Source organism: Phoca vitulina, unplaced genomic scaffold, assembly GCF_004348235.1.
Source record: "Phoca vitulina isolate PV1807 unplaced genomic scaffold, GSC_HSeal_1.0 scaffold23, whole genome shotgun sequence".
NCBI lineage: Eukaryota > Metazoa > Chordata > Mammalia > Carnivora > Phocidae > Phoca > Phoca vitulina.
The window spans coordinates 8,412,970-8,557,148 of NW_022589726.1; the positions used below are offsets into that span (position 1 = coordinate 8,412,970).

The following is a 144,179-nucleotide window of genomic DNA, read 5'->3' on the forward strand; positions in this document are numbered from 1 at the left end:
CTGTTCCATTACCAGAAATTGGGAAATTAAAAGATAGTTTAATTTGGGAGGTAGCATGCGATCTTTGTCGGCTTCCACCATGGCGTACCGTGGCCAGGGCCAAAAAGTGCAGAAGATGATGGTTCAGCCCATCAACCTCATCTTCAGTTACTTGCAAAATAGATCTCAAATTCAGGTGTGGCTTTATGAGCAAGTGAACATGCGAATAGAGGGCTATATCACTGGTTTTGATGAGTACATGAACCTTGTATTAGATGATGTCGAAGAGATTCATTCTAAAACAAAGTCAAGAAAACAACTGGGTTGGATCATGCTAAAAGGAGACAATATTACCCTGCTCCGAAGTGTCTCCAACTAGAAATGATCAATGAAGGGAGAAATTCTTGAGAAGGCCATGTAGTTTGTTTTTTCAGATGTCCTTTGTTGGAAGTGTAGTTCTAAAACATTTGTTCATATTGTTTATGTTATTACCAGAGGATAATAAATGCTGTGGGATTGTTTTTATTAAAAAAAAAAAGATAGTTTAATTTGAATGTATCGAGATGGGTGTCTTGATGGAATATTTAGGTAGTGATCTGCAATAAAAACTGAAAATAAAACAAGCCCAGGAGTGGTGGCCAGGTAGGTGACATAGGTTAGGAAATCATCCAGGTGGTAGTGATAATGAAAGCTGAGGATAAAGATCATCAAAAGAGAGCTTGTAGAGAATGGTAATAATCTTGATAATCCTCATCATTATTGCAAACACTATTGAATAATTAACGTATGCCAAGCATCATGTCAAACACTTTTCATGCATTAGCTCATTTAATTATCACAATAAAGGAATCTGTGAAAGTTACCGTTATGACTAAGTATTAATACACAATGTAAAAAATTAATTTTCTAGAAATAGAATTCCAGCTGACTTCAAGATGTCAAGTAGTGAAGAGGGGGCCATGGAAAGGATAAAAAAAAAGAGCACTAAAGTTCAATGTCTTCTTCAGAGAATGCTGATTAACTCTAGTTGTTGATTAGTAAAATAGAAATTTAATATATACAATGGAATATTACTCAGCCATAAAGAAGAATGAAATATTGCCATTTGCCTCAACATGGATGGACCTAGAGGGTATAGTCCTATGGGGAATAAGTCAGAGAAAGACAAATACCATATGATTTCACTCATATGTGAAATTAAGAAACAAAACAAATGAACGAACAACAACAAATGAGATGAACAAGAAACCAGACCTAAATATAGAGAACGAGCGGGTGGTTGCCAGAGCAGAGGTGGTGGGGGGAATGGGTGAAATAGATAAAGGGGATTAAGAGGTACAAACTTGCAGTTACAAAATAAATAAAAGTACAACATAGGGAATATAGTCAATAAGACTGTAAAAACGTTGGTGACAGATGATGGCTACACTTATCGTGGTGAGCACTGAGTAATATATAAAATTGTTGCATCATTATGTTGTATACCTGAAACTCATATAACACTGTATGTTAATTATATTTCAATATAAAAAAAAGTTTCGCAGGGATATAGTACATTTTTTAGTCACTGGAGGGAAAAATGGAATGTAAAGAACAAGTGACTATGAAAATAAAACAGTTATGAATCTTTATAATCTAACAACATAACTTCAAATTATAGGACTTTAAACTTTAGGAATAGATACTTACAAATCCACAATCATGATGAAAGTTATTGGCAAACCCTCTTATATATTTTTAAAGATTTTATTTATTTATTTGAGAGAGAGAGAGAACAAGCCAGGGGAAGAGCAGAGGAAGAGGGAGAAACAGACTCCTCGCTGAGCAGGGAGCCCCACATGGGGCCCGATCCCAGGACTCTGGGATCATGACCCAAGCCGAAGGCAGATGCTTAACTGACTGATCCACCCAGGCACCCCAGCAAACCCTCTTATAAATAGACATATCACTAAATAAAAATAACCAACGGTTTAAATAACATGATTTGAGAACATCTACATAACACATAATGAATTCATGGTGAGTGTTCTTTTCAAATGACAAGGGAATATTATCAAATAAATGGATTTGGGATCAGAGAACAAAGATTATTTCAATGAAATCCAAACAACAGAACTCACAAAGTCACACTTTCTAATTATGTTGTAAGAAAAATAGAGTAACAAAGTAAAAGATAGGCAAACATCTTTAAAAATAATTCTTGATTAAAGAAGAAATTAAAACTGAAATTACAGGCAAAAATCCACAAATTGGTCTACCAATTCAACTGATTTACTATCAAAATCCCAGAGAGGTTTTTTTTTTTTTTGAAAAACTGATAAATGGACATCAAAATCCCATGGAAAATCAAGGGACTAGAATAGCCAAAACAATATTTAAAAAGCATAACAAAGCTGAGGACTCACATTTCCCAATTTCAAAACTTACCACAAAGCTCCAGTAATCAAGACCATAAGGATACATATAAAAATGATGGAATAGAATTGAGTGTCCACAAATAAACCTTAAACATCAATGGCCAATTGATTTCAACAAGAGTGTCAAAACCATTTAATGGGGAAAGAATAATCCATCTCTTCAACAAATGGTGCTGGTACAACTGAATATCCACATGCAAGAGAATGATGTTGGATCTCAATTTCATAACATACAGAAAAATTTAACTTGAAATGGACCAAAGACTTAAATGTAAGTGCTAAAACTATAAGTTTCTTTATAAAATCAAAAGTGTAAATTGTCATCACCCTGGATTAAGTAAAAAAGCACAGACAGCAGAGAAAAATATATAGATTGGACTTAATCAAACTTAAAACCTTTGTGCTTCAAAGAATGCTATCAAGAAAGTGGAAAGACAACCCACAGAATGGTAGAAAATATTTGCAAATTATGTATCTGATAAGGGGCTAGTACCATATATACACATACACACTGCTGGTGGGAATGTAAAATGGTTAAGTCACTTTGGAAAACATTTTGGTAGTTCTTCAGAAAGTTGAACATAGGATACCAGTGCAATCGACCAAAATCCTAACATTTCTTTATAGAACCAAGCTAATTTTAAATATCCCCTTAATTATTGATAAAGGCTGGGTTGGAGGAGGTGGCTAATGTGTATGGCAGCCTGAGACACAGAACTAGGCATCCTTTCCACCTGTCAGAGACACATCTGAATAACCAGCTGTGTTCTCACAATGGATCTAATGCTGTAAAACACCAGTGGCATAATGGAGCCAGCCAAAATGTGTGCTTCCTATAAAGAGATGGCCCCTGGGCGCCTGGGCGGCTCAGTCGTTAAGCGTCTGCCTTCGACTCAAGTCATGATCCCAGGGTCCTCGGATCGAGCCCTGCATCGGGCTCCCTGCTCCGCGGGAAGCCTGCTTCTCCCTCTCCCACTCCCCCTGCTTGTGTTCACTCTCTCACTGTCTCTCTCTCTCTCTGTCAAATAAGTAAATAAAATCTTTTTAAAAAAATAAAGAGATGGCCCCAAGAGGAAAAAAGGGACAACTGAAATATGGATACCTATTTCTTACCTTAAACTAACTAAGCAGGGAAGTCACTCTATCTTCCCTGGGGAAGCTGGAGACTGGAGCTTTGCAAAGGGGAAATTTAGGAAAAATATTTCTCATGAAGATCAGACGAGTGTGGAAGAGAAATTTCCCAATTAACAACTGGATCAAAGGATGTAAAGACTTTGCAAGCTACGAACTGCCAAATTACTTTCCAATAGGATTTCACCAATTTGTAGTTACTACCAAAGAGTTGTCAGAGCGGCCAGTTTATATTACTTTTGACAGGTGGACCAGCCACTGCAAGTTGCCTATGCAATTTCCATTATCCCCCTTTTCGTGTAATAGAATTACGATTTGGAGTGGCAATGGGCCCTGCTTATAAATGCTCAGCCTCCCTTGCAATAGTGATAGCCATGCAATACTTTACCTACCAATACAACGTAAAACAGAAGTCTGCCAGTGATTCCTAAGGAGTTTTGCTTTCTTAATTTAAATGCCATGCCTTCTCTCCCTCTTCCTGCCTGGAACACAGAACTGATGTCTGAAGCTGAAGCGTCTATTTTGTAACCAAAATGAGAGTCACATGCCAAGAATGATGAAACAGAAATATAAAAGTTCCTTGAAGATATTCTTGAGCTGCTACATCAACCCTACTTTGTCTTTTCTATAGATCATGCTATTAATCAACTCAAAGGAATGACACTGTTCATGATTTCAGCTTTGAATTGTATTTGTCTTAAATATCTGTCTGGGTTGGTATTTGCAAATCATTTTGTTCTACCTTTTTATTTCAGAAGGTATTCTTTTAAATAACCATATTTCATTTTCCATTCCAATCTGAGTATTTTACTGTTTACTAAGAGAATGAGCTCATTTACATTCATAGTCATAATTTTTGCATTTGTGTATTTGGTTGCACGATATAGAAATTCATCTTCAATTAGCTTAGGCAAAATAGAAATTCATTGGCTCCTGCAACCAGAAAGGATAAGAGTGTAGCTAAATAGAGACCCAGTGAGCCAGAGACTTGATATTACCAAGATTCTCTTGCTCTGCCTCACCTCTTGGCTTCTCTCTACTTTTGTCCATACCCACCACTCCACACATCTTCCAGGCTTTATCTCCTAAGAAACAAGAAACCTGTGCATGTAGGTCCTGTTGAATAAACCCTGGAGGAGGAGTATGGTGTTCACAGTATGTGCCACCCTATGTGCTGGATCAGTTCACAGGGCTGGGTGGTGAGTGGGTGAGCTTAGGTCAGATGTTCACTTCTAGGTAACCTAGTCCAGGTAAGTAAGATCATGCAAAACGATGTTTTCTCCATGTGTAGTCTATGGTTAGAGTAGGGATGGGGACATAGGAAGCTTTTCTCAGAAAAAATGCAGGGGTGCTGGGCGGAAAAAGAGGCAAATGGCCATTTTAATTGTTACAGAAATAAAATGTCTTATTTTATACTTCCTGGGTTTTAATCCTTTTCCTCTCTTTAGATATGGACTATTAGTTTGTTCCTATTCTCTGCAATAATTAAGAAGGAAAGCATCCTGTTTCAATTAAACCATTCTTAGATTTTTACCATCTCATTATTAAAATCAAGAGCAACATAAGAATATTACTCCCCTTTCTGAAGGATGTAAAACCCAGGGCTTTGGTTTCCGATGGTGAAGCTTCTCCTTTCTTGTATATGTATTTTTTTCCTTTTTCATTTAGACTGTAGTCATAGACTGCAGCATTGTCTTTGTGTTGAATAGTATAAATCATCTGTTTCAAGGAACTTTATTTCAAATATATACACTATTTGTATAAATTCAATTTAGTTCTGTATATTTAACTTACCTTACTGATTTCCCCAATCCAGTTTCAGCCACCACTCTTCTTTGATTGAATCTAAATGTTGATTAAGGGACACCTGGGTGGCTCAGTTGGTTAAGCGTCTGCCTTCAGCTCAGGTCATGATCTCAGGGTCCTGGGATCAAGCCCCGCATCGGGCTCTCTACTCAGCAGGAAGCCTGCTACTCCCTCTCCCTCCGCCGCTCCCCCTGCTTGTGTTCCCTCTCTCACTGTGTCTCTCTCTGTCAAATAAATAAATAAAATATTTTTTTAATGTTGATTAATATGTTGGGTTCTGAAGCAGGCCTTTAGGACCACTTATCTGGGAAGACAATCTGGTTTCTGAGTCCTAGGATACCTAAGAATCCCATTCTGTGGCTTCCCTACCTGATAATAAATGGCCTATGATGAGTGGAACGCCAATGCCTTTAGTTACTGAATCCTGGTCACTGTGGCAACAAGTAATGAGCGAGAACCAGGCTCTTGTATTTCAATCCTCCTTCACAGATAGGTAGGCAGGATGAGTCTATTTCTTAACAGAATCTGACTCTTTCATTTTATGGTACGTTCATTGAAGATTTTTCTCGTTTAACATATTTTCCTGGTTAATTAGGAAGGAATTTGAAAGTGATTTTTCATTACATCTTTTATCACTGTTTTAGACAGACGCGAAGATTACTTCTGTGACTCTACCGAGTGTGAGCTTCTGAGTGTGAGCAAAGAAAATAGACCTTAGGGATTTTCTGAGCTCCAAGTCTGGCCAGGCAGCCTGCAGCACAAGTTCACACACTGACGAAAGAGTCCAGTCCAGTGTCCAGACAGGGGCACTACTGGCAGGGCTGGCAGAGTCTGACCAGGTAGGAAGGTAAATGAAGTTGCGGCAGGTGGATATTTTGGAAGAAAAGGCAAAAGTCAAAAATGGAACTTATTATTTGGACAAAGAGTAGGTCCTGCAGGAGCAAAGGAGTGGGATCATTAGAGTATCGGGACGCTGTGAGCAGAGAGGGGAATGTCAGAATTGGGAATTTCACTGCATCTTAGCTGCTCATCGCTCAATCCAGGGTCTCGGTTTTATCCTACATTCAAATTTTACTGGAAGGCCTCAGTCACTATCAGTTGAATGCCATCAGTCCATTATTGGGTTGTCTTTCCTTCTATTGCTTATTTTGAAAAATCATTTTATCTCTGGCTCCTACAAATGTACTGCTTACTTTCCATAAGCTGGATTCCTAAGCAGCCCTCCCAGTCCTCTTTATGGAAACCTACCCTATTTAAGAGTTTGGAATAACATGCTCTCTTGCGTCACTAAGAATAATGCCACCTCTGTTTCAACCATCAGCTCTAATTTTTGAAGTTTCATTCTCAATGTAACCAATATGCCCAAACTTCCGTAATTATGTATCTGTAGTGAGAAGGATGTGGATGCGTATGTCCTTTCTGAAGTGGAGAAGAATTAAAAGGACAGGCTAATGTTAACTCCAACTTGGTAAACACACACTTGCGATGCATGCCACAGAGCGTTCAGTCTCTGATAGAAAAGCTTTTCATGATTCCCTGATTCCATAATTGAGCTTTATAATTTACGCTCTACTACATACCCTGCAAAACATTTCACAGACTGCTAAATTGCACTTGTGACAAATCCCATACTCTGGTGTTTTAATTCCAGGTTGTGTTCTTTCTACTATTGCATGTTTCATCTTTATTTGTGTCCTAAGTACTCCCCTAGACTGTAACTTCCTTGAGGGCAGGCACTCAGTAAATATTTGTGGTCTGAGTCCATGTGTTTAAAGGGCTTGTATAAAAAGATATTGTGACATGAAGAATTCCATTACTAGAATATACTTCCTATTCCTCACTATTTAAGCATATTTTTATTTTATTAATTAAATATAATAGAATCTAAATTAATTATATATAATATAAATATTTGTATGTATATAATATTAAATATGATATCAATGTCAAAGCCAACTGGAAATAAAGGAGGAAAACTTTAGATTGGAATTACACCTGTGGTTTACAACTACCACTCATACGAATATACTGACAAATCAGATTCTCCTCCAATAAACTCTGTATGTAGTCATCGTCACATAAACTACTCTCTTTTTCCCAATTTCATCTCAATTTGAGCCTTATACAAGAACATCCACGTATACTTACAAAATTGGGAACATCTCTAAGTACGGTTTTAAATCTTGTTTTCACTTAAACATTCCCAGAGTAGCCAGTATAATTATAATTATAATTCACAACTGCATAACATTCATCTTGCCCCCGTTGTTGAGCACGCACCTTGTTTCTAATGTTTTTGCTCTTGTAAATTATGCTGCAAAGAACATTCTTGCACCTGAGTCTGTGTCTACATCTTTAATAATTTCCCTAGGGATAAATCCTTACATCAGCCAGAATTTTAGCAGGAAACTGATGGTATATTCAAAATGCTCATTCAAGAGACTTTCATGAAGAGACTGATTACAAGAGGTGTGGGCAGGGTCAAGGAAACAACAAGCAATGGTAAAGTGCTCAGGATTGGCAAACAAGCCCTTACCACGCCTAGACCTGAGAGGGAGGGCTGGGCCCCAATGTTACTGGAGAAGAGAAAGCCTCTGCTGGGGAATCAGGGTTGTCCCACTAGGAGTTGTGGCCTTAAAGCAGTGCCTCTCAAAGTGTGGTCCTTGGACCAGCAGGATCAGCAACAACTGGAAACCTATGAGAAATTCAAGTTCTCAGGCCTTACCCCAACCTACTGAATCAGACACAAGGCCCCCAGGTGATTCTGATGCACTTAAATTTGAGAACCACCAGTTTGGAGGCACAAAGCCACTCATAAAACCCTAGCTGAAGGGAGAGAGCACGGGGTGGGGAGTAACTGTTTCCAAATCTCCCTTCTTCTGCCCTCTGTTCTTTCAGTGCCTTCATTGGCTAAACCCAACTTAAAGCTAGAGAGCAAGGGAGCCAGCGATCTAATCCATAGAGGGCGTAGCGTAGGACAGAGAGGGGTCTAGTAAGGATTTGGAGAGGTAGAAGAATAACCACCCCAGTCCCTAAATGTAGAACCACCGGATCAAAAATGTAAACATTTTCATACCTGTCATACATATGAGCAAATTGTTTTTTATGAAGAACCTGTGGATGGACACCGTTACCAGCAGTGGTAACAGACTGCCAATCTGGTGGAATTCTTGTTCACTTTAAATATAAGTTTAAAAAAAAAGTCTGTCCCAGTTTTATAAATTAAAAATGGCATCTCAGCTTTGTTTTAATTTGCATTTCCTCATTTAAAATGAGATGGGTTTTTTTAAACGTGTGCTTATTGTCACTTGCATTCTTCCTGGGTATTATCTATTTATGTCCTTTTTTCACTTTTCCATCAGGATGCTATTTTTTTTTCTAATTTGGAAGAACTCTTTTTCAATGCTAAAATGACTTCTCTCTCTCTGTCATATTTATCACAGGTATTTCCCTCAGTTTGTCCTTTATCTTTTATTTTGGATATGTGGAAATTTTACAGCATTAAATGTATTAATCTTATTCTTTGTGTGTATTCTTTTGCTTCGTCAGTTTTGTCCTCTTTAAAAGCCATTTCTTGGAGCGCCTGGGTGGCTCAGTCATTAAGCGTCTGCCTTTGGCTCAGGTCATGATCCCAGGGTCCTGGGATGGAGCCCCGCATCGGGCTCCCTGCTTGGCAGGAAGCCTGCTTCTCCCTCTCCCATTCCCCCTGCTTGTGTTCCCTCTCTCACTGTGTCTCTCTCTGTCAAATAAATAAATAAAATCTTTAACAAAATAAAAAATAAAAAATAAAAGCCATTTCTTTGGACTGTGAGGATGATTGGTAACTTGACTTCTGTATCAGTTTCCCATCACTGCTGTAACAAATTGCCTCACGATTAGTGGCTTAAAACAATACAAATTTATTATCTTATAGTTCTGGGGGTCAGAAGACCAAAATAGGTCTCCAGGACTTAAAATCCTGGTGTCGGCATGGCTGTGTTCTATCTGGAGGTTCTAGAGGAGAAACCTTGCCTCTTTCAGCTTCTAAAGGCTGCTTACATTCCTTGGCCTATGGTCTTTTCCTCTATCTTCAAAGTACGTTTCTTGAATCTCTGCTTCTGTCATCACATGTCTTCTCTAACTCTGACTCGTCTGCCTCCCTCTTTCACTTTTAAGGATGCTTGTGATCATACTGGGCCAACCTGGATAATCTGGGGTAATCTCACCATCTCAAGGTCCTTAATCATATCCACAAAGCCCCTTATGCCATATAAGGTAATGTATCCATAGGTTCTGGAGAGTAGGACATGGACATCTTTGGGGGCCATTACTCTGCTGGCCACAGTGCCTACCACACTATCCTACCCTCCTGTCCAGCACCATCTAATGTAGAAACCCACCAGGTACTTTGTCCTTAGTCTCCTTCAAGAGTTATTTTCCAGGCTTTCTTTGAGGTTGATAATAACTTTTGTTCAAGGACCATTTTATCATCCTCTTTCTTTTTTATTTTTTGTTTTTACTCACCAGCACTGTGCTTAGTGTAGGGATCAAAACAAAAATAGGATATCATCTTTGCCCCCAAGGTCAAAGGGAAAATATGATTCCAATCATCTTTGTCATATTTTTAAAATTAAAAATAAAACCAGAAGTTCATGTGTTTGTCTCTTTTCTTACCATGTAAGCTTACTGAGAACTTGGATTCCATGTGTTGTATATGTATTTGTATATGTATATTTATATATGTACAATACATTCTGAAAAAAGAATATGGTATAGTGAGTGAGGCATGGGTTCAAGTCTTGGCTCGACCACTTATTTGTTCCATGACCTTATATAAGTAATATAATTTTTATGAGCTTTAGTTTCCATATTTGCAAAATGTGGATGAGAGTACGCATCTCACCAGGACTTCGTAAGGTTTAAATGAGATAACATATGTAAAGCACTTAGAACAGCCTGGCGTATAGTCAATCCTAAAATGTGTGGGCAAAGTCAGAATGTAGAGTAAGGATGGTTTCCTTATATTGCAGAGTAATTAAAAGTAAAGACTTTGGAGCCAGGCTACTTGGTTTGAAATCCCAGCTCCATCACTTACTAGCTGTGTGACCTTGACTGTAAAGGGGAGATAATAATAATAATTATTATTATTAGGGTCATCACAAAGATGATATGAGTTATATGCTCTAACACACACAAAATGCATAGAAGAGCACCTGTCCCTTATAAATGCCGTAGAGTTGTTGGCTATAATTACATATCTCCCTAAACTTGCAGTTCCTCAAAATAGAATATTTGTTAGATTAGTTATATTAAGTAATACAATTATATTAATTATATACACTAAACTTACAGTTTCTCAACATAAGGTATTTTAGCTTCTATTACAGTGTGATATACCAGAAAGACCTGAGTCTTGGGCAGACCGGCACGCATAAGCAAGGCTGAATAAGGCACCACTCCCATGAAATACAGGGTGAACAAATAAAGAGCTTTTAGGAAAAGGAGTATCCAAAATTTAAGTGTACGTTTGCATTTCTGTGATGTAAATCTCCTTTCCTTCCCCAAGACTTCATTGAAGTCTGATATGTCTGTACTTATATGTAAGTGTGTGGGTGGGGAACAAAGAGCCAGCAGTGGGAAATGTGGCCCACCTCACATTCTCTTCTTCCTGACACGTGTGTGGAGGTAAGAGCATCATATGGGGACAATAGATTTGGAATTTCAGGTGGCAGCAAAGAGCAAAATGCATGGTGGTCCAGAGAAGTATCTCTTCTGTATGAGAGGGGTGACCTCAAAAGAGGGAAGCTGGGAAAAAAATTACCAGTATCTATTTCTTCATGTTATGGTAAAGATTAACTGTGAAATATCTCACATGTAGGGTTTTGTTGTTGTTGTTGTTTGTTTGCTATTAATTGATTCATCAAATATGCATAAAGCGCTGGCTAAGTGCCAGGCACTGCCCTAGGTCCTGGGGATATAGCAGTGAGCAGAACAGACAAAATTCCTGCTCCTAGAACTTAGTTTTGGGGACTGTGGAGATGGGGGGATGAGAGAGCATTAAGGGCACAAGTAAAAATCTATTAAATGGAGATAAATGCTACCGATCAAAACAAAGCAGTCGAGGGAAATAAGGAGATGAGGAGTATCAGGGTAAGGCTGGAGGAAGGTATGGTTCTCAATAAGGCAGACAGGGAACCCTCAGTACACAGAAGAATTGGAGCAAAGACCTGAAGGAGGTGAGAGAGCATGACTTGTGGCTGTTAGGAAGAAAAACAGTTCAGGATGTGGGAGTAGTATACCCACAGGCCTTGAGCTGGGAGTGTGACTGATGGATGGGAAGATCAGAGAGAAGCCAGTGTGGCTGTCGTGGAATGAGCTGTGGAACATGGGAGAAGAGGCCAGAGAAGTAGGGATGCATGTGTTGGGGAAAGCCTGAGTACAGGTGGAGATTCTGAACCTTGACTGCGCATTGCAATCACCTGGAAAACCCCAGCTCAAAGCAACCAACCCTGATGTAACTGAGATAGGCCCTTAGCATGAGGAGGTTTTTAAAAAGCTCCCTGTGATTCTAATATGAGGCCGGGCTTGAGAACCACAAATAGGAACCTTAAAAGCTACTGAAAGCTTTTTCCTGAGAGGGAAGGGAGGTTCTTGCAGGGTTTTGAACAGAGGAGTAAATGACATATTCTGATCGACACTCTGAGAGGATCCCTGCTTAAAAACATATGCCGTCCAGTCATATTCAATTTATCTTTTAAACCACTTTAAAATCTCTCTCGAGGCGTCTGGCTGGCTCAGTTGGTAGAGCATGCAACTCTTGATCTCAGGGTTGTAAGTTTGAGCCCCATGTTGGGTGTAGAGATTACTTTAAAATAAAATCTTTAAAAAATAAATTAATTAATAAAATAAAATCTCTCTTGGCATAGTCACAAATTTATAGTCATAAATTTTACTTATAAAGTAAAACAAATAAAACTGTCTTAGTGTTCATGAAAGTACCTGGCTTTTATAATAGTTGCCAAATAACATTAGTGTATTACCATGGGTAAGGTTTTGTGTAGTTTCAAAAAAATATAGGATATCAACATTATAACAAAAAATGCTGTGTGTTTAAAGTGGTATAGTTGGTAAAATTCTGTTTAATATTATCCTTCAGTTTCTATGGGAAATTTATTGAATGTTATCTAATGAATTAGAGAAGAATATGCATAGACATATTTTTCTGACTTCTGAAGATGAGAATAATGGCTAAAATTAATATGACGTATCTATAAAACCTTGTCTGAGATTGGAAATAATACCTATCTGTGATAAACTGTATGAAAGTCTTGTATGGGTGGTAAATAACAGAGAGGATGGAAGTTAAATGACAGTATCTTTTCTATACTGGGATCATGCCATTTATAGTAATTCTTTGTGAAATGTTTTATTATCATGTAAAATATATGACATTTTCAATCTGACAGTTTTCTGATTGCTTCCCTCTTTGCAAAAAAAGAAAAGAAAAGAAAAATATTCTGTTAATAATGAAAAACATTCTTTTCTATTCTGGAGTATTTGGAAAAACTAGCTATAAACTTGAAGTGCAATATACTGTTTCAAATATGCAGTAACTCTGGGAACTCTATAAAACTGAAATCCACCCACAGCTTTCCAGAACCTAATATCTGCATTCATCAGGGGAATCATTAACCTTTTGTAATACCTGTAGGTATCATTATTCCAAAAATGTAGTATTATAATCATTAGAAGAGAAATTAGGATAATAGAAAAAGAAAAGAGTAGATCTGTATAGAATGAGGCTGATAATGCAAATCCACAGCAAAAGCTATTTTGTTTCAAAAGGGGTGACTGAAATAAATGATGAGTATATTTAATCTACACAGAAAAAAATTGTTTTAACATAATTCTCCTTTTTCAACTTTTAATGTTTTGTTATGAAAAATGTCAAGTATATACATAAGTAGAGAGAATAGTATAATGAACTGCCATATATCTATCACCCAGCTTCAACAATTATCTCTGCTAATACTCCTTGTCCTGAAGTCAATTTTCTCTGACATTAATAGAGCCTCTCCAGCTTTCTTATGAATAGTGTTTCCTTGGTATATATTTTTATCCATCTTTTTACTTTTAAACTACCCGAGTCTTCATATTTAAACCTTTTTATTTTTGGAGGTGGATTTGCTGAGTCTTTCTTCTTTAAATTCAATCTGATAATCTCTGCTATTTAAATAGAGTATTTAGACATTTATAATTAATGTAATTAAAGATATGGTTAGCTTTAAGTCTACCATTTTGCTATTTATTTTCTATTTGTTACATCTGTTCCAGATTCTTTTCCCCCTCTTTTAGGTTATTTTTTAGTATTCTACTTTATCTCCATTATTAGCTTATTAAGTATACCTCTTTATTTTATGTGTTAGTGTTTTTTTCTAGGATTTACAACATTTATCTTCAATTTAGCACAGTCTACTTTCAAATAGCATTTTACCAATTTACATATAATGAAGAACCTTACATACATACTACTTCTGTTTCCTCCCTCTCATTTTTTGTGTTATTGTTGTTATATCTTTTACTTTTGCATATTATAAACTTCACCATGCATTGTTATTTTGGCTTTAAAGGGTCAGTTATTTTTAAGGAGATTTTTAAAAAAGAAAAGATTATTTTATATTTATCCATATATTTAGCACTTCTGATTTTCATCTGGTATAATCTTCCTCTCATATTTCTTGTAATGCAGGTCTTCTGGTGACAAATTTTTCAAATTTTGTTTAAAAAGTTTTCATTTCATTTTAAGTTATTGAAGGATGTTTTCAATGAATATAGAATTCTATATTATGGTTTTTTTTCTTTCAGCACTGTAAAATCCATTTTTTTCTAGCTTGAATTGTGTCTAAAGAGAAGTCTTAAATATATTCCTCTGTAAGTAATGTATCCTTTACTCTCTGCCTGCTTTAAACATTTTTCTCTTTGGGATGCCTGGGTAGCTCAGTCATTAAGCATCTGCCTTCGGCTCAGGTCATGATCCCAGGGTCCTGGGATCCAGCCCCAGGAAGACTGTTTCTCCCTCTCCCATTCCCCTGCTTGTGTTCCCTCTCTCGCTGTGTCTCTCTCTGTCAAATAAAAAAAAAAATCTTAATTAAAAAATAAATAAAGATTTTTCTCTTTATCATTTGTTTTCAGCAATTTGATTGAGATGGGCTTTGGTGTAGTTTTCTTTATGTCTATCTTGCCTGGGGCTTGTTGAGTTCTTGGGCTCTTGGATCTATGAGTTTATAGTTTTCAGCTAATTTGGAAATATTTCAAACTTTTTTTTTCAAATATTTTTTTCTTCCTCCTCTTTCTCCCTCTGTTTGGAACTCCAATTACATATATGTAAGTATGCTTAATACTGTTCCACAGATTGCTGAGGCTGTGTTTTTTTCAGATCTTTTTTTCTTCTCAGTGTTTCAGTTAATTTCTAATTCTGTCTTCAAGTTTATTGATCTTTTCTTCTATAATAAACTATTTTCTCTTAAGCCCGTTCGCTAATTTTTTATTTCAGATATTGTACTCTTTAGTGTGCAAGTTCCAATTGTAGCCTTTTTATAACTCCCATCTATCTCTTCATTATATTCATGTTTTCCTTTAAATGCTTGAGCATATTTAAAATAGGTGCTTGAAAGTTTTTGAAAGTTTTTTTCTGTGAATTCCATCATTTCTGTCATTTCTTGATCTTTTTCTATTGACTCATTTGCCTTATAGTTTGTGTATTACCTTTTCCTGCTTCTTCACATGCCTAATAATTTTTTATTAGATGCTGAACATTATGGATTCTAGGTTTTGAATGCCAGATATTTAAATTTTTCTTTAAAGAGTGTTGGATATTGTTTTGAAGGGAGTTAACTTACTTGTAGATTAGCTTGAGTCTTTTGAATCCTGTTTTTAGCTTTGTTAGGGTGAATCTAAGGTGCTCTTTAGAGCTAGTTTAACCCAATCATTAAAGGAATATCCTTCTGTGGTCTCTACCAAGTGCCTCAGGTGTTCAGTGAGGTCTCTTCATTTTTTTGGTTGGAACTCAAATGTCTTCTTACTCTGGGAGAGCTCTGGAAATTTTTCAGTTTATAGCTTCCCAGGAGTTCTTTAATCAGCCTTAGAAAATAATTTCCCCCTATTCATTTTCAGCTGAGTATTCACAACAGACTCAAGGGGACTTCTATGAAGATAGATGTGTATACACACACGTATATATATATGTATATATTTGTGTATATATATACATATATATACGTGTGTGTATATATACATATATATGTATTTATCTGAACATTAGAACTGAGTGTGAATTCAAATGATTTAAAAATGAAAAAACTAAAATGTATTTTATTGACTATAAGCTGAACCATGGATATGAAGGCAAGATGAATATATTGATGCTCACACTGCACATTCTAGCATCTGTGGCCCACAGTTAACCTTCAGGTGGTACTTCTATTATATATATAATCTCTCTTCTAAGTCCTTTGCTTCACAAATTCCATCTGCTTCAGTGCCCCCAATCTCTGCCTTTTCAGAGACTACCTTGCTTTACTTGGATTCCCTCTCCCTGCTCCATAATCATGAAAGTGCCTTCAGAAAAAAAGCCAGAGTGATCACTGAGCTTCAGTTAAATTTAACTGAATTTTTTTTAGGGTTTACATACTTGCGCTTCCTGCTGTTCAGTATCTTAAAACAGATGTTTCTTAATTTTGTCCAATTTTCTAGTTGTATGCACTGGGAGGATCAGTCCAGTATGAGTTACACCATTGTAGCTTGCAGAGGAAGTTTCTGTTTCAATAACTATCCACTCATAGCCACTCTTATTTTCTCATACTTCTACCTCTACTTCCACTCCTCCTAGATATGTTCTAGAAACTACCGACTTTAAACTGATGGTGAAGGGGATGATTGCAAACCTAATTATGAGTGACTGAAATAGTAGTATCGCTTGAAGGTTGACTGTGTACCACAGATGCTAGCACGTACAGTGTGGGCATCGATACCTTCATCTTGCCTTTAAATCCATGGTTCAGCTTACAGTCAATAAAGTACATCTTTAAAATTTTTGAATCATCTGAATTCACAGTCAATTCTAATGTTATCATGAAGCAAATTTACTAAGTGACAATTATTTGGTTCTTCTTTTATAAAGCAATCATACTGAATTTGAATGACAGATTCTTAGCAAAGGTATTAATGATTAAATGTTATTATATTCTTGTTACCGATTCATGTAGTTTAATTGGCTGAATGGATGTTAGGCAAGAAAATTTTTGAAGAGCTAATAATGTATCACTTTGACACCTATTATTTGGATATGATCCAAATTAAGGCATTTATTAGGTAATGTTCTTCCTTTAACCATTTTAATCCCCTACAAAAAGTGAGCTAAACATTTCTACATGTTAAAATTTCCCCAAGCAGTTTCAGAAGGCTGCAGAATAAATACTATAAATGGCAAAAAACATTTAACACCCTAGCCAAAACACTGACCTATTGTAAACACCTTATAAAAAACACAAGAGACTTGTATTTTCTATCAACAGAAGTGACATTACAGTACACTTTTCTTCTAGGAATGTGAGTGGTGATGTTATTAAGAATGATTAATTTTATTTTATTTTTGCTTTCTTAGTAAAGTCAGGTGGTAATATAATGTGAATACTGGTATTTTATTTTATTTTACTTTAGAGGTGTAATGCTGGCTATGAATGGAAAAACTTAAGAATTCATAGTATTCTTCCATGTTAGCATAAACTAGTGAGGCAGTGTGGTGTAGTAAATGATCACTAGAATGAAGTGGCTAGGTTTTAATCCTAACTGATAATAACTTGCAGGCTTTTGTTGAGATATAATTTGTGCACTGTCATGAATTCTATAAAAGGGATTTGGTTTTTTTTTTTTTCTCTCCACATATCTGAGAATAAGAATGAACAGTTCACTCATGAGAGGTAGGAATTGTTCTATGGAGGCATGAATGTCATCAGAGATTTCCACGGCTTACTTCAGTGATTCTCAACACTGGAAACCAATGCTACCATTTTGATTGTTTTATTTTCTGTGTTTTATTTGTGTTTTCTCCCCACCCCGCCCCATTTTTAAACATTTCACAATTTATATACAGTAAAAGTCACTTTGGGGGGCGTACATTTCCATAAATTCTGACAAATGCAAACAGTTATGTAATCATTACCACAGTCAACATTCAGAACAGTTGGGATGCCGGGGTGGCTCAGTCAGTTAAGCATCTGACTCTTGATTTCAGCTCAGGTCATTATCTCAGCATCCTGAGGTTGAGACCTGCCTTGGGCTCCATGTTGGGCATGAGTCCTGCTGGAGATTCTCTCTCCCTCTCGCTCTGCACCTCCCCAGTATCAAGGGCTCTAGGAATGTGAGTGGCGCTCTCTCTCCCTCTCTCTCAAAAAAAAAAAAAAAAAAGATTCTGAACAGTTACCATTGCCCCTCAAAAAAATTCCCTCATGCAGCCCCTTTGTCATTAAACCTCCCTGGGAACTCCTAGAGCCTGGCAACCTTTGATGTGGTCCCTGTTTATAGTGATTTTCTAGAATGTCACATAAATGGAATCACACAGTAGATAGCCTTTATAGACTGACACAGAGCTACCGTCTTATAATAGATATTCTGTTATTTCTTCTTTACTATCCTCAAATAGAATACAAGGTAAGATTAGCTACTCTGACACATATAATTCCAAATAATAAATATAATGTTCTAACATATATGGACAAAGCAAAAAGTCAATTCTAACATAATATGTATTTAAAATGGAAATAATTGAGCACAACTATTCTAGACCTAGTGAAGTAATCGGATGCTTGCATCTACTTTATGGAAGAGTTTGGTTTTATGGGAAGTAAGAAAATCAGAAGCTATTATGTATAAAAAGTACAGGAGAATGAAAAAAAGCAGAGGTGTGATGTGATTTTTCCAAAATGTGAATAATTCTTGATAAAGATCCAAACAAAACCAAGCACAATCTTACTTTTCACAGAATCTTACTATTCCCAGTAGCTGCATTTCTGGAAAATTCATTGTGTATTTAAAACTGTGCATTTATATGTAGGGGTGCCTGGGTGGCTCAGTTGGTTAAGCATCTGACTCTTGATCTCAACTCAGGTCTCAGTGTCAGGGTTGTGAGGTCAAGTCCCGTGTGGAGCCTTCTTAAAAACAAAAAATAAAAAAACTGTGTTTATATGTAAAGTGGAACTAGATTCCTAGCTTCAGATAATTATAAAAGTTTTCATTATATTATATTCATACTTTAAGGTTTTCATCTACATGAATCTCCATTGGGGTAATCAAAAAATGTGTAGACTATGGCACAATTCACATGTGGCCCTGTCTCATGCATAACAGGAAATGTACTATCCCTGGCTTATACCTAGTAGGAGCCCAAAGTACCTACGAGCCATTGTAACAACCAGAAATATCCCCACAAATTTCTAAAATGCCTCCTACTGGGTGGCAGTTAAGATTCACTGGCCAAGATGAAGTATCTCTCATACCATTCAATACTCTCATCTGGGATCAACCTTCACCAACCTTTTGATTACCAATAGAATTTTGCGGGTAGCTTCATGTTAGGAAAGGAATGTCTTAGACTGCAAACTTTTGTATTCTAGTCTCCAGAAATACACTCCACATACTAGAGGTTAATAAATTATCATTTTGATTGATCCCAGTTCTGAGTGTGTTTAGCCTGAAACAGTCTCTGAGATCCTGATTAACTTGGAAGTAAAAAAATTGAGATTTGTCTACATAAAATTAACTTTCAATTTTGTGATAACTATGCCAAGTTTTTATCCCCTCAATAGGTCTTACATTCACAATTAGCTAATCTCCTTTGAAATTTTAAATGTGTCTTTTTAAAAATTCACAAGTGTGGTGCCTGGGTGGCTCAGTTGGTTAAGCGTCTGCCTTTGGTTCATGTCATGATCCCAGGGTCCTGGGATGGAGCTCTGCATTGGGCTCCCTGCTCAGCAGGGGAGTCTGCTTCTCCCTCTCCCTCTGCCCCTCCTTTTGCCCCTCCCCCTACTAGTGTTCTTTCTCTTGCTCACTCTCTCCCAAATAAATAAATAAAATCTTTAAAAAAAATAAAAATAAAAATTCACAAGTGAACATTTTTCAAGATTACTACAAATGCTATTTGGTATTTTACCTAAAGGAAGCCAGTCACACAATCTGACATTGTTTGATTTTGATTATTCCCATGAGTAGAAAGAAAATGTATCACATTCAGGTGGTCCAGGGAAAGATACTTCAGGAACCTTGAGAATTCTCAGGAATGAGTACAAGATAGAAGAATTCAAGTCTTATTGTGGTTATTGGTTATCAATGAGGCAACTTCCACAATATATCTTATGAAATTCTTGGTTTTTAAATAAGTTTTTAAATTATGGATATAATTTTTTTATATGGGAAGGGCTTTTAGAGTCACAATGCTCTCTAAGATCATATGCAATGCTGCTAAGCTTGCATGGATGATGAAATAAGACTTATGTCCTCATTGTCCATTAATGGTAGTTTTTATTGCAATATCCAAAGAGCAGAGTAAAATTTGCTCCTTGGGAATAAGTTATATGACTCCATATAAATTAGTAATAGATATCCAAGGTATTCATGCTATTAGAACAGCCTGAGTTAAGAGTAAATTTGTGTGGGCTGTCTGAAGTAACTTAGAAGCTAGTAGCTTATAAGAAGGAACCAACCATAACCATTTGGATCCAAATATTGCATTAAATCTTTCAATGTATACTTAACAGACACTCACAAAGTACCTATTATATTTCAGACACTTTAAAACCAGAAGTATTCCTTTTTTACAAAATTTAAATTCAATTAATTAACATATACTGTATTATTAGTTTCATAGGTAGAGTTCAGTGATTCATCAGTTTTATATAATACCTAGTGCCCATTACATCACATGCCCTACTTAATGTCCATCACCCAGTTACCCCATCCTCCTTTCCCCCTCCCCTCCAGCAACCCTCAGTTTGTTTCCTATGATTAAGTCTCTTACGGTTTGTCTCCCTCTCTTGATTTTGCCTTGTTTTATTTTTCCCTCCCTTCCCCTATGATCCTCTGTTTTGTGTCTTAAATTCTACATATGAGTGAGATCATATGATGCTTTTCTTTCTCTGATTGACTTATCTCACTTAGCATAATATCCTCTAGTTCTATCCACATTATTGCAAATGGCAAGATTTCGTTTTTTTTAAGGCTGAGTAATATTCCATTATATATATATACCACATCTTCTTTATCCATTCATCTGTCGGTGGACCTCTGGGCTCTTTCTATAGTTTGGCTATAGTGGATATTGCTACTATAAACAGCGGGGTGCAGGTGCCCCTTCGCATCACTACATTTGTATCTTTGGGGTAAATATCTAGTAGTGCAATCGCTGGGTCATAGGGAGCTCTATTTTCAACTTTTTGAGGAATCTCCATATTGTTTTCCAGAGTGACTGCCCCAGCTTGCATTCCCACAAACAGTGTAAGAAGGTTCCCCTTTATCCACCTCCTCGCCAACATTTGTTGTTTCCTGACTTGATAATTTTAGCCATTCTGAACAGTGTGAGGTGGTATCTCATTGTGGTTTTCATTTGTATTTCCCTGATGCCAAGTGATGTGGAGCATTTTTTCATGTGTCTGTTGGCCATTTGGATGTCTTCTTTGGAGAAATGTCTGTTCATGTCTTCTGCCCATTTCTTGATTGGATTATTTGTATATTGGGTGTTGAGTTTGGTAAGTTCTTTATAGATTTTGGATACTTATCTAATAAGACTCTTGCAAATATTTTCTCCCATTCTGTAGGTTGCCCTTTTTGTTTTGTCGACCGTTTCCTTTGCTGTGCAAAACTTTATATCTTGATGAAGTCCCAATAGTTCATTTTTGCTTTTGTTTCTTTTGCCTTTGGGGACGTGTCTAGCAAGAAGTTGCTGCAACCGAGGTCAAAGAGGTTGTTGCTTGCAAAGCACATTCTTGTTCATATACATTTTATGCATTTCTAATTATCTCATAAATTCTCAAAAGTAAAAATTCTTAAAGAATTTGCCTATCTAAAATGTTGATACAAGATAATATATTACTCTTTGGAAAGATTGTACCAATTCCTACTCTCAACAACAGTGAATGCTATGAATTATTTACATCTTTGTTCTAGTGAAAGGTAAAAGAGAGTATCTCATTGTTATTATTTGCATCTCTGTAATAACTAGTGAAGTTGGATATCCTTTAAAATATTAAATGACCATAGTTTTTCATTTATTTGTATGTGTATTTCAATTACCTGGAGATCTGCCCATTTTTCCACTGGGATATTCATCTCCCTCACCTAAATTTTGGTAAGAACTGACTTATATTAAAGATTTTAACCTAACATTTTCCCTTCAGGATATCATTTATGTTTTAATGTTGTTTCTTGTATCACTAAGCATATAGATATATAGATACACATACAGACATGTATCTGCATGTATACAGAAGCCATATAAATGTATTCCGCTGAAGAGATAGAAATATATATATCTTTGGTACATATATACAATGTATGGATAGCCTATATATCTTTGATGTTTTTGTTTAGAAAGATTGTCAGATGATCACCTAAATTTTTTTCTAGAATGTTTACAAACTGTCACACTTTTCCCCCAAGGTATACAAATAGATGTCTTAACCCCACCCCTTGAGGCTCACCAGACAAAAAAAGGATTCGGGAAGGAAGGTGTGAAGATTACTTGGTGGTGGTAGCAGTCACATCCCTACTGATCCCAAACAACCCTGTCAAAAGGGTGGGTGAGAAGGGTGTGATTGCTCCTACTCTGGACAAAATGGCCTCACCAAAGCTGCGTGTCAAAATCATCTTGCTTGCTACCTTTTAAGGCTCATTCTGAAATAAAATCCTTTATATAGTATTTCTGTTACTCATGGAACTTTCCATTGCTTCAGCTATCTATATTCTAGGATGTCTATGTGATAACTTGCTGGGTGTGGGAATGAGTGAAGGACTAGAATTCAGATGAGCATAAAAATCACACCATCAAGAGTAATGTGGGAGGAAGATTCATCCTTCCTCAAGAGAGGAAGGTTCATAATGCTCTAGAGACTTCAGAGATCGGTGATCACAAGAAGAAAACCCTCCCTCTCCTCTGTCCTGAAGGTGGCCTCAGCTCTACAGGTGAGCAAGCAGCTCTATACCCAGGCCTTGAGTCTTAGCTATTCACTTAGATCACTATGACTAGAACTCATGAAATACCAGCTACTAGTGGGGCTTTGCAGTTTACGGTATGCTTTTACATGACTTATGTGGTTATTACTGAAACAACATTTCTCATTAACATATCAGGGCATTTTTTATTATGTTTTTTGTGTTTACATTACACATATTACACAGAAACACTGTTCTCTTGGGCTTTTTTCACTGGAAACAATATTTTCAGCCACTAAAAAGTATTTGAAAATGTCATTTATAAACATTTCTTAGAGTCTTATTTTTGAAAATGGAAAAGCAAAGAGAAAAAATTTTAAAAGGCTTATAATCACATTACCTTAGTCATTTCTATTAACATTTCAAAAGGTAGAACTCAACTATTATATGTCTAAAAAATATCAAATGATAGAGAAAAAAATACAATAGAAAAAGCCTCTTTCCCCCAAATCTAACTAACCAGTAGTTCCCTTCTCTAAAGGAAACCAGCATCAAGTTTGCTATACATGATAAACTTATGGTGTGTGTGTGTGCCTATGTGTGCATGCTACTGTGTCTTTTTTGTATATACATGTACATCTGTGTTTAAATGTTTGTGTGTATATTTTCATGTACGTTAAGGAACACATACTATATACACTGCTTTGTATCTTGCTTTCATAATGAATCTTGAGAACTTTCATAATCAGCATATACAGAGCTTCCTTTCTCTGGATAAAAGCTGCCTGATATTCCACTCCATTCCACTCCACTGTAATTTGTTTGACCAATTTCCTATTAATGCATATTTAGTTTGTCTCAAGTTTTTTGTTTCTTTGTCTTTGCTATTACAAGCAACAATACAAAGGATATCTTTGTAAACGTATTTTGGTGTTTTTTTCATGTATATTCATAGAATAAATTCTCAACAGTGGAATTAGTGAGTCAAAGGATATACGCATTTTGAATTTTTGATGCATATTGGGAAATTAGAAATTGTTCTCCAAAAAGGATGAATCAACTTACACCTTCATCAATAATATGAGAGTATCTCTTTTCCTACACCCTTGACAATACTTTATATTTAGTTATTTTTAAATGTGTCTAATTTTTAATTTATTTAATTTTAATATCTATCAATATTTTATACTTATTGTTTGGGTTTACACTTCTTTCATTATAAGCACCTCTTAGCCTTTTGTACTTCTGTTTCTGTAAAACAGAATTCTGTAGTCTTGTCCGTTCTTCTACTAGATGACATGCTTACTGGTAAGCATAAGCATTTTGGAAATTAAAGAAGTTGTTCCTTTGTCTCGTATGTTTGCAGACATTTTTCCCCGTGTATTGTTTATGGTGTAGCTATTTTTATTTTAATTCCTACATAGCTACTTAATATACTTTTTAAAAAACACTTTCTTAAGTCAAATTTATTTATTTTATTTTTTAATTTATTTTTATTTATTTGACAGAGAGAGACACAGGGAGAGAGGGAACATAGGCAGGGGGAGTGGGATAGGGAGAAGCAGGCTCCCCACGGAGCAGTGAGCCAGATGCGGGATTCGATCCAGGACCCTGGGATCATGACCTGAGCCGAAGGCAGACGCTTAACGACTGAGCCACCCAGGCGCCCCTTAAGTCAAATTTATATATCTTTTCTTTTATAGCTTTCAAGTATCTGCTTATAAAGGTCTTCCTGCTTATAAAGGTCTTCTCCATTCTAAGCTTATAAACACATTCATCTATGTGCTCTACTTGATCTTTTATGATTTTGTTTTTTTATATGGTATAACAATTTTTAATCAATATTTTATTAAAACATAATGTACATTAAAAAGCTCACAATCGTAAGTGTGCAACTTAATGAGTTTTCACCAAATAAACATTCCCATGTAGCTAACATCCAGATCAAGAAACAAAAACATTATCAGCATGTCAAAGCCCCCTTTATATCCCCTTCCAATCATTACCTCCCTCCAAAGGTAATCCCTTCACCCTCTTGACTTCTAATATCATGCATTAGTTTTTCCTATTTTTGAATTTTTAGTAAATCATCCCGTATGTACCCTTTTGGATCATTTAGCTCAACATGATGTCTGAGATTTATCCATGCTCTGTGTAATTTTAGTTTGTATATTTTCATTCCATGTACAAATAATAATTTATTAACTCATTCCACTGCCAATAGATATTTGAGTTGTTTCCATTTGGGGGCCAAGATAAATAGTGCTGTTACAGTCTTTGGATATATTTATACACTTTTTTTTTTTTTTGGCTAGGCTTATCTTTAGGAGTGGAATTGCTAAGTTGAACTTTTGTAGTTATTTCCAAATGGTTTTCCAAAATGATTGTACCAATTTATACTTTTGCCAGCAGTGTATGCTTTACATCCTAACCAACTTTATATAATCTTTTTTTCATTTTAAGCATTCTGAGGGGTGTGAATTGCTTTCCCACTGTGGTTTTAATTCACATTTCTCTGATGGCTAGTGATGTTGAGTAGCTTTTCATGTGTTAATTGGCCATGTAAGCATGCTTGTTTGTGAAGTGCCTGTTCAGGTCTTTTGCCCATTTTCTACTGGATTGTTTATCCTTTTTCTTATGGATTTATAGAAATTCTTTATATATTCTGGATAAGAATCCTGTACATCCAAGTATCTTCTCCCACTCTGTGGCTTGTCTTTTCACTCTCCATGCTATCTTTTGATAAAAGAAATTCTTAATTTTAATATTGTTCGATTTACCAATTTTTTTCTCTTATTGCTAGTGCCTTTTGTATCCCAGTGAAACATTCATATTTTTTTTATTTCTTTAGAAATTTTTAAGCAGATTAATGAAATTTAGTTGACGTAATAAACTGCACATATTTAAAGTGTATGATTTGTTAAACTTTGGCAGTGATGAGTAATGTACATTATCTAGATTATGATGATAGTTTCATGATTGAACATATATGTCACAACATCGATTTTAATGCTTCAATAATATTTCATCCTATGAAAGTGTTCTAATTTGTTTCTCATTCCTCTAATACTGGGGAGTAAAATTGTTTTCCTCTTTTCCCCATCATAAAAAATAATAGCCGTTAAATGTCACAGAGATGAAACAGCATGTATGAACAGGAAATAATGGATATGGTTTGTGGAAGACAAGATGTGCTAGGTTGCTTAGCAATGCCATTATGTGAGGGAAGAAGAGCAAGAGCGTTGCATGGGATGACGAGGAATGCTCAAGCTGTGCTGTGCTTCAGTAACGAGCTGTCATGTGTAGTGATGTACAGTCCTGAAGTGATAAAGTATGCAGGCAGCAGAGCAAGAAGCGCTGGCCTGGCGCGCTGACAGCTGCCTACTTTCGGAGAAACTGACTGAAGCAGGAAAGAAAAGACCTTTCTCCCTTCTTAAAAATGGTTTTAGTTACAAGAGCATTTGCTCATTTTTTAAAAATCAGGGAATATTTGTGCATCAAGTGACAATCATGCCCCAGACCCAGTTCCACTCCCTATCGACAACCCCTGGAAGTATTTTGGTATGTAACCTTTCAGACATTTTCTGTGAATAGTTTTAAACACATACAAACATGTACATATATACACATAAACATTGTTTTTTTAAAAACAGGACTGCTAATAAAAATAATGCTAGGCAACTTGCTCTATTCACTTACTGTCTTGTGGTTCCCTTTCCATCCCAGGGTGCTTCAGGTGTGCCTGCTCCCCTCCTTCTCCAAACACAGCTCAGGATGCAGCTGGTAGGCCCCGGTCTCAGTGTCAACACCTGGAGCTCTGGTTGAGCCCACGAGGCGGAGTGAGCAGCAGAAAGACAGCTTGCCTGGCAAGTGGGTGGCTGGGTACCGACAAGAACCTTCTCTTTGGCAGGTTTTGCCCCTTTCCCACACAACCGCACTTCTAGGATGAGTGCTGGTTTCAGCCCCCTCAGGCACCTTCCCCCTCTTTGTCCCATTGCCTCTCCTCTAGTCCAAGAGTAGCAAACTCAGAAGCCTACAGAAGCCCAGCAAGTCAAGTAAATGAGTGAAGCAGGCTCAGTAGAAGAGTGTTAGAACTGTCAGAGGTGGAGCCCTGTTTTAATGGCAGCCACTACTCACACCACCACTCACACACATCCCGTTGTAAGGGGGGGATATTGCCAGATCTCTAAATTTTCCTTGAAGAAGTCATGAGAAGCCAGGAAAAGTCTTGAGAAGCTACAAATCCAAATTTTATGAGAAATCTTCTGATTTTCAAATGTCAGCCAGCCAAATGTTTTGGGATGTACTTAGGTCTTTACCTTTTCTTTTTCTTTTTTTATTTTTTAAGATTTTTATTTATTTATTTGAGAGAGAGAGAGAGAGAGCACATGAGAGGAGGGAGGGTCAGAGGGAGAAGCAGACTCCCTGTTGAGCAGGGAGCCCAATGCGGGACTCGATCCTGGGACTCGAGGATCATGACCTGAGCCGAAGGCAGTCGCTTAACCAACTGAGCCACCCAGGTGCCCTACCTTTTCTTTTTAACATAAACTTTATTTTTTAGAACAGTTTTAGATTTACAGAAAAATGGCAGATAGTTTAGAGAGTTCTTGTCTACCCTCATACCCACATTTTCCTAATACTGGTACAGTAGGTTGTCACAATTAAGGAACCAATATTGATACATTAATATTAATAATTTATTCAGATTTCCTTAATTTTATCTAATGTCCTTTTTCTGTTCCAGGATCCCATCTGGGATACCACATTACATTTAGTAGTCATGTATCCTTAGTCTCCTTTTGACTGGAACAGTATCTCAGATTTTCCTTGGTTTTGATGACCTTGACAGTTTTGAGGATTATTGTTCAGGTATTTTGCAAAATGTCCCTCAGCTTGGTTTTTCTGATGTTTTTCTCATGATTAAACAGAGGTTATGGGTTTTCAGGAGAAGGCCACAGAGATAAAGTACCATTCTCAAAACATACCAAAGGTACATATTATCAACATGACATATCCTAGTTGATGCTGACCTTGGTCACCCAGATGAGGTAACGTTAGATCTCTCAACTGTAAATTCACTCTCCACCCCCCCTTTTTGTACTGAACTCTATGAAAGGAAGTCACTACTCACAGCCCATACTTAAGGAGTGGGGAGTTGTGCTCCACCTCCTTGAGGACGGTGTTTCTCCATAAGTTACTTGGGACTCTTTCAGCACAGTCTTGCATAACCAACTCCTACCTACCTTTCTGGCTTCATCCAACTGCTCCTTCTCTCCCCCAGTCCAAGCTCTCATGCTACAAACCTGTACTTGCCGGTGCCGGATAGTACCATTCTTTCTCTCATCTTTGTTCTTGCTATGGCCACTCTCTGGGCAGAGATGTCCCATGGCTTCCTCCCCTGCATGTTCAATTCCCTTTTAACCTTCAAGATTGCTCAAATACCCAGCACTCTAAGAAGTCTTTCCGGAACTCTGTCTATATTAGGGGACTTTCCTCTGTGTCCCCAAATACCCAGTGCATGTCTCCATCCTGGCATTCATCCATCTCTATGGTTCATTCTTTACATCCTCTCCTATTAGACCAATATTTTGAGAGCAGGAGGTGTCTTTTTTTTACTTGTCTTTCTATCCCCTGTGTGTATGCAGTCCATACATCAGACACCAACGTTTTTTGAAGGAATGAACTAAAAAATTTACTGAATCCCAGATATAAGATTTCTTCTTTGAATTCCCAGTCCTTCTGTCAACACCCACCATATTTTGCATTGCATTATGATTACTTGGGTGCTTGTCTTATTCATTTTAATATCTCCAATACTCTTCAAGGGCTGAGATCATGTTTTGTTTTTCACACAGTTTCGTGATTTTTTTTTTTTTTTTTTTTGCTGCTGTTGTCTTTTCTGTAATTTTTTAGGACAGTGTCTTGCACAAAATAGGTATTTAATAAATTTTTGTGGAATGGCTGAATGAGTTAATGAACAAATAAATGAATCTGCCTAGGGATGTAGCTGATGAGAATGGATTACACAAGGAAAGGAAAAATAACAGTCTCGAAAATAAGTGATAGAATTGTTCAAAAAAAGATTTTATTTTAAAGTAATCTCTACACCCAACATGGGGTTCAAACTTATAACACCGAGATTGCCTACCCACCTTGCCAGCCAATAAATGGTAGAATTTTCACACTGAATGAGGTTGATTTGTAATACCACCTAGCACATTATTTCCAAATTTTTACCACATGAAAATAAATATTACCTTTAATACAGAAATTTGAAACATGACTGTATTCTAAATGAAAAAGCCATTTTGCTCCTTAACAACAGAGAGTCAAGCCTGATTTAGGTCTTAGGTGGCCCTTCCCCCCAAAAAAAGATACACCATGTTACTCTTGGAAATAGCTGACTGGTGTATACCATTATGTTCTTTCCTTCCCTTTAAAATCCAAGGAACTCAAATCCAAGATTTTTTTAAATAACATGTTTTTCTAACTGTAATTAAATCTAATTCTTTGTAAGTGTCCACTGCTAAGGAGAAGTGAATAGAGGGGGCCTCACTCAGAAGAAGTTGAATGAGGAGGGAATTTAGCCCCTCTTTTTCTCTACCCAAAAGTACACTTTATGAATATTTCCCACTCAGTATTTGATTATAACAGCCTGTAGAGGGCGTCCTTGCACCAAGAGCCATAGGGGTTTGAGCACTGCTAAGGAAAAAAAAGTTTCAATTATGACCACACTTTCAGGAATCAAAGAAAATGTCTGTTGTGTTTTGAAATTATCTTAATTGAGAGACAATTGCTATTAAAATGTTAAAGGGCTCTAAAGATTGCCTAACGTATGTGAATACACTATATAAAGGAATAATTACTGAAATGAAATCAAAACTAATAAAATGTTTGAAAAGAGGTAAATATTTTTATTTTAAAGGAAGAATGGCTGTGAGACTTGGGACCTAATTATGATTTACTTATCAGTACGAGGTATAGTGGCTAAAAGAATGGGCTCTTAGATCAGAGTGCCTGGGGTTTGAACCCCGATTCTGCCCCTTACTAGCTGAGTCACCACAGGCAACTTACTGGGCTTTTTGGAACCCTGCTTCCCAACAGTAAAATGGAAATAATAACAGTACCTACTTAAAAGAGTTGAGGATTAAGTAAGCCTTTAAAGTACTTATAAAGTTTGACATTTCAAGTTCAAATCAGTCATAATTAGACATCTTGTCTAATTACTTTTAAAGATCAACAGTTGTAAAGTCGAAAATATTTCATAATTGGAAATACATATTTTGTTCTTTTTAGTAACTTCTCATGACCTAACATTTATTTAAATGCATGCACCAGTTCGGCTTCTCTTCTGTTGTTTCTGTTTGTTTTCCCCTCTTGAGGTGTCCACTACTCTACAAAGGGCTGAGTGAAACACCACACCCTAGACACTTGATCCTTGGGCATTTGTCGCAGCATCTGGGTGCTAAAGAACAAAGAGAAGTAAACAACCCTTTTCTGAGTCTGAAATCTAAGGGTTTTTTTGAGGTTTTGTTTTTTTTTTAACCTTTTGCTTCCGTTTTCTTTGCGCAGCGAAGGGATTAGGCAGGGGGCAAGTTAAATCCCTTCTGCTGGGGTCGGGTGGCTATGTTCGGCTGTAGCCCACTGCCAGCCCACTACTCTTCGCATAGACAAGGCCAGAGCCTTGGTCCTGCCCCCAGGCGCCTGTGATTTCAGTACCAGTACTCCAAGTTTCTGGAAACCTCGGCAAATATTAAGAGCCCTATCCCCGACAGGGTCAGGTACGCCTGCCATCCAGCGTCCAGGGAACTCTTCCCGGCGCTGCCGGGTGGGCAGGGAGAAGAGCCTCCCCAACTGTGAAAGCACCCTCTTTGCTGCCTGACAAGTGCGGAGTGGAAGCCCTGCGCCCCGAGCCAAGCCCAGCGCCTGCCATCAAGGGCACCCCTGGACGGCGGGTCGGGTTTTACACGGATGGCAACGCGCCAAGTTATCAGCGTCGAGCGGCTCAGAGAGGAATGGTAGCGGCGGGAAGGGAGAAGTGGAGGAATATGCGCCTTCCTTCGGCACCCGCATGGGGATGGAACTCGTCGTTGCCGTCGTCGTCGTCATCCTCATTATCATGACTGTCCCCGGCGCTTAATCAAGCCGTGCGTGTCAGCCCTCCCCGTTTCCCTCAGGCCCTGCCTCGCCAAGCAGGAGGCAGAGGCGAGTGACGCCCCAGGGGCCCCACCCGACGCCCCTCTCCGCAACCGCCCACACCACGCGCCCCCTTCGCGCGCGCTCGCATCCGCGCCCCGCGGCGTGGACGCGGCCTCCGAGGGTCCCGCGCCGCCCGCGCGCGCCCCCTAGCGCCCCCCAGTGGCGGCCACCTGCGCCTCGCCACTCCTCGCTCGCACCTCATTCGCGCGCCCTCCCTTCCCGCTCTTCCTCTCGGGCGGTATTTAACCCTGGGGCTGTTGGCCTCGCCTGCGTGCTGGCATCTCCTGCTTTGCCAGTCTTGCGTCTCCGCCGCCCCTCTCCCTCCCGCGCCCCCTCCGCCTCCCCGCCGGCGCCCGCTCTCCCCTCCCACCTCCTCTGGCTCTCGCGGGCTCTCTCGCACCGGAGCCTGGAGGCGGCACGCCGGGCCGTCTAAGCGCGCACAGCTTTGGCTGAGGGAGGACTTACCGGCCGCAGGTTGGGTAGGTGAGGCAGAAGGAGGTTCAGCGGCGAGAGCCACCGGGAGGGCGGTCCGGAGGAGCATGGCCCCGAGAAGCGCCTTCCCTGGCGCCGCGCTCCGGCTGTGGAGCATCCTCCCGTGCCTGCTGGTGCTGCGGGCGGAGGTCGGGCAGCCGCGGGAGGAAAGCCTGTACCTCTGGATCGATGCTCACCAGGCGAGAGTGCTCATAGGTAAGGCTCCCGCGCCCACTACCTTCCCCTACCTGTGTCTTCGCTCTCTCCAGCGCTTCTGTTAAAGGAGAGATGCATGCATTTAAGTATGTTTTTACAACTTAATTTCCAAGGAAGGTTGCTCCCCTCCACCTTTTAATCGGCTATTTTCCACCTGAAAGTGTATGAACTTCTGTCTCCAGAAACCTAAGCTGATCTAGTGTTCTGATCATGCTGTTGCTAGTTTCTACAACCCTACGTTTTAGGGTGAACCCAGCGCTTGTTAGCACCCGGTGACTCCCTGTGCACTCCCTTTCCTGAAAGTATGTGTCTGTTGGCGCTGTTCTTATCACATACAGAGGAAAATTAGTTGGTACCCAGACAGGTGCTTTGTGTATAGAAATGGCCCATACCAATTCTTTAGTGTTCTTTTTAAGTGCGTTTTCTGGTTTGGATTCTTTTAAGTCTGCCTAGTTTGATGGTTTTGTTTATTTATTTATTTTTTTAAACAGGATTTGAAGAAGATATCTTGATTGTTTCTGAGGGGAAAATGGCCCCTTTTACACATGACTTCAGAAAAGCACAACAGAGAATGCCAGCTATTCCTGTCAGTATCCATTCCATGAATTTCACCTGGCAAGCTGCAGGGCAGGTAAGTACTGATAACCAGAAAGGGTGGAGAAAATTACCTTTTAATATTTCCACCGCCTGATGGCAGGTAGAAGTAATACTGCGTAGTGTGTAGGCTGGTACATTTTTACAACTTTGAAGAGTGATTTCTCAGGTGAGTTCCAAAGCAAATAAAGAATTAACTCCTGTTTATTTAAACGTGTCACATAAACTAAAGATTCCCAAAAGAAAAAGGTAAGCAGTGTTCCTAAGCTTGCTATTTTGATATGACTCCGTGTCTTCAGGCTGCTAGAGACAAATACCAACATCACTTCTTTCTATGATCATTGACATTAAAATTTAACATAATATCTATGCCAGAATAAAATATGTAAAACATATGGGGGAAAAAAAACACAAAAAACCCCATAATATCTAAAAGACTCTTTGCCATAGTATATACCAATCCCTTTTGGCATTATTTATACTCTACAACAAAATTTAAAATCTGTAAATATTTTTGACATTGTGCATTTGAAAAAATTTTTGAATGTTATTCACTGGAACAGTGTAAATGCTACATAGTTCTGGTTGAAGTTCACAACTTCAAAAAGTGTAAGAACATTTGTAAAATATTGCAGGCTATTGATATTTTAAGTACCATTTAAAATACTTTCATATGGAAAAAGAAAACTACAATATATTTTTATGGAGGACTATTCCTTTTATTTTTTAGTACATTACCATCCTTTGTATGTTACCTTTTGTACAGTTCCAGTAATACATAAATGACCTCCAATTTTGGAAAGAAAGGGAGGATAAATATTATATGAGTTTAATTTCTTTTGTGCAGTTGGAGAATTTACTCTAGAGGACAAAGGGTAAGTAATAAATTCTTTTGCTCTTTAGTTGGTAAAATGTGTCCACTATGAAAATCATTGTAATTATAATTAAAATCACATTTTCAGGTCTTTTTTTATTCTAAATTTACTTAAATGGTTATTTTCATGAAGAATGTGATCCAGAAAACACTTTATAAAAAGTAATTATTTTGAATTGAAAAGCCACTTTGGGTCCCTCTAATTATCTGTTATATTTTGGGTGTGACCATGACCATTTTAAATGTCTTTTTTCCCTCAGGCCTGTTCTCTCATTTTTTTTTTTCTAAAATAAACCAAATCTAGGCCCATCAACACTTCCATTGTTGTAAAAAAAAGAAATAGATGTTTTGGATCCACCGGAGTTCCTAACAGGAAGGTCATCTATTCTAATACCCCCATTTGGTAGATAAGTTCACTGAGGCTCCTATTGCTCTAAAGAGATTATTCTTTAGATATATCTCTAAAGAGATTATAATTCCCTCTTCATACTTTATGGACAATTAATTTTGGAATAGTGCAAAATCAGTAATAAAGCAATGAATGGCCTTTTACCATCTCCTTTCTTTTCACCTGAATCTATCTGTGTTTGACTACTTGGCAGAGGAGATCAGTATTAATTCTGTAGTTTTAAAAAGGATATTTTCTTTACCTATACTTTTATGAATTTATAAGAACCGTTAGACGATAGCTTAACTTACACCCCCTTCCTGGCTGAAAGGGTTTGGTAACTGTAGGAGAAGCAGAAAATGTCAACGGTTCTCATTTATTTATTTTTCATATGCATTTGTCTTCTGGAGAATGGAATTTGAAGCAAAGGCTTAAATGCTATGTCATCTCCCCTGTCGCTTTATAGCATAGTGCATGTTTGCAAGCACTGACATACTGTGGAGTACAAAATGAATTGCGAATCAATCTCAGGAATGTCCCTTGTAAAGGATTAGAGAAGATATTGGAGCTAGCGTGGAGATGAAGCTTCTAGCATCTTTCTTTTGTTTAGGTGTTGATCGCCCTTGTGGATTATCTCATTACACAAGACAATGTTAGCACCTCAGTTCAGTTATCTTGCTCTTTATGCTTGGTCTGCTCTGGATAGGTTACCACAGGTAACTTCATGAACTCTGGTGTCTGTTTTAATTAGTTGGGAGGGTAAGTGAGGCAGGCAGGATCTACACAATGCTAAATAGCGGGACATTGAAAAATATTATTTACATTTTACTTATTTTACTCAATAAAGTTATGTGACTCCAGCAGGATAATTTTTGAAATGCATGGAAATTTTGAAGATGAGAAAAATAATCACTTCAATACCAATTAAGTATTTTGAAAGGCATCTCTGGCTAAAGCCAAACCACATCAAAACATCTACATGGAAAATGAAAAGTTCATTCCATTATCTAGTTATTTCATCCAAATAATATCAAACATTTAGGATTTCAACACAAGCAAAAACACACAGCTGATTAACAAAATTTTAAACTTAATATTAAAGTGTTTTGGCAACACGTGGAGAAAGTTAAACTAACTTTAGGATTGAAGACCTAGAGGCAGTAGGTGTTATCTCCTTCCAATAAATTATTAGTCCATTAACCCAAAGTATTCTTGGGGCCATTTGAAATAACTTTTATGTTCTACTTCAAACAAGTGCAGATAAAAATTACAGTGAGATTCATTTCCCCACATCAAGTAAGAGTGTTTTGAGTATGTGAAGAATGGTGCCTGCTTGTATGTAGCTGATGCCCTATTAGGCTTTTTGCAAGACTATTTGATTCTGATAGCAAAAAGCTTGATAGACATCCTTTAACTGGGAAATTTTACTTCCAGAAATTCATCCCAAGGAAATAATTATGGATATTAATAAAAATTTAGGTGCAAGACTGTTCCTCATTGTGCTATTTATAAAAGTAAACATGGGTAGAACTTAGAGGTCCAGTGATAGTGGCAGGAGAATGCAATGAAGCATTAATAAGAGTATTCTAGACATCAAAAAAAGAATATTCTAGACATCTACTCACTGCCATAGAAAGATATTCATGACAGATTAGGTCAACAGCCTATCACAGTATATTTTGTTTGATTCCATTACAAAATATGTAGGCAGACATAGGAATAAACATCTGATGTATCAGAGGTTTTTAATTGATAGGGAGCTAGGAAGCATTTTGAGCACATTTATGTTCCTTACATATTGGTAAATATTGCACTCAATACACTGTATCTTCAGCCTGTAACCTCTGATTCTCCAAGGTGTCAACATTAGTTACATCTGTGTATATTACATTTTTATTTTTCCACAATGAGTGTGTATTGATTTGTAATTTCAAAAACTATTTTACATTAAATGTGTGCAAAGCACTATACTTTAGAGTTTAAACTTGCATGATGTTCTACATTATAAATAATTTACTTATACTTATTACCCAGTATCATTTTTACAGCATAAATCACTCAACAAAATGGTAAAACAAATGGTTTTCATGACTGATCGTAACTACGGAGCCCAAATAATTCACTAATGCTTATCTGATTCTCACCAGATTCTTTCAAGATCCCTAAAAATCTGCCTAGGAAGGCCTTCCTATCTGAAACCAGATGACCTGACCTCTTTCACTGAAATCCTCATTTTCCATAGAAAACCCTGTCTCTACTCTGTAATCTCCCATTTAAAATACTCATTTTCTGACATGCCCCTTCTCAAGACCTTTAGATCAGAGAAGAATTTCTATTAAAGAGGTTTAGGCTTAAGGGATTTTTAGTAATTAAGGGAAAATACCCTTTATTGCTGTATATAACTTTTAATAGTTGATATTTTTCAATGAGGCATTCCTTATTCTAATTTTTCTCTAAATTTGGGACAGGTAGGGGCCATGAGTTGCCATTTTGGTTTTCTAAATGATGCACTAATTAAACATTTTATTTGGAAAATAACCCTTTCTAAAACTAATGGCTTTCAAATAAAACTTTAATGAGAAGTTTTGTTAGACAAATCTGAATTCTAATATTAGGACACTGCTGCTGATTTCCATATGAATCAATTTGGTTCAAGGCCAAAATTTTTTGTTTATATAGATCATTTAAATAGATTTTTATTTATAAAGATCATATAGACTTGATTTTAGTAACTGTAATATAATCTATCACCTGCATATAGATGCTAAGGTACTATGAATCTAGTACCCAGTTAATTGGGCATCTCTTTTTATGTTGGCTTTTTTTTTTTTTTTTAAAGCAGTGGTGATGGATTTATGCTGAGCCATTTGTACTAGTTTTCCAAACTTCTTATGACCAAATGCCTGGATTTCTGAGCTGGTTGGCAAGGGTTGGGGTGAAATTGGTGTGTATGGAATAGAAATTCTCTGGGTAAAGATAATCAGCCAGTATTAACTTCCACCCCACCACGTGGATTACCAAGCAAGCTCTAACCATTTGTAACAACAGGTCCAGATCTTAAAGTAAGCTTGTTTTCATGTATGGTGGTCACAATTCTTATAACCACTGGAAGTCAGTGATAGAGCCTCATTTTTCTCAATTGCAGGATGTTTAAAAACAAAACTGAAAAGTGTCATTGTGGATACAGGAAAGGAAGAGGAGAATTTTGTCTGGTGCCCTGGGAAGTGGGTGGTCACATGTATATTTGAGAAGAATTGATTATTGAGTTAAACTGCAGAAACATGCTCCTTTGTGTTATGTATCACCATAGAAAACAAAATACTACATATACTGAAGATGCAGTGTCTCGAGTGCAATATTTATCAATATGTAAGGAACATAAATGTGTTCTTAACCCTTCCTAGCTCCCTATCAACTAAAACACTTCTTGAATGATTTCAAACTGCCAGAAATAAGAACAATAATAACACAAGATCAAGTATAAGAAAAGCTCAAGAACTTTGCCGGGATAGTGGTGTCCTCGTGAATGACTCCAGTCTGTAGCACCCAAATTCAGCTTTAAAGTGAGGAAGGTCCAGTTGGCAAAAAGAAAAGTCAAAAACAGATCATTTTCCTGAAAACGGACTCATATTTTTGTGATTTTTTTTAAAAAGTGGAATCATTCTACTGACATGTTTCCATAATATGAACTAGTTAATCCAATTCTGTCATAATCCAGCTCTGTCATTTAAGTGCCCCTAAAGCTCCAGGTAGCTTGTTTTTGCAGTATAGTGTTTGATATGATGTCCCACTGGTCCCATTAAACTGGCTGTAGTGTGCAGTCTCCAATTTCCCACTGGACTAGTTGAGGAAAGGAGACCTGTATGAAAACGTTTCTTTCCTTCTTTTCTCCCCTGACAAAAATGAAAGAAAGGCAATAGAGAAGTGAATTTTAATTCAAGTACTTCCTGTCCCTCTTCAAAGGAACTGCCAAATACCCTTAACCATCTTCTTCTAATTCCATAAGTTATGGTAACACTGATTATTATTATTTAAGTCCCTTAATGTGTACTGTCTGCATTTTTTCCTAATGGAGTTATGATGGTTTGGGTAGTTACAACCCAAGTGGTTGCATACTTTCATACTCCTGGGGTTGGCCATCATACCTTTGCAGTGGTTTTATGTCACCAAATGGAGGAAATGCCTCAGTTTTTGACCCCTGGTCCATGGTTTCAAAGTGGGAATGTGAATATGTTTACATACTGTGGGCATGATTTTTTTAAAGAAGGTACTCATATCAAAAACACAGCTTTAAACTTTTAATGTTTAGATTCTGCTATGCTGTGGTATTTTGCATGGTGGTGTTATGGACATGCCACTAGGGATCAAAGAGTAATTCTGCAGAGAGCCCATTTCATTTAGCAAAGCAGGCATGTGCCAGCCATCTGTTCTATCTGCTGATAGAAAACAGCAGTAAGTTTCTCAAACTTTTGCCAGAAAAAAAAAAAAAAAAAGCCTTTATTGCTTAGAGGAGATGAGTTACAAGGTACCTTGTAAGCCACATGTGGTTCTATGGCAATTTACATGGCCCAAATGTAAACTCTGCTATGTCTTCCGTACACGGTGGTATAGAGGCGTGTAAACAAGCCCTTCACCGCTACCCTCTGTGTTTATTCCTGACTTTAAAATGCTTGCAGAAATAAAAGTCTTTTAAATTGTTGTGGTGAAGTGGAAAGGAATGATATTCAATAAAGCATTTTGTCTTGGATTAAACTCATTTCATGTCAATGTCCCTGATGTGTTGTGAGAGGAAAAGTTTGGGGATTAAGAGTTTAGTGAAAATGTTCTTCATCCTGTAGCTGGATCTCTGGAGGAGACATTGGCAAGTCAGAACTTCTTTGGCTGCAATAATTTAGCCAATATGCCCCATTTGCCAGCCTGGGAGTAACTTGATTACATTGCTGTGAACCCTTCTTGGATAGGGGGTCATTCTCCCCTGCAGTGTTTCTCTGCCTCAAGCACTCAGTCAATCAACAAACATGGACACGGAGTCATAGAGCACACAAAGAGGAATAAGCATGGTCCCTGCCCTCAGGAAGCTAATAGTCTAGGAAGCAAATATTCATCATACTCATCCAAATGAGTTAGAAAGTATAGGATTGGTTGAGAGCACAAAAAAGACCACTCTTTTCCCTGCCTGGAGGAACGAGAGGCGGGAGCTCTTCACTGAGCTCACTGAGCAGGTGATGTCTGAATTAATTCCTGAAGGATGTGGAAGCATTCATCAGATCAGCAAGGGAGGAAAAGTACCTTCCAAGTGGAGAGCTCAGGATGTTCAAGTGCGTGGAGGTCTTAAAGGGAAAGGCATGTTCTAGGTGATCATGAGGGGCCTCGTATCCCATCTGAGAGGTCATGGAAATTCAGTGAAGGGGACGTCAAGGTCAAATAATGGAGAAGCGTTCTGAGGGAGGAGAAGAAGGTAGAAACAATTCAGGGAGATTTCTCTCTTCTCTGCTGTGAAAACAATAGACTCAACATTTTGCAGGTTTGTCCCAGGGATATATTAAGTAAATCTTTGGTTTATGTGTTGGGTGGACAGTGGCTTTTCTACAATCATCAATTAGCTCTTCTTTCTTTTGGAACTTAAACTTTTGGAAAACTTTGTAATGGTTAGTCTCAGCTCCAGGTTAAATTATCTTTGGCAGTTAAGGTATGGAACTATTAAAAAATCGCATTTTGTGAGTGCATAGAACTTCTAAAAAAATCAATTTAATTTTCTAATAGAACTAGAACTTTGAATTTAATGTAAAAAGAAGCTTAAAAAGGAAAATAATATGTCGATTTGTGAAAGAATTGATTTAGCATCTATTTTCCACTCCCATACCTTTTTAAGTATCATAAAAGTACAATAAAGGTATAGAAATTACACTTGGCAGGGGATGCTTCCTTCTGTTTACATGATGAAAAGTGGACACTGGACATAGATGTATTTAAAATAAGCCTGCTTCTTCAAGTATTAGACTTCTGAAACTTACTAGTTAAAACTCGAAAGTCAGGGGCTCCCAGGTGGCTCAGTCAGTTAGGCATCCGACTCTTGATTTCATCTCAGGTCATGATCTCAAGGTCGTGGAATCGAGCCCTGTATAGGGCTACGTAATCAGTGGGGAGACTGCTTGAGATCCTCTCTCTCTGCGCCTACTCTCCCCTCCAAGAAACACACACACACACACACACACACTCACACACACACTCACACACTTTCTCTCTCTCAAATAAACAAATAAAATAAATCTTAAAAAAAAAAAAACCTTCTAAAGTCATAGGACAATTTCTGTTCTCTTTTTTTCTCAGACATGTGGATTTTGTCTTCTTTTTGAATTTTATAGATGAATGTGATTAAAGAATCTTGAAAATTGTCAGGCATCCTTTGAAATGCATTTACCTGAATCAAACTCATAGAGCAACTATGTCTTGTGTGAGCCTGAGACAGGACAGATTCAGAATTGACTTCTTAGCTGACAATATGAGGAAGGGCATGAACATAGTTCTTGCTTGAAGGCTCTTGGCCAGAACACAGATCATGTCCTGGGGAGGCAAAACATGATTAAGGACCAATTGTCTGCCCTTGAGAAAATTAGAAGCTAACTGGAGAGGCAGATATATACAAACAGATCATCCTAATAATTGCTGGGAAGTGGTACTGTGGCAGCACTAGGACATTCTCAGCTTATAACGAGAGCACAGAGTGCAAGTAACTCCAGAGCTGAGTCTGACTATTGAGTTAGCCAAGCAAAAATGTGGAAGAGGGGATGTTTTTTAGGAAAAGGAAACAGCTTAAGGCAAGGTATAGAGACCAGAAAGACATTATCTGGGAACCAATACTTTGGTGTGGCTGGCGTGTATGTGCAAGTAGGAAGTAAAGAGGTGGACAGGGGCTAAGTCCTAGAGGACCTTGTCCAGTATGGTAGTGCATCTGGGATTTACTCTACAGACAGTGTGGGGTCAGTCTATGAAAAAGTATAAAGCAGAGGACAGTAGTGTCAGAGTTATGTATTTAGATCCTTGTGTCAGGTGATGGAAGATAGTTTTGAAGGGGCTTGACTGCAAGGAGAGAAATCAAGGATAATAGGATACAAGATCAGGGATGAAGAGAAGAGAAAAATGGATTGGGGAAACATTTAGGAGATAAAAATCCAAAAATCTTGGTGTGCTAGGAATAAAGAGCATCTCACTTCCTCCACTTTCTGCTTCATTAACTTGGCAGTAGCCCTGTTAGCCTTTCTGTCCCCTACCCCCAAGCTCATCCTTCCTGCCCCAGGGCCTTTGCACATGAAGTTGTCTCTGCCTAGAATTCACTCCTGCTAGATTTCTGTGTGGCTTGCTCACTCATTTCCCCCATGGACGATCAAATGTCACCTCCTCTAACAGCTTTTCCCTGCCTCTCCTCTATAAAACAACCACCACCACCCTCATTATTCTTGAGTCTCCTTCTCTGCTGTTCATTTTTATGGCCCTTAGAATAATGATTATACCTGATTATATTTGATTTTAATTGTTCAACCCTCCCATTCAATGTAAGCTCCTGAGAACAAGGACTTTGTCTTGTTCACCATGTAACTACTCCAGGTCCTAGAACAGTTTCTGACACACAATAAGCAGTCGATAACTATTTGTTGAATGAATTAATACATAAGGTAGATCCCATTATTATTCCCATTCAATAGATAAGGTGACCGAGGCACAGAGGAGCAAGAGAAACATAGGTAGTAAGTGGCAGAGCTGGAATTCAAACCTAGACAGCGGGGATTCAGAGCCCTTGCTCTGATAAGTGCTAAATAGAGGTATGATCACAGAGTGGGAACACAGAGGAGGCAACAGCTAACTTTGGCTGAGGAAGGAGGGAAAGGCTTTGCCAGAGAAGATACAACAATTGAATTGGGACTTGAAGCTGTTTAATCAGCTGAGACAGGAGTCGGGTGTGTAGGAAGGAGGGCTGTCACAGGCAGAGGCAAAGGATCTGTGCAAGTGCATTCTGGGAGAGGCTAATGGTGCCCTAGACAGGGGCTGGATGTATGTATGCAAGGGAAATATTGGAGGTCAGGGCCAGGGGAGGGGGGCAGTATGTGTGTGTGTGAGGAGATGAGGCTGGATGTTTGGGAAGGGCCAGAAGGAGAAACAGTAAAACCCGTGGAAAGGTCACTTAACCCAATTCTTTTATCTATAAGAAAAGCAGTTTCGATTACCTCTAAATGTCTTCCAAATTCTAAAATATTATGATTCTATCTCTTAAGTGAAATATCTTCAGTCATTTAACATTAATGGTAATACTTTCATTCAAATTGCAATACCTGTCTCTGTTTTTTTAAATCAAGGCAGAAAGATTCTTCCTCCAAAATTGTCTTACTGTCAAATTTAAAAAGGTTCATCTCAGAATACTCATGTATTTATTGTATGTCGATGATAATAGTCAATACTTGCATAACACATATTCTTGGCCGGTCACTTTGCCATATACTCTCTCATCAGATCTTCACAGAAGGCCTGAGGTAGGCGCTAGTATTGTCCTCAGTTTATAAATGAGGAAACTAGGGCACAAGGAAGTCAAAATATTTGCCTAAGACCATGCAGTATATATGTTTATATACGTCAGAGATCTTCCTGTGATAACTTCTGCAATGTCTTCTCATTCAAAAAAACAACAATTCAAAGAATATTCATCAAAGCTTACTATGTGTTAGGTTCTGAGAATACAAATTTTCATTGATCTAACTGCCTTCTAGGAATTCACCAGCTGGTGGTGAAGACTGGCATATAAGGCAATAATTGTGTTGAGTTCTCAGGGCCCACATGTGCAGTTGGATGGGATTTCTTTTGTTGCACAAGGTAACCTGACCAAAGTGGCAAATTCAACCTGCCTGAGTTGAAATCTAGCTCATTTCACTTGTCAAGTCTGATAGCATGCCACAGAGCCACCTCTGTCCAGAGGGGACACCTCTACCTAATTTGCACAGAGCCTTCATATGGGCTAGGTGGCCCTCATTAAATGCCCTAAGAGAAGTGCTATGGGAGCATAAAGCCAGAGGGTTTTGCCATTGATCAGGTAAATTTACAATTACTTATATTCTGAAGAAGATATCCCAGAAGAGGTAACATCTAACCTGGGTCATGAAAAATGTTCAGTAGGCAGAGAGTGGCCAAGACAGGTGGGGCTGGACTAGGTGTTTTGTGTATACTGAGTGACCCATAGGAAAGTACACAGGATTATGAATCATTGGTGTAGTTGGAGAAGGACTATCAGTCCCAGAAAGCTCTGGAAGATTATGATTTCTGTATGCCATAGTTGACTTATCTTATGGAAAATAGGGAGCATGATAATGTAGATGGTAATGTCATGTCTGCATGAAAGATAACTTTGGTGGCAGGGGAAGGGTAGATGCTGGGGTGCCTGGCTGAGGACTAGGAACCAATTAGGAAGTTATTTAAGACATTACCAGGTGACAAGAGTGTGAAAGAAGGTGGGCAGTGGGGAGAGGGAGGAAGGAGCAGATTCCGGAGATGTCAGTATAATTGACACGTGGGTGTTATGGAAATGAGGGACTAGAGGATGACTCCCAAGATGGATGGACAGATGGTTGGATAGTTACGTCTTAACTGAGAAATTAATTACAGGAGCAAGAGCAGAACAGTTTGAGGTACAAAAGCAGTGGGGTCCATTTGGAAATGCTTGAACACGAATTTTCTGCTGAACATTCAGATGGCAGAGTCTGGTATGAATTTGAAAACTTGAGTCTAGAGCGAAGATATGAGATGTAAAATAGAAAGACTGATTTTGGACCTTTGGGGTTTTTCTTCTGTACCTCCTTCTCTTCCTTCCTTGTTTTGACCTCAACTTGATAAATATTTGAGGACCTACCTAATGCCAAAGCTTGTGCTGAATGCTAAATATATATATATATATATATATATATATAAATTGTATATGAAGATTGCCCTCAAGGAGATCAAGCTTTCCCTCAGTCTAATGTGACAACAGAGATGAACAAAACAGCAAGAATGCAATATTAAATATGTTATAATTGCAAAATGAACAAGGTGCATAACTCTGTTGGGAGAGGTATGAATTAATCTACATAGGGTTCCCATGAGAGACGATGGACTCTGAAAAACAAACTGAGGGTTCTAGAGGGGAGGGGGGTGGGAGGATGGGTTAGCCTGGTGATGGGTATTGAGGAGAGCACTGGGTGTTATGCACAAACAATGAATCATGGAACACTATATCTAAAACTAATGATGTAATGTATGGGGATTAACATAACAATAAAAAAATTAAAAAAAAATCTACATAGGGTTCCTGGTGTTCTTCAGGGTGTAGCCTGAAACCTGTAAAACTAATATATGCATACTTGGAACAATTTCTCTGCTCACCTTCATGGCCTTTATGTACTTGACATAGTTGGGCCTCATGTATTCTGCCTCCTACTTGCCATTGTTATTACTATTTTTTGGAAATGAATATGCCAAATGTCGCTATAACACTAGGTGACAGAGAAAGTCATCTCTCCAGAATTAAGCGTCTAGAACTACCTTGAGGAAACAGTCTGTGTGGGCTGAAGATAGGCCTGAATAAACCTATGCCATAGGGTTTGTTAGGATGCCTCGTTCACAAGGGCTATTCAGTATTAGTCATGCATGCACCACCAGGGGGGTGATTCACATCTGAAGTCAAATCCACGCAAATTATCTCCTACTTAAGGCAATACCCAGATGGATCCCCAATACACTTGTAAAATTACTCTGATATCTGCCTTTTGAGGACTTAGTGAAGCTATTTAATTCCTGTCATTTGTAACTACAATCAATATTCCTGTTTCCAGTTGGAACTTGATTAAGACTTGGAAATTGTACTTATATTGCTGTCACTTACAGCAGTAGCCAGCAGGTGGCAATATAAAAGTTATTTCTTTGTGGAATTTTCCACCTCAACATTTCTTAAGGCTGTGGGGGTGCTCTCTGTCTAACAGAGACCAATTTGTGGGGTACTGTGATCTGACGTAACTCATTTCAATAGACCATTTATATATGAAGTAAGTTAGAAAATAAACTCTCTCAAATTCCACTAAAAGCATTATGACTCATCATAGATTTGAGAACTCATCCTAAATAACTATAAATGTGAAAGATTTCGTTTTACACATATTTTCTATTTCTTCCTTTTAAACAATTGCTCGATTTCAGGCTGGAGTCAAGCTTTGAGCATCTCTCCATATTCATCCAGTGTTTTCTTTGCCTTCCCTGGCTGTATCTTCAGGTGTCAACAGAATAGCAGGGTTAGAAGAGATCCCAGAGCTCCTCCACCCCATCAAGCCCAACGGTTTCTGAAGCATCCATGAATCGTGGTCTCTCAACCTCTAGTAGAACATGCTCCGTGGCATGAAACTTACTAGGGCAAATGTTACTGAATACTTTTAATTGTGTTACTCAGAGAAAGTTTTCTTCATAATGGGTTACCACCCACCTTCCCGCTGTAACTTGGATATCCCAAAACACTAACAGTCTGTGGGCTCCCATTTGGAGAGTTCTGCCTTGCATTTATACCCTGAAGTCCACTGATTTGTCCTCTCCATTGCAGATGTAGGGTCTCTGGTTCATTTACTCCTGCTTCTTCCCTAGTGAAGACCAGCTATTTCTGTGAGTTCTTAGAAGGACTCTGCACATGCCATCCTGGAGGGAGATGTCTTGACCTCTGCTGCTACAGTGCGGCCCTGGTGAGACCCGCCTGTCAGGTGTAGATGCAGCCTCTCCATGCTCCCCAACATATAAAGACTCAAGGGGCCACAGAGGGCTGTATTCTCCATGGGCCTCACAGTCTCATAGCAACTTGGTGTCCTGTGCTGAAATGGGGAGTCTACCCCTTTCCTCAATTTGACATTGAACGTTGCCACCTGGCACCGAAAACAGCATGACTTAAGACCCTTGACCCCCACTGGACACCAACATTAATTTCCTGCAGCCCATGTCCCCACACACCCCCAATTTCCTCAGCTCCTTCCCATGAGCAATTTTGCATTTCTTCAACCTTGATCCCTAAATATGTAGCAAAAGTATAAAATGATCACAGATGGCATTTACTGGTACTCTACTCTTTATATTCTGATGAGAAGAGAGTTCATTGCTAGAATTGGAGATTACTTCTAGAATTGTGAAATCATCTTTTAGTTTATAAAACTTGTGTGATAAACTAGAGAAGGAGAGGAAAAGGGAGGAGGGGAAGAAAAAAGGAAAATAACTAACACTTATTATGGTATTCTATGTGCTAGTCATTGTGCTAATAATCACTTTTCATCACTGTCTAGTTTAATTCAACAACCTAGGAAATAAGTGCTACTACTATTTCCATTTTACAAAAATGGCAACTGGGTCACAAAAAGGTAATGCAACTTGCCTAAGGTCACACAACTAGTGAGGAGTGGAGCCAGGATTTAAGCTCAGGTAATCTGACTCCAGAATCCATGACAAAACAGCAACTTGAACTCTTTAAAATAGAGATTTCCTGAATCGGCACCTTTATTCTTTAGACATTCTATTGCATGCACACCATGTGCTGTGGAGCATGAGTTAGATAAGGACCCTGACCAATAAGAGCTTTCACTGTTAAAGGAGGCTAAAATAGCATGGCTTTTGTAAGTATTAAGTTGACTCACTTGAAACTGTCGTTTTTAGTAGGTTAAAATAGCTAAATTTCATGTGATTTAATCTAATAATAAGAACTGACATTGATTAGATATTTACTGTGAGCCAGCAGCTATTCTAAGTAATTTATATGGATTATCCCATTTAATTCTTGGACCAACTCTGTGACATGAAGATACTATTTTTATCTCCATTGAAACAAATGAGAAGACTGAGGTGTGGAGAAATTAAGTAACTTGCCCAAGATCATACCTTAGTCATCTGCAGAGCCTGGGTGTGAACCCTGGCAGTCGGATGCCAAAGTAGGGATATGGATGTATATATTGTTTCAACTCTGTGTTATACAAGAGTGAGCCAATCTGTCCAGCCAAATCAATTTTTAATGAAGCAGCTTCATTGAGAGAGTCCTACCTTACAAGGCAAATATCAAATTAACTAAGTCAAGATCTAGTTCAGAAGCTAAATGAAACGAAAACAAAGTCCATTTGACTCCAGACGGGTGGAATGTCTCTGGTTCCCAAAGTTTGATCATTAAATGTATCTGATTTCTTGGGTATTTGCAGGCTTGAATTTGGAGATTTTTCATTGCCTATCCTATGTTGTCTGGGGTTTGAGGGAACATTTACTCATAAAGTGAGGGAGACAGTGCAAATTGGTACAGCTCTCTTGAATTAAGGTAAGAGATTTCTATCACTCTGCTAATAGCAGTGACACCTTTCTATATCGCACTTAATAGTTTAAAACATGCTTTCATTTGTTGCATTGAGTTCACTCAATCCTCCTAATAACTGTGAAAAGTCAGGCATTGCTGACATTGTAGATAATTAAATATGAGGAATAACTGTGATAATTTGCGATGAATGGCCTTTAGCCCAATGTGAAATAATTGAAATCTGATCTTTAATAGCTGTGCATTCTTCTATGATGCATGAAAAGATTTGTGTTTGTGATTTTATAGAAATACATTTGCTTTTTGATAAAAATAAAGGCCATTCAATAAATACTATTTAAATTATAAGGAACCATTTTCAGTGGAAAATGTAAGTGGATTACCATTCCATGCCATGGTAAGTATAGAAATAATTACCCTTCATCTGTTTTCATACTTGGTATTTCAGATATTTGTTGCCATCAATTCCTTGAGAAACTCTGCATAGCCAAGACTTTTCTAGAATGGTATTTACATGATTGTAGAAAGCTGCCCCCTTAATATAAAACCCTTCAAGTTAAGGGAGGTGATTGAATCTGCCCCTTTGAGAGGGACATGGGGCCAGGACTAGGGTGAGTGAGATAAGTGAGGCACTCAGGATGCTTGTGTGAACCTAGGAGTAAGTCCTCCATAAATTTACATTCTGCATACCTTGATCACCTCCCCCTGGTCCAGGCCCTGACCAAACTGGAGAACATGATGTGTGATGGTTCATGCTCTGTGTCCCCTTGACTGGGCCACTGGGTGCCCAGACATTTGGTCAAATATTATTCTGGATACATCTGTGAGGATGTTTTTTGGATGAGATTAACATTTGAATTGGTAGACTGAAGGCATATGGCACCCCCCAGTGTGGATGGGCCTCATCTGATCAGGCGAAGGCCTGAATGGAACAAAAAGGCTGACCCTCCCACGAGCAAGAGGGAACTCCTCCTGCCTGACTGCCAGCAAACTGAAAACACTGGCTCTTCTTGGGTCTTGAGCCCGCCTGCTTTCACACTGTCTCTCCTCAGTCTTCAGCTTGTCAGCTGCAGATCTCGGGCTCACCAGCCTCCATAATCACATGAACAAGTTCCTTTATCTATCTATCTATCTATCTATCTATCTATCTATCTATCTATCATCTATCCTATTGATTCTTTCTGGAGAGCTCTAACACACTGTTTTCTGTCTTAGCTGCCTAACAGGAGGAGAAGTTACTATCAAAGAGAAGCAAACAGCAGCCCGGGCCAAATCTTGATCAACTTAAATGCTTGGGGCCTTGGTTTCTTCAAGTGCTAAAAGGAAATCATTAATTTACTTCTTACGTTGGCAGCAAAATGCAGTGGCATAATACGTACAAAGTACTTGACATACAGTCGACACTAAAAAAGTGGGGTCTTCTCTTCCCTTGGTATTAATGAGCTGTTAGTGCTAAATGGGAGCCATGAGGCCAAAGAAAGCTAGTTGGCCAGATCCCACGCTAGGGAGCGTGCTGGCAAGGTGCCCAAATTCCACGATAAGTGATGGCATCCCAGGCTCTGAACTCAGAGCCTCACACTGGCTTCTGGCTCGGCTCCCACACCATCTATGTGGGACCTCAGAAAAGTATTTCATTTGCTTTCTCATCTGTAAAATAAGGGGTTCCTTTCAGTTCTAAAATGTCTGTGATTTATTAGTCGTTATCATTTCAGCTTTGTTCTTGGTTCTGTGTTTGAATTCAAATCACAGGAAGAAAACAACTTGGACCATACCATTAATTGTAACAAAAAATAAAACAAACTTCGAGCAGAATTAACTTTTCAAAATACTTTTTGCCTGAATAATGCCAATAAAATCTACCAAAATCTATTTTAGGCAACTTTTATCGGGTTTTCCTATTAGCTTGATTTCAGTTCATTCAATTTGACTAATAAACTGATTTTAGGAGTTCAGCTCTGAGGCAGGTAGACCAGACAGCTATATTATTCATATTTATCCTTTAAGACTTTTTTGCTGATGATTATTACTAGTAGTATTTACCCTCTAAGACCTTCTTCAAATAGTAGTTCCTTTCTAGATACTCATAATGTTTATTCTTTGCTTGGCTCTTTACAAAGAACTGAGGAGCCTAGTCTGAGATTTTGTCTCACTGTTACACATTGAGGGTTTTACATTGCAAACTGTCTTTGTAGTAATTATAACTTGCAAAACCCATTACTCACTCAGTTACATAAACTGGACTTCATTAGAGTTGGCAGTACTTAATTTCCTGGGTATAACTATTTCTTTTTATGAATCCTTACAGAGTTTTAAGTTCATTACTTTTTTCCATCATAAACTAGTACACCCTCTAAAAGTCTTTGGAAAATACAGAAAAAGAGAAGGAAGAGTGGGAGAGAGAAAGTCATGGATAGTTAACTCACATAAGAAAATGTTAACATTTTGGTGTTTTTCCACCTAGTGCTTTTCCATTCGAGCACCAACTTGTGCCCTTTTTTGTTTGTTGTTTGCTTAAGGACAGTGGGGCATTTTCCCATGTTATTACATATTCTGTAAACATGATTTTTTTTACCAGCTACACAATAGTCTGTATTATTTAAATGTTCTCCTATTTAGATTGTCTCTAGATAATTTTTCATCATTATAAATAACACAGTGAAGAGCAACCCAATGCATAAAACTTTTTCCATGTTAGGATTACTTCCTTAGGACTGAGTTCTACAAGTGGAATTTCTGAGTCAAAGCACCTGATCATTGTTCTGCTCTTCGTACATCCATTAATGCTGAATGGCTTGCCATGGTTACTCCATACTTTCAACAGAATTATGCAAGGATATCCTTTTTGGTATTCTTCCGTGGCTTATCTCTAAACCTCTAAATGAAGCTTTCCAAATGGTACTGGTGGCTGTTGACTTGTGCCTGCATTTTTAAGTTCTGATGAGTTTATCTCAGCAGGAATTTCATACTGTAGGGGGCAGTGAGGGATCAGTAAGTGGCTCTCCTACTTTTCCAGAGAAAGAGATGCTAGGTCGGTCAAGGTAAAAAACTACATAGGGATGATTATTAATTGTGAACACAGAACTCTTCAGATATATATTAATTTCAAATTACAATTATAAATACAAAACTAGAGGGTGATTTCCAAAGATTAAAATAGGTCATTCCTTTTTAACATAGCAAGGAAACACATTTTCTATTAATTTTAAGTGAATATCAATACATATATAAGTTTTTCTGCATGTTTCATGTACATAAATAGATATATATATTTATTCGGAAATGTTTTAAAATAATGGTGAGTGGAACATTTATTTCTGCACATGTACTCTTTAAATAAATTTTTTACATATTAAGTAATTTATCCTCCCAACACTCAGTGATAGAATTTTCTCTATTTTCAAAGGGACAGGATAGAGAAGGATTAGCAAGTAGATCAACTTCAAAGCCTAAAGAGCTATTGTCATCAGTGGCTAGAACATAGCACTTTCTAAGAGGAAGAATGGCATGTTTACTACATTATATTACTACAAAATAAGGGAACTCTGAGCAAATAAATATGCCTTTATAGGTGTACCATAAAAGGGAAAACAAATTAATTTGCTGATCAGAGCTCCCAGAGCTGTGTATCCAAGTGGAAGAAGGAGAAAGAGTTGATATAGAGGATTCTTTAGAGAAAAGTACTCAGGCATCTAAAGAGCTGGTTTCATCTGACCCAGCGGTCTTGATGTGAGTAAATATTCTGCATTTTAGACTTTGAAGTGTCTGTGAGCTTGTCCTGAATTTGCTCTCTATGGGATAAAGTGGTTCAGGGAAGAAAAAAAAACCTGGTAGGTAGACACAGATTGTTGTTTATAAACTGCTGGCTTCTCTGCTGCAGAGCATCTTCTGCAGCCACTTCAAAGACAGGAGCCCTCCTGGACTTCTTTGAGCAAAATCTCCTGCAGCAAACACGTGGCAAACAAAAGGGAAATGGGCAGGTCTGATGGAGAGAAAGCATTCTCACTCTAAACAATCTCATCAATTGGTTATCAAAATGTGTCTCTGCATTTTGAAAACATCAGAAATCGATAAAGGCAAAAGTGTGCATCCAAGGATATCTGTGCAGCAAATTTCCAGGTTTGCGTGTTTCTGGGAAGATTACTCATTAGGTCCTAGGTCGTAAGAGCACAGAACTAATATACTGAGACTTTAACATTAAGAGCTGACTCTTTTTTTTTTTAAGATTTATTTATTTATTTGAGAGAGAGAGAGAGATGGGAGGAGGGGCAGAGGGACAGGGAGAGAGAATCTCAAGCAGATACACACTGCCCCTCTTAGCCAAGAGCCCGACATGGGGCTTGATCTCACGACCCTGAGATCACGATCTCACCACCCTGAGATCATGACCCTGAGATCACCACCTAAGCCGAAACCAAAAGTCAGATGCTTAACCCACTGCGCCATCCAGGCGCCCCAAGAGCTAACTCTTTATCGAGCCCAGTTCTCTATCCAGTTATCTATGCAGAATGAACTCTGCTATTCTCCAATGCTCAAGAGGGACTCTGTGCTAAACCCTGGAAGGATTTGTCAAGTGCTGCCTCCGCTCAGAATCACAAACTCTCAGAAGGGAAGGGAATTTTAAAGTTTCCTTCAACCTCCTTAGTTTTCAGATTAGAAAACCAAGGACCAGAGGTGATGATGGAGTTTCTGAGGATCACAGAGTTAGCAACAGAGCTGGCAAAAAGAGCACGTATCTTCTGATGTTACGGAACCTGACTGGATCGCCCAAGGGAAGAACCAAGCGGCACCCGGAGATCTTGGAGGATAGGAGGTTTATTTAACTCCGGCGGGCTCAGAGGAGAGTGGTCTCCAAAGGTCTGAGCCCTGAGCACAAACAGAGGGGGCAATTTATACACTTCTACTTCTGCATACTTGGCACTTTTGGCACATGCGCAAAGCAGGGCAGGGAGAAGAACCCGGATTGGTGCGCGCAGGAAGCTGAGCAGGGAGAAGAACCCAGAAGAGCCCCGGGACAAGGACTGGGGCTCTCTCGCAGGCTCGGTCGGCCATCTTAGGACACAGATCTTCCTTATCACTGACAGCCAGAGCAGAGCTTTCCACTTTGTTTCAGTCTGAAACTTAAGTCCGTGAGAAGGTAACATCACCACATCACAATTCAACAGTCCCATAAAATGTGTAAGGAAAGAATTGCCTGTAACTTTTCTCCCAGAATAAAGAATCAGAAAGTCTGTTGATCTGTTTTTAGGTTACACAGTCCAGTAAACACACATGCATACACACGCACGCACATGCACACACACGCACACACACACTAATGTGAAATTTTGAGGCAAAGCTGGATGGGTTGGTCATTGCTCTGAAAAGCAGAATGAGGCAATAGCTGGATAGGGCACTGCACAGTTCTGGCCATTATACATTTCACCCAGCACCAGTGCCCAGGATGCGGTGGGGATTTAACAATGGTAGTGCCCCAAATCTCAGGCTAATATCAGTGTTGGGTTCTTTTTCTCTTTGATTTTAACATTAGTGTAATGGAGACAGTGGTAGGGAAGTATCATGGAAAGCATGCCGAGCCAGTCCTGATGGACGGGCCTTAGAAATATAATTTAACCTCCTTGGCCCTCAGTTTCCCCAAATGATCTCCTAGACTTTTTCCAGCTTTAAAGTGTCAATTTCCCCCTTAGAGGGACTTTGTGAAAAGACTGACCTGTTCACAAACCTCTCTGAGGTCCCTTATTGTGGAAATCCCAACAGTATCAAAAGAAATACACAAATTTTTCAATGAGATTTGGAAAGTGTTTATGGCCAGATAATATATATCTTTAAAAATAGCATTGTTTTTACATGACTCTGAAATTTGACCTGACCCTGTGCTAAACTGTTTCTAAAAGCCTGGGCTCGTAGGTTGGCTTTTGTCTTCCATCCACTGCCTATGGAGGAAGAACAACATGATGTTAGCACAGAGTGTGCTGACCCTTTTGTTCTGTTGTCCTTCTCTTAATTCACTGGATCTTTGGAGATGAGCTCTTTCCCCTAGAATCCACCAATCCTATCATTACAACCCCTCTCCTTCTTCTTTTTTCTTCCATTTAATAAACATGATTTTTCTCCATGGTACTAGAACTTCTATTACTTCAATTTCCTCTAATATCACCCAAAGAAATATGGCACAACTGAAGAAAATTGGGGAAAAGCACTAAAGAGGGAAATACATAAGAAAAAATGCCAAGATGATTCTTTTAAAAGGGCTGATGGAAAGAGTACTATGGAAATATTTACTCTCTGGGAGGAAGATAATTTAGAAATAAGTGTTAAGGAAGGATTTGAGTTTTTGGAACAAAGAAACTTTGGAAGGATCAGGAAGAGTAGTACAGAGTAGCAGGAACAAATGATAAAGCTCAGGAGTGGAAAAAGTAGACAATGTCCCAGCCCAGAGCAGGAAGAGTGAGGAGTGAATGCTGCCTGGGAAGCTGCTTGTGAATACAAGAGTCTTTTAAGGTCAACAGTAGATTAGCTGAGCAGGACGGGATCTCAGCCCCTCACAGGAAGCATACAGATCAACCTCTAACTACCTTCTTTAAGAACTCTACCATCATCTTTGGCTATCCAGAGTTTCATCATTTTGATGACCCACATTTTATCTCCACCTGGAATCTTCCTTGCTACAGTGAAATCTGGTTTCTTTTTGTTATACTTTTTAGGACTTAAGAATAAGAACCAAAAATTCGTTTACATCAAAGTAGGACTTGTTTTCCAGAATGATATGTAAATAACAACAACAACAACAAAAAAAGGAAGAACTATAGACAACAATGAACTTGGAAAAGTAATCAATCTGAATACTTAATTTCAACAACACTCCTTCATAAGATTTTTTAAATGATTTCAATAAACTTTTTAAAAATTTTATTTAAATTTAATTAATTAGCACATAGTGTATTATTAGTTTCAGAGGTAGAGGTCAGTGATTCATCAGTCTTATATAATACCCAGTGATCATTATATCACGTGCCCTCCTTAATGTCCATCACCCAGGGACCCCATCCCCCCACCCACCTCCCCTCCAGCAACCCTCAGTTTGTTTCCTATGATTAAGAGTTTCTTACGGTTCAATAAACTTTTGAAATGTTTTTCTAAATCTTTCTGATTCATTCATATCATTTAAAATAGATAGTAGTACTTTTTTTAAATTTCCAATTCTTTTTTTTAAATTGAAGTATAATTAATATACAATGTTATTTTCATTTCAAGTGTACAACATAGTGGTTTGACAATTCTCTACATTACTCAGTGCTCACCACAATAAGTGGAGTCACCATCTGTCACCACACAACGTTATTACAATCTTATTGGCCATATTCCCTCTACTATGCTTTTCGTCTTTGTGACTTACTTATTTTATAACTGGAGGTTTGTGCCTCTTAACCCCCTTCACCTGTTTCACCTATGGAACCACCCCCCTCCCGTCTGGCAGTCACCAGTTTGTTCTCTAAATAGATACTAGCATTATGGCTAATGCTTGACACGAAGGAAGAATTTTACACACAGTAAGTTTCGTAATCAAGTTGACATTTTCCATATGGCAGAAAATTGCTAACTCATCTTCAGTTTGTGGTAAACTATGATTTTCCAGATCTGGTTTCCCTAGTTTTAGTTGCTCCATTATGCCTCAGTGGTTGGCCTTTTGTCCCTGCAAATTTAATTCTGGCTTTAGTGTTGTCATATTTTAATTGATTAAGAATACTTAGAGTCTTCTGTCTTCCAGAGTATTAAGGCCCACTTAATTTAAGAAAGTCTACAACTTTTGTGAGCACCTTCACATTTTGTTTATAAAAGTCATGAAGAGGAATATCTGATAGATTGGTTTCCAAGACAAATTTGAATGAAACACCACCCAGTATGCACACCCAATACGTACCAGGCTGATGTAGGTTATGTTTTGGGTGTTACATAAATGCTTAAACCAATTGTTTAGCTATCCCACAGAAGAGTAAAGGCTGGATTTCCCAATTGTGGGAAAAAATAGATGTAGACTCTCTATTGCTTCTTGTTCTCTCTTTTGAGGAAGAACATTAATTTAGTCAGGCATTGTTTATTTCTTGTGACTCTATGCTGGTATCTAGGTTATTCTTCTGGGTGTGAGAGCTATGAAAACAGATACTGATGCTGAAAGGTCTACAATTTCCAGAGCCATCCTTTTTTCTTTTTTGCAAAAAACCAAAAAACAAAACAAAACAAAGCAAAATGAACTCAGGAGACTCATTTCTCAATGCCTTTTAGTTTCCACACATTCACACAAATCTTGATTTAGATCATATTGGCCTTGCTGATTTGTGTATATCTGGTTTTCCTATTGATCTATTTCTTTTCCTCTTTATGTAGCTTGTTGTTTTCTGTCATAACTGGGCAGAAACTGGACCGAAACCAGCTCACTCATACTTTCTTACAAAACAGTCAATCCAGGGACGCCTAAATGGCTCAGTCAGTTAAGCGTCTGCCTTCAACTCAGGTCATGTCCCAGGGTCCTGGGATCAAGTCTGGCATCCAGCCCCTTGGTCAGCAGGGAGCCTGCTTCTCCCTCTGCCTGCCGCTCCCCCTGCTTGTGCTCTCTCTCTCTTTCTCACTCTCTGACAAATAAGTAAATAAAATCTTCAAAAAAAAACCAGTCAATCCAAAGATGTTAAAAGCTTGATCCTTCTCCCCTTTGGTGTACTGGTCTTCTTTGATCATTCTTGCGTGTGTGTGTGGGGGTGTGTGTGCGTGTGTGTGTCTAAGACTTTGAAAATACTTTTATAAAATAGATTTGAGCAGTTGAAAATAGATTGGTAAATAGCTACAGTCTCTGCATTTAGGAATTACATATAGTCAAATAAAGGAGATGTGGAGCCAAACATCACATTTTAAATGTAGATGGTACAATGAATGCATTGTGAGTCAGTAATTCAAATTTTAATTAGAAAGCTAGTAACATATTTACAGGTGAAGAAGTTTATATAGTGACAGTAGAGTCACAAAGATTACTTTAATGGTGCTATTTTGGACTGAGGAATCTAAAGGTGTATGAATTTGCTGGAAATTAGCTTTGGCAACACGCAGGGTAACATTAGTTTCAGGTATACAACATAGTGCTTCAACAAGTAGGTATGCTATGCTGTGCTCACCGGAAGTGTAGCTGCATCTGTCACCACAGAACACCATTATAATACCAACGATTATATTCCTTATGCTGTACCTTTTATTCCTGTGACTTATCCATTCCATAACTAGAAGCCCATATCTCCCACTTCCTTTGACCCATTTTGCCCACCCCCACCCTGCTCTCCTTTGGCAATTTTCAAATATGTTCCAAAAGAAAAACAAGTTCATGGTAACAGGTAACAAAACTGAATAAGGTAATACTGAGAGGGCTTATAATAGTTGGGAAAGAGAGGGCTAAGATGCAAAAATAACTCTTTTGATGTGTCTTCCCCCACCTTTAATTATTGGTTTGGGCTTTATATACTCATCTCTCTTTAAAGATCTGATGTTTAGTCTAAAAGGATGGGACTCATCTTTCCTTGGATATCTTTCACTCTGTCAATAAATATTCCTTCAACTCAGATTTCTTGTTTGTCCCATTCAATCTATCAGAGAACTCTGCTGGTTTGTTTTTAACTACTGTGACCATGGGTTAGGTACTTTTCTTCCCAAATCTTTTCTTGTATGTTTACTGCCCTTCCTCCCAAAGTGAAGCCAATTAAACTACACTAAACACATTTTAAATTTAGTAGTAGTGTAATATAGCTTAACGAGAGAGGGAAGTAAATTTCAATCTTAGATAATGTAGATAACAGCATAATGGCTTCCTAGCCAGGTCCCAGTTATTTGAGAACATTACGTGAGAACATGCCTTTGCTAAGTGAATATATTTTCTACTTATGTTTTTAACCATCATTTGCTGGAGGTCTTTTTCCCCCTGAAATATTTTTTAAAGCACACAAGCTGCACAATTAAGTAAAAAGTTACTGGCTTTGATTAAATTGCTTTGCACAAATGAGTGTCTATTGGATTTGGGAGAAATATTTATTTATCCTTTTAAGCTTTCCAAAAATCTTGCCTGTTATGTACCCACAACCAAGCTCAGGGCCCTGAAGAGTTCAAGGCTGACAGTAGCTGTGAAAAGTTTCATAGCCTTTTAAGAAAGTTCAACAGCTATGTTTGGGGAAGAAATATATGTATTATGCAAGACGACTAGCTAATGCAGAGATTGTAACATATGGAATTCATAAAGGTCCAATTACAGGACCGTCACTGTTTGCCATGGTTTTAACTTATGTAAGTTATTGATTATACTTTCATGAGATCATAATCAAAAGGTTATTCTTTGGTAATGGTGTGTTAGAAGAGCCTTATCCTGAACTTCAAAGCCATCCTCAGAGCCCCAAGAACAAAGGCTGAGAAGTTTGAACCAGGGCCAGAATCAGTCTGTATGAGTTAACGATGTTCCAGACCATCCAGGAGCCGAATCAACCCTTCCACGTGCATGAACTTTCTCTCATCACATCAGATCAACAGTCATCACTAAAAGATGACAGTTGAGTCAGCTTTAATGTGCCTTTTCTTTTTTTTTCTTTAATGAATCAGCCTGACTAACTACGGTATTTGCTCACATCTGCCTCGTACCCGTTTATTTTAACTGCAAAGTACTGTCATTCACTGTGCTCTTGGGAGAGAGTCATGGTCATTAACTAGGTTTACATCCAGGAAGGGGAATTGAAAGTACTAAAGAATTTACAGGAAATAATTCTTAGATACGAGAAAGCTAATATGTAACTTAATAATTAAAAAGAAGTAAAGGAGGGTTCCTATTTGTGCTAATATTCTGGCATATTTGAAGTGGGCAAAATAGAAAAACCGTGAGGTTACAAATGGAAATACGCTGCCCGCTCTTTGGATCCTAAGATCCTTATGTAAGGACCCAAGGGCTTATTACACCAAATAAGCAAGATGCCACCGTGCGTGATGACATCAAGCAGCCTTTACTGTTTCTCACAGCAGCCCCTGCAAACCTGTGGTGTAGGCTACTTTCTCCCTGGGCCTTTGGATGACTCCTCAGGCAGATCCTGGACTTTCTCTAGTTAGCCAAAGATAATAAAATGTCCTCCGATTACTTTCATGCTAAGGTTATTCTCATTTCAGTAATTAAAATATCCGCTCCTGCGTAGTAGTTAAAATTCCAATCTTCCTTTACAGTTAAAACTCCCCCCCTCCCTTAGCTGCCACCTGGAAGGCCCGCTGGCTGACTCTTCTCATAGGCGCCTCCAGTTCCTCTAGGGCAGGAAGGCTGGGCTGCAGGTGTGGGGCGTGCAAACCAGAGACAAGAGGTAAGAGACAGGGCGTTGGTGTCACCTACATCCTCTAGCGCCAGACGATGTTTAGAGCTGATCTTGTTATTAGGAGCACTTTCCTGGGTTCCTCCACCGGGCGCATCTGACCCCTGTGCCTATGACAGGGTGCTGCTTCCCGCCCGCTGAATGCTGGTCACCACGGTGCCCGGCCCGCTCTGGTCCTGCCACCACTGGCCTCCTTTGTTCTTTACCGAATGTGCCAGGTCCCTTCACATGTCAGGGACTTGGCGCCACTATTCTTTCTGCTGGCATGCTCTCCTTCCGATATTTGTTCAATTATTTACAAGTTTTTAACACTCATACTTACCCACTTGTATCGACATAAACTTTTCTGATAAAGACAACAATGGAGAGTATGTTTTTTGGGAAAAAAGTACTGGTTTAAATCAATAGTCTTTATTACCTGTATTGTCCAGTACAGTGTTAGGCAAGGTGAGGGTTGCAGAAGAAGTCTTAGTCTCTGGCTTCGAGAAACTCTGATAATAATACTACTTGTCTGAACTTATGAAAGGAATAAGATTAAATAATAATAACATAATAATAAAATAAAAATAATTTTAAAATAAAGTCAATGTTTTAATCTCCTACAACCAATTTCTTGTATTAAAATCTGAATAGAAAGGAATCATGTGATCAGTAAAATTGTGGTTAAATTATACAGGGCTAAAAAAAGGGTAGGAGGCGCCTGGATGGCTCAGTCAGTTAAGTGTCCGACTGTTGGTTTCGGCTCAGGTCATGATATCAGGATCCTAAGACTGAGCCCCACTTCGGGCTCTGCACTGAGCATGGAGCCTACTTGAGATTCTCTCTCTCAGGGCACCTGGGTGGCTCAGTTGTTAAAAGTCTGCTTTCGGCTCAGGTCATGATCCCAGGGTCCTGGGATAGAGCCCCACGTCAGACTCCCTGCTCAGCATGGAGTCTCCTTCTCCCTCTCCCTCTGCCGCTGCTCCCTCTGCTTGTGCTCTCTCTCTACTCTCTGTCAGATAAATAAATAAAATCTTTTTTAAAAAAAGAGAGAGATTCTCTCTCTCTCCCTCTCTGCTCTTCTCCCAGCCCCTACCCCCCCCACACACACCCACTCTCTAAACAACAATAACAAAAATTATACTGTGCTTATGTTTCCAAAAACATGTTTGATTTTCCTTCTTGCCTTTTGTGCTATGGATCAGTTTCAGCCAACAGCTCTGATCCTGACAAAGGTTTTTTGTTTTTTGTTTTATGTTATGTTAATCACCATACATTACATCATTAGTTTTTGATGTAGTGTTTCATGACTCATTGTTTGCGTATAACACCCAGTGCTCCATGCAGTACGTGCCCTCCTTAATACCCATCACCAGGCTAACCCAACCACCCACTCCCTTCCCCTCTAGAATCCTCAGTTTGTTTCTCAGAGTCCATAGTCTCTCATGGTTCATCTCCCCCTTCGATTTCCCCCCTTCATTCTTCCCTTCCTGTTATCTTCTTCTTCTTCTTTTTTTTTTAACATATAATGTATTATTTGTTTCAGGGGTACAGGTCTGTGATTCATCAGTCTTACACAATTCACAGCACTCACCATAGCACATACCTTCCCCATTGTCTATCACCCAGCCACCTAAAGTCAATTAACTCTAATTAATTCATAACAAAAACTTTTCCAAACTGAAACATAAACAGAAGGATGTCATTAGGTTAGCTGACCTTTCTTTCTTCGTTCCTTCTTTGATCCATCCAATAAATAGTTATTGAGCACTTTCAATGTGCAGGCACTGCTCTAGGTACTGGAACCCAGCAGTGAACACAGAGTGACGGCCCTTGTGGAGCTTACATCCCCTGTGGTGCAGAGAAGGAGACACAGAAATTCTTAAATGTTTAAATGCACATATATCAAGTGATGATAAGTGCTAGTGAGAAAATAAAGCAGCAAATAAAAATATGCATGATGGGGGGTGCTGTCTCAGAGGGGACGGCCAGGTGAGGCTGCTTGGATGAGCTGCCACTGTACTAGAGAGGAATAAAATTAATAAGGGGCCAAGCTATGTGGCTATCTGGGGGAAGAGCACACCAGCAGAAGGCATAGTTCATGCCAGGTCCCTCCAATGGGAGTGTACCTGGCGCATTAAGGAAGGAGCAAGGTGGGGCGCCTGGGTGCCTCAGTTGTTAAGCGTCAGCCTTCGGCTCAGGTCATGATCCCAGGGTCCTGGGATCGAGCCCCGCACTGGGCTCCCTGCTTGGTGGGAAGCCTGCTTCTCCCTCCCCCACTCCCCCTGCTTGTGTTCTCTCTCTTGCTGTGTCTCTCTCTGTCAAATAAATAAATTTAAAAAAAGGAAGCAGCAAGGAAGCTGGGGTGGCAGGACCGGAGAGAGTGGGGACCTTCAGTTAATGAGCATCCAGCCCGAGGGGAAGTATTACTCTATCACTTACGATGTGTTATTCTCCATGAATTAAAGCTCATTCATTCAACACAGATACCAATATGAGGCTTTTTTTTTTCTTTTTTAAAAAGCCTTTTATTACGGAAAATTTCAAACATAAACAAATATTGACAGAACAGAAAAATAAACACCCATTTATCCATCACCTAGATTCAAGACTCATTAATTCATGGCCAACCATGTCTTATCTACACTCCCTACCCGTGACCCCCTCCCATAGTATTTTGAAATAATCTTAGGTATCATGTCATTTTATCTACAGATATTTTAGTATGTATCTATAAAAGATTAAAAAAACTTTTTTTAAAAAACCCTCAAAACCATTAAAAATAGTTCCCTAACATAATCAAATGTCTAGTTAGTGTTTAAATTTCAAACTTTGCTCATTAATGTCATCCATTTTTAAAGGTTTGTTTATTTGAGTGAGAATCCAAGTCACTGTGGCGGGTTGCTAAGTCTTAGTTCTCTTTTAATCTGTAAGTTTCCCCTGTCTCTCTCTTTCTCTTTTTTTCACCTTCAGATTTTTATTGAGGAGACTGGGTGTTTGGTCCATAGTTTCCCATACCCTGGATTTCACTGATTATATGTTTCTGGTATCGTTTTACTTGTCCTTCTATCCTCTAAATTCCCTGTAAAATAATAGTTAATAAGACATTTCTAATTTGTTTTAAAGGTAAAGAAATATTCTCCCTCTTCCATTCCCCCTGCTTGTGTTCTCTCTCTCACTGTCTCTCTCTCTCTCTCTGTCAAAATAAATAAATAAAATCTTTAAAAAAGGGGGGTGCACCTGGGTGGCTCAGTCGTGTTAAGCGTCTGCTTTCGGCTCAGGTCATGATCCCAGGGTCCTGAGATCGAGCCCCGCATCGGGCTCTCTGCTCAGCGGGAAGCCTGCTTCTCCCTCTTCCATTCTTCCTGCTTGTGTTCCCTCTCTCGCTGTCTCTCTCTCTCTCTCTCTCTGTCAAAATAAATAAATAAAATCTTTAAAGCTAAAGAAATAAGATAATTCCAGTAAGAGGTGATTTATCTACTTTTTTAGGGTACGACTAGTTTGACTCAAAGCTTGTATTTATTTTTTTTAAACAGCTTTTGTGCCACAAAAACTGTTAGTCACTGGGGATTCAAATAAGAATAGGCAAAGACCCTTCCATAGAAGAGAGTTTAATGGGGAAGACAAGTAAATAGACTGTTCTTGGAAGCACAATAGTAAAGATAAGGGGAAAAGTATAGGAAAGAAGGCATTTTTTGAGTCATGGACTCCTTTAAGAATGCGATGAAAGCTAGGGTCTGCTCTCCGCAGAAAAGTAGTCACATATATATGAACACAAAAGCTATGGATTCTCTAAGGGTGCATGGGCCCACACTCAGAACTCTTTTTAAGGTGCCATTATAGAAAGAGAAGCATGTGAAGGTCATTAGGGAAAGACTGATGAGAGAAGAAGAACTCACAAAGACTGTTGCTATAGACAGGGCAAAAAAAAAAAAAGTTGATTACAATAAAAAATTTCGGAGAATATGGATGGATGGAAAGTGCTCATTGGATTTAACAATTTGGAGGCCATCTGCAATCTTTTATGAAGACATTTTAATAGTGATAAGGACAGGGGTGCCTGGGTGGCACAGTTGGTTAAGTGTCTGCCTTCGGCTCAGGTCATGATCTCAGGGTCCTGGGTTCCAGTCCCCTGTCAGGTTCCCTGCTTAGCGGGGAGTCTACTTCTCCCTCTCCCTCTGCCCTTCCCCCCATCGTGCTCTCTCTCTCTCTCTCTCTCTCTCAGATAAATAAATAAAATCTTTTTTTTAAAGATTTATTTATTTATTTGAGAGAGAGAGTATATGAGAGGGGGGAGGGTTAGAGGGAGAAGCAGGCTCCTCGCTGAGCAGGGAGCCCGATGCGGGACTCGATCCAGGGACTCCAGGATCATGACCTGAGCCGAAGGCAGTCGCTTAACCAACTGAGCCACCCAGGCGCCCAAATAAATAAAATCTTAAAAAAAAATAATGATGAGGGCAAAAGCCTTACCGTAGTGAGAAGACTGATGAGCAAGAACATTGAAGCCATGAGTATAGATCTCTCTGGAAGCATTGTAAGGACAGGAAGGAAGAAAGATAGCCTGGTAGAGACAGGGTTGGGTTTTTAACCTTTTAATCATATTAATATACATGAGGAAAGATGACATTACTGTTAGAGCCAATCTCAGAGGATATAGGAAGGAAGCAGATTGAATGTGAATGTCGGCTGTTTGTAACTAGATGGAGGGAAAGTTGAGAGAATTCATATCTAGCAATCTCTGTTTTCTTTGTGAATCGGATATTGTCACCAGTTGAGTGATAATAGCAGGGATGGGGCAGAGGACTTTGGGGAAACTATGGAATTGTTGTGTGTAGGAGAAAGGAGAGAATAGGGATGTTTAAAAGAATTGCTCGGGGTGGGGGGGCGCCTGGGTGGCTCAGTCAGTTAAGCATCCGACTCTTGATTTCAGCTCAGGTCATGATCTCAGGGTTGTGAGACTGTGCTTGAGATTCTCTCTCTCCCTCTGTCCCTCTCCCCACCCTTCTCCCTCTCTAAAGATAATAATAATAATAATTAATAAACAAATAAAAGAATTGCTCAGGGGTTTTAGAGGGCAATTCAAGTGGCCACATAGATTAGCCAGTCCTCAGATTATGGATTTTCATCATCAGTGTTCTCCAGGAAATTGCTTCAGTTCTGCCTCAGTTTCTCGTTTCCTTAAAAAGGTTGAATAATGCATGTATGAATAACAGTTTTAAAATAGCAAATATCTAGAGGAATTTAGAAGATTAAAAGGGCTGATGACGCTGTATGTTCTAGGCAATCACTTTTTCTGAAGTATAAAAATAAATTTATAGTGATGACTGCTACTTGAATCTTCTGCTGGTAACACTAGTTCCCTAAATTTTTAGACTTTGAAAGTCTGTAACTATGAAATTACAGACTTTTCTTTTCTGTTTGGTTCTTAGGTAGGAATAGAACAACTGGTCATTGGATGATATCTTATAACATAGTGTTTTGATATATGAAATTGTGATTATAGGAAGAGAAGTCAAAACGGCATATTTCATATTTACCAAATAGTTCAAAACACAAAGTCAAGAAGGAAAGTCTTTCTTTTTCTGTTTTTTTTATCAAGAAGTAAGTTAATACTGTCCATGTGGATTCAATAAAAATATATTAAAGAATATGAGAAAACTACCTGAAGCTAAGACTTAAGAAAAACATGACCTAATGTTAAATATTTTGAAAGCCATCACTGAGAATCTACTGATATTTCTAAGTCAGTTAAAAATTTCCAAACACTTGGGCGCCTGGGTGGCTCAGTCGTTAAACATCCGCCTTCAGCTCAGGTCATGATCCCAGGGTCCTGGGATCGAGTCCCACGTCGGGCTCCCTGCTCCACGGGAAGCCTGCTTCTCCCTCTCCCACTCCCCCTGCTTGTGTTCCCTCTCTCACTATCTCTCTCTCTGTCAAATAAATAAATAAAATCTTTAAAAAAAAAATTTCCAAATACTTTTTATCAATGGAATGAAATAAATCTGTATCTCAGGAGATAACTATACATTATAAAGAGCTCTGAAAGAAATAGGACATTAGTCTTGCTTCTTTGGAGCTACTTATATGTGTTACACAGATTTATTTGGACATTTTATAAAAGTCATTCTATCCTAAAAAATGTGATGTGCTGAAATATACCACCATGTGAATTGCACGAAGGGGAGACCAAGGGAATGAGATACTGATGAGGAATAAATGCACTGCATGAGGTTAAGGGTAATTGCTCAGTTGTGAAATTATTATCCAAGACAGAGCTCTTAGCCCATTCTCTTCTCCCCCACCCTGTATGCCTGAATTCCCAATGACTGCTTCTGAAGCTTTAAGAAAAGAAATATTCAAATATAAATCTTGAGATAAGAAGAAAAAACAGAAAAAGTATTCCTTTTCCATTTTCAAGAGCTGAAATCTCCTCTCATCTCCTCTAGAGCACCTGCATTCGTACCGCGGCCTTCTTAGCCATCCCACATTCTCCAGTAATTAGCGTCTTACTCTAGGAGAAGCGCACGGCTGTGCTCCCGAGGTCTCTTTTCCCACGCCTCCTGTTTGGACTTCTCCTGGTGCACGGAGTGCCAGCTGCACCCCTTAGAACAAAGTTTTCTTTCCTCAACCCCTTTCCTTACACTCCCCCATATTGTCCAATACTGTCCTTCTTGGTGCCCAGTTTTGGGGTTGCCATTGACCCATAACTTTGCAAATGCTTGAATTAGGGCAGGCTTACTGTGAGAAGGAGGTCCTTGTCCCAGAAGCCTCCAGGAATAAAGAGGAACGAAGCTTTCAGAAGCCTCACTGCTGCCTACGTTGCCCTTCCCGTGGAAAATTTTGGCAATCTGGTGAAAGCAGTATGCTGAAGGGGGGGGCTGTATTTTTAAGAGCCTACTTTGTCTGCATACTGATACCCTTTTTCTCCATCTTTAGAAGAACTAAAAAAAACAAAACAAAACTCTTTCCTTTCCCCAATGTTTGGCTTTTCTACTTCTTTGTTACCCGCCCTCCAAAAAATAAAAAACCCTAGGGGTGCCTGGGTGGCTCAGTCGTTAAGCGTCTGCCTTCAGCTCGGGTCATGATCCCAGGGTCCTGGGATCGAGCCCCACATCGGGCTCCCTGCTCTACGGGAGGCCTGCTTCTCCCTCTCCCACTCCCCCTGCTTGTGTTCCCTCTCTTGCTGTGTCTCTCTCTGTCAAATAAATAAAATCTTTAAAAAAAAATAAAAATAAAAAAATAAAAAACCCTAGCTTTTGGTTTTATCTAACACAAAACAGCAATACAGTGCTCTATTACATTGCTTTTCTATCTTTAGGAATCTTAAAAGAGAGTGACTAGCCAGTGATTTGTCAGATAGCCAGGTCTGTTTCTGGTTTGCATGAGCAATGGTGATTCCAAACCGTAGGAGGAAAAAGATGGAAAATGTCTTGGATATTTCAGATTCATGTGAAGCCAAACTGTGTGATCTCCTGCCAGTTTTAGTTTACAAAACTTTCATGATCCCGGATGTGTTTACTTGGACTTTAAGTTTTAATATTACCATTATATTCCAATAGCTTTACTCCCTTAACCCAGCCCGCTAACTGTGGTCAATGGCAGTGTGGATAAAACCAATTACTAGAACAGAAGGACGAGGCTGATCAAGATTCTCTAAGTAGTGTTCATTTCATTATCAATTAAGCCAAGACCAGTGAGACAATTAAATAACTACTCTGCATGAGAAGGAACTTTTTCTTTTTGTTTTTGAAACAAGTTGTTCTTAGAGCCAGTTTCAAAAGAAGTCATGAAAGAAGTCTTTGTTGATATTTCACACTTTCCCAGTGACACTGTAATTGCATATTATAATTTGCAGAAGGCAAAATTTATATAAATTTATATACAGTTTTAAAAAATTTATTAACTTAAAATTATATAAATAACATATAATTAAAATTATATATATGTAACTTATAGAAGAGATCAAGTCTCTTCTGGAAATATGAACCAGAAGAGCATTGGACAGCGTCATGTTTCAGAACTGGACCTTATCCACATTATCTGCTTATATTTATGCTGGGAGCCTCATTGCCAAGGTTTTGTCCCTAAATAAGCATAAAACAGTTACAAACTACACAGAGGTTGGCTGGATATCAAATGTCAATATTTGTTTCATTGCTCTTTTTTCAAAAATATTCTCTATTCTCTATATATGCTGTGGTGACTGGCCACACAGCAAAGTAAAAGAGAATCTTTTGACCCATAAAGGTAATTTAGCAGTTGCCAAAACAGAAAAGCTGATGTCCAGTCAGTAAAATCAGAGGCTAATGCCATTTCACCATAACAATGTGAATGGAATGTTCTGGAATGCACTGGGCTTACGCATCTGAATGCTTCTCAGTAGGTCATTCATTCATTCAGCAAATATTTATTAAATACCTAGTTGTACCCAATGCTGAGTCAATCTCCAGGAGAGTGGTGGGGGACAAAACATAACCCCATCCTTAACCACAAAGGATCCAAACTGTACATGACAATACATGATATACACATGTGAAAAGTTTAATAATAATACAGGACAGTATATGTTTAAGGGCCACACTGGTGGTGAAAACACTGGTATATAGGTATGGCTATGGTGTGTTCAGAGCAGGCCAGTTGAGCTCCAGAAGAGGATCCCTGTTGGGGAGTAGTCTGAAATAAAGGAAATTTGGAGCCAGACTGTGGAGGACACTTACCAGGCTGAGGGCCTTATCCTAGAGATAAGGGGTAACAGGACAGCATTGTGATATGGCAAAACTATTGTTTCCATTAGATATATTGGCTCATCTCATGGCAGAGATTTTAAAGAGGAAGGCTAGAAAGATATTTCAGAAAATGTTATAATAATGCCAACATGAGGAAATAAGGGCTGGGTTAGGGTAGAAGCAGTGGGAATATAAGGCAGGGACAGAATCAAAAGATTACACAAGGAGAAAGGAGAAAACTTTGGTGTCTGTCTGGCTGTCAGGAGGTGAGTTAGAGGCAGGAAACAACAATGACTCAGAGGTTCAGTACTTTTGTTATTGGAAAAATGATAATACTGTTGACAGATACAAAGACATCAAGTGAGGCAGCTGGTTTGGGAAGGTAATGAATGAAGCTCCGTGCACACAAGCTTGGCCATGAGGCAGTGGGAATGGTTTTCGTTGAGTGAGCATCACTGGCCCAGAAGGGAACAGTTCCATCTGTGCAAGTGCCTGAGTTTTATGATAGAAAATAAAGAGAGAAGAGCTGAGGCCTGAGTCTTAGCGATTTTTAACGATCAAGCTGAGAGGAGGAGGGTTAACAAGGAAATGCAGGAAAATCACGACATTGGGGAACAATCAGCAGAGTGTCCCAGCATCCAAGGATAATGAGTTGTGAGTCTGAAGGATGAAATTTTGCAGGGAGGTGACAAAAAGAATGCCCAAGAAGAATGTGAGATCTGGCAATTTTTGGTCTAGACATTCAGGCGTCAGATTATTTTAAGCATCGGTTGTGCTGATTCGTTTTGTTTGGGACTTTAACATCCAACTCTTTTCCTTTCCTGCTTACTTCAGTAGATTTCTTCTTGCCCTTCGTGTACAGTGTAGGAGCTATTTCAGATCACACTAGTCATGCTCCTACTGAATGCCCGGCTAATCTGAACACAACACAACACAACACAACATAATGTATGCTATAATACCAGGTTCTTGTGAGAATTAGATGAACAGCGACCAGAGTTTAGTAAACACTCAATAAAAATTACTTGTGAATTTTCAAGCTTTATGGCATCTGTATGCTTTGTATCTGTGAATCGCCTGAAACTTTCTTCAGGACACTGATACCTTTATTGTTCCAGTGCTCCTCATGAACACTTAGGTCAGCATCATGATACATGAAGTTAAAAGAGGTTTGAGAGCCGTGGTTTTATGAAGAACCTTTGATTCTTAACTCAGAGGCTCCTGTAATTATAGTGCTAATATATTAGATTAAGTAGGCACCACAAACCCAGAACTTCAAAGATGGAAAAGAAATACTGGATTCTCTCTGTTCCTCCCCATGGTTAATGCAGTTCCCTGCTTCCTTTCTCCGTGTCTACCCAAGAAAGAATGCCAGAGTGAAGGCCTTCTGAGTTGTCCCATTTTGCCGTTTAAATGATGTCTTCCTCTCTTTTGGAAAGAACGACCTTAATATTCAGCCAAGTTGCTTGGAAGCAAGTTAAATGGCCTCCAGCACTCACTCCTCTCTTGATAATATTTGGGTGTCTTTTATACTTCTCCATGAAAAGAAAATTTACTGCGTGGCAAGCCAGGCCAGCAAGGTTTTTCAGCAACTTAATTTAGAAGTGAATTATTCTCCTGAATAGACCCATTCTTTGTTTGAATACAGGCAATCTTTTCATGTGCTTCTCAAATAAGCACCCTACTTACCTCTACCTGAGTTTCCATTAGTGTCATTTAATAAAACAAAATGTACTTTTCCCTAATAGGGTTTTCATGCTCTCCAATATGCCACCTCCCTGTTACAGTTCATGCTCTGAGTTCCTTTTATCTAAGTAATAAATCTACAATCTGTGAAACTTGTTCCCAAACTTGAAAGCAAGCTCGCTGTTCTCTTTGGCATAGAATTTAGGTTTTATTTGCCCCCAGATAAGTGTTTCCAGTGGAGAGGTTTGAGACTAAGACTGTTTATGATATTATAAATGAAGTAAAAATGGAAAGTCTTGTCTAGAACTTAAACTATGACATTATAAATCTATCATTTATTTCATCCGCCATTTTTCTTTGGCTTTGAGGGAAATATTTTAGCCATTGAAGTTAATACTTAAGTTAAATGAGGAATATAGGTCATCTCTACTACATGGTAATGATAACTGTTTTATAGAAATATTTATATGGCATGGGTGGTTTTGGTAGTTCTGTTGATAATGACAAAATGAAACAATGAAAGAAGTCAGTGTCAAGATCAGAGACAAAGGGTTGGTCAATTTCTAAGTAGTTTTCAAATTGGAATTTTTAAGAAGGCAATGAAAACAGTAGATGGACAAACCCCCTTAAAATATATATACCAAGTATGAAGGAAAGTGTAAAATTATATAGCTCAGAAATTACAGTATCATTAGCATCTTCAAAAAGAAAGAACAACAAAAAAGAACTTTTCTCTGGAAACTGCCTATTGCTGATAAAATCCAAGCAAGAAACTGTTTTGACCAGTTCCTGTCCTGTGATATAGTCTTAGAATTGCAGTAGAAAAACTGATATTTACTGATTCTCAAAGAAATCAAAGGCACACCCTAAAACCTTTAGTGTGAAATTTGTTATTGATAAGATGAGAATATTGGCTGTCCAGACAAATCCATTAAACCTAGCTGCATAATGCTAAGCAGTCATGCCAACGCTAATTACAAACTCTCTGACACTGAATGTAATGGATTCTGAGGTTGGCAGCCTACTTAATGTGGCCATAGTCAAAAGCATCAACAGGAGACCCAGAGGCTCTATGGAGTTGTTTCTGGACCCTGAGTGAAATTCTTTCAGTTCCACATTCTTTGAACATCAGCAAAAGTTTTTGAGAGACACATTCAGAAGCTACTTTATTACTACATGTTGTTTTCTTAAAGCACACTTTCAAGGAGGGACACCTGGTTGGCTCAGTCAGTTGAGCGACCGACTGCTGATTTTGGCTCAGGTCATGACCTCAGGGTCTTGGGATCGAGCCCCATGTCAGGCTCCGCGCTCAGCACAGAGTTTTCTTGAATTCTCTCTCTCCTTCTGCTCCTCCCCACCCCTCACACTGTCTCTTTCTCTAAATAAATGAAATCTTAAAAAAAAAAAAAGCACACTTTCAAGGAGACAAACAAGAGATAAATCAAATTGTTACATGAGCAGAGTCTCATGAAGTAGAGGTCCAAGAAGAATATTTCATCTATGATCAGATCAGAGAATTATACAGATAGAGCCAATGTTACCATCAGCCACACAGAACTGAAGCAAGATATATAATTAATGTTTGTTTTTAAATAAATGTATTTATTTCACTATAAAAGGCATGGAACCACTTGTAGAAAATTTGGGAAAAAATCAATTAGCATCAATCCTACACAATCATGTTTTAATATGGGTAGCTAGTCTTTCATCCTTTTTCTTATTAACACACACAAAAATTTTTAACTTATATTTAATTGTATTTTTTATTAGTGCCCTTTTGAAGTATATCACCCATATAAATGTAAATTTCACTTATACTGTGATGAAGTTCGAAAATATAATTATGGAACCGCAAATGACAACTTACGGTATTTGAAGCAATCTAGCCACTGAAATGTTTTATTTTCAGCATGCTTTATTTAGTATAGCATGCTCTGTCCACTCAGCTCTTTTCCATCATTATATGTACTGTTAATTCAAGTGTTCAAAATAAGTCTTGGGACGTGGTATGCATTACACAGGTGTTTGTTATGTTATTGTTTGCTAGTTGTTATTACTGTATTAGTAATACAAATAACCCAAAGTTATTAATTATAAGGGCATACAACACTAAATCCTTTCATAATGAAAACTAAAATATGTTTTAGAACAAAATGTTAAGTGATAAACATGATCTAGTACGGCACAGAGATGGTGAAGGTCATTTAAAACACCTGGATTCACAAAACACTAAGAAGGAGCCCACTTTTAATAGTTGTTGGTTTGACGGCAGGGTCAGAAATAATGTTCTCTTTTTCAAGGGCATTCATTCCAAACTGAATTACCTTTCTTGATGACACTCCTTTTTTTCATCAGACTTCTTGTAATCCTCTGCCTTCCTTCAAACAGGGTAGGAGTCGACGGTCTTAAAACTCTTTATCTCAGGGCCCTTCTGGTGAATGAATTTAATAAAATTAATTCACGAAACTTTGTTGCCCATCTAAGGACCCTGCATGGTGGTCATCTGGAACACTGCCACACCCAAAGAAGGGGCCGCAGTGGGAGTTTAGTCAGGTTTCCTGGGGAAACCAGGAAGTGTTTCCTAACACGCTGCAAGTGTCGCCAGTGTCCGCACAAGAGCTAAGATCACCCCTTTGCGTTGTCATCCTCATATGGAATCCTTAGTACCTAATACATTGATACTATGACATAAGGCAAAAAATTGTGTGCATGTCTACCAGGTAGCTCTTAATATCTTCCATACTGGGAAATAAATTTGGTACTGACTATAAGAAAGACCATATTCTATTTTAAACGTCATTCTGGCCCATGTTTATGTAATTCATAATTTAGTTAATTAACCCATCCAAACTCTGCATATCTCTACAGGTAACTGCAGAACCACTCAGCTCGCCTCTCATTTTGGCATCTGCACTATTTATTGATTGTTCTTTATTCCCAAGCAAGAACACATTGTTTCCATCACAAATCCTTTGAATGACCCAGTTGAGAATCAGTTAAGCATCAAAGCTCTCCAGGGAGATTATACTTCACTATTTTCAGTATTTCATGACTATTCAAGTAGCAGGAACCATTTTCTCTACTAGACTTAGTGGGGAAATGAAAATGTTTACAATGTAAAATTTTATAGCGTGTTGTCATATTGCAATGGTGTTTTTACACTTTTAGGCTTTTCTCTCCAGAATTAAATTGAGACCTTAAATGTAAACCTGCCAAAGGGAATGATACTGAAAAATAAATATTCACAGCAAGTTCATTACATTTTGGACTTTCTTATCTTCTTTTGCCAATAGCTTACTGCTTTCATTATCCCGTATGTATTACAGCTTTCCAAATTCTGATCAAAAGACTCACCTCAGCTTTGAAAAGAATTAAACAATGACCCAAGAAGCTGAGATGGGTTTTCTAAGGACCAGTTGCTGATTGTTTTGACACCACTTGTTTCCTTAAGAGCATTTTTTCTCAATCCTTTTAAGAGACAGCAACTAAATAATATTGTTTAAGCTAAAAAGCTACCTTATGGATATTTTGGATAGATGTTATTAATGTTTTTAAAGCATCACTTCTCTCCAAACAGAGTCTAATTCTAGAGTTCTAAAATCCAGAAGGGGGAGTTATGCCTACACAGTTTTTTAGATGTCATGTTTTCCAGATTTCCTGTTGTGAAAAATGTCACTCTCCCATCAGAGGAGTGACCAGTTAAGAAATGCCTTCTCACACTCCATGGTTCCCATGGTACTGATTGTCAATGCCTTTTGTTGTAGGCAGAATACTTCTATGAATTCCTGTCCTTACGCTCCCTGGATAAAGGCATCATGGCAGACCCAACCGTCAATGTCCCTCTGCTGGGAACAGTGCCTCACAAGGCATCAGGTGGGTGGTCTTTGCCTCGGGGCGGCAGGGGGCGGGGGGAGATGTTTACACTTAAAATGTAATGGTGATGGGAATAATATTCAAGATCTGGAAGTCACCCATCAGAAGAATCATGGAATGTTTTCCTGAAGAGATCCGATGAGTTTAGGGCAGCTCAATTATTATGTCCCTACCTCCTTTGGGCAAAAAATTAGGATGGGAGTGACAAAATGGCTGTTTCCTAATTTGCTAAAAACTCAACATAGCCCCAGTTCATAAGCGATTCCAGATTAAAAAAAGAAAGTCACCACATGAGATATATCCGGCCAATAAGTATGAATTAATGTAGTGTCCATAAATGTGGCAAAGATGCAAAGCAAATGATTGGGGGGAAATGGGATACATCGAGAAAAACTTCCCACAAATGAGCATTGTATTAAACAGGAATTTGAAGGAGCGAAGAGACATGGAAAAGTGGGAGAAAAGGGTTAATATTTCAGAACTGATCATCCTTCTCTGCTGAGAAAATATAGTATGGGGTATTTGTTTAGAGCTGTTTGGCCTGCAAAGTAGGAGCTCATGCCTTATCCAATTTGAATTCTAGGAAGGAGTCAAGGCCAGAATTACCACTCCATTCTACAAATTAGAAAATTAAGCTTTCTGAGGCTTCACTGACTTTCCCAAAGTCATATATGAGTAATAAGCAGTGGAGCTGAGATCAGGTTTCATGACTTTCAGAGAAGTACAGAGATCATTTATGTTAACATGGTCAAATACATGTTCATTTCTTTCTGGTCTATGAATATATATTTTTCCATAGTTGTGATAATATTATATATTTAGTTTTGCACTATGGTTTTGTTTTTTTTTTTTGCTTTTAACATTTTAACATAAGCATTTTCCTATGTCATTTTAGATTTTTCCAAAAGTTGTTTTTGATGCCCCTATTATCGATTTTATGAACATACCCATAATTGGTTTACTCGTTCCCTTATTGTGTGTTACTTACATTGTTTTCAGGGTTTTCATACTAGAAATGTCACAATAAACATGTTTTTAAATAGATGGTCACTGAGTAGGAGGCCCTGTTTGTCTTATTCATCACGACTGCCAACACAGGGCCCAGCACAGAACAAGACTTCACAAAATATTTACTGAATTAATGTTTGTACCAAAATCTTGGAGCTCATCTCATTATTTTGTTAAATAGATTCTTAGAAGTACAATTATTGTGTCAAAGGACATGAACTATGAACATTTCAAAAGGCTTTTAGAACAAATTGCCAAAATGCCAAATTACTTTCCACAAAGGTTGTGCCCATTTGTACCCTGGTTAGCAGTGGGAGAGGGCCTAGCTCACCATAACCTCATCAACGTGGGTTATTAATCATGTGAACTATTTTGCTGACTTAAAAAGTGAAAAGAGGTTTCTTAGTGTTCTTTTAATTTGATTTTTTTACTCCAACTGAGGTAGAAGACATTTTCCTGTATCTATTAAATGATGTAAAATGTCTACTGAGCATGCTCATTTTTATATTGAAAATATAAAATAATTTATTGACTGCAAAGCTCACTATATATTAACTATTTACACTTTCTGGCATATTTTTCAGTTTATTATTTATTTTTTTAAGGTGGGGATATGCAGAATCTAAGTCTATGTGATCAAAACTGTCTTTCCCGTTGTCATTTTTTGTTTTTCTTTTTACTTCTGTGCTTGGAAGTTAATTCTTATTCCAAAGAGCAGTTATGTGATAATTTACACATGCTTCTAGTATTTTATCAAAATTTCTTTTGGCAATAGTATGACATAGGGCTCTCATTGAATTATTTTCCTGAGTATTCAGCTTTTCCAGTGTGAGAGGTTGAATTGATTCAAGATATGCCTTTTATTTCACATTAAGTTCTTCCATACAAAGAATTTTAGAGTTTACTATTTGTTCTAATAGTGCAATATTTTTAGTTTTATAACATTTTTAAATAACTGATATCATAACCCTGTCCTTTTTAAAAAAAAAATTAGTCTTATTCTCTTAGCGGAATGTTAGAATAACTTTGATATCAAATGAAAATCTCAATAAGCACTCATATAAATCTATACAATAATTAGGAAATCAGATAGCCTTGAAAAGTCCATTTTCAGGTTGCAATCATCTACTCCTTCTGGTGGATCTCTATTATCACATCCCAGCACTGGAAGAGCTGCAGACGAAATAAGCAGAGTTTTTTCTTTTTTCTTTTCTTTTTTTTTTTTTTTTTATGCTTCAGATATCTAATTAAACCTTCTTCTCATTTATTTTTTTAATTTTATTTTATTATGTTATGTTAGTCACCATACATTACATCATTAGTTTTTGACGTAGTGTTCCATGATTCATTGTTTGTGTATAACACCCAGTGCTCCATGCAGTACATGCCCTGCTTAATACCCATCAACAGGCTAACCCATCCCCCCGCTCCCTTCCCCTCTAAAACCCTCAGTTTGTTTCTCAGAGTCCATAGCCTCTCATGGTTCGTCTTCCCCTCCGATTTCCCCCTCCTTCATTTGTCCCTTCCTACTATCTTCTTTTTTTTTTTAACATATAATGTATTATTTGTTTCAGAGGTACAGGTCTGTGATTCAACAGTCTTACACAATTCACAGCGCTCACCATAGCACATACCCTCTCCAATGTCTATCCCCCAGCCACCCCATCCCTCCCACCCCCCACCACTCCAGCGACCCTCAATTTGTTTCCTGAGATTAAGAATTCCTCATATCAGTGAGATCATATGATACTTGTCTTTCTCTAAGCAGAGTTTTTTCAGTTTCCTGGCATAAGTACCCATGTAGGTGTAGACAGCAAGAGTGTGAATTTGGGTTTCTCTTGGGTCATCCCAGTGTTGAAGTTACAACTAGCAGCCCTTCCAGAGTATTTGCTTCCAATCCAGATGGGTTTGGGGTTCTAGGAAGTTCCTATGAAGGAATGAGGCCTTGAATTCTGGAGATAAACTCACCTGAGATTTGTAGCCCCAAGGCTATGGATATCCCATTCCAGATCCATGGGCATCCCTATTCCACACAGATGGCATTGCTACTGTAATCACATACCGCTACATCACGGAGACAAGAACATTCTTGGAGTATGGCCATTACTCATTCTCATGCCATGTCACACTGTGTTTCTTTTTAGTCAAAGATAATTTTTTTATTAAATTTTCTTGATCATATTTTTTGTTCTTTCTTTTTAGAAGCAGCCAGGAATAAAACAAATACATAATATATCTCAATTTCCATTTTATATTCTTAAATTTTTCCTTTGTCATTTTCTGATTATTAAAGGAATACAAGCCCATTGTAGCCCATTAAATAACTAAATTAATTATACAGTTACACCTGCTCAACTTCCAATAAATCTTGCATCTTTGGGTTTCCAATTTAATGCTTGTATCCTAAATCTTCCCAGCCTTATTCATTTTAGTGTCTAGTAAAAAAGAAATTCTATTTCTTCAGATATTTAAACAATCCAATTTTGAATATATGATGTGACAATATTTTAATACACCATGCTGAGATAAAACTTCAATTTCTAATAATCTAGAATCTTTATAAATAATAAAATTTAGGGGGAAAGTAATTGATGCTTTGGACAAGGTAGGAGTAAAAAGACTAAGCCTTCTTCTGGGCTGAGGTGACTTGCGCATGTGTGTGTGTGCACGCACACACACACACTGCATGTACAACCCCACCCCCCCTGCATATAGGGTTTTGAAGGCAGATGTAGGATTTGTTCGCAGAAATGCAGGTGCAAGAAGTTTATGGGAATTTTAGCTCATTGCAGGGCAGTTATTCATTAGCCTTATTAGCTCAGTCCCCACAGTAGGAGCAGTAAGGGTACCTTGAATTATTAAAAAGTAACCAAATCAGTGTGTCTTTGCCCCTAAACATCCAGGTAGTATTCATTATTCTACTGGTCTATTTTATACCCTCACACTGCTAAGTTGTTCTTTCATCCACCCAGACTCCTCAATGCCAAAACATTGCATGAAAAAGAAAACTCTTGATCTTTAACAGTTATGAAGTGCCTGCCTTCTGGCATCTGAAGAAAACAAAAACAGGAAATACAAACTGCAGGTTGCTTCAGTAAAACTGGATAACAAAAAACAGTTCCCATCAAGCCAAGGCTTTACCTCTTTGAACACTATTTCTGTCAGACCATGAAACCAACAGAGCAGGCTTGTTTCTCAACCAAAGACTTCCAGGAATTCCATGTCTAGAAATTTTTCAATAGGTGCTAATGCTGGAGGGACCCCAGACCTTAGGAAAGAGTGAAGCCCAGGGAAGGGGCTCAGTATTTGCTGAGAGAATGAATGGCGGCCAGCACAGCTTGGGACACTGATGACTATATTGTGATCTTGTGATCGCACAGCGAATGGTGGTCACGTGGTGCCGCGGATGAGCTCTCTCTCCTCTCTCATCTCTTCCCTCATCAGGGCAGTGGCTCACGTGACTGGAGGCCCCCATCCCAGTGCGGAAGAGGAATACATTGGCTGTTTACTTCTATATGAGTTTAGTTTGTGTGCAGTCAGCTGCACATCAGTGTGTACTTGAACACCCTGTGAGTTACGTGCAATCTGCTTTAGTTTTTCTGAGTTGTTTTAATTTACCTCAGCTTCAGTTATACAATCTACACTGCCCTGGAATTCACAACATCTGGACTAATTTCATCTAGCTTTTGGTAAAAGTGGCCCTCTACTCATATGCTTATTGTTGCAAAAACACAACGTAACTGTCACGTTTCTGTTATTTCTTGGAAGTAGGGCATCTGTGCTTTTTCTTCGAGATCTCTTTTTCTTTGTGTGTGTGTGTTTTTCTGCATGCACACTGTTCATGTCTTATTCTCTGTATCTCCCCCTGTCTATGGTGAATTTCTGTCTATTTATGTGTATGTGTGCTGGTATGTGTACAAGTGTGTGCCTGTGTGTATAAAGGTGTGTGGGTGTGTCTCCCACAAGGTTTATCTCTGTCAGTGCTTAGTTTGTGATGAACATGCTAGGTGCTGAAATTACAAAAACAAATAAGATATGGTCCTTGCCTTTGAAAATCTCATCCTTAGCGAAGGATGCAGAATCATAATTAAATCATTATATTATAAGCAATCATATATAGAGGTGTTGGTGAAATACGTAAGTGAAATGATTTAGGCAGGGGGTGTTAGGGAAGGTTACAGAGAGCAAGTGCTGTTTCATTTTGGTCTTGAAAGATGAGTAATAGGACATTGGACAGAAAAGAAGAGAAAGAATATTCCAAGCAGCAGGATGGGGGTGTGGAGTCAGGACAATGCGGCCAAATACCACATGTTGAGGAACAGAAAGAAATCTAGTTTGGGTAGAGCACAAGTTGCACAAAAGTCAATTACTAAAGCTGAGGCTAACTAAAGTCAGGTATTGTTTTTTGGTTTTGTTGTTGTTGTTTTTATTTGGGGGGGAGAGGCAAAGGGAGAGGAAGAGACAGAATCTTAAGCAAACTCCCTGCTAAGCACAGAACCCACTGTGGGGCCTGATCTCACAACCCCAAGACCATGACCCAAGCCGAAACTAAGAATCAGACACTCAACTGACTGAGCCACCCAGGCACCCAGGTGGTTTTTTTTTAAGCAAATTTTTTGGGAACACTTTAAAAGGTATAATTACAATTCTTATTACTTGAATGGTCTTATAGATAAAATTTATAAGCAGAAAGGAGGACAGGTAGAATTTGCACAAAAAAATAAAATTTCTATTTCATGTTTTAACACTGAAAAATAGGCAAGTGTAATTAGTGTAATTTACGTATCTTTTATTAATTTTTACTTTTATTTTAAAAGTTAATTCACGGAAACTCATAAACTAGGTATCTCCTAACTTTTAAACTTTATTTCCTGGTTCCTTTCAAATCATTCTGTATTGAGCTTCAGACCATAATTATGTTGACATACCTCCTGTTTCAAAAGAGATAGGTATGTGTTGGTAAAACTTTTCCACCTGGGCTGAGGGAATTTGTGATGTGTTCATTTTTAATTGAAGTTGCATTTGTTAAGTTGTGATTATAAATATGTAAAGAAAATAAGCACAGTTTTAAACCTCGAGTGTTAGATCTTTAAAAGATGAAGAAGGAAAATATTTCATATGAATATTAACATGAATTGGACATAATTTTAGATTAGTACAATAATTCTTAGAGATAGCTTTCCTATTGGTTTACTAAGAGAATAAAGATGCTACATCTTTAGTTCTCTGCCAAGATTGCCTAAAGTTTTTCATTCAAAAATATAAAAGACTTTTTTTTCTTTTGCATTTGACAGAATTAAGCATAACTATGCTACATGAGTGAGTGCTTTGATGAGTTTTTTGTTGTTGTTGTTGTTGTTTTTGAGAGAGGGAAAGAGAGAGGGTTGGGGCAGAGGGAGAGGGAGGGAGAGAATCTTAAGCAGGCTCTATACTGTGTGCAGAGCCGGAAGCAGGGCTTGATCCCATGACCCCGAGACCATGACCTGAGCTGAAACCAGGAGTCAGATGCTCAACCCACTGAGCCACCCAGGTGCCCCAGGAAGTGCCTTTTTTAAGTAGGCTGCGAAGTGGAGGCTGAATAAGGTCCAGGAAAAAGATGCACCTGGAAAATAATAGTTCGGCTGATGACAGTGGTGAGAAAATTCGGAAAGTTTTATCTCTGAGAATCCTTTCAGGTTCTTCCATCCTTTTATGCCTCAGGGCAGTTTATTGACCTCCCCATCCATGCAAAAGATTCATGAGAACAATTAACAAAATTTTAGAACTGAACCAAGTGAAAATGCACTGGAAGAGTTAACAATTGAAAGAAATTTGTCAACCCTTTTGCTTCTTTTTGAAATGTAAGTCCCTACAGTGGATTTTTGTGTTTTGTAAATTGGCATTTTCATGTATAAGATTTCATTAAACCAAGGCTTTCAGCGGGGAAAATTTTACTTTGAAACTTCAGACACAATTTTGGTTTTCTCTCTCTTTTTACTTCTGTTAAAATGTCTAAATACCATTTAATTGATTATTTGCAATGCTCAGATCTCAAGATTCAGGAGAACTGGAAATCCATATTATTTTGAGAATGGCACTTTAATAAACACGACAATGCCAAAGCCTTGAGAAGGGTTTTTGGTTGTTAAGCCCATTAAGAAGATTATATGACCAGGTCATGTGCAACACCTTATGGAAGAGCATACCAATTTCCAAATCATTCCTTCTTATAAACCTAGGGGAAAGGTTTATGAAAACTCTAAAGGAAAAGGATTTTTCTTGCCTTGGGATGATTTCCCCAATCTTGGCAGTAACAATAACCTGCCATATAGAAACAAAATGAAGCAAAATTTCTAGTATCTACCTATTAGCAAAATTTATTCCTGTTTATAAGGAAGAACTAGAGCCTATTGTATCAGCTAGATCAGTATCCCCCAGTGGATATGTTATGATAATCCAGTTGATTTTAGGGGGCTCAGTCAGTTAGGCATCTTCACTCTTGATCTCAGCTCAGGTCTTGAGCTCAGGGTCGTGAGTTCCAGCCCCACAGCAGGCTCCATGCTGAACATGGAGCCTACTTTAAAAAAAAAAAAAAGAAGAAGAAGAAATTTACATAATCAATCTCTTAGCCAATGACCTGGTCCATTTTCCACCCACTGACTTGTGGGTATTCCACAACTGGTGGCCTCCTTGCTCTCCCAGTACACCATCATCGTTAGTTGCCACTCTTTGCTAAGTCAACATCTACATACTCCCAAGTGATCATTACACTCACACACACACATGCACACAAATGGCTCATTCTTAGGAACCTAAACCATTAGATATAAGCTTATTTTATCACACCAAACTCCCTTCTAGATCCCCAAGATATGAACACTTCTTAATATTAACAAGTAGCCTGAGAAAATATTAGCTTTACTAACTCAATCCAATAATTGGAGTCTAGTCTGAGTTGTAGAATATTTCCAAAGAAAATATTGTGTCACTTTTTACAGAGTAAAAATAAACTAGTGCCTATGGGTCCTTATTTAATAGATTCTGGAATACTGTTTTTTAGCTCTTTTTGGATTATATGGAGTCTGGTGAAGGTGCCCACAAGGTTTCCTTCCCTAATTAATCAGTCTGTGCTACCTATTTGCACCTTTAATTTTTAGAGAAAAAAATTTTTTTTTCAAGATAGTACAAGCCCAGACTACGAACAAAATATCCCAGATTCCATATTAGAAGGGCACAAATTAATGAGTCATTCATTCTTTCTCCACCCAGCATGATATGTAAGTTCTGTGGAGAATGCCCATATGATCAAAATACAGTCTCTACTCTGGTGGAGATACAAGAATATCAAATAATGAAAGTGAACATTTTTGCTTTGCTTTTTGTCTCTCTTACCAAGATTTCTATACAACTGGAATCAACTAGATAAACTGTTTCTCTATACTTGCTTTTTCCTTAGTTGTTCAAGTTGGTTTCCCGTGTCTTGGAAAACAAGATGGAGTGGCAGCATTTGAAGTGAATGTGATTGTAATGAATTCTGAAGGCAACACCATCCTACAGACGCCTCAAAACGCTATCTTCTTTAAAACATGTCAACAAGGTAATCAGTGATCACCATCAAGAGAAGGCTCATAAGGCTTCCAGGTGTGATGTGGGTAAAAAGATAGATAGATAGATAGATGATAGATAGATAGATAGATAGATAGATAGATAGATAGATAGATAAATTTTTTGGTATTATTATTGTAACCACACCAATGGGTGGAGGGGCTGGTTACTACAGGGTCCAGTATAGTACTAAGAGATTTTCTCTTCTATGACACCACTCACAATTTTAGGAACTCCCAATACCCCTTTAAAAGCCCTCTCTTCTACCTCTCTCCTTCCCCTCCTCCAACACCATCTTTGGGAGTCCCCAACCTCATAGCAAGGTTGCCAGTCATTACCAGCATCTACCATCTATTAGGGCAATACCACTCATACCCCCACCACAAGCTTGGTGCTGCTGACCTCCCCGGAGGACAGGGTACCACCATCACACCAGCAATCTCTGCCAGACAAAGGCATCTCGCCCTGATGCCCATGTAAGCATGAAGGCCTAGATTTTTTTCCCATCTTGATACAAGGTTTTCCAGCACAGAATTTAAACTCTGGAGGCTTTCAGTGCTCTAAAGATGAACCAAAAGGCCATTCCACCCTCTGAAAGTGAACATTGTGGGTCTTATCATTTATTTCAGTGTGAATTTAAGAAGGTACAATAGATTGATAGGTGGGGATGAAGGCAGAATAAAGCTTGCTTTGCCTTCTTCCATGAGCCCCCTACTGTTGGAAGTAGAATTGAGAGAAGCAAAATCTGACTTTGATGAGGATTTAGTGAAGCACAAGAGGTATAGAGAGAATATAGGTAGAAGTTATCAGTATTCAGTAAATGATGGTCATCGGTGCGCTGGGGGGACAAGTCACCACGAACCTCTTCGTGCTCGCTGTAATTCACCCAACACAATTTCAGAGGTGTCCATATAACCTTGTTTCTTGTTGGTGAAGCCGAATGCCCAGGAGGGTGCCGAAACGGAGGCTTTTGCAATGAGAGACGCGTCTGCCAGTGTCCTGATGGATTCTATGGCCCTCACTGTGAGAAAGGTAAAGAACGGAGAGAGCCAGCTACCCTCGCTTGCTTCCTAATGAAATTGATGCCACACAAGAGCCCCACATATGCTTTTTTAACACAGTCCTTGGAATTATTTTTGTGGTCATATCATAAGGATTGGTAAAATCTTAAAGAGCCACAGAAGAGCAGTTGGAAAGTACTTCTAAGAGTGGTTTTCTGTTAAATCCAATATATGGTGACAGGGGCAGAGAACGTTAGCACAATGTTTACATTCTTTGTGGCCACTACCCCCCCCCCCAATTTACTATTATATACACTATGCTTTGGCATAATCTTATGAAAGGTTTGAAGTTTTTCTCCTCCACTTACATTGGATTTAAAAAGCTAATATTACAATTGATTTGACAATATATACTCCAATTAAAAGTAGCTTGATTTACAACTAAGTCTACACCTGAGTTAGGAAGTTGCTATAAGGCAAAAAAAAAAAAAAAAAAAAAAGGTGAAAATCATTTGTATTGTAAGTACATCTATCTCAGTGAAATTACTATTATATGAAAGAGTTAAAGAGGAAAATGTGGACTAACCTCAGGATGCTCAAATACCAAGAGCTTATTTGATGAGAGTGAGCAAGATATTTTTCATCTTCAAGACATAAGAATTTTTCTTGTCTGCATATATTTTGGAATTAGAAGATCTAGGAAATAGGGCAGGGAAAAATATTTACAGTCTTAAGAAAGCCATGTCTTAGTCAAATTAATGATTCTAGACAAATTTTCATCAGCCACTGAAATGGAACAATTCCAAAATTCTCATCTATGAAATTGGTAAAAAAGAAAAAAGGCCTCATTTACAATTCACAAATAATGTTTAATATAGCAAACCTGTATCTCTAAAGACTTTAAAGCCAACCACAAAGATCAAAAATGTAGAGCTATTGTATTATTGATATTTCCAAAATGTTCCTTCCCTAAAACCCTACTTGGCCTTAATCAGAGCTCTCTCTCTCTCTCTCTCTCTTAGCCCTTTGCACACCACGGTGTATGAACGGTGGGCTTTGTGTCACTCCTGGGTTCTGCATCTGCCCACCTGGATTCTATGGAGTCAATTGTGATAAAGGTAACAGTTTCTTTCTAAGAACAAGGTTCTTTTTACTTTTTAAATGTTTAGTTAAAAGAAGTATATTTGATATATCATCACTCTCTGTAATAGCTCTGTAAATAGGGTATAACACTTCATTGGCTGCTATAATAACTTTAACCCCAAATTTTAGTGTAGTTCAACACACTTGAAGTTTGTTTGCACTCATAGAATGCTCCAGTGTAGGAATCCCTACAGTGGGCAGGGCAGCCCTTCACGCTGTGATTTGGGGGCCCAGGCACCTTCCACCTGTGGTCCCGCCTAGAGCTCTGGAGCTCTCTGGAACCAGTCAATGGGCAGAGAAGGAGATTGGGGTAGACACTACTTTAAAAAAAAAAAAAAAAAAAAAACAACAACCCTGTTCCAGAAGTGATCCCCAAAACTTCCACACCTATTCTATTCCATGGAGAGGAATTCGCCTCGTGGTCCTACTAGGTGCCCGTCCCAGATGCAGGCTGGAGAGATGTCATCCCTGGCTGGACAGCTGTCTCCCATGGACAACTTGATGGGAGGGGAGCATGGATTTTTGTGTGCCACGTGGGGTTTGGGTATATCTTAAATCCGTTTTATGGGTGAGCTTCGAAGACTGAAATGAAAGCACCTGCTCCACATTTCCCAACTGACCGGCAATTCAATGGTCTGCTCACAGAGGACAGCCCTGAGAGATAGTTTCCCTCCTTCCTGTGACGTAACATCGTAGCCAAGCTTACTCTCAGAAAGTGGGTTCAAACTTGGCTCTAAAATACTCAATGGACCACAGGCTTTATGAGATACCTATTTGTTTTGCCCAGTTCACATCTTTTATGGGGAAGAAAAATAATATTATGCAAAGTGCATGTATTTAATGACATTATCCTTGTGTCAAAAATGCTAATTGCATGAGTAGAGCCCTGTTTTTTTAAAATAAATACATGCCGTAAAAAAGAAAGATGTGTTAGTTTTGAGAAGTGTCTCTTTAGTGATCATGCAGTCAGCACCAATTAAGATGGAAATGAACCGCTTTTTAAAAAAGAAGGAAAAACTCCAAGAAGAATCCCTCAGCATGAGTCAGAAGAATAACTTACAGGTGTCTGCTCTTTGATACATAAAGTACTTCGCACCTTTATCTGATTTTACATTCAACAGCCTTTTGAGATATGTAAAGCTGTATCTGCTTCATTCTCAGAGAAGCGAGATGAGGTTTACGGAGCTTCAATAGCTTGACCCGAACTCGCATCTTCTGCTGTACTGTGTTGTTACCCAGCCTACCTGTTCGGGTCCCCATTCCTCCACAAGTGACTCTGCCTCTGGGCTGACGACTTGATCTCTCTGTGGGTCACACTTTCCCCGTCTCTAAATTGGGAATTAAGCCACTGCCCCTGGCTCCCCAGCCCCAAGCTAATCGAGAGAATACATGAGACCATCTCTCTACCTTTTATTTTTAAGTGATGTAAAACTAGAGTATTTGGATTTAACACAATCTTAAAGTTTGGATTCATAAAGGTTAAGCATTAAGGACAAGATAAGAACAGCCAGTGAGTAAAAAAGTTTCTTTTTATTTGTCGAAATTTAGCACTCAGCATCTCTGCTCTTCCAAAATTGGGTAATTCTTGACACAGAATTAAGCTCAGATTATCACAAAACTGTTAGGAAATAGAGCAAATCTCCTTCAGAGATTTGGATGAAGAACTCAGGAACGAACAAGTTTAAAGAGATCATTTGTGAGGGCTGCTTGCTGAGATGTGATCGTCATCAGCATTGAACAATGGAGTACCAACTGTAATGTTTTTCTAACTCTACGGAGTCACAAACACTGCGTGGTCACTGTTGAAGGAAAGCATGTGTATTCCAGTATGTTTTACATTTTGTAATATTTTACCTTTCAGATGAAAGATTTTTCCCTACTTGTTAGACTCCAGTAATTGTATTATTATTATTATTCTTTTGGAAAGTCTGTTGAAATTCCACTTGGTCTCATTGGAGATCTGGGAATATTAAAAAATAATGGTTTTTACTACCTCAACAAAGAGATGCATTTATCATCCAGGAGGGAGTATAGAGCTTCTGAAAAATGGTTTAATTACTGGCACAGAGCTAGAGCTGAGCACAACATATTTGAAGCAACATTAAAGATTAACTTTCAGTGGCTCTTGGGACTTCTGTTGCAAACTTTAGGAAATGAGTAGTTAAGCCCTGGCCCGGCATGCCCTCAGCCCCAGTGAAAGTTAGCTGGTGTCTCACGTTCATTTTCCTAGTCCAGAATTATTGCACAAGAGAAAGGTAGAGAAGCTTGTAAAGTATTATACAAATACTAAGAGCAGGGCCACATTCTTTAACTAGCTTTGTCATCATTCCGTGATTTCCAATTCAGCTCCCAGGTTCACTGCCTTCTATTCGTTAGAAGGGATAGTGCCCAGAGGGCTCTGGCCAAGCAGACCCTGATCCTGATGTTTTCTCATCTCTTCTTAATTCCCCAGGAGAAACAGGGACAAGTAGGGAGACAGAATCACACTTGCAAAAACAACTAACTATAAAGCCGTAACAATCCTAACAGCAAGTAGCAAGGAGGAAGCCCAAAGAGCTGGTTCTCCTAAATCCTAAATTCTATACCCAAATGCTGCCGCTCCCCTCTGTATCGGGAGGCTGGGTTTGCCAAAACAATAGGGCATTGCCTTAAGATGGGAGATACTTGTGATTTTAAACAAAAAGCTCTATCATTTAAGAAGCATGATATTTGCAGAACATGCCGGTTGGACTTCTTTTCCACAAAGAAAGCATACACATAACTTTTGGATCTCCTCTCTCATTTTCCTACTGGAAGCTTACTTCAGCATTTGTTCATCTGTAGCCAGCTTTGGCCTGTTTTATATAGGACAAGAACAAATAGGCCCTATAACTGGAATTGCTGAGACTCCAAGCTCTCATTTTCCTCTCCTTTATAGAAGGAGCCAACTTGTCTATTTTTAGCTACTTGCTCTACCCTCGTCCCCATTTTTGTCCTCCCTTTATTTTAGGTGTGAGCAGTGAAATTCCAGAAGTTGACACGAAGACAGGGTTTAGGATGAATCACAAACAGTAGGATTATTACCTGGAAAATCTAGTTAATTGGACTCCCACAATAATCTGTCCAAGTAGCTGCTGCTGTTCCCCTGCGAATGGGATCTGAGGAGGATTGACAGTCTGTCCTTTTCCGAACACCAGCACTCCTTCCTCCAAATGTCCTAAAAGTCTGTTTTTTTAAATCCCTATTACATAAGATGAATCTCTGTTCTCATTCTGAAACAAAAAAAAAGTTGCTTTCTCCTTTGCCGGCTCCTAGTATTTATGGCCTCTCTCCCTTTCATCCATCCTAAAGTAAGTTTTCCCTTTTTTACTCTTCTTTTAGCTTCAAAAAATACTTTAGGGGGTTTATAGGGTTCTTTTTTTAAGGCCATAGATATTTACAAGAAAATAAAAAAGATAACTTTTTTTACACACCCTGCCTTTTTTCTCTAAGATAGAAGCCCCCGGGGGAGAATAGTGTATAATGTGTGTGCTATCCTATTATGTTGTTGGAACCTGCCAATGGTCAAGCAACTGGTTACAATTTTTGCATTTGCAAAGTGGCTGACTTGCCTAAGTAAATGGGCAGGAGGCAGATGTCTCAGAAGTATCACCCCACTTTAAGTGAAGTTGGATTTTATTTTTTTTAAGATTTACCCTACTGTCTAATGCAATTACCCGTTATCCATTCTAATAGCAAACTGCTCAACTACCTGCTTCAATGGAGGGACCTGTTTCTACCCTGGCAAGTGTATTTGCCCTCCAGGACTAGAGGGAGAACAGTGTGAAATAAGTGAGTATTGACTTTGTGCATTCTCTTCGTTTCAGGGGGAGGGGGGCGGAGGGAGCCTCAATACTCCACCTAACCCTATCATTTTATCAGTGAGGAAGCTGAAGCCCAGAGACAATGAATAGCTTATCGAAGGTCTCAGGCCAGTGGTTTCTTTACACTAGATTTAGCCACCATTCATTTTGGCTAAAGGTGGGGCAGTGGGTGCAATAGCTCCGCTCAGAGGACTCTGAGCACACACTCTGACTCAGTTACATCTGGGTTTGGGTTGTTCGGCATGTTGCGTTGTTTCCTGTTAGTGAGTTTGTCCCCTTCTCATTGTGCAGAGCCTCTCGCTTCAGCCTAGAAATGTAGACCAGAGTTTCGGGACAGGTGGATTTGTTTATCTCCCTGCAGGCATAGAATTTCTTCCCTGACTTAGACGGAGCCAGTGACCCATCTAAGAGGAAAGGATAGATTCAAGAAAAAGGGAGAAAGGGTGGCACAGCAATAAAAAAAAAAAAAAAGAAAAGAAAAGAACTAACAGCACACACAACACGAATGAATCACACAGATGTTAAGTAAAGGAAAAAGTGCATACTGCACGATTCCATTTTTATGAAGTTGAAGAACAGGCAAAATTAATGGATGCTAGTAGAAACCAGGATGGTGGTTGGGGGCGCAAAGGAACTTTATGGGGTGCCAAAAATGCTCTATATCTTGAATGATGAAGTATCACATGAGTGTTTATTTAGGTAAAAAAAATAGCTGAGCTGTGAACTTAGGATCAACGCAGTTGTGTCTTCATTGCGCATTCGTGGTATGTTTGTCATGCTCCCACACAAAGAAAGAAAAATGTAAGGGTGGAGTGTGGTAGATAATCACTGTTCTCAGAATCAGGGTATCAAACTGCTTATCCTGGCTCTGCCACCTACCGGCCGTGTAACCCTCAGCAAATCACTGAAGCTCTCTCCTGAATTCAGCAACAAACCAACTGCCTCCTAGATTGCTTTATGATCCAGAAGACAGAGAACGCCAGCGCTCTGTTCAGGAAGGAGCAAAAAGAACATGAGCATGTTTGCTCAGGGTGCCGTGTCCCTGCCTTTCTGGAAGTTCTGGAATGTAGCGTTTTCATTTCCAGCTGTATTTTTTTTTAAGACTTATTTATTTATTTATTTATTTGAGAGAGAGAGACAGAGATAGCAAGAGAGAGCCTGAGCGGGGAGGAGAGGGAGAAGCAGGCTTCCTGCTTCTGGGATCATGAACTGAGCCAAAGACAGACGCTTAACCAACTGAGCCACCCAGGTGCCCCAATTTCCAGCTGTATTGTATCTGTAAAATACTGCTGTGTTTAGTACAACCATAGTTTCTGAAGTGGGTTGCAGTGGGCTCAAAATTAAGTAATATTGACTTCCTAGTTTAACTTTCAATCTCTAATTTATTTGTGAGTTTTTGTACTTTAATGAGTAGTAGATGAGGTAACCATTTTTGATAGAGTTCAAATGAAATACCTCTGAAGTTTCCATAGAACATGTAATTAATTTTCAGGATGTGGTGTCTGTTCTTATTAATTACCCTGCCCTGATAAAGATATCTCTGAACAAACTCCCCTTAATTTTCTCCCCGTAATTACTCTCAGACTTCACGTACTTAGCTAGATCATATTCATGAATCTTTGTTCTTGGGCTCATTTCTCTTCATGTAAGTATGTCCTTGGGTTTATGAAATTTCCATTGACAGAGACAATGATTTCTATTCCTTTTTTCCCTAACTGCACCAAAAATGTAGGCCTTTGAAGCCTCCTGATTATCCCTATCACAAATTAGGCTCAAATCCCTCTAGGAAATGTCCTGTTTCTGTTACAAGAACCACATTACTAAGAAAATACGGAGTTGAAAGTGCCTCTAGTACAGTAGAGACAAAAAGTTGAATTATGAGTTCTTATTTTAAAATTGAGATGTAATTCACATACCATAAAATTTACCATTTTAACACATGCTATTCAGTATATTCATGAAGTTGTGCAGCATCATTTGTCTCATTCCAGAACATGTCATCACCCACAAAAGACACCCTGTACCCATGAGCAGTCACTCCTCATTCCCCTTTCCCCAAGATACTGGAAACCACTAGTCTACTTTCTATCTCTTGAGATTTGTCTATTATGAGCATTTCATATAAATAGAATCATATAACATTTGCCCTTTTGTGTCTGACTTCTTTCACTTAGCATGATATTTTTGAGGTTCATCCATGTTGTGGCATGTATCATTACTTCCTTTTAATTGCTGAATAATATTCCATTGTGTGGATATACAAACCACCTTTTGTTTATCCATTCATCAGTTCATGGACATTTGGGTTGCTTCCACTTTGGGGCGATTGTGCATAAACCTGCTGTGAACACTCATGTACAAGTTTTTGTGTGGACATATGTTTTCAGTTCTCTTGGATATATTCCTAGGAGTGGAATTGCTAGGCCACATGTTAACTCCATGTTTGATTTTTTGAGGAACTGCCAAACTGTTTTCCAAAGCCACTGTACTATTTTACATTCCTGCCAGCAATGTATGAAGGTTCCAGTTTCTCCACATCCTTGACAACACTTGTATTGTCTGGTTTTTTATGAGATATATATTCTGATGTTACTTATATTTTCATTTCCCGTGGCCTCTATCAGGACTGATATCTTCTCGAACTTCACTTTGACTTAATTTGAGATACTCTTGCCAGTTAACAAATAACCTCATGGTTAGAAATATCTGGATGTATAGGGTATACATTTACCCCATTACTTAAGGTTCAGAGACATCCCAAGGATCTTCAGTGAACTTTCAGCTAAAAAGTTTACATGGATTATTTATACTGTATTATAAATGAAGTTTTAAAATAACTTAATGGGTTCTTATTTTTATAAAAGTCCTCTGTAATGTAGTGAAAAGAAGGGGCACGTGCATCCCAATGTTCATAGCAGCAATGTCCACAATAGCCAAACTGTGGAAGGAGCCGAGATGCCCTTCAACAGATGAATAGATAAAGAAGATGTGGTCCATATATACAATGGAATATTACTCAGCCATCAGAAAGGATGAATACCCACCATTTGCACTGACATGGATGGAACTGGAGGGGATTATGCTAAGTGAAATAAGTCAAGCAGAGAAAGGCAATTATCATGTGGTTTCACTCATATGTGGAACATAAGGAACAGAGCAGAGGACCACAGGGGAAGGGAAGGAAAACTGAAGGGGAAGAAATCAGAGAGGGAGACAAACCATGAGAGACTCTGGACTCCGGGAAACAAACTGACGGTTACAGAAGGGAGGGGGGTGGGGCGATGGGGTAGCCAGGTGAAGAGTATTAAGGAGGGCACCTGTTGTGATGAGCACTGGGTGTTATACACAACTAATGAATCTTTGAACACTACACCAAAAACTAATGATGTACTATATGTTGGCTAACTGAATATAATAAAAAAATAAAATAAAATCTATGGGACTAAAAAAAAAAAGTCCTCTGTATAAAATGTCCTTTATTAAAAAAATTTAGAATACTAAAAAAAAAATTTAGAATACTGAATAAAACAATTAAAAATCACCCATAATCCTAAGACCCAGAGATGATAGTTGTTGACACTATTATAAACCATTTTTGTCTGTTTTCTATGTGAAGCAGAGTCACGCATTTACGTTATCCTACAATCCGATGGGCAGAGGAAGTTTAATGTCCTTATTTTGTCGATCCCTAACTCATTGTCTCCCTGGACTCATCCACTGGTTATAGTAAAAATGCTAACATATAAACTTAGTCAAATCTGTTTGCCTTCAGGCAATGCTTAGTCTGTTTTAGGTAAAAATGTGTAATCTTTCAAGTTGGCTCACTTTCCCACTGTCCAATGGATAGAATTTGTTGCAAAGGAACAAAGGAAAAGGAAGTCAATGTTAAAGACACTTAGAGGATTCTGATTTTTAAAGCAATCGGACCTTCATGAGGCTTTGGCTTCATAAGATTTGATTTGGAATGGCCTTGGGACAGTCACCTGTAATCACATTTCTGCTGTGTGATAACCAAGACAGAACATCCTTATTCCTGGCTGTGGTGAACCTAAGGACTCTCACTTCCCTCTGACCAAGAAAACAAAAAGACCCATGGAGCCAATGAAAAGGTTCTCTCCACCAGTCATTCTCTGTGATACCCTGGCTACCAAGTTCACCTCTCATTGAATGTGGGGAAATTTGGGCTCACCAAGCATTTCACAATAAGTACTGTCTTTTCTGCCATATAATTATTGCCCCATGTCTTGTTTACTTGAAAAACCCAAGTGCATGGCAGAGTACTGTGATATGAACCAATTTTGTACGTACGGTGGGGTCAGATGGTTCATTGATACAAATGGAAATTCAGAGTTAGGCATTCCTTTCCTTTAGGTAAGAGTTGGGATCTTGACCAAATAGTAAATGCTATTCTTTGTATCCAAACCTAGCAAAAAGGACCCTTTTGGATTTTTAATGGTCAATGAAAAGGTATTTTATTATTAAGGTTGTTTGATGCCTGTTTCTAGAACCTCCCTGCATCAGAAAAACTTAAAGGTGTAATGGTATTCCAGGTCTTTGAGAGACTCTAACATCCCACTATTATGTCTGTATTGTCTGCACGACAATGGTCGATTTATACATGAAGAAAGTACTTTTGGATAAGTGAAAAGAGAAGCAAAGTGTTTCAGCAAAATAATTTGCATCTGGAATTCATGTTTATCAAACATAGTGCTTGCTGGTAAAACATAGAGTAGCTCACTTCTTTCGAAGGCTCATTTGACCATAAAAAGAAGAGCTTAGAGAATAAAAGGGTGTTGTTTTATGATAAAGATTTCATTTCTTCTCCTTATATATTGAGACCTTTGTAGTGAGTGTTCTGCTAAAATGTAAAAAAAGAAAAAGAACAACAATAAAAAAATCCAGACCCCTCCACTACCAAAACCTAATGGCTATTTGCTCTCTTTGGAACGTCATCATGCCCGTCACAGGATGCGGTCTCAGCTCTGGGTGAACAATCCTTTTTCTTCTACTTCTTCAAAACATTCAGCCTCAGGATGGCAAATTCTAGATTACAGAAGGAGAATAAATAGCTTCTGGAATAAGAAGACAATCATTATATCATTTTTTACATTTAAGGCCCCACTCCAGCTCTAAAACCCTGTAACCCAAAGAGCTATGAAAACATTAGCAATTCTCATTTGGCACTGACATAACGGAAAGAATGATGTATTGTGAGGATCTAAGACATTCTAGAAAAAAGCACAGGTGTGGGATGGGGCCCCTTTGGTGCCCTACCTCATATCTCCTCAGCCCGCCTTTCACTCCAGTCACTGCTGGGGGAACCTGTTTTGCACAGGCATAACCTGATTGTACCCCATCTTAACTGCTCCACGCTTCTCCTGCTTTCTACCCAGAGGCTCCTCTGAGTCCTACAAAATCAGTCTGCACTCACATAGTGGCAGACTGGAAATGCCAGGAAGTCATCCCATAGGGTGACCCTCGATTAGCGGGAGACAGGTGCCAAAGAACAAATGCTCCCCCTCTCCCTTCTTAAGAGTGACTTGAAGGTGCAGGCTCCATGGCTCCTCAGAAGGACCCTGCAGGAGAGAGCCTGGGTGCCCATAGTGATGACCAACCCACACGCACACTTCTGTGTTGGCTTTTCCTCCTTCCATCCTTTGCTCTCCTTGTCCCCCATTCCGGTTTCCTAGGATCACTTTAGCAAAGAAACTCTCTGCATACAAGCCCTGCTCTCTGGAGCATCCTAAGCTAGGAAAGATACTGCTGGGTACAGGTGTAGGCCTGCTTTCAGAAAGAGTAACATGCAAAGTCAGAACTCAGAGAAAAGATCACTTGGCGGCTTATTCACATCTTAACTTGTACTGTATCTTAAATTACAAGCGTTTATGAATCAGAATTTTGTTCTGTTTATTAAAAAGTAACATAAGTGTAGCATGTGGGCAACACATTTATTGTAGCAGATATACATTAGAAATCACAAGTAAAAATACGAGCCCATTTGTTCGAAGAATGAAATTCGAACAGTATCAAAGCCAGAGCAGGTCTGATTAAGTGGGAATAGCTGCCATTTAAAAGCGTTTATCCTCCGGGCGCCTGGGTGGCTCAGTCGGTTAAGCGTCTGCCTTGGGCTCAGGTCATGATCCCAGGGTCCTGGGATCGAGCCCCACATTGGGCTCCCTGCTCAGTGGGGAGCCAGCTTCTCCCTCTCCTTCTCCTGCTCCCCCTGCTTGTGCTCTCTCACTCTCTCTGTCAAATAAATAAATAAAGTCTTTTTTAAAAAAAAAGCATTTACCCTCCAAAGCCCTGCAATTCCTTTGAAAAATGTGATGACCTCTGAATGAAGCACTGAGTTCCTTGCTTATTTGCATTCTCCTCTGTTTCAGGCAAATGCCCACAGCCCTGTCGAAATGGAGGTAAATGCATTGGTAAAAGCAAATGTAAGTGCTCCAAAGGCTACCAAGGAGACCTCTGTTCAAAGCGTAAGTACCCATCCACGGAATCAGCCCGGGCTTGGGGATCTCCTCCTACACAACTTCTGGACCTACTGCATGTTGCCTAAGCATCACAATGAACCTTTCTTCACGGACATCTGTGTTCCTTTTATCTAGAACAAAGACATTGTCTGAAACCCATGCATGTGAAAACACAGACACATTCACACGCGAGCAACTCAGCTTTTTAACTATCCGGGGTTTTCTTAAGGAAAATGAGCTTCCATTCCAGCAGTTTCCGAGTCCTACTGAGCCATCTTTTGTGATTGAGAAGCATCAACTTTAGTTTGCCATCTCTCTTGGGCCTTTTTCCAAAAAGTCCCAAACTGACTTATAGCTGGAGATTGGCTTAGAAAAAACAACAACAACAACAACAACAAGGGATGGAGCCCAAAATAAAACACGTTCCTTTTTTTTAAAGCTCTTTTTTTTTTTTTTAATTTGAGACAGAGAGAGAGCACAAGTGGGGAGGAGGGTCAGAGAGAGAGGGAGAAGCAGACTCTCCCGCTGAGCAGGGAGCCCAATGTGGGGTTCAATCCCAGGACCCTGGGACCATGACCTGAGCCGAAGGCAGACGCTTAACCGACTGAGCCACCCAGGCTCCCCAATAAAACACATTCTAAAGAACTGCAGGAGAAGCAGCTGATTCTGAACAATGAAAGCTCAGAAAACACTTTCTGTCTCCTCCGATTCTAGCTGTCTGCGAGCCTGGCTGTGGTACCCACGGAACCTGCCACGAGCCCAACCAATGCCAATGTCAGGAAGGCTGGCACGGGAGAAACTGCAATAAAAGTGAGTGAGTGGAAGACATCGGGAGAGCCCGCCTCTAACTTGTCTTGGCTCCTGGGGCTAATGGATAACCCATAGCTCAGCCCTGCTTTCCGTGTTAGTAAAAGCAGCTTCCCCCTCTCTGCCTCCTCTCCTCGGTGCTCCCCCCTGGCCCCCTCAACTCTTTAAACCTTCGAGTCTAAGTTTTAGTGTCTAAGGGCAATGCAGCTGTGTAAATTATCACCACATCTATAAAACAGCTCTGTGGCTCTTTTCTAAGTGAAATCAGTAATTCAGGTTGATTTGGTCATACAGTGTGGTAACTATGAAAGAAATAACAAGTATAAGAGTTTAAACCAAATATATAGATCTATTTGGCTCTGATTTTATCCTTCAAGATCTATCCGTGAGCATATAAAACATGAAGAATTTTGCTCTTTTAAGATCATTAAATGTTATTGGTTATGGTATATTTTAAATAAGATCTTTTGAGGCCAAAAAAAAAAGAAAGAAAGAAAGGAAAGGTCTATGGCGTATGGGAGAGAGATTATAATGGAGCTGAGCTTTTTAAAATTTACTGACTACCCAAAATGAGCTAGCTGTAGAGATGATAAACCACTGGCCTGTTTTCGACACAAAATGAAGCTGGTTAAATTCAACCATTTCATTTTGATTGATATCTTCTCTGTTCCAAGCAGGAATCCAGGCGTTGAAGACCTGCCAGTGAGCAGACAGAAAATGCCCTGCCTGGTGGAGCCCAGGTTCTAGCGGGAAGGACAGTCAGTGAGCAAGGGAACGAGCTAAACATTGTGGTTTCGGTACATCTGGCAGCTAGCATTCCGTCTCCTAGCTGTGGGCCCAGCTCCACTTTTCCTTTGAGGGAAGGAAGGCTTCAGTCATACATTAGCCTTCAAATGCGGAAGTTCAGATTGTGCCTGTCACAGTGAGTCTCCAAAATAATGGACACAAATGGAACAGATCACCTTCACATCCAATGTTTTTCTAGATCTGCAGTCTCCAAAGCGTGGTCCATGTAGCCCAGGGAGTATGGAAATGATCAGTTAGGTGGATGGAAAAGACGGATTTGACAATAGTTTTTTATTTTATGTTATTTTATTATATTTATATATAAACATATATATAAATATATTTATATATCTCGATCCCAAATCTCTAATTTTTGTGCGTATTTTATAATGTTTGCATTATATTATTATGATGTATATCTAATATACTTATATGTAGGTATACATGCTTTTTTGTTTGTTGGTTTTAAGGCTGGTTGGTGTCTGGTCTAGGCTACACTAAGCCATTGACTTGAGTCTTGTCAGGCGCTAAATTGACTAGATGGTAGATTGAATTGGCTTCAGGTGGGTGTAGCTTAACAAGCTCCTCTGGAAAATAATTCTTTCCCCAGATAGTGATGGATGAATTGTATCCCTGCAGGGACACACTTGGGGGAAGTTTTTGGGGGGCTAAAAGACCTATAGAAAACGAACCATTTCTAGAGACACTTTGGGAGAGAGTAAACCAAATCCTTTATGCCACCCTTAACTCAGGATGCAAGTAACTTTTGAGACATCCTCGGGCCTAGGGATGGCCTGAGGTCACACTATACATCCCAGGAGTCAGTTACAGAGATCTTCAGGGACCAATATTTGGGACCTGGTGACCAAGATGATGGCTGAGAGTACAGCAGTCACGCCTCCAAAAAAAAAGGCAAGTCAGGGGCCCTTGGGTGGCATCGATGAGCAATTCGGACAGGTCCACCAGCCCCCACCCACCACCACTTCTCGACCTGCTGCTGAGAGTTTTGTCATCAATGTACCTCCTCAGATCAAGGCGTTGCCTCAAGAAGATACCCCGGTGCCTGATTAAAATGCAAATGTGTTGTCCAAGAGAGGCCACCCAACCATTTTGTACGTTTGCTTAGAGAATCAGAAAGAGGTTTATTTTGACCAGGGGGAGATGACGAGGAAGCGCCGAGGCACAGAGTTCTGCTGAGAACAGACTCCCAGCGAGGTGACAGTCTGGGAGGTCTCGGGCACCCAGACATGTTACTGGGGAGGAGGACATTGGAGACAGACTTCCCGGCTGAGGCTCACCCTCCCCAGCAGGGAGGTTCGAGCTTCATGGGTGGCGGGGAGAACAGCAGGGTAGGGATTTACTCCAGCGCATTGTTGGCTCATGTTCTGGCTGTTCCTTGAGCTACTAGCCTACATACTGACAATTCAAAGAAACACATTCAGGAACAAAGTATTCTGCTCTCAGTAGTTACTTAATGGCATGCTTGCATTTAAAAACCACAGGGAACAAATGGAATGCCAAACTTGACTCTAATGCACAGGAAGATGGAGGCAGATTTTTTAAATGTGATTGCCGTCTTGGATCCGTTTTAGGAAATCAGTAGAAATGAGTCAGTGCCCCAAGCACCTCCAGAAGTTCACAAGTAGGAGAAAGGGAGGTCTGAAGCTATGGAAATTAGTGCTACCGTCCACTTAAACTAAGCTGGAAATGGATAGATGCCGGCCATGACTGAAACTGACAAATCCCCATTGATAAGGAATCCATTCAAATCATAACCCTTCTCTAAAATGTATCATGGAAGTCCTTACTTCTTACAAAATTCCCATTTTGTATAAATGCAATAGCCACACTTGATTGTGTGATCGATATGAAGAGTGGGCGTGTTCTGGATCAATATAATCGAGGCCGGTTTTGCAACTCAGTGAAAATGATCAAATCCTCTGCAGGTGCATCCCTGCTTTGGGGACCTCACTGCCACATCCTTACCAGATCTTGGGTGGAGAAAATCCTTCATTCGAGCACATCCATCCAAACTTTGCATCAAGAGTTTCTGCATGACCAAAATCTATAGTGAGTCAGAGCTTCGATGGAAGCCAGATTTGATGGAGTTCCTAAAATGGGTTTCTTTTTTAGGAGAGATCTTGAACCTGTAACATCTCTTCATTCAGGTGGCTTTTTGTGGTGGCTGTGGTCTTCCACTCTGGGTTGAAAAGGGAAAATGGATTTCATTTGAATGGTTAATAATGAATCTGAAGAGCCTGTTTTTGTAGTTTCTTTTCTTTTAAGCTGTGAATAATTTTACAGGGTACGGAGCCAGCCTCATGCACGCCCTGAGGCCAGCAAGCACCCGGCTCAGGCAGCGCACGCCTTCACTTAAAAAGGCTGAGGAGCGGCAGGACCCACCTGAATCCAATTACATCTGGTGAACTCCGACATCTGAAACGTTTTAAGTTACACCAAGTTCATAGCCTTTGTTAACCTTTCATGTGTTGAATGTTCAAATAATGTTCATTACAGTTAAGAATACTGGCCTGAATTTTATTAGCTTCATTATAAATCACTGAGCTGATATTTACTCTTCCTTTTAAGTTTTCTAAGTACATCTGTAGCGGGATGGTATAGATTTCTTGTTTCAGTGCTTTGGAACAGATTTGATGTTATGTCAGTTGATCAGGTTAAAATTGTGTCTTTTCAGTTGTGTAGCTGGCGAATAATTTCCAAAATCACAATGCACTCATGGTGTCGAGGGGCTAGGGAACACTGGAGAAGGTAAATAGGACAAAATGCATAAATCAAGGGTTTGGATGGAGCACTTAACCGTATTGAAGTTACAACATTTCTAATTTTACTGTCATGTGTTTAGACATTTGTCACATTTTTTAAATTCCCCTTGTTCTTAAACTCTCAATACAATATATTTTGACCTTACCATGATTCCAGAGAATTCAGTATTGAAAGAAAGAAAGAAGAAAGAAAAAAAAGAAAGAACATCGTGGCAGTGGCATTTAACAGTATAATATATTGTAAACACAATAAAATAGGGACTATAATGTATGGACTTTTGGCATTGGCTTGAAGCAATATAATATATTGTAAACAAAACACAGCTCTTACATAATGAACATTTTATACTGTTTGTATAAAATAAAGGTGCTGCTTTAGTTTTCTGAGGGTTGTGTGGAGTGGTCTGTGCATGTGCTATCTTATGGAAATAAAGCCGGTCGCAATGAAAACTCTGCAGTATCATAAAAAAGAGAAGATAGTCTATTCTGTGACCCAGTCCGGCTCCCCAGGCCCACCCAGCCCTCCCAGCCCTCTGCCCCTGCTCCAGCCACGCCGTGCTACACTCTGGGCACTGCCTAAGACCTTCCTAGGTTGGTCAGCTCCCATTTAGTTGGCGCTGCTTTCAAGAAGTCCTCTCTAACCAGAATGTGTTGAATATCCCTTTAGTGGGAGGCTTCCTAAGGCTTTCTAAAAGTGTCAGAATGTGGCAAATGACAAGAGCTACCATTTATTAAAAACCCATTGGTTCCCAAGAACATGATAGCATGTTGTCCTACAATCCAGTGAGGAAGGTATCATTGTGCCCTTTTACAGATAAGAAAACTGAGGTAGGGAGATACGTAGCAATTTACTCAAGATCACACTTGAGAGGGACAGGTTTGAATTCATGTCACCTGACTCCGAAGACTTAACACTAGGGGGTTTCCCCACCTTCCTTTTGCTCAGCAAATGCAGAACACAAAACTCCACAAATCCCAGGCAGATACTTTCCAATATATTTTAGTCTCCTCATTCTCCCAAGGAAATGTGGACTTTATGTTATAGATAATCTATATGTTTGTCTTTCGCTGGGCGATGGCATAATGACTTGTGTGGTTCAGGGATGTGACGTGTTATGGGAAGTGACCGAGGGAGGGGCTGGAAGCAAAGTGAACACGTCTTATTGTGGCGCTGGGCCACGGCAGTCTTCCTCCTCTAAGTAGCCAGAGCCCAGAGTGCAGCTTCTGCTCACGTAGACTTGGCGAAGCAGGCCAGGAGCCAAGGAGCTCACCCTGGGGATCCCAATATGAGAACCAACTGATTTAAGACTTGGAAGTAAAAATCCAGATGTTTGATAATGAGGATTTAAGACGGTGACAGAAAGTTAAGTTTGGGGATAGGATAATAATACGAATAACTAACAAATAGTACTTAGCTTGTTCTGAGCACTTTACCTCATGGATGAGTAATAAAATGGCGGGGAAGTTAGACTGAAGGCAGCATGACGAACCACAATAGTCTACCTTGATCATCTCCCAACCATTTTGACTCTACACTCCATTAGAGATTTCTGAGCCCATACTCCTACATGTGACTATTATTTATTTACATATTTAACTGGTATGCTTTATAAAAGCCAGAAATGTTGAAGAGATAAAAACATAAATAGAAGCTCTAATATTTTCTCCACTTATCCAGAAGATAGTTTTATGTATGCCCTGTAGTACACGCCCTCACGGGAGAACTCAGGCTGAGAGGAGAGAGAGTAGGATCCAAAAGGGCTTTAGAAGCAGAGAGTCTGCACTCAAGAAGGATTTCAAACGTAAGCAAGGGACTGGGTCACTGACTGAATGTAGGGTTCTAGAGACGAATCTGAACAGTGATGTAAGTGACTAAGAAGGAAGAAGTATGGGCAGTGGTGAGGGTTTCCAGAGATGCTGAGTTTCGTACTGAAGATGTTGAGTTTATGTGCCCTTGGGACATCTTGGTGGAAATGTCTGATAGGCAACCGGAAATACTGTTATTAGGAGGTTAGTCTGATAATTTATTGATTATTAGTTTTACTATAAGTGAATAGTACTAACTCTATATTAAATTACTTTTAATATCAATATACATAACAGCTTTATTTGGTGAGGTGCAGTACAATTCACTTGTGTTTTATTGTGTCTTTATTTTGTTTTAAAGATTTTATTGATTTCTTTGAGAGAGAACTCACGAGCGGGGGTTGGGAGGGCAGTGGGAGAGGGAGAAACAGTCTCCCTGCTGAGCAGGGAGTCTGATGTGGGGGCTCGATCCCAGGACCCTGAGATCATGACCTGAGCCGAAGGCAGACACTTAACGACTGAGCCACCCAGGCGCCCCTTTATTGTCTTTAGATCCTGTATAGTTAATACCATTTGCTGCTTTCCTGTGTCTATGTTTATTTGTATAACAATATAGCCTTTACTATTTGGCAAATTGATTGAGCACTTCCTCCCTCCCTCCCCCATATGTATTATGAATCTTCATCCAAAACATGCCCTTTGGTTACTTTGTCGGTTTATGTAGAATCACAACAATGGAGGCCAGCTCTTGAAACAAAGGCCAATAATAAGGGATATGAAATAATTGCTGTTACTCTTATGAAGCAACCACAAGAGAGGAGAAGGGAGAGGAAGAAGAAAAAGAAGGAAGAGAAAGAGGAGGAGGGGCGCCTGGGTGGCTCAGTCGGTTGAGCCTCCGACTCTTCATTTCAGCTCAGGTCATGATCTCAGGGTTGTGAGACTGAGCCCTGCGTTGGACTCCGGGCTGAGCCTGGAGCCCACTTGGGATTCTCTCTCCCTCTCCCTCTCCCTCTGCTCCTCTCCCCGCCCCTGAAAGAGGAGGAGAATATTTATATAAAATACTTCTAAACAATAATTTAAAAGCTAAAAGAGTAGGGAGTTAAGGTGGTCTGAGAAGATGTATACTGTTTGACAAGATAAAATAAGTAGGAAAAATTAGGCAAGAGGAAATAAAGGCTAAACAATAAAATGGGCCTGGGAATGAGGTTAAGACAGAAGGCATACGGGGATTCCTACACACTTGTGAGAGGTACGTGGACATTTAGCTCTAAGCCCTGCTCCAGCCACCTCAAAGAGGAAACCAGGGCTGGTTATGAGTCCCAAAGACCATAAACACAAAAACTAATCAGTTTCTCAGGAGAAGTTCAACTACACAAGGCACTTACATTAGGGCTCGATCAAGGTAGGAAGGTCTGTGGGAAAGCTGCTTTGGCCTCCCTTCATGTCAATAGTCTTTAAAATATCTCTTCCACATTTATTTACAGAGGAGCTGCTTAAAGAGGTTTTAAAAAAAAGGGTTGCTGACAGGGTTCAGCTTCTCATCCAGTATCCCAGGCAATTTGTCTCTGGTCCTAAAATTCCATGCCCCACCCAGCAAACAAAAGATCTCCAGTTAAATCCAGCCAAGATGCTCAGAGGGAAGTTTATGGAGCATACGGCTGCTTGATCATGCTCCTTGAAATTCTTAGCACCTCCCCAAGTGGCTTCTCCAAATAGCCCCTTTAACTATATATAGTACTCCTCCTAAAGCAAGTTTTGGTAACGGGATTTTTTTCTCATCTCATTCCCTGTCCGGTGACCCTTACGACGCAATTATAGCTTGCTGGGCTAGGCAGCGCCCCGGCTGAGCTAGCCCTTCTGTCAGCTCTAATTGACAGTGGAGAGCAGTGTCTCCTGGGGGTTCTCGCACGGAGGCCCGAGGGTTATACGTGACACATGCTCTCAGGCGTATCAACAGAGTAACCACAGATAGCACTATTTCTTTCCATGCTCATCAAGAAGGCGCAAATCATCACAGTAAAGTGCAGTTTCATAAAAGCATTTCTACCAAAGTAAGGGAGGAAGAGGGCATAGGGTGAGGTGAGCAATTTTTAAATTAGTTAAATGAGAAACATTGCCATTTCAGAAGAATTTCCTGAGGCAATAAAAAAGAAAGACAAGGAAAGAAAACAAAGGACTATCCAAAGACAGGAGTTTCATCATCATAATTTTTAGGCAGTTTATGCAAGTGGTGCAAATATAAAAGTTTAATAAACCTATTGAATAAATGTCCTCCATATGGCTCAACATAAAAAATAGAAACAATCTACAGGAAACTGACATCATAAAACAAAGTACTCAGGTGTTCAGTAAGACTTTTTTTTTTAAATCTAATATCGACTCCAGTGGAAATTGATTTTCACCTATTTACTGGTTTATTGTTAATAAGAATCTAGGAATTACAAATGAAAAATAATTTTTATTGAGCTTTGGCATTGCAAAGCTTTTCCTAGGTAACACATTTCCCTTCCTGATCATGTTTGGCTGGGACAACTGTTGAAATTACCTGACATTTCTCAAAAGTCCAGACCAAGAGAAAGCCACTCTGAGACGACAAATAATCCATACAATCCACAGGAGGACCACTGAAGGTTGATTCACCACAGAGTGAATATCAACTTCCCATTCCAGTGACCATAACACTGACCATGGGCTTGAGGCTGCGTCTGGAGCCATAGGTGGGAGAGAAGAGCAAGAGGGAAGTGGAGAGCCTTGGTCAACAATAATCCAAGAGGAGACTAGCTGTCTCATTGGAGGGGCCCAGAGCAAGATGAAAATATGGGTCCCCTTGTTCAAAAAGCATTAAGAATATCACCATGGTGACCACAGGGCATTAAGCCTGGGGTCCTTCTCCATGCAAGGGCTGTGTGCAACTGCACAGTTCACACATCCATGAAGCTGGCCCTGTCCGGGAGCAAGTTCTTAGGTCCGTGGACAAGAAAGTCTAGGTAAAATGCAAAACATCTGCCTCTCCTTAGGCACTGGCCAGATAAGCTCTTCTGTGCCTGTCCCTCCTTCAACTTCAAAACCCAAACCTTGAGAATGGAAGACTCATTCACCATCAAACCAGGTAAGTCAGTGACCATTTACTGAATGGCTTCTGTATTAATACCGCAAATGCAAAAATAGGGAAGAAAATATGGGGTAAATTAAGGGGAAAAAATGTATTGCTTTATACTTCATTCCAATCAACTTCTTTGAACCTCAGTTCCTGTTTAGGAAAGAATTTGTAGCTTTCAGTTAGAGCTCACAAGGGAAAGATATTTTTCAGAATTTTGTGAACAATCTATTTTAACCAAAGCGATAATCTTGGGTTTTTCCAACTTACAACTGCTGTTCTTTATTAGAAGACAGAAAGGCAGAGACCTGGCTGGAATTGGGATCGAAAGCTTTGTTTTAGAAATTAAATTCATCTCCACCCAGGGAAGCTTGATTCAGTGAAGAGCGTTATGACACTCTCCAGAAACTCCAAAGACAAATATCCCCAAAAGCCCTCACTTCAAGGAAACACCCACAACTAATTTGTGATTATTTTCTACTTTGTAAAGATGAATATTTGCTTCTCTTTAAGCCTAAAACACTCTGGGAAGGAGCAGAAGCAAAGCCAATTATGGGCTCCTAGTCCATTGGGCACCATGTTGATTAATCAATCCTTGGCTTGTGTCACAAGAGCTAAACTCCAAGTATCCTACTGGAATTTTAAAGCTGCTCTGCTTTTCAGTCATGTGGATATTCTGCCCCGGCTTGTTTATTTGGATTAAGTACTACTTGGTTTCTAGACTGAACCCAGACTGGGAAGGCAGCAGATGATGAAGCCGAGATGGGCCTTAAGGTAGCAGTCATCCTGCCTTCACATTTAAGCCACCCTTGAAATGATGATGTGAATACAGGTTATTCCATGACAACTTGTCTCAGTGTAAGTGGCTACAAATGTGCTAAAGGAAATTACTAGCGGTTGTGACTTCAGAAAAAAATAAAAATAAAAAGGACCTTTGAAACAAAGCGTCTGGTTGAAATTGAAGCAAGTTCTAGCTTCCCTGGCCTCACCCGGTGTCCACTTCTATGTGTGCACCAGTCCAGGGTGACATTCCTTGGAGAGACATTTTTGAGAGTTGTAACAGAATGGAGTAATAGGAGAACCAAGAAGGTGGTGTTCTGGTGATGAACTGGCCAAACACGGAAGTAGCATTCCAAAATTTCCAGAGAAGTTTTCTCTGGAAATTTTGGTTCATGGCATCTGTGTCAGGGGGTTTTTAATTCAAAGGCAAAACTGAGGCTAGGGTTTGCTGAAGATCACAAAACAATTTATTATTGCTAATAATAACCCCTGTGTGGGAATTCTAAACTCGTTCCTGAAGAACACCAATTGTCCAAGAGGACATGATGTATGTGAAAACAGGATTCTGAGGCCAAGTAAGTCTCAGAGATGGGTAGTTCCACGAAATCAGGAAGTTGTCTTTCTAGTAGCGCTGCCCAGAGCCGTTACCACCCTATCATGCATCGTGCATCCCCGAGAGGGGACTAATATGCCGCCTTCCCCAAACTTACTGGATCAAAGAGAACTTTCTTCCCTAAAGCATTTCCCGGGGAATAAAATTTTACACAGCACAGTCTGTGGTGCACAGTCCCAGAATACTTCGGAGTCTCTGAAGTTGAGTCTTTACTGCACTCTTTTTTTTCTTCAGAATTTTTAATGTTATTCTATCTATTTGGAGCTAATTCAAGGAAAACTGGAACTTACAACTTATAACACAAAGAACTTCCAGGTTAACTGGTGAATCAACTGGTTTTATGTAATTTGTTTATTTTTCCCCTACATATTCCAGAATAAATTGATCTGTTAGATTCTAGCTTTACTCATTTAAAGGAGTATTAGAAAAACACTTTAATTATTGTAAGTATTTTAAAATTTAAGATAAGAGTTTACAACTTATGGAATTAGTTTCATCAACAAAGGATAAAGGGATCATTATAATGAATTCGTTTTCTAGGGGTTTAAGCAGTATCCAACATTGAGGGAGCCCATGTGAACTACCCAGCTAAAGCACTTCTTTAAGTCAGTTGCCTTTGGACTGTGTTTATGGTGATTCATAAATTCTTGATCTCCACATTGCTTCTTAACTATTACTCAACTTTAAATCAGAAGTGGAGATGTCAGGCAGAGAACAAAAGGGCACCATCTAAAGACTAACAGGGAGCAGGGTGTAGCAGGAAGAACAGCAGACTGGAATGAAGAGACCCAAGCTTCAACTCTGCCACTGGCAGGCTGGTGGTTCTTACCCAAGATCCCCAAAATGGGGCTTAAGCTAGATGCTGCCCTCCTCGTGCCACTCTGGGCCTTTTCTTTATTCCTAACACGTGGCTCCCAAGCCCAAAGTGCTTTGAATGCATCAAGCATTCTGATAAAGAGATGGAGAAGCTACCATCTCCTCCATTTTGCTACCAATTCAGTGCTGTTCTTGGGTGCCCAAGCTCTTAAATTTGGGTCTCTTCTAACAGTAATTAGTCATCCCTGGGGACAAGAGAGGATCCTAGGTTAGTGCCAGGGCTTTCCCAGGGTAATGAAGAAAAGTGCCCTAATTTCAGCATTTATAAGAGCTCAATAGTCAAAATAATAGCAGTAGCAGTAGAAATCAGCTAACACTTATATACTATTTGCAGTGTGCCGGGCTTTGTCCCAAGTTCCTTATATACATTAATTTAAATAAGCTGGAGTCAGTTTATACCAGCTCGTGAGAAAGTGTCAGTTGTTAAGTTTTTGGAAATTTCTGAGCCAGTTGTTAAACACAGCCATGATTAAATAATTAAATAAATTATTTTTAAAAACAAGGTTAGGGGCGCCTGGGTGGCTCAGTCGGTTAAGCGCCTGCCTTCGGCTTGGGTCATGATCCCAGGGTCCTGGGATCGAGCCCCGCATCGGGCTCCCTGCTCGGCGGGGAGCCTGCTTCTCCCTCTCCCTCTGTCTGCCGCTCTGCCTGCTTGTGCTCTCTCTCTATCTCTGTTAAATGGATAAATAAAAATCTTTAAAAATAAATAAATTAATTAAATAAAATAAAAACAAGGTTAACAAATGCTCAAAATGAATCTCTCCCTAATTATTTTACTATATTTTACTATTATCTACATTCTTGAGGTTATTTCAGTGCACTGTAACTGTGTTAGAGGAAATATTATGTCATGGTGCACTACTGTGCATCTCTTTTCAACTCCATATTCAGTGATGCTACCTTGATGGCTTCAAATCGTCCATGGAGGGAGCATTTACACCACAGAGATTGGCAAATGCTACACATCAAGACAGGTGGGTGTTAAACCTTTACTATTTAATCCTTACCAAAATTTTATGAGGTTTGTACAGTTATTATTTCCATTTTTTAGATAAGGGATCCCATGCACAAAAAGGTTAAATGATATGCCCAGAACCACACAGCTAGTTAGTGGCAAAGCCAGCCCTTGAACACAGGCAATCTGGTTCCAAAATCTACTCTATGATTATAGGCAGTTACATTGGTTTGGGTACAACAGAAAATAAACTCAAACAACTCAAAAATGGCTGATATGTAATTCCTTCCCAGATGGAAAGAAAAAACGTCCACTATATAGTAAGGGCAGTCAAAGAGAGTTCCTAGAACTTCAGTGGTTGAAAATGAACGACTGAATGAATCTGTGAATGCACTTCATTCATAAGAAAGGTTTTCTCCAAAGGAATTGGAAACCTCTCTGTCTTCTGGATCCGGACCTATGTTTATGACCTCTCAATATGCTGTGTTTCAGCTTCTACTCTTGCTCCATTCAGCCACCATTTTAAGCAATTAATTGTATTAGTTTCCTGTGGCTGCTGTAACAAATTATCAGAAATTTAGTGGCTTAAAAGAAATTTATTCTCACTGTTCTGGAGGCCAGAAGTCCAAAGTCAGTTTCACTGAGCTGAAATGAGGTGTTGTCAGGGCCATACTCCTTCTGGAAGATGGAAGGAAGAGTTTGGTGTTTGCTTCTTCCAGCTTTTGGTAGCTGTCAGCATTCCTCAGCTTGTGGCCACTTCTCTCTCTGCTCTGTGTTCACATAGTCTTCTCCTCTGGGTATCTGCATGCAATCTCCCTCTCCCCCTCTCCACTTCTAATGGTACTTGTGACAGCATTTAGGACCTGCCTGCCTATTCCAGGAGGAGCTCTTCCTCTCAAGAAGAGCTCCTCCTAACATCTTTTGCCATGTAAGATCATAGTCACAGGTTCCAGGGACTGTGATGTGGGTAATATCTTTGGAGCCACCATTCAGCCCATTACAGCCGTCATCATTAATGACCACAATCCTATTCTATGCTGACGGTTGGAGTTACAAGGGGCTACAAGCAGGATTGCTGTCTGCAAAAAGTCTACAGCTTATAGAGAAAGAACTCATACAAAGAAGTCAATCACATGGAATGTTAAATTGGACACTGATGCGGAAACACTTTGGCAGTTTCTTAAATAGTTAGATATTCTCACCATATGATGCAGCAATTCCTTTCCTCTGTACATACCCAAGAGAAATTAAAGCATATGTCCACACAAAGACTTACACGGTAATGTGCAGAGCAGTACTATTCATAATAGCCAAAAGGTGGAAACAGCCCAAATGTCCACCAACTGGTGAATGACAAATACAATACGGTATATACAAAAAATGGAACACTATTCAACAATAAAAAGGAAAGAAATACTGACACATACTACAACACAGATGAAGTTCATGCTAAGTGAAAGAAGCCAGATACAAAAGATCACATTTTATATGACTCCATTTTTACGACATGTCCAGGAAAGGAAAATCTATAGAGATAGAAAGCAGACACCTGGTTGTCTGAACCTGGCAGGTGGGAAGCAAGGATTGGCTGCTGACAAACACGAGGGGTCTCACTGGATAATGTAACTGTTTCAAAACCAGAATTTGGTGACGGTTGCACAATTCAGTAAACTCACTAAAAATCATTGAATTGTACACTTAAAATGGGTGACTTTCATGGTATGCAAATTATACTTCGATAAAATTATTTTCTTAAATAAATAATAGCACAAGACTACATATGCTAAGGATAAAGTGAATGATGGAAAGGTTGAGAATTCTACTGACAGAGCAAATCATCAGACAAAGCATGATCTTGGGCTGGCAGATGAGCAAAATTAGGGAGAGGGCCTGCCCAGGGGTGCCATGGAAAAGGTTAGGTTTGGGTCTAGCCTCTGAGGTCCACAGTGTCATCCTTTCTCTGCCTCTTTCATGGACCTCCTGCTCACCCTCCCTTGGCCTGCTGCCTAAAGGCCCAAGGGTCCTGTGGTCCAGTGGACTTCTTCCACTTTCGCTTGGCCCAAGATGGGTAGCCTCAAAACATGTCACACACACACCCCTCACTTCCACATATGTAGCTCTGAGCCAAGCTTGCTGGGACCTCCTCCCTCAGAAGATGTTCTGGGAGACAATCTAGTCGGAACCTTCCAAAACAGAATGATGATCCATGTCCCTTTGGATCCATCCTACAATATTTCCTATGGGCTTTCTCTCAAAAAGGTTGACAGGAAGCTCCAGGCTTCTGTTGTTTAGCTCTGATGAACCATTCACATTGTTGCAAACATTCCATAAAAGTGATGATTTTCCATATATTTGGAAATAAACCAGGCACTCTACCCTAACCTCAGCTTAACCAAGACAGAAATTTTTCTTACACAAAACTATTAGTGATTTAAAAAAAAAAAATCTCTGAAAGACCTTAGGACAGACTTCAGAAATTAGATATCTACTGTCAAATTGCAATCTAACAGGATTACAGGTTAGTCTTGGGTCTCAAGTCACATGTTATAAATGTGTGAAGGCTATCATTTGGGGAAATACAGTTTATAATATATACTCTGATGATAATCTCTCTGGGGCCCAAGAAATGATAGTTAACTACTTCATCAGGTTGATGAGGGGATAACACGGAATGTGCAGGGACCAGCACTCACAAGGTAGAACCCAATAAATGATGATGATAACGGGTATTATCACTCTTTAAGTAAAAAGAAAAAGAAGAGGAAAAGTAAATACCCAACAATCATTTGAAAGGTAAATGAAATTTAAACCAAAATGGGATACCATTTTTCAGTCATTCCAACACACTACAAGTGTTGGAAAGAATGTGAAGCCACAAAGCCACAGGAATGACCATCCTCTAGTGGGGATATACACTGATACAACCAAGTTAGAAAGGGGTTTCACATTATCTTGAAAAGTTGAATATACACAGCCTCTAAGAAACAGCAATTCCATACCCTAGAGAGACTTTACATATAATGCCTCAGGAATCATGAGCGAGAATGTTTGTAGCAATGTTGCTTATAATGCCAAAGAGTTAGAAACAGCCCCACTGCCCATTGACGGTACACTGGATAAATAAATGGCATATATGCAAATAATGAATCATGGAACACTACATCAAAAACTAATGAGGTAATGTATGGTGATTAACATAACATAATAAAATAAAAAAAAATAAATGGTATATACACAAAAGGGAATACTATTCAGCAGTAAAAACAAATGAACTATAGCTGCAGAAATCAAACATTGGTGAATATGAAACACAATGTTGAAGTGCAGAAAACTACACACAGTATGACTCCATTTCCAAAAGAGACAAAATTAAATAATATGCCATTTGGGGACACATAAAAAACAATGGTTTCTTTGTGAAGGTGCTGAGCAATGGGATTGGGAGGCGCTCATTAGGGTTCCAAAGGAATCTATGATGTACTATTTCTTAAGCTGGGTGGTAGGTTCGACTGTTTATTTTATTTCTCTAAGCATATTATCTTGCTATGCACAGATTATTCCTAATAAAAATAAACCTTAATATTCACAACAGAAAAATCAATAAGAAATGTGATCAGGTGATCCCCAAAAGAAGATACGTCCATGACTAGTAAACCAATTTTTTTTTATTTTTATTTTTTTTAAAGATTTTATTTATTTGTCAGAGAGAGAGAGAGACAGAGCACAAGCAGGGGGAGAGGCAGAGGCAGAGGGAGAAGCAGGCTCCCCGCTGAGCAAGGAGCCCGATGTGGGACTCGATCCCAGGACCCCAGGACCATGACCTGAGCCGAAGGCAGCCGCTTAACTGACTGAGCCACCCAGGCATCCCTAGTAAACCAATTTTTAAATCTTCAAATTTAGTAGCAAATAGTTGTAAAATTTTTTACGGTAAATTTTTTAAATGAGTAGTATTTTTCATCAATCAGATTGGCAAAGATATTTTTAAATAATATTTAATGCATATGTTAATGCAAAGAGATGGACAGTTATACTGTGCTGCTCAAAGTGTAAATCAGAACAGCTTTCGTGCGCCTGGGTGGCTCAGTCAGTTAAGCGTCCGATTCTTGGTCTCGGCTCAGGTCATGATCTCAGGGTCACGAGATAGAGCCATGTGTCGGGCTCACGCGGGGCGTGGAGCCTACTTAAGATTCTCTCTCTCCCTCTGCCTCTGCCCCTCCCCTGCACTCACTCTTTCTCAAAAAAAAAAAAGAAAAAGAACAACTTTTCTAAAAGGTTACTAAACAATACCTATCAAGAAGGTTTAGCATTTGCTTCTTTGACTCGGTATCAGAAGATCACAAGAGATTCAGTCAAAGATTTAGATTCAATACAGCATTGTTCACAATAGCCAAAAATGCAAAACCTTTATCCATTCATTTGACAAACATTTACTGGACACCTACCATGTACCAAGTATTGTTTTGGTCACCTGCAATACTTTAGTGAACAAAATTGACAAAAATCTTTACCCTCATGGAATTTACATTATACTGGGAAGAATCAATACTAAACAGTAAACTTAGTAAATAGCTAAAGTAAAATAGTACATGAGAGAATAGATGCTTGAAGAAAAAGAAAAAGCAGAGCAAAATAAGAGGGATCAGGAGTGGTTTTCCAGCCAGATGAGGAGGAACAGGTTGCTTCACCAAGAAGAGGACATTTGAGCCAAGTTTCAAAGGAGGCGAGATATCTAGATAGTGGGTCCTTGGGCACTGGAGGCAGAGGAAACAGCTGGTGCAAAGATGTCACTCAAATGACAGCCTGTCTGGCAATCAGAGAACAAGAGGGAGTCTAGTGTATCTGGGGAAGCCTGAACAGGTAGAGGAGTAGGAGAGGAAGCCAGAGACCCAAGAGAAAAGTGCGGGGCAGTTATGAAAGGCTTCAAAGGACTTAACTCTCGGCAAAATAGGGAGACTTTGCTGGGTTTAGAGCAGAGAGCCATGCTGTGACATATTTTACAAGGATCCAAGTGTTCAAACAATAAGGAAATAACTAAATAAATTACAGTAAATTTGGTGCTTGTTTATAGTAGGAGCTCAGAAAATATTTAGAGGACAGATGAATATAATGGACTATTATACAACCATTAAAACTATAACTTCAAAGAATATTCAGTGACCTAGGGGCGCCTGGGTGGCTCCGTCGGTTAAGTGTCTGACTTCAGCTCAGGTCATGATCCCAGGGTCCTGGGATCGAGTCCTGCATCGGGCTCCCTGCTCAGCGGGAGAGTCTGCTTCTCCCTCTCTACTCTGCTCCTTACCCCTGCTCGTGCTTTCTCTCTGTCTCTCTCTCTCGCTCACTCTTTCTCTCAAATAAATAAATAAAATATTTAAGAAAAATATTCAGTGACCTGGAAAAATGCTTATCATGAACATTAAATGAAAAAAAAATCTGTTTAAGAAGTTGCATGTATGCTACAACTCCAATTTTGGAGATAGATAACAGAAACAAAAGTAGATAAAAATTATAAGGAAATACCATCAAATATGAAATGGTTTTAAGTAATTGGTGAAACTATAGATGTTTTTATAGCATTTGTATTTTCATGTATTTCTGAATTTTCTATACTAAAACATATTACTCTTATAATCAGAACAAAAAATAAATGCAATTTTTTAAAAACCTACCACAACTACAAGGTATTCCTTATGACTTCTAGGGTGAATGTCTGGAAATACGTCCATTGATCGGAATCGTTAGATTTGTTCTGGGTTCGCGGGAAAATGGAAGGTGTTTGATTCATTGGCCGAATTTAGCAGCAAGCAGCCTGTAGTTCATCAGCGTGGCTGTCACCAGTAGTTCAATAAACCCATTGGAATCACTACAGAAGAATTTCTAATGGGATCATGGAAACAATTTGGCTGGTAAAAAAAACACATGATTAAAAAGTCATTACATTATCTACCAGGCAGGAGAAGAATTGCCTAATTTAACCATGAAAGTCACTACAAAAGACCAAAATAATTACAGTGTAAGTGGATACCCAAAATATGGGTTCATTTGATTTTAATGATACCTTGAAAGAAAATTATGGGTGCGGGGTGAGTTTGCCAGAATCACGTAAAACAGCTCATTAGCACCCTTACTGGACTCAATCGACTGTTCGTTCGGGTCTGAGGCAGCACCCTGTCCCCCCCAACCCCAACCAGAGCCCCTTGTTGTTAATTTCATTCTGGTGTCTGGGTCTGCTGTCTTCAGATGCCTGCGACTCACTGAAGGCATGCCGGAGGACAGGTTTCCCCCGAGATGCAGCTCCTTTTAAGTTCCTACAAGGCTCAATTTGTAGCAGCATTTCATCCTTCTGTAGCCAGGAACATGTTGAGCCATCAGAAAAATGTGGTAATTTGGTCTATGAGGCATATGGAGTGATGAATAAGAAGAGTCCTGAAGAGAGCTCGAAGTGGGATTTCCACAAAACATTTGCAGTGCTCCCAGAAACTTGCTTTCCCTTCCTAAAAAGAAGGGTCCGTGGCTGCCCTTTCCTGAGGAGCTGGAGCATGTCCTTGTACACGGGCATCTTCAAATCCAAAGCGTCTTACCCAGCAATGGCGGCTGCAGAGCTAAGTAGTTGCTCATTTATTTAATCAGGTGCTAAAGTTCAAAGGGGAGTCAGTCCCTGCACTAAGAAGTGAATCGGGGGCACCTCGGTGGCTCAGTCAGTTAAGCGCTTGCCTTCAGCTCAGGTCATGGTCCCGGAGTCCCAGGATCAAGCCCCGCATCAGGCTCCTTGCTTAGTGGGGAGCCTGCTTCTCCCTCTGCCCGCTGCTCCTTCTCTCTCTCCCCCCGCCCCGTCTCTCAAATAAATAAATAAATAATATTTTAAAAAAGGAAGAAGAAGTGAATCATTGCAGAGGAAAAGTGGATCATTTGTTACCCTTCTACAGGACAGAGGGTGTTGTGGGAATACAATGAAGAGGCCTGAGCTAGAGAGGGGAGAGGTGGTTATGTTTCCTTGGACAAGAAATGCCTCAAGTTAATTCCAAACAAGTTAGGTGGACAAGAAGACAATGAGATCGTTCATATGATGTCTGCCACAAAATACTCTGAAAATCAGCCCAATATTGCTGGGCTTTATTGTTATTGCTGTTGTTTTGTTTTTATGAAACCAGCTTCTCCCTCTAGTTACAATCCATGCTCAGCATGAAGTTCTTGTATTTCACTGGTTTGAGATGACAAGTCTTACAACTCCCAAGGTCGTGTTTAAAAAAAACTCAACTGAGTAAATTTTAAGATCGAATTGGCTTTACTCAATGATTCATGAATCGGCAGCATCCCATTTAGCAAGCAGAAAAGAGCTCCCAGGAGCCGTACAAAATGAAAGACTTTTCTAGGCAGAAGGAGGCAAGGCAATGACGTTGTTCTAGCAAAGAATGGATTGTTTCAGGCAGGGTCACTTGTGGAAGAAATGTTGATAACAGCATTGCAACTGATGTTCTGTGTTAGGACCCCTGATTAAGCATCTCAAATAGGAAAAGAGGCCCAAAACCTGGCCCCAAACTCCTGAAGAGTGCCTTCGGGTTGGTAGGATCTTTCTGAGGTTGAAAAAAATGAAGGACTCTGGAAAAAACAGGAGTGCTGTGCGGGTGTGATAAGAATGGGAAGGCAGTGCCACTGGAAGACCCACCAGGCCAGCTCCCCGGGGTGGGGGTGGGAGTGGGGGGGAGGGGGTAATGGAAATAGAATGCCGCCCCTTCCTCACCCCAACCCTCTCCACAGCAACAGTGTAGCCCGGCTCTTGGGTGTGACCAGGGTCCCTCTGAAAGAAGGAGGTGTGGCAGCCTGGGTTTTCCAGCGATTCTCCTGAGAGCTACAAACTAAAGGCAGGGTCATCTTCTCCTCACTGAAGCCATTACCCGCCTCTTCAATCCTCCTCAACCAAGATGGATTGGACAGGGTTACCTGAATTAGTAACAAGACTTATGGTAAATACTTCCCTGAAAACTATGATAAAAAGAATCAGATATTTCTCCTTACTGGTCTGAAGGGATATCTCTTTCTCAGTTAGAAGTCAAAGGATATGAGTGAACCATCTAAATAGTAGAATATGGGGCGCCTGGGTGGCTCAGTCGTTAAGTGTCTGCCTTCGGCTCAGGTCATGATCCCAGGGTCCTGGAATCGAGTCCCACATCGGGCTCCCTGCTCGGCAGGAAGCCTGCTTCTCCCTCTCCCACTCCCCCTGCTTGTGTTCCTGCTCTCGCTATCTCTCTCTCTGTCAAATAAATAAATAAAATCTTTTAATAAATAAATAAATAAATAAATAAATAGTAGAATATGATAAGCGTTTTAAACAACTATGTTGACTGCATTCTTCTGGGCCAAAAGGTGGGGGAAACCTCTCCTGCCCCCTCCTTTCCCACTCCTTTCTTTCCTTCCTTTCCTGGAGAATTCACTCCTAAAGCCATGAGGTGGGGCAGACCAAATATATTAAGGATAATGGGAGTCAAGTCTCTCCTTGTCAAAGGAGGAAGCTACAAATATGAACCTTGAGATGTTGGTGTTGAATTAGACTCAGGGGTATGGATGTGAACTCGTGGTTTTCCATATAAAAGCTAACTATAGAAATAAAGATTGTGGGGGGGGGGGCATGTGTGTGCGTAAGTGTGTTACTCCTTGGAAAAATGGCTCATTCCCCGGCCAGAGCAGGAAAAAAACAAGACGAGCCTGGAGCATCTTATGCCGGGAAACACAGCACTCAAAGAATGATGAAGACATGGCAAAGGACACAGAATCCAACTTGAAGGGGGTCCACTGACCAAACTGAGGGACAATTAAATTAGAGCATCTAATGCAGTATAGCCCACTGAATACATAGGAAGGAAACCATGAGTCCTTACAGACTTAATAAATGAATAAATTGAAAGTTTGATGATGAATGGGCTATTTACATAGTTTCAGATTAACGCCCCCAGAATACATGTGAGTAACTATACAGTAGGGAAGCCAGGTGCACACCACCTTAATCACATCATCAAAGTGAACATGACCAGTCACTGGACAAATTAAAGCCCTGTGCATCCAAGAGGACGCCATGCGAGAACATAGCCTCACTTCTGTGACTTCCCTGCCGAAAAGGAATAACCAAAATCTAATCATGACAAAACAGCAGACTAACCCAAATTGAGGGACAGTCTACTAAACAACCGGCCTATAATATTTTAAAGTTATGAAAATCAAGGTAAAGACTGCAAATTTGCTGCCGGATAAGGAAACCAAAGAGGCATGATAACGAAATGGCATGCATCATTCTGAACCGGATCTCTTCGCCATGAAGGGTGTTTATTGGGTCAGTTGGTGAAACTGTAGCGGAGACTAAAATGTAGACCATAGTGATGTATGTCTGTTCATTTCCTGACTGGGATGGTTGTACGGTGGCCACGGAGGGCAAGGTTCTTGTTGGTTGTGTGCAATATGCATTCAAGTATTTACAGATGAGTGGCATCAGGTTGGCAACTTATTCTCAGCCAGTTCAGAAAATATGGTTTTTATGCAAAAAAACGATGGTTTTTATATCATCGTTGCAAACTTTCTGTAAGTCTGTGATTGTTTACAAGAAATTTTAAGTACTTTTTTTAAGATTTTATTTATTTATTTGACAGAGAGACAGAGAGAGAGCACAAGCAGGGGGAGCGGCAGGCAGAGGGAGAAGCAGGCTCCCCGCTGAGCAGGGAGCCTGATGCAGGACTCGATCCCAGGACCCTGGGATCATGACCTGAGCTGAAGGCAGCCACTTAACCGACTGAACCACCCAGGCGCCCTTAAGTATTTTTTATATCAGGATAAATATGTCCTGTGATGACAACGAAAATACCAGACAGCAAGGCTCTCCTACAAATACCAGAGGGCCTGGCTGTTCTACCCACTCTGGGTAAGACAGAACCTTCTGGAGCAGTTCTGGGTGTTCCTCCAGAGCAGCTGGGTCTCTACCCTTGAAGTCTGGTTTTCTCTCCACCATGGAGCGCTTGTCCCAGATGATTTACCTTTGTGATTAGCATGGCTTCTCCAGGCTTAAAAATCCATCCTGTGCTAAAGAGAACTTAAAATACAAAAAGCCAGGCACCTGTTCACTGAGTTTCCTCTGCCAAGTAGCACAGAATCGTTGCCACTAGCTCACATGTGTAAGCTCTGTGCGTAAGTGGCTCATCGGTCAGAAGCCAAAACTTCTGACGGACGACAAATGGTTGGTGCTAGGACACCCGGAGAAAGCTAGTCCTTCTTTTTTTTTTTTTTTTCCATTGAACAAATATTTATCAAGTAGTTAATTTGAGCCAGACATTGTGCTCAAAGAAAGGGACAGAGCTAAGAATAGAAACCCAATCTTTCTCCTCAAGGAGAGTACAACCTAGGGTACTTTCTAAAGATCACATTTTCCATATTGAACAGTAACATATACACACAAAGCATGCAAATCATAATTGTACTGCTCCATGAATTTTCATGAACCAAACATACCTGCGTAATGAGCACCCAAATCAAGAAAGAGAACATTACCACCACCTAGAAGCATTGTTGCTCTTTCCAAACACTACCACTCCTCCCTGACCTCCTGATTTTTAGCAAAGCCTAGTTTTGCTGGCAGATCTTTACTTTTAAAGGATATTTCAAGGAGGACACCTAAGTCCTGGTTCTTCCAAAATGGAATTTCTCTTCCCGGGGACCAGGATCATCCAGTGCTAACATTATCTCCTTGCACAGTGACTTGATTCTGCTTCTCCATAGTGCTGGGAGCTGCTGATTAATGGTTATAATTTGAGCTTTGCCTGGTATGGACCTGGCTGATAATTCCCCTATGAAAGAGGTTGAGCAGAACTGCTGAATTTGGTTGCCAGCAGGGCGTCCCTTTCTTTAGACCAGATGCAACATGGCGGGATACAGCAAGCATCCATCTCATACGAAGGCCGAGTGGCAACCCTGAATGTATGAGTTGTTTGGGTTGGCAAAGTGAGTGGAGAGGCATAGTGAGCTTTATCCATGGCAATTCAATTCATGGGCTTGCACGATTCTCAGGCGTCCCCAAAAGAACCCAGCCCTTGCTTCTTTAATAGGAGGCCTTAAGGAATACCTCCCTAATTTCCCGTGGTGGTGCTGCCCCCTTGGGGCTGCTCACTTGTATGTCAGAAGATCCCACCCCTTCTCAGGGACTGTTAAATTCAAGTGCCCTTTTATTTGTGTAAGAGAAAGCCCCATAGAGCTCAAAAGGAAGGAGGTGTATATCCTCAGCTAGGCCAGTTAAAGTATCTCTAGTTTTTAAAGAAATTTTGAGCAACTGCAGGGCTGTTGAACCCCTCTCATCCTGAGGGCTGCCCAGAGACGGAGTCCATTCCTCATGGAGGTCAGTTTCCTCCTTCATCAATCCTTTCCTCACATCCTCTTTTCCCTCTCACTCTGACCTGTTCTTTCTTTTTACTTTTCTCTTCCTTTCCTTCCTATCTTTTTCCTCTCACTCTATTATTGTTTCTAAGGCTTCTACTTGGGTCTCATCATTTGCAATCATATAAAGAACAGAGAGAAAGGAAGACAACTCTTCCTCCAGAAGAGTGGTAAGAAGGAGGAGAATGCTCCTATAGATGGCAATGTTCCGTCACATGCATTTAGCAAATAAAAACTAGAGACACATATTGCCATTGCAGGGAAAGAAAAATTTCTCCTCTACATTTGGGTCTCTGGCTGGGCCTAAGAATTAAACTGACATGAGACAGATTAACAGGAGGAAAAGCATACAAGTTCTAGTTATTTTTTTTATACTTGTACATTGGAGCCCTCACAAAGAAAAACGAAGAAGCAAAGAAACAGCTAGAGTCAAACACTTCCACATGAAGTTAGACAAGGAGTACTAAATTGTGAGCACATGACAAGGCAAAGGGGCTTAGGCTCGGGTAGTTAATTATGGAGAGGCGACTAGAAAGATTGGATTAGTTTAATAGGTTTGTTTGCACAAATTTCTCTTGGCCTTGGCTCCTCATCCCTGGTGATAAGAATGTTTCTTTTCTTCTCATGTAGGTGGAACATCTTCCATATGGGCACCCCATCTCCTGCTTTCAGGAGGAAAAAGGAAGAGTGCCCTCCATGCATCTGCTGTTTCTCAAGTGTCTTTAACTCAAAATAATCAATATGCCGGAACAGCATATTTTGGGGGTGGTGTCTTCTAAACTCTTTCACTGTATAGGAAATGTTTTACATGACGTTTTCCTTTTGAAGAGAATTTTGAGGAAGTTGCCAGAAGGGATGACTAAGAGTCCTGTCCATGGGGAGGAATAAGATAAACTTAAATCTGTAGAATATTCAATTTGATGGCATTTCCAGAACTTAGAGGGCCCTGAAAAGTCATCCAACCCCAAGCCTTCATTTTACAGATTAGAAGGCAGTCCCAGAGATGCTGATCTGCTTAAGGTCACCCAGGTAGCCGGTAGCAGGAACCCACATCTGAAATGTCCCAGTATAGTGCTCTTTCCCTTGAGACTGTTCTTGTAAATTGGAAAAACACACAAACCAACTTCCTCAGAGGTGTCCTGCTTAAGTGGCAAGCTTCACCAAGTTGGAAAGTTAAAAATTATAGTATCATTTGTGAAAGCATCCAACAGAACTTAATCCAGCCTTCAGAAAGCACAATATAAAGGAATCCTCTTCCTTATTACCTTAAATTATGGGCAGCACATTTAGCGATCTTTCCCTAACTTGTTTAGGAAGTGTTGAAACTTTTCTGAGGAGTCCTATCTTTTTGTGTTCCTGTGGTTTGTTTGAAATTCATTACCCTTTTTCATCCCCTGTGATCCCTTTCTCACCCTCCTCCTTCTTGGCCCTTCCACCCCACCCCAGCCCAGGTCAAATCTGAAGGATCTGCTAGGGGAATATCACAGCCACCAAGGACTCATCATCATCACCAAGATTGATCCCATATGGTGTCTACAAAGATGAGGGGCGAGGCCACGGTGCTTGCGAACTCCACAGGGACGATGTGGGAACACAACCCCTTTTGTCTTCATTCCCAACCCCTGAGATGAGCTCAGTCTGCTAGCACCAAGAATTTCTACTCCCCTGGTTTCACTAGAGCTTCCAGCCATGTTTTTTCCATTTCTTCAACTGCATTTCAAGAGCAGTGGGATTCAGAGGTTTGAAAAGCTTTTAAAAATACATTTCATGTGATCTCGTGCCTACAGAATTCATGCTCCAATTTACCTTTGAGCTCTTGCCTATTCTTACTAATTCAATTGTTCCTTTTGTGTCTATAAATTATATTTGGATTTTTTTTCCTTCCCTCCAGTTTGTTTAGTTCCCAGGATAGAAGAATTCTCATCTCAGGCTCTAATTACAGCCCCAGCACTAATCTATCATTTGTTTCCAAGATGTTTGAAGAGGTGTCTCACTGAGTTCTTCCCTTTCAAGCTGGCCTCTCAGAATGTTAGTGGAGATTTCCAGAATCTTCTTCCATTAACCATGTGTTGATTTGAAATCTGAATGTTTTTCCCCAAGTTATGTGCTACAATGGAGGCAGGGAGCCACAAAAGACGAAGCACACGCCAACATTATCCTTATAGCATTGGTGCCTGAAGCTTCTTGTCTTCAACTACAAAATGACAGCTATTAATAAAATTTGAGTTTATTTCTGTTAAAGACAGAAATGACTTACTGTCTAGTTTATTCTCATCGTCTTTGGCCAGCTGTGTTTGGAGAAGCCAGGAAAGACTTGCTGAAGAAGGAAGATTTGCCTGGTTCAACTAATTGCTTGCCCAGTTACCCAAGCATTACGACTCATGCCAATGGCCACAATATTGAAGAGTCAGCCAGAAATGGACATGAAAGAGAAAGGAAACATAAAAGCAACTCTACTCTAGTAAACTGCATGGCATTCAAGGAGGGGAAAGACAAACAACTCAAAACACAACCTTAAAATGTGCTCAGCAAGAAACAAACTGCCCACTGGGGGCCTCTGGAACTTCCTTCTGAGGCAAAGTTCAATTATACACTGAAGTACTGAGTTACTGAAGGCCAGACCATGGTGAAGGAGAGCAGGTTCTCTCACCTTATGGAATGCAGCTATGAAAAAGATTTATCACGTATCTGATGGACTTGCCACATGTCGAAGACTAACTTTTATTTTATCAATTCTTTCCCTTTCTTCCTCCCCACCCTGACACACAAAAAAATTGTAATTGTGGTGATAGGAAAATGTCTGTAATAATTTTAACATATGTGAGATTACTCAAGAGGTATATCATATGTAGGTGGTTTCAGAATTTCATTAATCCACCATCTAGGAATGTGATATTTTATAGACTGTACTTTTATACAGTACAAAGACAGTGAATTCTTAACAGACACTAAAGGGCAGTCCCTCGTTTTCCAGCATGCTCCTCACATTTCTCCAGCTGAGTTGTTCAAATGCAGAAAAGTAACTTGTTGGATGCTCAGCTACGAGCTTCTTATCCAGATCCCCTTCAGAAAACAAGTAAATTCTGTTTGCATGAAGTTTACAAAAATAGGATTAGGAGCAAGATATTATATTAAATTAACTGATTGGGCAGGAATGGCACTTGTTAATTTCCCTTTGTTAGATTTGCTCTACAAACTTCAATTTCAAAGATGTGAAAGATATATATATATATATCACTGAGTTGAACTGTCTCTGCAGAGTAGGCCAGGCAAATCCCTGCAATGAATTTCCTGGGATGGCCATTTACAGCTGTCTTTTTTTTTTTTAATTTTTTATTGTTATGTTAATCACCATACATTACATCATTAGTTTTTGATGTAGTGTTCCATGATTCATTGTTTGCATATAACACCCAGCGCTCCATTCAATATGTGCCCTCCTTAATACCCATCACCAGGCTAACCCATCCTCCCACCCCCCTCCCCTCTAGAACCCTCAGTTTGTTTCTCAGAGTCCATCGTCTCTCATGGTTCGTCTCCCCCTCCGATTTCCCCCCCTTCATTCTTCCTCTCCTGCTATCTTCTTCTTTTTTTTTTTTTCTTAACATATATTGCATTATTTGTTTCAGAGGTACAGGTCTGTGATTCAACAGTCTTACACAATTCACAGCGCTCACCATAGCACATACCCTCCCCAATGTCTATCACCCAGCCACCCCATCCCTCCCACCCCCACCACTCCAGCAACCCTCAGTTTGTTTCCTGAGATTAAGAATTCCTCATATCAGTGAGGTCATATGATACATGTCTTTCTCTGATTGACTTATTTCACTCAGCATAACACCCTCCAGTTCCATCCACGTCGTTGCAAATGGCAAGATCTCATTCCTTTTGATGGCTGCATAATATTCCATTGTATATATATACCACATCTTCTTTATCCATTCATCTGTCGATGGACATCTTGGCTCTTTCCACAGTTTGGCTACTGTGGACATTGTACAGCTGTCTTCTTTATGTAAATATTAAGTAAGAATGTCCCATTTTTCTAGGAAAAAAGCATCTGTTACCCATAAGCCCTTGTGCTTTTGAGCTAAGTGCCATTGCTAACCTGCTGTCACCTTTAACCTTCTTTCTCCTGGAATACAATCTCTGAGTGTCTTGTTGAAGCAAGGCCCAATGTCAAATGAGTATCTTCTTGCTCCAACCCGACTCATTGAGGTTCTGCCAACAGAACAAGCATAGATCTGAATGTAAACTAGAAATATTTCACCATAATTCAAGACTAAGTGCAACCCTTGTCGAGAATTTAGAGATATGAAGAACTACAGAAGGGAATTTAGCTCATCACCTTTGTCACTATAGACCGATGCTCAAAATAATCGCGAAGAGGTTTCTAAATTTTTAAAAATGAATCAATAGTTACTGAGTGCCTCCAGCGCCAGCAAAAAAAGAAGTATGAAACACCTCTTTGCAAAAGGAGTTAAGAATGTAATGGTAAAATGAGCTATATAAACAATTACAGACAATTGCACGATCCTGCCCCACTTTCATAAGCTCCCCTACTGTAGTCACTACTGTTCCTTCCCCCTGTCTCAATTGGCTCCAGGCGTGCTCATCTCCTTGCTGTGCGCAAATCAAGCCCCCACCTTAGGGCAGTTGCTATACCTCTGCCTGGAGCATTCATTCCCCAGATGTTCAAATGGCCAACTCAGGCATCTCCTTCAAACCTTTGCTCAATACTTCTTTCTGATTGGGGCCAACCCTGACCATTTATTTAAAATTGCATCCTGCCCTCCAACCCTACACTCTCCATCCTACTTGCCCTTCTTTCTCTTTTTCAGTAACATTTATGATCTTCTAATATACTATATAATTTATTTATTTTCTATGTCTATTAGTTCTCTCCCCCCTCCTCACATTATGTATGGGGAGAATGTAAACTTCATAAAGACAGTAGTCTTTGTTTTGATCCCTGACATATCCTGAGTATATAGACTAGTACCTGATATATTAGAGGTGTCCCATAAATATTTCATGAATGTATAAGTAAATGGCTCAAGGAAGCAGAACACCATATAAAAACCATCATAGCGGCAACCAACAAGAAGTAGAAGCTCCTCCTTTGCTGGGGACATTTTGAGGGAAAGAAAGGGAATAACACAAAGTGGTCAGACTATAGGGCCCTGGCTCTTCCTCGGGGCTGAAACCCTGTGAGAGAGAAGAACTGTGTGGCTGTAGGAACTCCCATGAGGCACTGGCAAAGAGATTCTAGTACAATTCTCCGGGCATAGCTCAGGAGAGTACTTTCCCTGCCCACATGCTTCTTAGGTTCCCCCTGTGCCCAAGGAAGGAGAAAAAGGAGTGAAAACCTTTGAAAAAAAAATACAAGTACCCAAAGACACTGAATTAGACCAAAATTGGCTATTTTAAACTGTTTTTTTAAATGAATTACTTTTATAGATTTATAATTTTAAATGTTTTCCCCACCACCAATAGGAATGAGGCCTATCATAAAAAATAAAGAAAACCACTTTAATTTTTGGCACATCTGAGGTGTAAGACATAAACTCAACCCTGCTGCATTTGCTTATGTCTGTCATTAAGCGTCATGAAGAAAGGCCCTATCTATTTTGTTCAATGCTGTATTCCTAGCATCTCGCAAAGTGCCTTCAATGTGGTAGATGATAAATACCATTGGTTGATTGGATCAGTGGTTTTCTTAAGAATGAAGCAATAAATTCATTCCGTATGTGTTCTGGGGTCAAACTGCCTGAGTTCAAAGCCCTTGCTTTGCCAGGAACAGTGTAGACAGTGGAATAATCATATCTTTATCCTGTTGTGGCAGAATCATTTATTGAGATTCTAATTTGTATTTTATTGTCATCATATTTTTTCTATCCTATTTGAAGCATGCAGACAGAAATTCATGACTCTGAGCCTCAAGGGAGGTTTATGTTGAAAGACAGAAAGGTTAAAATGTAAGCCAGCCAGCCTGGCTAGTGATGAAGATGCATCCTCCACCTTGGTGATGTCAAGAAAATGATGAGTTCTCAGAGAAAAAATGGACTACATTGCCCAGTAACTACCCATTCTCAAAGGACCATGAGGATCTGGATGGTGAAGATATCAGTAGCAGTGACAGGCTGAAGATTAGGGGCACATTTTCTATTTTCTAAGAACCACATAAGATTTTTTTACAACCCTGGGTAAGACATGTGGGCCCTCTTCATTGAGCATAAATTTCTTGCTGTCACAGCATGGGTGTGAGGATTGCTTCTGAGTTAGATTTGATTTGACAAAAAGAAAACAAAGACAAGTGGCCTCTTTTCATACCCACATTATGGAGACGTATTCACATCATTACACTATTACTTTTAAAACTTACAATTCTAGAAACATAGTGACCCCACAGTTCCTCCAAGAAACTTCTCCATGAAAAATTCTAAATGTGTCTTGGAAGTTGGATAAAGGGGGCACTGAATTCAACCTAACCTCTTTCTAAAGTCAGCACAACATACTCCTGGGAGAAATCTGACCAGAGCTCAGTGTTGGGAGTGCTCATCCAGGCACCCCTGGCCAGTGTCTAGGAGTTTGATCGGCTGCGGTTTGGGTTTCTGGGGTGGAGACTCTGGTTGGTAACATGAACGCTTCTCAAATAGTTCTGCTCTCCAAGGAGCTTGGGAAGACATTTTCCAAACTTCACAGTTTCTTTCACATTTATTTGATTTTCAGACTTTAAGCCTAAATCCTATAATCATACCCCCACAAAGCTAAGTTTTCGAGTTTAACTGAAAATTGCATTAAGTTTTTTAAAAAGCCATTCTCTACATAGAAATGAATTTTCCTTCTTCCCAGGGCTTAAATGGGCATGAAGAATTTCTTTAATTTAATAAGTGTTTTACACTCAGCTTAAGATGAAACCTCAAAAATATGTTTCTTTTCCCTTCAATTAATAGTTACTAGAGTCTGATCAGTCTTTGAAAAGATACTTCCTGTCTCCTCCCACAAATCTTTTTGAACATTGTACTGGGAGTTCTAGCTACTGCAATAAGATCAGAAAAGGATATAAAAGAAATACAGATTGAGAAGGAAGAAATAAAACTGCCTTTGTTCACAGACGATATGATCATCTATGTAGAAATTCCAAAAGAATCAACAGAAAAACCTACTGGAACTAATAAGCGTTATAGCAAGTTTGCAGGATAAAGATTAACATAAATGGATCATAGACCTAAATGTAAACCATAAAACTCCTAGAATATAACATAGGAAAAAACCTAGATGATCTTGGGTATGTTGATGACTTTTTAGATATAACACCCAAGGCATAAGCCATGAAAGAAATAATTGATAAGCTGGATAAAATTAAAAACTTACGCTCTGTAAAACATAATGTTAAGATGAGATAATGAACCACAGAATGGGAGAAAATATTTGCAAACGACACATCTGATAAAGGACTATTATCCAAAATACACAAAGAACTCTTAAAACTGAACAATAAGAAAACAAACAACCCAGTTTAAAAATGGGACAAAACAGACACTTCACTAAAGAAGAAAAACAGATAGCAAATAAACATATGAAAAGATGCTCCACATCACATACCATCAAGGAAATGCAAATTAAAACCACAATGAGATACCACTACATATCTATTAGAAAGGACAAAATCTGGAACACTGACAATACTAAATGCTGGCAAGGAAGTGGAGAAACAGAAAATCTCATTCATTGCTAGTAGGAATGCAAAGGGGTACAGCTACTTTGGAAGACAGTTTGTCTTCTTACAAAAGTAAATATACTCTTACTACATAAGCCAGTAATTGCACGCCTTGGTATTTAACCAAAGGAATCCAAAATTTATGTCCCACAAAACCTACACACAGATGTTCATAGTAGCTTTAGTGAAGCAATGAAGACATCCTTCAGTAGGTGAGTGGGTCAATAAACTGTGGTACACCAGACAATGTAATATTATTCAGCACTAAACAGAAATAAACTATCAAGCCATGAAAAGATACGGAAAAAACTTAAACTGCATATTACTAAGTGAAAGAAGCCAATCTGAAAAGGCTACATACTGTATGATTCCAACTATATGACATTCTGGAAAAGGCAAAACTATAGAGACAGTAAAAAGATCAGTGGTTGCTAGGGATTGGCAGGGTGGGAGTAGAGGGGAGGGATGTATAGACAGAGCACAGAGGATTTCTAGGCAATGAAAATACTATATGATACTAAATCATGGATACATGTCATTATACATTTGGCCAAACCTATAGAATGTACAACACCAACAATGAACCCTCATGCAAACTCTGGACTTCGGGTGATTATGATGTGTTGAGGTAGGTTCACTGATTGTAACAAGTGTACCATTCAAATGGGGGATGTTGCTAATGGGGGAAGATATGTATGTGTACAGGCAGAACTATATAGAAAATTTCTACCATCTCCTCAATTTTGCTGTGAACCTAAAACTGCTCTAGAAAATAAAATCTTAATAAAAAAATTGAATGTGGTCCTCAAAAAATACTTCCTTTAAAAAATCCCTTCTTACAGGATTATTCACCACGACCAAGTGGGATTTATTCCTAGGCTGCAAGGTTGGTTCAACATCCGCAAATCAATCAGTGTGATACAATACATTAATAAAAGAAAGAACAAGAACCATATGATCCTCTCAATAGATGCAGAAAAAGCATTTGACAAAGTACAGCATCCTTTCTTGATTAAAACTCTTCAGAGTGTAGGGTTAGAGGGAACATACCTCAATATCATAAAAGCCATCTATGAAAAACCCACAGTGAATATCATTCTCAATGGGGAAAAACTGAGAGCTTTCCCCCTAAGGTCAGGAACACGGCAGGGATGTCCACTATCACCACTGCTATTCAACATAGTACTAGAAGTCCTAGCCACAGCAATCAGACAACAAAAAGAAATAAAAGGCATCCAAATCAGCAAGGAGGAAGTCAAACTCTCACTCTTTGCAGATGATATGATATGTGGAAAACCCAAAAGACTCTACCCCAAAACTGCTAGAACTCATACAGAAATTCAGTAAAGTGGCAGGATATAAAATCAATGCACAGAAATCAGTTGCATTTATATACACCAACAACAAGACAGAAGAGAAATTAAGGAGTCGATTCCATTTACAATTGCACTCAAAATCATAAGATACCTAGGAATAAATCTAACCAAAGAGGTAAAGAATCTGTACTCAGAAAACTATAAAATACTCATGAAAGAAATTGAGGAAGACACAAAGAAATGGAAAAACGTTCCATGCTCATGGATTGGAAGAACAAATATTGTGAAGATGTCAATGCTACCTAGAGCAATCTACACATTTAATGCAATCCCTATCAAAATACCATCAACTTTTTTCAAAGAAATGGAACAAATAATCCTAAAATTTGTATGGAACCAGAAAAGACCCCAAATAGCCAGAGGAATGTTGAAAAAGAAAAGCAAAGCTGGTGGCATCACAATTCCGGACTTCAAGCTCTATTACAAAGCTGTCATCATCAAGACAGTATGGTACTGGCACAAAAACAGACACATAGATCAATGGAACAGAACAGAGAGCCCAGAAATGGACCCTCAACTCTATGGTCAACTAATCTTCGACAAAGCACGTCCAGTGGAAAAAAGACAGTCTCTTCAACAAAAGGTGTTGGGAAAATTGGACAGCCACAGGCAGAAGAATGAAACTGGACCATTTCCTTACACCACACACAAAAATAGACTCAAAATGGATGAAAGACCTAAATGTGAGACAGGAGTCCATCAAAATCCTAGAGGAAAACACAGGCAGCAACCTCTTCGACCCTAGCCACAGCAACTTCTTCCTAGAAACATCGCTAAAGGTAAGGGAAGCAAGGGCAAAAATGAACTATTGGGACTTCATCAAGATAAAAAGCTTTTGCACAGCAAAGGAAACAGTCAACAAAACCAAAAGACAACTGACAGAATGGGAGAAGATATTTGCAAATGACATATCAGATAAAGGGCTAGTATCCAAAATCTATAAAGAACTTCTTAAACTCAACACCCAGAGAACAAATGATCCAATCAAGAAATGGGCAGAAGACACGAACAGACATTTTTCCAAAGAAGACATCCAAATGGCCAACAGACACATGAAAAAGTGCTCAACATTGCTCGGCATCAGGGAAATCCCCAAATCAAAACCTCAATGAGATACCACCTCACACCAATCAGAATGGCTAAAATGAACAAGTCAGGAAACGACAGATGTTGGTGAGGATGCGGAGAAAGGGAAACCCTCCTGCACTGTTGGTGGGAATGCAAGCTGGTGCAGCCACTCTGGAAAACAGTACGGAGGTTCCTCAAAAAGTTGAAAATAGAGCTACCGTACGACCCAACAATTGCACTACTGGATATTTACCCCAGAGATACAAATGTAGTGATCCGAAGGGGTATGTACATCCTGATGTTTATAGCAGCAATGTCCACAATAGCCAAACTATGGAAAGAGCCAAGATGTCCATCAACAGATGAATGGATAAAGAAGATGTGGTATATATATATATATATATATATACACACAGTGGAATATTATGCATCCATCAAAAAAACCGAAATCTTGCCATTTGCAATGACATGGATGGAACTAGAGGGTATTATGCTAAACGAAATAAGTTAATCAGAGAAAGACACGTATCATATGATCTCACTGATATGAGGAATTCTTAATCTCAGGAAACAAACTGAGGGTTGCCGGAGTGGTGGGGGGTGGGAGGGATGGGATGGCTGGGTGATAGCACTGGGGAGGGTATGTGCTATGGTGAGTGCTGTGAATTGTGTAAGACTGATGAATCACAGACCTGTACCTCTGAAACAAATAATACATTATACGTTAAAAAAAAAAAAAGACGAAGAAGATAGTAGGAAGGGAAAAATGAAGGAGGGGAGATCGGAGGGGGAGATGAACCAAGAGAGACTATGGACTCTGAGAAACAAACTGAGGGTTCTAGAGGGGAGGGGAGTGGGGGGATGGGTTAGCCTGGTGATGGGTATTAAAGAGGGCACATACTGAATGGAGCACTGGGTGTTATATGCAAACAATGAATCATGGAACACTACATCAAATAAATAAATAAATAAATAAATAAATAAATAAATAAATAAATAAGAAAAAATAATCCCTCCTTACAGATACTTTTTCTTTACTTTTCCTCACTGTATGTGTATTTGCATATGAAATGCCACCAAACATGAGAACAACTCCTTCACCTATATAAGTGTAGTGAAAGTAATGATTTCCTTTCCAATGCATGTGAACTTTTGTTTTGAAACTTGTCTGGGAACAGGAGTTTGGGAGAGGATCATCAGAAGACCATCCAAAAGATTAGGGCTCTCAAAAGAAAAAGTGGGCAATGGAAAGGGTGGGATGGCATCTGCTTTCCATCCAGCCTCATGGATTGAGTTTGAGGCCCAGTGGTTAGGGAGAGAAAAGGGCCAGGAAGTGATGGGGCAGTTCAAGAAAAACCTTGTATGACTGTCCATAGCAAATGTGTTTGAGGGTTCCAGGAACTGGGCGAACCTGGGACCTCTTGAGGACTGAGAGAATTGCAAGCATGGAGTATTTGGAGTCAGCCCCTTGGCAAAAATATTGTCACCCCATGAAGGGGAAAGTGAGCGTAAGGCTTCTTCAAATGACTTTTTGAGCAGCAGATAATCATCCCTTTGAACACCCGAAGAGTAAACGCTTTGGGGGAAAGTGAGTGGGAACTATTGAGGCAGAAGTCATGTGTATTATACATATAATACTCATACATGTTTGTATGATACATAAGCAACATTTTATCCAGTGAACGTTAAAGGATGTATTGTAGAAATAATGAGGAGCTATTTTAATGACAAAGAAAACAATAATTCTATTTCAAGGAAGGGGATGAAATCATAGAGGTTTTCCCAACACACAGCAAACCCAGAAGAAACTTGGAATCTACTTGAGATGTTCCACCCCTCTGTTCCCCATCTGGTGCACTATTCCCCACTTTTGGACACATTTTGTTGGACACATTTTCCCTGATATCTAGAAAGGGCTTTCTCATTACAAACGCCAACAGGAATGCTATGAGAAATAAACAAACTCAGAACATGACAATACATCCAAGGACATTTATTGCAGCTTTTTTTCAAAGACAGAAAACTAGTAAACTTGAATCTTCATGAATAGGTGAACTTTCAACACACTGAGTTATACAATTCAATGTGTAGTCATTAATCTGGGGAAAATACATGAGACATTATACAATTATATATGCCAGTTACAGAGTAATGTGTGTAGTTTTAATAAAACATAAAACAACAACAAAAAGTACTCAGGTCATGGTCTCAGGGTCGTGGGATCGAGCCCCACATCGGGCTCCACGCTCAATGTAGTCTGCAGAAATGCAGCAATGCAAAGAGATTCTTTCTCTCTCTCCCTCTGCCCGTACCCCCACTCACTCTAAATAAATAAATAAATAAATAAATAAATAAATAAATAAAATCTTTAAAAAAAATGCAGCCATATTGTTAACTCCTCCAGAGATTAATTGCCACACAAGGCATCCCAAAAAATCATGTAGCACTTAAGAATGTTAACTGTAATTCACACTGCAAATTCATTGCAATGCTACTTGCTTGAGATGAGAACCGAACATGATGAAAGCTTTCTGTTAAAAAATGTCCTTTTGGAAAGTTACTACTACCAATGAAAGAGCTTGAAATACAGCAGGAGAAATATGATTAATCAGAGTCTTACTGTGTCTGTGCCTTTGCTTCCTGAGTATGATGGGATTTAGTGTTTCATTTAAGAACTGGGTTTTGTTTTTGTCTCCTCTTATAACAATTTTTATAGGGAACAAGTAGGGGTAGGTCTAGGGCAAGCTGATATTTTAAGGGAAAGGGAAAAATCAAAGTCAAAGCTATGGGTAAGATAACAATGACTGGCAGCCATGTTTTTGGCAAAAATTTCTGGAGCACTTCCAGGATGTCAGGCACTGGGCTTGATACTGATAATATAGAGGAATAAAGTTACAGCCTTTGCCTTCAAGAAGCTCATAACTGAGTGGAAGAGATAGATAAGTCCTTTATTTGTCCTTGCTCAGCTCCCTTTCTCCTTCTCATTGGCAACCATTCCAAATTTCCACAAACCCAACTTTCTCAATTCTTTTTCTCCAATGCCTACCTTCCTCTCTCTTCGCAAACAGCCTTACTTCATACTTAACCAAAGAAAAGGAGTGATCAGAGATATAATTCCCTCAACATCTCACCCCACAATCTATAAGCATCCCCTCCCTTACTCATCTTTATTTCTTTTCATCCATTCTCAGAGATGAAATCTCTCTCCTTTTGTTTAAGGCCGGCAAGCTTCTGGATCTTGATCCTTCCGTGACCTGCCACGCTCTCTCCTCTATATTCAATTGGCCCTTCTCTATTAGCTCCTTCTCTTTAGACTATAAGTAGCTTTAAGTTTCTTCCGTCCTCAAATTATCCAACTAAATCAGACAATTTTCTTCTACCTTTTGACTTATTTTTTCTTCCCTCTATATCAGTTAATATAGGATAGATTTCGTTGCAGTAACAAATAGCCCCCAAACTTCAATGACCTAATATAAAAATACAAAAAGCTAACTTCTTACTAATGCTACACAGGCTTCTTTTGCAGCCATCCTCACTGGGGATCACAGATGAACGGAGGCTCTGCCATCTGGAACATCAACAGTCTCTCTAGCAGGAGACTGGAGAATAATGCACCACCTCCTAATTGCTTCCATTTTATTCATATTTCACTAAGCCAGGGGAAGTCACAACCCGAACTTAAAGAACAGGAATCTAAATTTCAAAAGTTTAAATGACTTGCCCACAATCACATGTCCAGTACAGGTCAGAGCTATTTCTCAAACCAGATGGCCCAAATGCAATGTGCTTTCTACAATTTACAGTGAAAAAAATTCAATTAACTCTTTGTCTTATTAGCTAAATCACAGATTTGAGTATTTAAAATGAGTTAACAATTTTGCCTTAGCCTGAGTGAACCAGGTACGAAGACAGATGCCAGTCGACGATAGTAGATTAAAAATGTTCTTTTTTATTACAGCTTCACACATGTGCTTCAGTCTTGATCTAAAGAGATAATATTGAATGAGGATGAAGTTGTCCAAATTTTAGGTTTTACTTTTGGTCTAGCCCATCTATGACTACATCTTAGCAGTGCTAAGGATAATAGAAGTGATAGTGGAAGTCTACTTAATAAAGTGTTCTTTGCTATAAATGTTTGGAGAAGAAAAGAAGGAAGTAAAAAATGGAGGAGGGGGAAGAGAGGGAAAGAAAGTTTTTATCTAAGTCATTGAGACTAAGTTAGAGGACGAAATGTCATCACTTACAAACAACCAAAACCACATGAATTAAGAAATTCATTAAGTACACACAATTAACCTGTACTATGTTATTTTTTAAAGATTTATTTATTTATTTTAGAGAGAGCAGGGGGAGGGGCAGAGGGAAAGAGAAACTCAAGCAGACTCCCTGCTGAACAGGGAGGCTGATGGGCTTGATCTCACAAACCTAAGATCAGGGGCCTGAGATCAGGGCCCGAGCCAGAAGGGAGACTGCTTATCCAACTGTTCTACCCACGCACCCCATAATCTGTACTGTTTTAAAAGAGCTGTAAGATGAAAGAAAAAGTAGCCTATTCATTCAATGGTAAGTTGAGAAAGGAATATGTATGTAGGCAACATAGAAATCAGTGATGATCTTGATAAGAGTGTCTTTGGCAGAATGGTGGAAAAGGAAGCCAGACTGAAGTAATCTGAAAGAATGTTCAGGAGGAACAGTATGCCTAAAAGTACAAAGTCTCAAAAGAGTCATATGTTCAGGAGCAAGAATAGTTTGATGATGTTGGCGATACTGCATTGGTGAGATCTTTATTTGCTTTGTGTTGTGTGTGTGTGTTGTTGTTTGTAGATTTTTTTTTCTTTTGTGTGTGTGTGTGTGTGTGTATGTCTTAAAGTCACCATCTGGTCTGACTGTGACAGGAAGTTGTGTTCAAGTTTGTCCACTGAGCAACTCAATATAGCACCTTATGCAATCTGTGTCCTGTCCAACTTCCCTGAAAAATTTCCTGGAGAAAGTCAACATCATGGAAATTTGTTTTAGAGCTCAAAAATGGGAACCAATGTAGAACTTACATAGCAACTATTCTCTGTATCTGTGAACCACTAATAAAAGTCGCTTAGTCTCTGAGGGTGGGGTGCCTTCAATGTTCTCATCTGGACAAGGCCATCAATACTGGCCCTTTCAGTTCTACCTCTTACTAAATTTACTTGGTTAAAAGTTTCTGGTTGGTTGATGTCACAGAGGTGCATCTTTCATTTCTAGTTTTCCTTTCTAGAGAAATCCAAAAATAAACAATTAGCAATGATGCAATTAAGCAAGATGGATATCACAGACCTTTTTTCTAAGCAATACTGGGTTTCTCTGAACTCTCATTCAGAGTTTTTGATCTATAGAACAAAGAAGAATGTACCAAGACAATTCAGGATTTTATACGATGATAATTTGCTTAATCCTGTTGGGAAATGAGAGTAAACACAATTGCCAATTCCCATACCTATTGTTGATACAATGGGAACCCATTGCCAGATAGACTGAGACAAAGATGATTGATTTTAAGAAAAAGTCTCAAACAATTGTTCTCATTATGGCATTATAAATTCAAATAATCTTTCTGGTTAACAATACATATCAAAAGGCTTTAATATGTTTATATATTTTAATCAAGTAATTCCATGCTGTTATTTTATCCCAAGGAAATAATCATGGCAAAAACCAAAATTTAGCTTCAAAGATGTTCACTGCAAGAACTGTTAATAATTGCAAAAACCAGAAACAGTTTTAATAGTAAGCCATGAATCTGCTGATTAAGTAAGTTTTGATGCTATGGAATGCTATTTTAAGCCTCCTGGATTTCTCTTCTAAATACTTTTTTTTCCTCCATTACCTCATTTCTTTGTCTTTTTGTTCTGCTTTTGGGAAGATTTCCTCAACTTCATCTTCTAACTCTCCTATTACATTTTTTATTTCTCCTATCAAACATTTTATTTCCAAAAGCATATTCTTACTCTCTGCTTATTCCTTTTTAAATGGTGTCCTTGTCTTATATCAGAGGTACAATATCGTCTCGTCTCCCTGAGATATTAATTTTGTTTTTGTTTTTAAGGTTTTTTTATTAATATATAATGTATTATTTGTTTCAGGGGTACAGGTCTGTGCTTCATCAGTCTTACACAATTCACAACGCTTACCATAGGACATACCCTTCCCAATGTCCATCACCCAGCCACCCCATCCCTCCCACCCCCCCACCCACTCCAGCTACCCTCAGTTTATTTCCTGAGATTAAGAGTCTCTTATGGTTTGTCTCCCTCTCTGGTTTTGTCTTGTGTTTTTAAGTTTTCTTCTTTTGTCTGTGTTCCTTTTTTCTGTTTATTTCTTTTGGTCTCTGGTTTCACAAAAAAGACTTCATTCACATAACTGATTACCCTTGACTGAAAATTTGTATTTAGAAGCCCTCTGTGTGGGGGCACCTGGGTGGCTCAGTCAGTTAAGCATCTGACTTGTGATTTTGGTTCAGGTCATGAGATCAAGTCCCACGTCCACTCTCCACTCAGCAGGGAGTCTGCTTGAGATTCTCTCCCTCTGCCCTCCTGCTCCCCCCACACTCTCTCTGTCTCTCCAAAATAAATAAATAAATCTATCTTTAAGGAAAAAAAAAAGAAGAAGAAGAAGCCCTCTGTGTGTGCAGACAGAGCTTGTCCACTTGTAGATTTTGTTGAAGGGTCACTGGGTAGCACCTTGTCATATGTGTAAACTCTTTTCCATGGACAGGTTAGATTTCCCTCCAATATCCTGTTTAGAGTTTTAAGTCTGGCTGCTATCATCCTTGGAACCTAGCTGGGGGTTCAGAATTTTACCATTAACCTTGATGACTTTTCATTGTTCCCTACTTTTAGTATGATTCCTCACCACCCCCTGGTGAGGTACCTTGTGTGCCTGAGTCCAAAGACCTCTCCAGAAAGTAAATTTCCCATCTTATGCCAAGGTGGTGGCGGGGAGGAATAGTTGTTTGGATACATGGGGTGGAGAAGATCTAGGGTTCTAAATATTCTTCTTAAAGACTTTGAACCATGCAGTTCTACCTTCAATGGAACATGATAGCTCTGATTCTGCAGGGGAATTTGGCAGGAAGAATCGATTGCTTTTAACTGGCTTCCCCACTGTCGGCTTAGTTTTCAGCTTTTTTCTGGTTTTCTAAGTGAGTTACTGTATTAGTTAGCTATTGTTATGTAACAAACTACCCTCCAAATTCAGTGGCTTAAAGCAATAATATTTACAATTACTCATGAGTCTTTAAACCAGCTACATGATTCTTTTGCTTTCAGCTGGGCTTCTTCAGGCATGTGCAGTCAAATGCAAGCCTGAAAAGGCAGTTTTGCCAGCCTTGGCTGAGTTTACTCATAATACTTGCAGTCTTGACTAGGACAACTGCGCTGACTCAGTTCTAGCCACATATTCTTTCATCCTTCATCAGATTAGCCTGGATTGTTCATGGCAGAGGCAATGGTTCCTAGATTTAGGACAGAAACACATAGACCCTTTGATGGTCAGGCTGGGACTGGTAATATTTTACTCTGTTTCTTTCTATTGGTCAAAGCAAATGACAAGACCAGTTCCCACTCAAGAAACAGGGAATAGACTCCAACACTTGATGGAACGGGCTGTAAAGTCACATTGCAACGGGCATAGATAAAGAGAACAAAGAAGGAATGCAGTTATTTTTGCAAATAATCTATCACAGTAACCTCTGAACCAAAGATGTTGACTTCTCTTGCCTGCATTTGTTTCTGATCTCATCTCATCTTCATTCTTGTACCTTGTGCCTCTTTATTCCTTTATTCATTTATCCATTTATACAACCAATATTTAAGGACTCACTAGGATAATCAGGCACTGTCCTACATGCTGAGAATACAAACATGAATAAGGTAGTCAAAATCCCTGCCCTCCCCTGTGGGGTTTATATTCTAGTGAAAGGAGACAGACAAAAAACAAAATACATAAGTAAATTTTATGGGTTATAAATCCTATGGAGAAAAATAGAGCAGAGAAGTGGAATAGGGAGTGCTGGGCATGTGCATTCTTAAATTGGATCATCATAGTCATTTTGTGAGACTTGAGAAGGAAATAGAAGGAAATGTATGTGTTCAGTCTGCTAAGTTTAATCTGCAATCGCCCCAATGAAATGTCAGGCATCCATTAAAAATTATGTTATATGGGGCGCCTGGGTGGCTCAGTCCTTAAGCGTCTGGCTTCGGCTCAGGTCATGATCCCAGGGTCATGGGATCGAGCCCCACATCGGGCTCCCTGCTTGGCGGGAAGCCTGCTTCTCCCTCTCCCACTCCCCCTGCTTGTGTTCTCTCTCTCACTGTCTCTCTCTCGGTCAAATAAATAAATAAAATCTTTAAAAAAAAAATGTTATAGGAGACTATTTGACTTTCAGTCGAGATATATTAGAAATCTATGTTTTCAGGCACCCTCCTTACTCTAAACACACAGCAATGATAGATAAAATATAAAAAGAAAAAACAGGCAGTCACATTCAAACAGAAGATCAGCAGATCTTTGTAAACCACAGACAGAACAGAAACACAAGCCAGAAGGTAGGGTGAAGTTGTAGATAGTCTGGGACCTGAGCCAGGTTCACTGCTCAAATCCAGAGACTGGAGTATAGTTTCCTGTCCTTAAAAAGACTGAAAATGCTTCAATTAACTACTTCCTGAGGCTGTGCCTTACTTATGCCCCCTTATTTATGATAGCAGGAGAATGCAGATATAGCCCCAAATCCAGAACCAAGTTACCCACATGCTTGGTGATAGGATTCTCTTTTTAGTATCACCACAGGGCTGGAGCCCAAACCCCAACATAAGACCTGCTTCTGCATTAAGGATCCCTGGAGTATTGGATGGAGGCAACCACAGAATGACTACTGAGGGTGGGGTGAACCCAGGGACAGTGAGAGCAAAACTAAGGAATAAGAAGAAAAAGGACACTCTAATTCAAGATAATCCTATATACCAAAATTCCAAAACATATGCAGAAACTAGGAAAAACAGTCAATAAAATCTATAGAGTTAAGAGATGATTAAAATCAGTGCAAGCAAAATAAAATTGAACTATATAAAAATAACTTTAATATAAGTACAGACAGTCCCCCACGTACAATGGTTCAACTTACATGATTTTTCAGCTTTAAGGTGGTGCAAAACAGATACACATTCAGTAGAAATCATACTTCAGATTTTGAAGTGATATGTGGTATGATGCTCTCTTGTGATGCTGGGTAGCAGCAATGAGCCACGGCTCCCAGTCAGCCACGTGATCACAAGGGTAAATAACTGATATACTCACAACCATCCTGTATCCATACAACCATTTTGCTTTTCACTTTCAGTACAGTATTCAATAAAGTACATGAGATACTCAATACTTTATTACAAAATAGGCTTTGTGTTTGATGACTTTACCTAACTGTAGGTTAATGTAAGTGTGCTGAGCACATTTAAAGTGGGCTAGGCTAAGCTATGATGTTCAATGATTTAGGCACATTAAATGCATTTTTTACTTTTGATATTTTCAACTTACCATGGATTTATCCAGGCATAACCCCATGATAGGTCAAGGGAAATCTCTATGTTTATGGTCCTTAAAAAGATAAAAGAAGTCATAATAACTATAAAAAAGAACAAAGGCACTTGGTTATATCAGTGAACAAAACAGGGGGGAGAAAAATCCCTTCCCTCATGGAGCTTCATTCTAGCAGGGGGGAAAGACAAATGGTATATCAGGATCCCCCCATGAAATCAATCGCACACTCAAAAAGGGTGAATGCACATACTTCAATAACTCTTTAGAGTGTATGATAAAGCACCCAAGGCTAGCAACAGGAGGAAGCTATTACCAGAGGCTTGAAAAGAACAAACCACAGCATTGCAGAGAGGTGAGAATTCAGAAGTTCCCACAAACTTAGAAAAAGACTGATTGTTATAGCCATGGCAATAAGTAGCCATAAAAACCAGTTTTAAACCAGTTCAAATGATCATCAAAAACCCACTTCAGGGGCACCTGGGTGGCTTTGTCAGTTAAGTGTCTGACTTTGGCTCAGGTCATGATCCCTGAGTCCCATGTCCGGCTTCCTGCTCAGCAGGAAGTCTGCTTCTCCTTCTCCCTCCGCCCCTCCCCGTGCTTGTGCTCTCTCAAATAAACAAAATCTTAAAAAAAAAAAAAAGAAAAAAAACCTCAGTTCGGTGAACATGCTTTTGCCAGGCAACCACTGTCAGACACCCATTCTGAAAGTCAGCCGAACAGCAACAGACCCTCTCCAGTGAACACACCTCTAAGAATCAACCAATCAACAACAGTCTTGTTGAGTAACAATACAGATGAAGCCAACCCACTAGAGCCTCTGAAAGTCCACCAATCCCTCAACTCCTTGCTTCTCCAAACCTTATGTAAGATCAGTAGTTTGCTTGGCTTGAGGACACTGTGCTGACTGGTTTAGTCTTCTTTGACAGAGGAATTGGGGGAAATATACACCTTGAACTCTCTCTCTTCCCAACACCCAATCTTTTGATAGTGCCTTCTTGGCTAAACTCAACTAAAAACTAGAGAGCAAGAAAGATTTGTTGAAACTGCCCATAGATTGCAGCTTTGCAGGGCACAGAGCAAGGTGGATAAGGGTGAAGAATGGACCTCAAGGAGCAAGGGAAATTCCCAGCATAATAACAAACATAACAAATAAGTAAATTACATAATCAGTTAGAAGGTAACAGAACAGAGAAAGTGAGGCTGTAAGTATTGGGCGAAGGAGGGAGGAAAGATTGAAGTTTCAAGTAGGGTTTTCAGAGTAGATTTCACCTAGAGTCACATTTGAACAAAGACTTGAGAGAGGTGAGTGAGTGAATTAGCCATTCATATTTGGAGGAGGGGTAGTCCAGGCAGCAGGAATAGCTTGGGCAAAGACCTTATAACAAGAGTATGCCTGGCATGCTCAAAAACAGTGTGGCTGGAGTAGCATGAGAGAGGAGGAACAGAGTAGGAAATAACCTAAGAGATGGAATTGGGAACCAAATCATGTAGGTCTTCAGAGGCCACTGAAAAGATCTGGGCTTTGTATTAGTTTGCTAGGGCTGCCATAACAAAGTACCACACGCTGGTTTGGTTCAACAACAGAAGTGTATGTTCTCACAGTTCTGGAGGCTAGAAGTCCAAGATTTCGGTGTTAGCAGAGTTGGTTTCTTCTAAAGCCCCCTCCTTGACCTGCAGATGGCTGCCTTCTCGCTGTGTTTACACGGTCATTGTTTGGCTTTGGCCCGTGTGTTATCTGTGTCCTAATCTCCTCTTCTTATAAGAAACCAGTCAAATTGGATTAGGACCCAGCCATATCATCTGATTTTACTTTACCACTTTAAAGACCCTAACTCCAAATAGAGAAACACTCTGGGGTACTTCAACATATGAATTTGGAGGGACATAATTCAACCCATAACAGGCTTTTACTCTGAAAATGGGGAGCTGCTGGATGGTTTTGAACAGATGAGTGGCATAATTTGATTTATGTTTTAAATGTCCCCTCTGACTGCCGTTTGGAGCTTAGGCTGAAGTGGAATGAAGGTAAGACTGGAAGCAAGGAAGCTGATTAAAAGGATATTTCAATAATTCAAGTAGAATGTGATGGTGACTTGGTCCAGAGTGATAGCAGTAGAGGTGAGAAGAGTCAGATTCAGGATACATTTCTAAGGTAGTAAATGGGATTTCCTGGTGATTGGGATATGGAATGTGAGGGAAAAGTTGGCATCAAGCATGATGCCAAGACTTTTGGCCCAAGCAATTGGAAGAATGGAACTGCTATATTGACACTGGGAAGCTACAAGAGGAATAGCCTTGTGGAGAAAGACATAAGAGTTTAAGTTTAAGAGACATATAAAGTCTGAGATGCCTACTAGACATTCAAGAGGAGACGGTAATAGGCTGTTGAATATATAGGTCTGGAGTCCAGGAAGGAGGTCTGGGTTGGAGAAATAAATGTAAGTCATCAGAACATAAGTGATCTTTAAAGCCATGAGACTAGATGAGGTCAGCAATGCAGAAGAGAAGAGACCAAGGGTTGGGCCCTAGATCAGTGCAACATTGAGGGTTAGAAGGAAAGGAGGAACCTACAAAGGAAATAGCAGGCAGTGAAGTACACAGAAGATGAAGAGAGTACTGGGTCCTTGAAAACCAATGAATAAAGTTTGTCAAGGGGAAGAAAAGCTACTGCATGAAATGCTACTGAAAGTCAATGTTCAGATCATTATTAATATAAGCAAGGCCCTTTGATACTGTCTTACAGCTCTTGAATGTCCTGTTCTATGTATCCACTTTTTTCTCTTTGTGTTCCAGTTTGAGTAATTTCTATCAGCCTATCTTAAAGTTCACTAATTTTTTCCTTAACTGTTCTGAGTTTATGGATGAGCCCATCGAAAGAATTCTTCATCTCTGTTACTGTTTTCCATTTACGTATTTCCACCAATTCTTTTCCTATTGTTTCCATCTCTAAGCTGGATTTAGCCATCTTTTAATGCATGCTGTCCAACTTTTTCATTATAGCCCTTAACATATTAATCATAGCTATTTTATATTCCCTGTCTCATAGTCCCAACCTCTGTGTCATATGTGAGTCTGGTTTTGTTAAACACTTTGACTCCTGACTCTGGGGTGTGTGTGTGTGTGTGTGTGTGTGTGTGTGTGTGTGTGTTCTTGTTTCTTTGCCTTATTATTTTTTGTTGAAAGCCAGACATCTTGTGTAGGTCAGTAGACTCTAAGGCTACTAGTTTTTATGCCCACATAGGGGCGTACATTTCCTTCTGCAAAGTGTTTAGTGTGTGGGAGTTGATCAATCTAGTCAGGACTTGAGCTGAGTTTGTGATTCATTGTCACAGTTACCTTCAGTGCACCATGAGCTTTGAATTCCTCTAATGTTACCTGGTGTTTCGGTGGGTGCTGAATTGTAAGAGGTTTGTTCCTGAATGTGTCTGTTCCACACAACTTTACATCTTCCCTTTTCACTGCACCTCAGTACTGATACTTGTTAATTGCACAAGCATGGTCTTATTTAATTGTACAACTGGTTTTTTTCAGCCTGGTTTTGGATCCAGAGGAAGACTATCACAGTTGTTCTGCTCAATCTTCAACCTTAGGCAGGCACCATGGCTCCTGGATTTCCAGGACAGGGCCATTTCAGTGATCCTACCCACCCTCAGCTATGGGGCTGGGACCAGTTCATATTCCTGCTCCTCCCCCAGGAATAGACATTCTTTGCAGCCCCCTTCCAAAGTTATACTGGGTTTCTCCAATGCCCTAAGAGCACAGTGTAGTGACCTATGGCTTTGTTCCATGTGAGATATAGGGGAGAAGGACTTTGTACCTTTCTTACAGGGGTACCTGTTCCCCTCCCCAGTTCTGCACCATGATGGAGGTTTTCTTGGGATTCTCATCCTGCCCTCAATCCTTTTTATGAGTACTTGATGAGGTCCATGGGAAAAAGCCCGGAAGTGAATTCCCCTTGTGTCTGTGGCCCCTGAGGTTATATAGTCTGTAACTAGCCCACATTCAACCTTTAGCAATTTGTTAAAAATCTTACCCAAATTTTACATACCAGTGGATCTGCCCCTATAAAGAAGTGCTTGACTTTCATTGCTTTTGGGAAGCACTTGTCTTTCTTTAGATTTAAGGTTAGTTGATTGCTCTGTGACCTTATTGCTCTGATTGGGTTCAAGAAAAGCTGTGAATTTTTATATTGGTATTTTTGTGGTTGTTAGAGTGAGAATGATGTTCTTTCTAGCTTCCTACATCCTACACAGAATCTAGAAGTCCTGTGTCATTAGTCTTTAACTGTGTGACTTCAGGCAAGTCGTTTATTCTCTCTGGACCTCAGTCATAGGAACAGTGTGCTAGAAAATCTCTAACGTCCCTTCCAACACACATATTACATGGCTTCAATAAACAAAACAGCTTCCAGAGAAACTACAGTTATATACTTACCTCACTGTTCCCTATCATAGCTGCATCAGCTAACTGTATAGAAAGTAATATAATATAAAAGAATTCAAACTCAAATTCTACATAATAATTTCTATCAACAGTAGACCTAAAATCATAATATGGCCTGACTTCCTAAATCACCCTCTATTCATTAGCTCCAAGACAGCAAACCAGTTTCAATTCAATGAGTAGCACAGGGATTCTGGAACTCATTTTCCCCTTAGTTAATTGTCATCTCTAATAATTATTTTCTTTCATGCTGAGCTCTGTGGCTCCTTTAACACATTCTTGGATGTTTCCACTAATCTCTCATGTTCCCGTCTTCCCATGATCTTTGGCAACTCCGAAAAAGCCTAGAAGTTATTGCTGCCAGAAAGTATTTGTGTCTCCCTGATTCTACTTCTTAGATTGTGGAGTACTTTATCTTGAGGGTAACTGTTGGAAAGGCATGAAAGGTAAAAGTCCCATGTACCAAATCCACCAATTTCACAGCCTCTCTGAGTCCAACATCACAAGGGGAAGTCTAAAAGGTGGTCTTTTCTTCCTCAGATATTCCAACTTGAACAAAAGGAGTTTTTATTTTATTTATTTATTTTTTAAATATTTTATTTATTTGACAGAGAGAGAGACAGCGAGAGCAGTAACACAAGCAGGGGGAATGGGAGAGGGAGAAGCAGGCTTCCCGGCGAGTAGGGAGCCCGATGCGGGGCTCGATCCCAGGACCCTGGGATCATGACCTGAGCCGAAGGCAGATGTTTAACGACTAAGCCACCCAGGCACCCCGAACAAAAAGAGTTTTTAAATCCACAAACTGGCCCAGCCAGAAAACAGCTTCACAGAGTTCCCAAACTGTTGACCGTTGCATGGCAATATACACATGGCATTGATGAATCCTTGGCCTGGCCTTGCCTCCAAGTCTCATACAATTGATTACTGGATTTTACAGACCAGAGTTGGCTACTACATAGAAGCCATCATCCTAGGCTCTGGAGAGCTTTGCCTCATGCCTGTCCAGCTGCTCCTTTTCTATTTATTTTTATGTCTTACTCAAGCCCCTACTCTTTTGTAATTGATGACTTTCCAGCCTTAATATTTAGCCAGGGGAATTAAGAGATAACCCAAGGCAATGATTTCATTGCTATGGACTCAAAACACTACGATTACAGAATTTTATGGTTTCTCCCTTCTAGATTCTATTCCAATGGAGTATGAAATCCAATGGTTGTTAGATGGCAGGAAGCTGAACTGGGCTCAGGGCTCCGGACAGAGTGACAGCTTGTTGGCACAGCTTCGCTACCTAGAGAATGAGGGAGCCACACACTCCCTTTAGAGAGGCCTTAGTGAAGACAAGTTTTATAAAATGTCTTGACATTCAATTGGTTTGGCTTTTCTCTCAAACAGTCCATTATGTGCTGAAACAATGCTTCCTTTCTTTTGATTTATAGAACTTGTTTAAGATTTGTAAATTTCCTGGACCAAAATTTTGTGACCTATTTAAGCTTTTTATATCTTTTCTATACTGTCTCCACCCCTCGACTTCCAGTCTTCTCTTTTCCCAAATTTACATCTGACAAGCTAAAGATGGTGACTCTCCCATGGTAGAAGTCTCTCTACCATAGAAAGTAGACCAGTGAATCACTGAGAGACCAATAAGCTTTATTTCAACTTAGGTTAGACATAGTAAACATTTACTTCAGTCTGATCTGTAATGTAGACTCCAGAATACAGTTTCTTTCATGTGACCCCTCCACATGGCCCCTAGAACATACACTCATGATACAGCCAGAGTGAATGGGAGGAAGAGGATCAATTCTCACACACATTTTCCAACAGAGTATACAAAGTGGGGTTTCCTGAACACTAAATCCTGAAAGGTGCAGAGCAGAGTCCTTGCTAGGGTAAGACTAGAAACATAAAGAAGAGAAAAAAGGAGCAGGAAGGAGCAAAAGAAAAAGAAAAAAAAAGGAAAGTATTTTTGAATATCTACTATGTGCTTGACAGTACAATGCATTGACCTTCATCATCAGGACACAGAGCGAAACTTAGAAGTCAGGCATATTGATTCAAACCTTGGCTCTGCCTCCCATCAGCTGTGACAACTTGGGCAAGCTACCTAATGACTTCGTGTCTCAGTTTCCTCACCTTTGAGGGCGGATGTAAGGATTCAATGAGGTAATATCAGTTAAGAGCACAGAACAGTGTCTGGTAGAGTAAACAACCAACATATGCTGGCTATTATTGCCAATCATCACATTTAGTCAAATAATTTATCACAGATCCAAGAAAGAAAGTGTTTCCATCCAGCACATGGGCTGCTCATTCACTCACTTATTCAATAAATATTTATTGGACACACTTTTTATTAGACAGTCTCTCTTCTAGGTGCTGGGGATATAGCAGTGATCAAAACAGACAAAGCCCCTGGTTATAAGCAGCTTTTGATCTAGTGTCCTTGGAAGCTGACTCCTTGGAAGGGAAATGCTTATATATTCCTTTAAAATGAGAGAGTTTTGTGTGAAAGAGAGGAAGACTGAAGATCCAAGTTTGAGAACTGACATAAGATTAAAGCCTTCAGTCATTTATGAAACACAGTAGTTAAGTAACTTGGTCAAGAACACACAGCTAGTAGGTTACTTTTTCAATTATAGCCCCTGATTTACAAAGACTCTTGGTTTACTGAGCTATCTGAAAGGTCAACTTATCTAGTCAAGACTACTAAGGGATTTCTGCCCTATTGTTCTCTCTGATTCTGCCTTCATTTTAGTCCTTGAGACCTGGTTCTTCTCATTTCTTACTGATGGTGTGAGTCACCCCGTATCCTTT

The 144,179-nt window shown here is 39.4% G+C and overlaps 2 protein-coding genes across 2 annotated transcripts; both read left to right on the forward strand.

The window, feature by feature from the left end:
* The first annotated feature begins 68 nt into the window (after positions 1–68).
* LOC116642658 (small nuclear ribonucleoprotein E-like) lies at positions 69–358 on the forward strand. The gene has a single exon (XM_032421144.1). The coding sequence runs from the start codon at positions 80–82 to the stop codon at positions 356–358; it is 279 nt and encodes a 92-aa protein (XP_032277035.1). The 5' UTR covers positions 69–79.
* Positions 359–30,972: 30,614 nt separating this feature from the next.
* On the forward strand, positions 30,973–98,038 carry WIF1 (WNT inhibitory factor 1). The gene is made up of 10 exons (XM_032421029.1): positions 30,973–31,397; positions 31,889–32,028; positions 72,120–72,228; positions 80,672–80,812; positions 81,757–81,852; positions 82,844–82,939; positions 86,679–86,774; positions 93,190–93,285; positions 93,994–94,089; positions 97,177–98,038. Exons 1-10 carry the CDS (start codon positions 31,250–31,252, stop codon positions 97,296–97,298), a joined length of 1,140 nt encoding a protein of 379 aa, XP_032276920.1. The 5' UTR covers positions 30,973–31,249; the 3' UTR covers positions 97,299–98,038.
* Positions 98,039–144,179: the final 46,141 nt, after the last annotated feature.

What these genes read in the sequence shown, in the direction of transcription:
- LOC116642658 (XM_032421144.1), top strand. Translation starts at nt 80, where the DNA reads ATGGCGTACCGTGGCCAGGGCCAAAAAGTGCAGAAGATGATGGTTCAG.
- WIF1 (XM_032421029.1), top strand. Translation starts at nt 31,250, where the DNA reads ATGGCCCCGAGAAGCGCCTTCCCTGGCGCCGCGCTCCGGCTGTGGAGC. An exon ending in CCTGGCAAGCTGCAGGGCAG is followed by an intron (nt 32,029 to 72,119) that starts GTAAGTACTGAT and finishes CTTTTGTTGTAG; the next exon opens with GCAGAATACTTCTATGAATT. An exon ending in GGGAGAACAGTGTGAAATAA is followed by an intron (nt 86,775 to 93,189) that starts GTGAGTATTGAC and finishes CCTCTGTTTCAG; the next exon opens with GCAAATGCCCACAGCCCTGT.